At 55.5% G+C, this 140,906-nt stretch overlaps 3 protein-coding genes across 9 annotated transcripts; 2 read left to right on the top strand and 1 right to left on the bottom strand.

Moving 5' to 3' along the window:
• Window positions 1-68,196: 68,196 nt before the first annotated feature.
• Window positions 68,197-75,078, bottom strand: CRYBA4 (crystallin beta A4). The gene is made up of 8 exons (XM_054712856.1): window positions 75,021-75,078; window positions 73,681-73,805; window positions 73,090-73,140; window positions 72,454-72,459; window positions 71,402-71,423; window positions 71,176-71,318; window positions 69,895-70,037; window positions 68,197-68,344 (listed from the first exon to the last, which is right to left on the bottom strand). Exons 1-8 carry the CDS (start codon window positions 75,076-75,078, stop codon window positions 68,197-68,199), a joined length of 696 nt encoding a protein of 231 aa, XP_054568831.1.
• Window positions 75,079-78,965: 3,887 nt separating this feature from the next.
• On the top strand, window positions 78,966-90,237 carry CRYBB1 (crystallin beta B1). Its single transcript, XM_008142830.3, is given in 6 exon segments — window positions 78,966-78,985; window positions 78,987-79,143; window positions 80,751-80,869; window positions 84,983-85,118; window positions 88,682-88,824; window positions 90,054-90,237. Coding segments are annotated over 6 exon segments (759 nt in total).
• Window positions 90,238-93,114: 2,877 nt separating this feature from the next.
• On the top strand, window positions 93,115-135,907 carry TPST2 (tyrosylprotein sulfotransferase 2). 7 transcript variants are annotated; one of them, XM_054712711.1, is made up of 7 exons: window positions 93,133-93,197; window positions 105,164-105,243; window positions 122,376-123,281; window positions 125,017-125,215; window positions 126,205-126,255; window positions 133,672-133,720; window positions 135,428-135,907. In XM_054712711.1, the coding sequence occupies exons 3-6, from the start codon at window positions 122,440-122,442 to the stop codon at window positions 133,711-133,713; spliced, it is 1,134 nt and encodes a 377-aa protein (XP_054568686.1). In that variant the 5' UTR covers window positions 93,133-93,197; window positions 105,164-105,243; window positions 122,376-122,439; the 3' UTR covers window positions 133,714-133,720; window positions 135,428-135,907. The 7 variants fall into 7 exon arrangements, 6 of the variants coding, with proteins under 6 accessions (XP_054568690.1, XP_054568689.1, XP_054568686.1 ...); XM_054712712.1 differs by having other exon boundaries at window positions 133,672-133,722; window positions 135,431-135,907; XM_054712713.1 differs by lacking the exon at window positions 135,428-135,907 and adding an exon at window positions 135,288-135,421.
• The last annotated feature ends 4,999 nt before the right edge of the window (window positions 135,908-140,906 follow it).

Here is a 140,906-nt window from a genome sequence, read left to right as displayed (position 1 = left end):
GAGGGGCCAGGGGCTGGGCTCCTTTCCTTCGGGCTACACCCAAGAGCCAGATGGGAGATCCTCCCAGCTCCCGGGCTGGCAGAGAGCTGGGTCCCAGACAGCGAGCGCTCCCTGCCTGGCCTTTTGACAGCTGTCACTCACGCAGGGCACCGGGGACAAAGTCCTTGTGCCTCTCTCTCCTTCTCCCTTGGAGTGGCTACACAGGTGAGCCCTGGCTATTAAATCTATATGCTGTGTGACCTTGAGCAAGTCGCTCAGCCTCTCTGGGTCTCCACGGCCTCCTCTGGAAAGCGGAGAGGACAACATTGACTTGCCCTGAAGGATGCTGGGAAGATTCCAAGGTACATAGGCTTGTAAATCCTCACCACCAGCCGAAACCCGGCCCACCATCACGTGTGATTCTATGGTATTCGTATCGTTGTCACGATTCGCTCCAGAATCTTGCTGCGAAAGGTGTGCCCCGTGGCCCAGGCCAGGCTGCACACGGTCACCTGTCCCCAATGAGGGACGGACCAAGAGGGAGCGCTTTCAAACTTTTATAGAGATTTGATGGGCAGCAATTTCATATGTATTGACTCTAGTCATAAAAAAAAAAAAAAAGCAGGGGCTTGGATTTCAGATGCATTTTATTTTGCATTGATTGCGTTTTCTAAAAATTCGTATTTTACAAGGTGTCATTCTGCAATAGATTGGAAGTTAAAAAGAAAAGAAAAAAAAAAAAACTTCTGTCCCTCAGCACAGGTAGGAGAGAGAACGTGTCTGGACAAACTCTAACAACACGTGAGTCCCTGGGGATCTTGTTAAATACGGGTTCTGGTCCCTGGGCCAAGGGCGGACCCAAGAGTCTGCATTTCTAACAGGGGCTAAAGGGATGCCAGTGATGCTGGTCCAGGGACTGTGCTAGGGATGGGCGAGTAAGGAGTCCGATCCCCTCCCTGACCTGACTTCATTCCCTGTGACCCCCAGACCCCCATAGACACTGCCTGCTACTCTCCCCACAGCCATGTGCCCACCAAGGCCTCCAGACACAGAGGTTTTGAGGTGTGGGCCCCACTCCCAAATCAGAGGCGTTTGTCAGGAGTCCCCACAGCAGCAGGTCCAGCGACTAACATGTGTCACGCGTGTGCTATTGTCGGGCTCTGTGTGTGAGGCCGTAGGGCGCCCTGCTCTAGAATGCCACCTGCAGCTTTTCTCCGCGCAGGTGTTTGAGATGATGCATGCCAACCCTGAGCACGGGGACAGGCAGTCGGCGCTGAGTCAGTGTGATTCTATTATCACACTTCCTCCTCATAGCAACTCCTTAAGATGGAGGTGTATCTGTTAGCTGTTGCTGCGTAACAAGCCAACCCTAAACCTAGTGGCTTAAGTCTATGCATCAGCTAACTCATCCACTTTTTTTGGGGGGGGGGTTGTCTCAGTAGATTTCAGCTGGCTCATGTCTACGTCTGTAGTCACCCGGGGGCCAGGTGTTTTAGAATGGCCTCGGACGGAACAGCCCATGTCTGCTCCACGTGGGCTTTCCTCCTCCAATAGGCTGGCCTGAGCCGCTTCTTATGGAGGCCAGAGAACACAGCCAACGAGGCCTCTTGAAACCTAGGCTTGGGATTGACGGGCCATCACTTTCGCCACATTCTATTGGTCAGAATAAGTCACACGGACAGCCCAGGATCAGGGGGTGGGGAAAAAGACCTCACCTGGAGATGGGAGCAGCTGTAAAGTTACTTTGCCAAGGACCTGAATACAAAGAGAGGGGGATTCCCTAGCCGGTTTGGCTCAGTGGGTAGAGCATCGGCCCGCAGACCAAAGGGCCCCGGGTTTGATTCCTGTCAAGGGCGCGTACCTCGGTTGCAGGCTCCTCCCCGGCCCGGGCCCTGGTCGGGGCTTGTGCAGGAGGCAACCAATCGACGTGTTTCTCTCACATCCATGTTTCTCTCTGTCTTTCCCTCTCTCTTCCAATCTCCCTAAAAATCAATGGAAAACTATCCTCAGGTGAGGATTAACAAAAGAAAAAAAAAAAGAGAGAGAGAGCGGGGCGGTGTGCAGGGTGGTTTTTATAGACTTGTCATTATCCCTCTTTCTAGATGAGGAAACGGAGGGTCAGAGAGGCTCAGAGACTTGCCTGAGGTCAGAACGCAGCTGAAAAGGGACAGAGCTGAGCTCTGCCGAGTCTGGAAATTGATCTTAACCCCTCTCCCAGACTCTTCTCTGCGTGCAAAAAGCAAAAAAAAAAAAAAAAAAAATACAGTTTGGTAACTCAATTCACCAAAGGAAGAGGATTTTCAAATATTTTGACATCTCCAGGGGAGGCGTGTGCCTGCTCTGGCTCCCGTGCCACCCCTGCCCTCTAATCACAGGCCTGGTTTCCATCACCTGCGCTCCCCGCTCCTCGGGGGCCTTGCGGCTGCAGGCAATTCATCTCTCCCTCTTTTCCTAATGGTCTCTTCACACCGGGCTTTCCAACGAGACAAATGGAAGGGCTTGGGCATCAAGCAGAGCTCGCGTGTGCTCATGGGACGGGGTGCAGCGAGGAACGAGAGGGAGCCCAGAAGAGAGGCAGGCACAGGCTAAGTGGTCCCCAAAAACCCAGGATTGAGGAGTGACATATCTTCAGGTGCCCTACGTGCCCTTTTGGGGCAATGCGGACGTGTGCCCCGACCAGGAAATTGAACCATGACCTCCCGGGTCATAGGCCGACGCTCACCACTGAGCCACGGCACCTTGGATGGGCCTCCCCCACTGAGCTGCTCAGGTGTCCTCCCAGCATGGCTTCCCTCCGAGCAAGGGATCCGAAAGAATGAGGTAGAAGCTGTGTCTGGAGGCCTTGGTGAGCCCACGGCTGTGGGGAGAGTAGCAAGCAGCATCGATGGGGTATGGGGGTCACAGGGAATGAAGTCAGGTCAGGGAGGGGATCTGACTCCTTCCCTCACCTCAGAAGTCACCCATCACCTCCCCTGTGTGGTACTGACCCCACAGACACTCCTGAGCGAGCAAAGGGGAGAATGCCTGAGCGCGCAGATGCCAGGTGGGGCTCGCCGGGGGCCACCTTGGAGAGACTGGCCACCCACGGGGTCTCAGGAAGAGGGGTCCTCTGGTCCTTGGCGGCGTATGTATCCCATTGGCTTCTGCTGAGCTGTCCTTGCTCCTGTGTGGCCCAAGGCCCCCTGTGGACACCCTCCTCCCCCCCCCCCCTGACCTCACACCCTCTCTGCCCTTTCTCGGGGTGCACCCCTGTCCATGTTCCCTTCACGTCTCGCCAACTCCGTTCCGCAGCCCAGGGAGTCCTGTCTGGTCTCCCAGACTGGGATGCTTTGCTTTCGCGTCCTTCCAAAGCTTTTGTCAGAGGAACCGGTCCTTGGCCGGCTTTTAAAGTTCAAAAGCCAGGAATTCAACCTCTTCCTTATCTCTGTTCTGCTGCGTCATTCTTTCCCCCCGGGCAGTAAAAGCTGCAAGATCTGGCTGCTGCTTGCATGAGGAGGCAGGCCACAGGACATAAAGGCACAGAATTTTAAAAAGAAAAAAAGAGTCGATATTTTAAACTATTTTCCGGCCAGGGGGAAAGAGCGATGTCCATGTGAGTTGTCTTTTTCGTCTCTGTCGGTCTCACTGTGACCCTGGAAGAAATCTCTGCTCCGAGGTCGGATGGCTTCGTAGGTCCACGTCCAGAGTTGGTGGCACCAGTGGGACTCAGCCTCAAGTCAGCATTCTTGCCTCAATGACACCGTGTCTGCTGCCTACCCCACCCCACCCTGAAAGCTGCTTCCTTCAAGATTTTTCACAGCCCTGGTTGGGTAGCTCCATTGGTTAGAGCATCTTCCCGATACACCCAGGGTTGCAGGTTCAATCCCCAGGCAGGGCACATATTAGAAGCACCCAATCCTACCTAATAAAATAGTAATATGCAAATTGACCGCACCTTCGCTATGCCCAAGCCACGCCCACCAGCCAATCAGGGCAAGTATGCAAATTACCCAACAAAGATGGCGGTTAATTTGCATACGCTGAGGGAGGGAGGAGTGAAGACTGAAGACAACTTAGAAGGAAGAGGGAGGAAAAGTGGAAAGCAAGGTGGCTGCCAGAGGGAAAGCCTAGGCGGGGCGGGGGGGGGGGGGGTGAGCAGCAGCAGCGCGTGGGTGCAGGCGTGGCAGCCGCAATGGCAGGCGGCAGCGGCAGCACACGCGGCCTCAGCGGCCGCTTGCAGGATTCTTCCTGCAAATGGGCTACTAGTGAATGTATAAATAAGTGAAACAACAGACTGATGTTTCTCTATAGTTATCTTCCTCCCTCTCTCTCATCAATAAATAAAAAAAAATTTTTTAATTTATTTTTCTTAGCCACTGAGCAGACACACCCTTGGGACATGGTGACCTGTCTCAGGCATCTAGACAAGAAATGCGAACGCTCTTAAGTACTTGAACGGTGGGATTTTAGGCACCAGCACAAGTGGGAGAGAGACCAATAGGATGCCCCTGAACTTGGACACCAGGTGGCCTCCTGCTTCACCCACAGTGAGTGTGACCTTGAGGGTGAGGAGGCCCCGATCTGAGGGCAAGAGCAACAGGTGGACTTACAGGCAGAGCGGAGGAGGGTAAAACTCCGAGCCATCCATTCTGCCCTCCGGCAACAAAGCGCCTCTCCGAGGAGGGTCAGCTTCCGAATTTGATACCAACTCTAGGAGGTGAGTAAGCCTGAACTCCGGATGAAGAACAGATGAGAAAGGGAAGAAAATCAAAGATCAAAATGTGCTTGCCATATTGCTTGCCTGCATGAAAAAAAAAATTGCCAGAAACCACACGTTGCCTTTGGTGAGGTGTCACATCCGCGATGTGGGATCCCCGAGTCAACAAAGGGTGTTCCTTCTCGTGGGTCCGGGCCCGGCTCCCATGCGCCGCCGACAGCCAGTGGTTTTCACACGGACACTTGAGGGAGAAGGTAGTCACCCCACCAGGTTCCCCAGAATCTGAGTGTTCGCTGCCTACGTGGGGATGGGCTTGCCAACCTGAGTTCAAGTGTTGCGTGTGCCATGATTTGCATGACTGGGCGAGTTAGTCCGTCTCTCTGGTTTCCTTATCTGTGTGGATCTTTAATGAGTTAAATATTTAATGTAGAGGAATGGTCTTCAGGTGACTGCAAAAAAAAAAAAAAGAAAGAAAGAAAGAAATGGCAGTTGTAGTAGGAATGGTACCATGTGTTCACCACATGCTCTTTCATATCCACCCTTCCTGAACCCACAGAAAACCGCTCTCCCCCGTCAGGATAGGTGGGGTCATGGGACCGGTTCTATGAATGGAGGTGATGAGCATCACTTCCAAGCTGAGCCAATTCATGGTCCCTCTCGCGCCCCACAAATGAAGAGGCATCGTGTTGAAGGGGGAGCCTGGACCACTGAGTCACCACATGGAGGACAGATGCCCCAGGCCGTGGTGGGCTTTATAGAGGCAAAAAAAAAAAAAAAAAAAGCTAAAAAGCTTTGCTCATCAGGTTTGGGGGGGGGGGGTTGTGACCGCAGCCCAGCTTATCCTAATTCAGCATTCATTGTTATTATCATGCTGTGTCTAATAGGGGTTCTAATGCAAATAACTGGCCTAGGTTTGTTAACTGACTAACTGACCCATTCAAATGCAAATACATGGCCTAGGTTTGTTAACTGACTAACTGACCCACGTGACATGTGGCTTGCTTTAGCCGATCCTTGGCAGGAGGGCAGGGAATGATATGGCGGTGTAGTTTGAAGAGGACAGGGGAGAGAGAGAGCCATAGAATCCATCCAAACTCCATGGTTTCCGAGCTCCCGGGTCCTCTCATATCAAATCTGTGACGTTGGCTTCATTTCCATCATTGCTTATCATCACCCCCTTCATCCTCCATGTGTCCAGCCCTTGCCCATCTGGCATCAGCTCCCTCTCCTGGCCACACACTGGCCCCCCTCATGCCTGATGGCAGGTGTGGCTACTCTGTGTTTGACCTTGGACTCGGACAGTACATGAGACTGCATCCCAGTCAGCGTCTTCCCCATCACATTCCCACCCCGGGGTGCCTGCCTCTGTACCAACCAGTGTCTCGCAAGAAGGATTTTTTAAAAAACCAAAAACCTCTTAGAATAATTGAGCAAGAAAGTGCCCATCCCAGGATCATCGTGTCTAGAATTTTTAAAAAAACACAAAATCAGAGGGCTATAGAAGTTGCGGATAGAGTGCTCAGGAATCAAAGAATACTGAGCCCATTGAATCATAAAAAGCCACCGAACGACAGATCCCAGCTGAGCCGAAGTGGAAATCTGGCTATTTGCATGAGTTGCTATGCACGAGGGCTGCGGGCTGGCCGAGGAGCGAGACTTGTGCTTGGGATCCAGAGAGAGAGAAGACAGGTGAGGTGGCCCCGACTCCCCGGGTTCCGACCACCCCACCAGGGGATCCCTGCGATCTTTTTGCGGAAGCGACACTGACCCCTTGGCAACGAGTTCCTCCTCGATCAAACATTCGTCAGGCCCCCGAAGCCCTCTTCTTGACCAGCCGTGGGCCTGGGCCCCGGCCCTCGGGCTCTGCATCGCCCAGTTGTAGCAAGAATCCTGCTACGGCCCTAACCGGTGTGGCTCAGTGGATAGAGCGTCGGCCTGCGGACTCAAGGGTCCCAGGTTCGATTCTGGTCAAGGGCACGTACTTTGGTTGCGGGCACATCCCCTTTGGGGGGTGAGCAGGAGGCAGCTCATCAATGTTTCTAACTCTCTATCCCTCTCCCTTCCTCTCTGTTGAAAAATCAATAAAATATATATTTTTAAAAATAATAATCCTGCTACATCAGTTGAGAGAGAACCGCTGACCCTGGAGATCTGGCACCCTGGCCTGCCTCAGCAAGGATCCTGTGACGTCAGCAGCAAGAATCCCCCTACCCTTGATGTCCTCTCTTAGGAATGTTCCACCCACCACCAATACCTCAGCCTGCTCCTTGGCTGCCAATCCCCACTTGTTTTTTTCTCTCTCTCCCCTATTGCAACAGTCCTGAATAAAATCTTCCTTGCCATTTTAACAAGCGTCAGAGCAAATTGCTCTCTCACGTTTTTCAACCAGTGCATTGCGATACAGTGAGAGTTAAACTGCGGGCCTGCAGAATATTTTTTTTTAGATCCCATAAGTAAAACGGGCAGAGTTGCTCAGGTTGAGGTCCTTCATTATCCCCCCCTTTGGTAGCCCCTCACAGTCCTTGGGGTCCCCCAAGCATAGCTGGGAAACCGCCGGGGAGGTGAAGCCAACACTGGACTGTTGGCATCTCAGCACCATCGATGCTTCCTTCCCTGTGCTCGCTCCCCTGTGTCACACGGGCCGGAGGCCTGCAACTATATTCCCCTCACTCCCTGGCCAGCAGAATCCCAGTTCTGGTTGCCCCGAAGCTTGGTCATCATTTCATGTTCATAGGGCCCCTCTAAGGCAGCTGTCATTTCCTGCAAGCCTGTAACTCAAGCCGGGCTTCCGTGTCAGCATCACCACCCCCTAGGTAAGCAACCACTTCCCTGACCCTGAGCCTCCATTCTCCTCATCTGTAAAATGGGACCGATCCATCCCTCCTCTGCAGAGTTGCTGCCATGGGGTTGCAGACACATAGTCAGTGCTCATGGTCTTTCTTCTTGCTCTCCCTGGGAGGGGGGGCGCAGGCCTGGCCTACGGTTACATTGCACTTTAGAGGGGCACTTGGGGTTTGGACCCAGAGTTCCCCAGGCCCAATCCCATGCTCTCTGACCCCAGAGGAGGGTATTGCCCTACATTCTCGCCAGGTGCCCCCGGAAAGCACTTCCATTGTAATTCCTTGGGCTTCGGGCACATATTAAAGTTGCTGACTGCCTTCTTGCCACCGCGCCGATTTGTAATATTGATGAATCAGGAGCCCGGCCTGGCGCTGGCTGTGGGTACAAGTGCCCAGAATATTCATGAGCTGGATTGACATTCCCTAATGGCAGCGCTTTGCCTTTACCGTGTGATTATTCTACCGCACGTCTCCGGTTCCAAAGTGATCTTGCAATGCCACCCACACACCCCAGGCCGGGCAGGCAGCCCTCCTGCCCAGAACTAGATGCCAGGCCCCAGTTTGGACAGTCGGGCTGCCATCAGTATATATAGGGACATTACAGGACAATTCAGTGGCCTGCACTCCCGCCTGCAAGTAGCAGGAGGCATTCCTCACTCTCCACTTGGAGCTCTGCTCAGAGGCAAGCGGCTTCTCCTTCAAGCCAATTGGACAAAGCAACATTTTGCTAACCCCCACCCCCAAGACCTGACCTGGACATTGGGGGGAACCGGGGGACATTTTTCTCGATAAACGTCTTCTCCCCAGAGTGAGACGGCCGGCCTGTCCTTGCGCCCCCGGAAAGGCTTGCGTGTTAGATAATCCGAGTTGCCGTGTGCTCTTCTGGTTAAACATTTATCCTGCAGCTTTTGTGGATAAATAGACCCACACATGTGTCTGCATGATTAGGATTAAATATTAAGAAGATGCACAGGCAGGGATCTGGCCGGCCTGAATGAAATGAAACCTGGAGGCACGGATGTTGGATCTGAGTGGGGATGAAGGGGCAGTCACTCAGAGCCTCGAGGCTGACCCATGGCGAGTCTGGTCCTAGTCCGCCCTGGCGGGAAGCAGTCCTCATCAGCCTGAATAGACAGCATGGCCTTTTCCCTCCTCACCTCTCTTTCATCTCTTTCCTCCTCTTCCCTCTCTCTTTCTCCTCCCTCCAAAGCTGGCTTGAGCAGCCTTCCTTTCCACCGCACCACTCCCCCATCCGACTGCATTTTAAATTTTTATTTGATTAGGTTTTATGAGCTGCCTTGCTCGGCGTGGCACGAGTCTCGGAATATGTCACAGGCCTGGCAGAGACTGGAATTGAAATGATTCTAATTACGTGCGATAATTTTTGCATTCGAACATAAAACAATGTTACCCAAAAAGAATCCCATTACGATGGTTAAAAGACAAATCATTTAAGCAAGCCCCTTCCTTTATTACTTTATTAGACAATTTACAAGGCAACATTCTGAACACTGGGATCGGGTGATGGCCCAAGGCTATCCAACTGTAAGTTGCACTAAGAAAAGGGAGTTCGTCTCTTGTCATTAGTCAGAAAGTCAAATGCAATCACGGGGACTCCAATTGGCTTGTCAAATTAGCCACCGTTTCAGATCCTTAGCGTGGCAGAGCTGCGCAGCCGCGGGGAGGAGGCCCCCCAGCTCTGGAAAGAAGCCGTTAGCCATGGCCCAGGTGGTGTGTAGACCATCTACTCCAAGCAGCGTCCAAATACCCCAGATCCCTTCTCAGAGGCGCCCCCTCCTGGAGGAAAGATTAGACACCATCCTGTTCCTTGCAGGGCAACGTGGTCATGTGACCTGTCCTGGCCAATGAAAGGAGAGCAGATGAGATGGCGTCACTTCCGGGGGAGGGGCCAAATCTTTAAAAGACCGCATGCGCGCATGCGCTTCTGTCCCTTTTTCCTCCTGTCTGAGGCCCAGCGCTGTGCTGGAGAGATGCTGCCCCAGGGACCTGAGGCGCAGGTAGAAGCTATTTGAAGCAGAGCAGCAGCCAGCGTGGGATGGGATGCACGTGATGGAAGTGTAAGTGACCGACATGCAACGCGAGCGCAACATAAACCTTTCTTATGTTAAAGGGCGACTAACTGGCCTAGTTTCCCAAGGCCTGAGGGGATTGCAGTTTTCAAACCAGGACAGTCCCCAGCGAATGGCCTCGATTTATCTGGCACTGACGGGTTTCCTAGAATGCAGGCACAGCGCTGGGCCTCAGACAGGAGGAAAAAGGGACAGAAGCGCATGCGCGCACGCGGTCTTTTAAAGATTTGGCCCCTCCCCCGGAAGTGACACCATCTCATCTGCTCTCCTTTCATTGGCCAGAACAGGCCACATGACCAAATAACCAGGACCGGTCGCTCACCCTGTCCTTGTAAGCCACGGTGAACGTGGGAGATGCTTGTTACCTCTGCGTGGACTGAGCTGGACTAAGCAGACTCATGTAGACGGAACGTGTGTGTCCCTCCCAAAGTCCTATGTTGACTTGGAGATGGGGCCTCTAAGGAAGTGATTGGGGTGTCTGATCTGATAGGATTAGTGTCTTCATAAGAGAAAACATCAGATGGCTCCCCCGCACCCCACCCCCGACCCCCGACTCCCTGTGCGCAGGAAGAAGAGGTCATAGAATCACACAGCGATAAGGCCGCCGTCTGCAGCCCAAGATGGGACCTTGGTCTTGAACTTCCAGCCTCCAGAGCTGGGCGAAAATGAATGTTGCTTAAGGCCGCCAGCCTGTGCTATGTGGTGATGGCAGCCTGAGCTAAGACAGGGACTGATACACCCTCACTTTGCAATTGAGGAAACCAAGGTTCAGAGCGTCAACGAGACCCGATTGAGGTAGTGCAGTGTGGGGGCAGAACGGAGGCTCTGAAATCACATGAGTCAAGGTTTGTTTTCTGGCCGAGATGGTTCGTTTTATGTGTCAACTCGACGGGGCTAAGGGATGCCCAGAGAGCTGGTAAAACATGGTTTCCGGCTGTCTGTGAGGGTGTTTCTAGAAGAGGTTGGTATTTGAATCTGGAATGGATTCAAATACACACCCGTGGTCGGCAAACTGCGGCTCGCGAGCCACATGCGGCTCTTTGGCCCCTTGAGTGTGGCTCTTCCACAAAATACCACGGCCTGGGCGAGTCTATTTTGAAGAAGTGGCGTTAGAAGAAGTTTAAGTTTAAAAAATGTGGCTCTCAAAAGAAATTTCAATCGTTGTCCTGTTGCTATTTGGCTCTGTTGACTAGTGAGTTTGCCGACCACAGGCCTACACACCAATGCAGGGGGGCGCCACCCAGCCGAAGGGCCTGGACAGAATGAAAAGGCAGGGGAAGGGCGAGTGCTCGCTCTCAGCTTGAGCTAAACATCCCATCTCCTCCTGCTCTTGGACATGGGCACTCTTGGCCCTTGGACTTCAGACTTGGACCAGGACTTACACCTGGTTCTCAGTCCCTCGGGTTTGGGCAGGAACTATACCATCTGCTTTCCTGGACCTCCAGCCTGCAGGCTGCAGAGCGTGGGACTTCTCAGCCTCCGTACTCATGTGAGCCAGTCCCTCATAATAAGTCTCTTCCTGTGTATCGCTATATCCGTATGTGTCCTATTGGCTCTGTCTCTCTGGATAGCCCTGACCCGTGCACTAGCTCTGCTGGTAACTGGTGGTGCTCCCCTTGGGCAGGTGTCACCAGTCAGTCCCCACTAAGCAGACCCTGAGACTGAAGTGAGCACACCGGAAGTGTTCTTGGGATCAGACCCCATGGAAGAGAGGAAGCAGGTCAGGGCACAGGGAGACACTGAGCTGCGAGGAAGGTCCAACACATGTCTCAGTGGACCCCATGGGGGCTCTGGAGCTGGAATGCCCTTCAGCGTGGTCTCAAGGTGGAACAAGGGGTCAGGCCTTTATTCTTCTGCATCTATCAGTCATTGGATGCAGGCAGCCCCAAGAAGGGAGTATCATTGGGGGAGGCAGCCCCCCAAAGAAGCACCACTTCCAGCAGTTAAAGAACAAGTATTTCCCTCCCAAGGATTTTGGATGTCCATCCCGGCATCCAACACGGCAAGTCACTTACAGTCTGAACCTCAATCCTCAGCTACAAAAATGGGGCAAACAGTACATATAGATTGCTAACACCCTCTAGGTAATTTGTTGATATTCACAATATTCCAGGTCCCAGATTAAGAGCTTTACATGCACTTCAGCTCATAGGGATATTTGGGGGATTGAATGAGTTTAAAACATGCAAATGCTTAGAATAGTACCCAGCGTTCGGTAAGTGGTATATTGTAATAATGATTATTAATATTAAGTATCCTGCCCTTGCACAAGTACAGCCATCTACTCGCTGGCCAATATTGCTAGGTCTCTCCTCTGCTCGAAAGCCTTTTATAGATCACTATTACCTTCTAGATAGAGCCCAAGTTCCTCCCCACACCTTCCAAGGCTTTTGCTAGTCTTTCCCCCCGTCCTCCCCGTACTTCGCCGGCCTCACGGCATTTTGTGGCTTTCTATACAACCCTAAACTTCTGGGCCTTTGCACATGCCATTTCACCCACCTGGAATGCCCACCTGTTCCCCTCCCCAACTTTTCTCTCCACACTCAGCACACAGGAAGCCTGCCCTGCCTCCCAGGCTACTCAGCCACGTCCCCAGCGCCCCCTCGTCGGGCTGCAATCATCCTACCTGGATTCGGGTTATCCATGTGTGAGACTGTCTGCCCCATTAGACCCTCAGCTCCATGGGTTGAGGCAGCAAGAGTATTTTGGGGGTTCCAAAAGAGCTTTCATTTTTAAATCTCTGAATTCCCGTCCCTCATCTCAGGGGCCTGGCACACCGTAGGTGGTCAGTAAACTCTCCCAGGAGGAACGAATATGTGGCCCAGCCCTTTATAGGATCCGCATGGCAACTAGGAATCATTTCTCCACGTCTCAGTGGAAACTGCCTAGAAATTCCACTTGAATCCCTGAAAATTGGTTGCAAATTTACTAACCCCTGGAGATGTCGATGAGCAAAACCAGGCAAACGGCTTCTGTTGTCGCCCATAATGGCTGTTGTGTCCTGAATGAGCATTTTTATAACTGCAGGCCTGGCCAGGTGCTCTCAAGGCTGGGAAGCAGGAAGAGCCGCCTTCCAGTGCCCCTCCTGACCCTTGCTGGCTGCATGACCCTGGGGGAGGGGGAGGGGTCACTTCCCCACTCAGGGCCTCAGGTTCTTCCCCTGTAAAATGAAAGCTGGAGATGAGCCGAGTTCTAGAACACAGACTCCCCACTCCAGACACACAAACCAGCATCGCTTCCACAGCTCCTTCGCTCATCAACCTGAGACTGCTGTTGATTCCTGAGAATGTCTGAGTGGCCCAGTTCCTAACTCCAGCACCTGGCACTGGACTCTGCACGGTCACCCACCTTCCTCTCCAGGCCCGTCTCCTGGTGCGCCCTCTACAGGCCCGGCGGCATATTTCACCTCCCCTCACCCTCAGTCCACAGGCATTCGATGGTGCCCACTTTGAGCTATTGCTTCTCCATCCCCACCTCTCTCCCTCGTGCTCTGGTCCCATGTGCCAGGCATACAGATGGTGCTCAAAAATACTGCCAATGTATGTTTCATTATGGGTGGATTTGTGTCCCCAAAAATGATGCTGAAGTGCTAACCCTGGCTGCCTGTGAATGTGACCCGATTTGGAAATAGGGTCTTTGCAGATGATCGAGGGAAGATGAGGCCATGAGGGCAGGCGCTAGTCCAGTATCCTGTGTCCTTAGAAACAGGGCACATTTGGATTCTGCGTGACATGTACAGAAGGAGGAGGATGTGGAGACACAGGGAGAAGGCCTTCGCCGGGCCAAGGGGACGCCTGAGGCCACCCGGAGCTGGAGAGGGCAATGAGCCAGGCCTCACTGTGCAGATGACATCAACCCACCACGGAGGGAACGGGCACCCTGGCCCTGGGTTCCAGGCCTGGCTCTCCATGGACTCGCTGTTTCCTTGGATTTGTCACTCTCTCCTCATGGCCTCGGTGCATCCAGCAAGGAAGCTGCGGGCCCAGATTTGAACCCAGAGCCTGCTCCTCTGACCCCGCCACGACCGTGTGTCCAGAGCGTCTCCACATGAAGCCACACAGACAAGACTACGTGGCGGGACAAGACTACGTGGACACAGCCCGGGATGCTGGCACCCTCCTCACACCACGCACAGCCACAGCTTGGGGAGCTGGTCCGTGGGCTAAGTTTCAAAGTTCCACCCTCATCTCTGAAGAGACACCACCCACCCAGCCCCCAGCAGATGTGAGCGGGGCGCCTGCTCTGAGCTAGGCCCCGGCGATCACAGGGAGAAGCAAGAGCCAGGAAAAGAAATTTCTGGAAGGATGCAACAGAGGCTGGAGGCAGCACCCATGAGAAATGGGTGATGTTCCCCAAGTGGCATGGATGTGGGCCTGTCTGCCTGCCCATCAGTCTGTCTGTCTGGCTTTAGGACAGGAGCCCAGCTCACCTGCCAGACCAGTCGGGCACTGCCTGGGGTCAGCAGAGTCGTGACCTGAGGTCCGCTCATCTCCTGCAGCTCTGCATTCAGTAATTGACCTGCCACCTGCGGCCTCCGGGCCAGAATCAATTTTGTCCACCTCCGTCCGCCAGCGGACAGTGCTCTCAGCTCCCCTCTGCCCTAGAAATACCAGCTCAGGCCTGTGCCTGGGGGCCCAGGGGTTGGGGGAACGGTATGGCCACCACACCCCAGTCATCCCTAGTGTGAATTTCTAGTCTATCTGTTGCAAAACTTTCACCTGTATTATTAATAATCCTAGTAATAGTCTCAGTTACTAAGCGCTCACTGGGGGCCAGGTCCATACTAAGCTCATACAAGACTCAGCTCTCTATTCACAGCCACCCAGAGGCAGGAGCAAGTATCCCTATCAGGCAGATGAAGAGACCGAGGGTCAGACAGTAATTGGTGTCACTGGATTCCAGCCCAGATCGGTGTGGCTCCAAAGCCTCTTGTCCTAATGGGGAGCAGGGCAGGTGCATTGTGGGTAGGGGCCTTCCCAAGGTCATGACCCCACTTGGAGAAAGTCCACTGTCCGGGGCATGTCCCAGGGCAATGCCTGGAGATTCTCAGGCCTGGGGGCAGGGAGCCCTTCTCTGTGTTGCTTTTCAACGGCAGAGGCTGTGTGACCTCCATCAAGTGGCTTTACTTCTCTGAGCCTGAGCCACCTCATCAGTAGCCTAAGAGTGATGACACCTCCCTTTCAGATTTCTCTTCCAGATCCAGGTCTTACCAACCTCTAAACGCCCAGGGCAGACAGAAAGGCCCTGGGAGCCAGGGGAGGCCAAGAAAAGGCCATGTCTAAACTTCAGCCACCTCTGCCTGGCGGTCTAATAGTGCCTCCGGTTCTCTCTGCTGTCCTCGTAGACTCAGAATAACTGTGCTTGGTGTTCAGGCTCCAGAGAAAAATCCATTGCACAGAGGCTCAGGGCCCCCCAGCCATGTGTCCCGATATCTGTCACCTGAGGGCAGGTGTGTGTCTCCGTATCCAGCAGCATGCTGGGGATGAGAGAAGCTGGGGCCCCTGCTTGGGGAACCTAGAGGCCATCGTCATCCTAGCTACGTTCATTAAGCATATTCCTTGTGCTTGCACCCCCTTATTTAATCCCACAGCAACCCCATGGGTAGGCATGACTATCTCCAATGTACAGATGGATAAACTGAGGTTCAAAGGCGTTGAATGACCTGCCCCAGTCACCAAGAAAAGCAATTTCCTTGCCAGGATTGGAACCCAGATGTGTTTGACTCCAGGGTCGTTGGTCTGACCCACAGCTTCAGCCTCACCAGCCTGAGATGAGCACCGAAACCTGGCCAGATCCCCGTGGGAGGTCGAGTGCCCCTCACCTGAGCTCAGCCAGAGAGCACCAACCTCAGTCCCACGGAGCTGGGTTCTTAGTCTTCATTCCCAACACGAAATGCACAAGTGACACCGAAAAAAAAGACACTGGACTCCCATCAAAACCTAAACCTTGTGCTGCAAACAATACCATCAGGAAAGCGAAATGGCAACCCACACAATGGGAGAGAATATCCGCCGCTCCTGGATCAGATAAGGCACTGAATCCGGAATAGAGAAAGAACCCTTACAAGACAGCCTAACTTTGTATAAATGGGCCAAGAATCTGAATAGACGTTTCTCCAAAGAAGACACACAAATGGCCAAGGAGCACAGAAAAGATGCTTGCAATCGTTAGCCATCAGGGAAATGCACATCAAAACCACAACGAGCCCTGGCCGGTGTGGCTCAGGGGATAGAGCACCGGCCTGTGGACTGAAGGGTCCCGGGTTTGTTTCCGGTCAAGAGCACATGCCTGGGTTGCGGGCTCAGATCCCCAGTGGGAGGCCTGCAGGAGGCAGCCCATCAATGATTCTCTCTCATCATTGATGTTTCTCTCTCTCCCTCTCTCTTCCTCTCTGCAATCAATAAAAATATTTTTAAAAAAAAAACCACAATGAGATACCACTTCACGCACAGTTGGACGAATGGAATGAAAATGTCAGATAGTAGCAGCAAGTTTGGGCTAGAATGGGGAGAAGTCAAATCCCTCCTAAGGTGGCAGGTGGGCATGTGACATGCATTCTTCAAAAAAGTCAGAAAGTGGAGACCACCCAGATGTCTGTCAACAGATGAATGGATAAACAAAATGTAGTGCGGCGGTACAACGGAATACTACTCAGCAATGGAAAGGAACGAAGCACTGACCGATGCTACAGCAAAGCCCGTCCCAAAAGGTCGCAGGTTCTGTGACTCCATGTATATGCGATGTCCAGAATAGGCAAATCTATAGGGACAGAACGCAGATGAGGGGTGGCCAGGAGCTAAGGGGAGAGGGGCACCTGAGAATGACTGCTAACAGGTAGGGTGACTCTGGTGAGGGCATTTAAAATGTCCTAACATCGGAGAGTGATGGTAGTTGCACCGCTGCATGTTCTGACCCTGAACTGTGCACCGTAAACGTATATGAATTTTCTGGTACGTGGATCAGATCTCACTAAAGTTATAAGATAAAGCCATCTCTGGCGAACCCCGGAGTTGTGTGACCCTAGAATAAAGACTCCCCGGCTTCAACCCTCAGTTTCTCCTTCTGAGAAATGGGTTGGAATGAAAATCAAGGAGTCAGCGTCTGAGGCCCAGCACACAGTAGGTGCCTACTCCGCGGGGTTCTTTCCCCAGAGTGGAGGGTGACCGTGGTGGCCCCAGCCCAGTGAGGCCCAGCCTGGCCCTGGCGGGCAAGAGGGGCTGGACAGAGGAGGATGCTCACCGGCCATGACATAATTTAGATGGATGGCTGGGGCCATCCGTCAGGCTGGGAGCGGGCAACCCGGGAAGAGGCCGTGGGGGAGCCCATTACCGTACACGTGTTAACAGCGCATCCTTTGTACCGACAGCCAGCCGCGCGGGCAAGGGCCGCTCCCCGCATTGTCTGCGCGCCGCGACCAAGCCTTGATGAATGGGCCGCTCACTCCCGGTGGCACTGCCACCACCCGGGTACCACGGGCGAAGGGCGACACTGTGTGGTCGTGCCTTGAACTGCGGGCCACCCCACACTGGGCAGTCAGCAGCAGGACTCAGGAAACACTGGCACGTAGTAGGCCCTCAAGAAATCTAGATGGCAATTGTCATCACTTTCATTTTCCAGTAAAAACAAGCACAGTCAAGCTCAAAATCTGGGGAGGGTTGCCAGATGAAATACAGGACGCTGGTCATTCTGAATTTCAGAGAAAGAACAAGTACTTTTTAGTCTATGTCCCAAACATTTCATGGCACATACACTTTTTGAAAAAATCATTCACTGTTTCTGAATTTCAGATTTAAGTGGGGGGTCCTGTTTTCTTGTGTTTTGTTCTTGTAAACCTGGCACCTCTATAACTGGGCAACTTTGAAAACACTTCACCTCCCCGCGCTTTCATAAAATAAGAAAAGAATAGTCTATCCCTATATTTACCTCCCACTTTACACAAAATAATCATCTAATCCTCACAGCCATCCTGTGGATTATTATCCTCATTTTAAAGGAGAGGAAATGGAGGTTCAGAGAGGGAGAGTAACTTGCACAATGTCACACAGCAAGTTAGAAGGAGAGCTGGAAATCGAACCCAGTTCTCTGGATGCTCTCAGACCGGCTGGAAGGAAATCTGAGAGGCAGGGCATCCCACCCAGACCAGCCTCCATCCTGCAACAAGAAGACTCCTCCCTTCACTTGCCCAGAAGGAAGCCAAGTAAATCATTCCTCTTGTTTTAAGGGGAAATTTCCCCTCCATTTCCTCCCCCCAGTAATTGCCCCCCTTCCCTCAGCTTCTTCCCTCCCCCCCTCTCTCCCATTCTCCAGTGCAAAGAGTTGCCAAGGTAACCGCATCACCAATGACTTACCTCTTTGTCTGGGGCTGGGGAAGATATTCATAAGCCAAGTCCCTGCTCACAATGCTGGACTATCCCTGCTATGCCCCCTCACCCTGCCCCAACCATTTCAGCAAGTTATACCCTAGTGGCAACTCCTGGTCACAAACTCCAAGTCCCAAGGTGCAAGAAGCTAGAGGCTTAGGGGAAGGTGTTTGGGGGGTAACCTCCAGGAGATGCACAGCTAGGAACACTGCCATTGGGGACACAAAGAAAGAACACACTATGTGCTTGGCCCTGGGCCAGCATCGTGGATGGTACAAAGAACACCTACTATGTGCCTGACATTGCAAAGCACCTTGGTGGCACTGAGAATAGCGCCTACTAAGTGCTTGGGCCTTTGCTAGACACTGAAGGTACACAGAGGACAGCCCCTACTATGTGCTCCCCTCCATACTAAGATGTTGGAAGGTGTTTGTTGGACAATGAGGTAGTTCTGAGAACTCATTATGGAGAGGCAGCATTTGAGCCAAGCCCTGAAAATCCAGTTTGGACATATAACCAACAAGGGTTGAAGAAATCAAACAAGGGGGAAATTGATACTCTCTGAGCTATAACTATGTACCAGGCAGGCCCCTGGCTTTAAGCAACCAAGTCAGAATTTGAAGTCAGACCCATCTGAGCCTATGTCCCATTCCCCTTGCTGTGATATCTGATGATATTCTAGAGGGTGGAGTCTTCATCAGCCTGTATCTTTGAATGAGGGAGACAGGCACAGAGCCCCCACCAGCCTGAGCAGTGTGAACAAGAAATCAATCTTCGTCGTTTTGTGCCACTATGCTTTGAGCCGCCCTAATTAAAATTCAGGGGCTGTTTGTCACTGCAGCATATCTTAACCTATTCTGACTGTTACACCAGCAGTCCAAACCAAAATCCTGGGTCTGACTCTCATTGGCCAGATGGGCTCCTGAGTCCCATCACTGAACCAGTCACTGAAGGCAGAGGGTAGGAGTGCTCTGATTGGCTCAGGCCTGGTTCCTGTGCCTGCTTCCAGGGTTGGGGGATGGGAAGCCAGCCCCACTCAAACTGGTGGACTGGGCATGGCAGGGGACTTCTTCAGGAAAGTGGGGCGCGGCTACCACAAAGGGGAAGAGATGCTAGAGAGGCCAAACCAGCAGGTGTCCGTGTCAAGGGCCTCAAGGAGGGACACTGAGCAGAAGGTTCCGATACTGAGTGAGAAAAGTGTCAAGTTTATAGGCGAACACTTGGCGCGTCTCTGATACTTGCCTAGAAGATTCCATTGAGTTCCACTGGGCGATGTTGCTCCTTCCCGGGTCTCAGGAAGTCCTTTGGCTGCTGGGTGGGCATGCTGGGCAGGTGGCCGGCTTTCTTCAGGGCGAGGATAGCGGATGAAGCTTGAGAAGGGAGTCGAGGGGAAGAGGAGTGGCCAGCTGGCTCCTAGCTGCCCAGGAGGATGGAGGGGGGCGCATGCTCAGAGCAGAAGCTGGAGGCTAGTGTGGGCACCTCTCCTTAAGGAGGGCCGTGCAAGGAGGGGTGGAGGGTTGAAAGGGGACTGTCCCCAAAGGCCATTTTCTGCAAATATCCTTTCCCAACTCAGCCCGGGATTGCAGAGCGAGACCCCAGTCCGAAGGCTCTCACTCAGAGCAGCCATCCTCAACCCTGATTCTAGCGGCCTCTTGTCGCCTAAATCTGCAAAGAACAGGGGACCTGGAAACTCAGCCGCATTGAGCAGGAATGCTGGGGACCCAGCGGGCTGGGGCGCCTGGGTCTCGGGCTGCTGCTGCTGCTGCCACTGTGGGTTCGGGCGCCCAGGTATGACTTACGCCGCTGGCTGAACGCGATTTTCTGCTTTTCGAATTCTGCTCTGGAATTTTTTTCTCCTTGTCCTTTCCCTGGGTCAGTGCAGTCCTGATATTTGATTTACTGTTAACGGTATCGACTGCTTAGGATTGAGCCAAGAAATGGGAGAAATTGCTTTTTCCTTCTTTCTATCTCCCGGTTGACAACCCAGCCTGAGCGCGCTGGTCGGCCAAGCTCAGCGAACGCCCCAGGCGGCCAAGGACACGGGGTGTCGTGCCTGCACAGTGGGAAGGTGACCCGCTGTGACCCAGCGGAGGAAATGAGCAAGGGATGGTCCGCTCCAGGGGGGCCTGCACCTGCCTCCCACCCAGGTTTTCCCTCCGAAATAAGATAAAGGCTTGGAGAAGGGAGGGTGGGAGCACAGACGTCAGCATCCACCAGCCTTGAATGGAAGCTGTGTGGCTTTAAGCAAGTGTCTTAACCTCTCTGAGCCTCAGTGTCCACATTCATAGACGGCAGTAATAATATCCTCCTCACAGGGGTATTGGAGAGAAACCTTCTTGGGCTGGCCATCACCTTGGGGACATGGGCTAAGAATTACTATCTAAGGCAGTGGTCGGCAAACTCATTAGTCAACAGAGCCAGATATCAACAGTTCAACGATTGAAATTTCTTTTGAGAGCCAAAAACTGACTTCTGCGCATGGGCCACGAAGTTTCAATCGCACTGTACGTGCGCGCCCGCACGTGGTATTTTGTGGAAGAGCCACACTCAAGGGGCCAAAGAGCCACATGTGGCTTGCGAGCCGCAGTTTGCCGACCACTGACCTAAGGGTTTCAATTTAGACAAATGAGTCACGCCACGCAAGGGGCAGCTGGGCAGGTCTGACAACGCCACCGTCCGAAGTCGATATTATAGTCCTTGACTCGGACTCCTCACACTCTAGGTTCCCAGAGCACAGGAATAGACACCCTGCCTCGTAGGCCCGGGGAGGGGGGCCTAGCACCTCCGTCTCGCAGAGACCTGAAGAATTTCAGGTAGGACTCCATCGTCACAGCCTTGCAGGGCCTGAGATCATGGGATTATACCCCAGTCACATCACTCAACAGCGTAGGGGAGCTCAGTGGGATTAGGCAGCCCAAGCCCTTAAGAAATGATACAGGGCCCGGCCGGTGTAGCTCAGCAGTTGAGCGTTGACCCAGGAACCAAGAGATCACGGGTTCGATTCCCAGTGGGGGCACATGGCCAGGGGTGTGGGCTTGATCCCCAGTAGGGGGTGTGCAGGAGGCAGCCGATCTGTTTCTCTCTCATCTCATCGATGTTTCTCTCTATCCCTTTCCCTTCCTCTCTCTCTAAAAATCAACAAAAAACATTTAAAAAGGAAAAAAAAGCAAAAGAAATGATACAGGAATTTTCATGGGGCGGTCACCTTGGTTTCCCTAACCCTCCCTCCCCCTCTGCAGCTGCTTCCTAGGGGTCCCCCACCCACTTCCCAGTCCGCTGTGTCCATGCCGCTGCTCCCAGCACCCCTCTGGCCTGGACCCCACCTCTTCCTGCGGGGAGCACGAATATTTTCTTAGCTAACATTGATCCTGGCGGATAAATGCTGTGTGTTTTCCTCCACCTCCCAGGGTGCCAGAGTTCAACTCAATTTTCTCCGATTAAATAAAATTTCAAAGTGTCAGTCCCTGGCAAACGGCGAGTTGGAAGGTGGCTGGTTTTCCTAACCCGATCGCCAGTCCAATTACAATTTTTAATCTATATGTAGATAATGGTGAACAAAACCCCATAGAAATGTCAGGAGTGAGGAGGTTATTAGCTTAGTTTTAATTACTGTCGATCATTCTTAGCAACTGGAGGGCCCCGGCAAATGAGGGGAAGGCGCGTTCCTCCCCGAGAGTTCAGCAGGGGCCCCGGGCTGCTGGTCCACCACGTTGTTCCCGCAGGAGACGCAACTGCCCAGTGAGTGCACGCCCCCCCACCCCCCCCCCCCCCGGCCCCCACGCCTGCCCCGCCACCACTTCCTGCCCCAGGAGGCCTGCGGACTTGGACTTGGGCGGAATCAGTCCGCCCCAGCTGATGCGATGTGACCGCAGACCCTGCTGCTCCAGCGTCCCCCAAGGCTGCACGCTCCCCAGCCACCCCACCCCACCCTCCTCTGTCTACAAAGTACCTAGAGGTTCTTCTTTGTCTTGATGGTAAAAGTAACACCAGCTCGGGTAGGAGGAGACTTGGAAAATTGCAGAAGATGAAACATGAAGGGAAGAAGACATAACCTATCCCCGTCTCCCCCAAATAAAGCAGCTGTTAATCTGGGGGGATCGTTTTCATTCTTCGGAGTGTGTGTATGTGTATACATGTATGTGTACATGGATGCACATATATAAAAATCAAACAATACATACCTACATGTAAAATACATAAAACATATATTTAATATTAAATTAATAATATATAAGTATATTTGTGTTTGTAATATTTGTTATTATAGACTTATAATTAAATAATATATAATATAATGTTATCATTACATGCATACACGAAAATAATATTATTTTCAATGCATGTGGACTCCTACATCCTGCTTTTTTTTTTTTTTTACTTAACACCATATCCTAGCATGACTGCTATCTGCAAACATCGTTTCAGGAGCTGCAGAATATTCTGTAGCCTCCATACACCACCCATCCCTTTTTTTTGCACATACAAGGCCAGTGCATGTGCTCATAGAGACGTGACGATGCTTTAGGTTTAATATTGCACCCTGGTTTTTCCACGTAAGTGCACTTCTGTGTCATTATAAACTGTGACCGTCACGTTAATAAATCAATTCAGCCTCTAACAGGTATTTTCGAGGGTCTAATCTGTGCCTAGCGCTGTGCCAAGTGGTGGGATGTGAAGATTAGAATCCATAAACAGAATCTTCCAGGGCTCCTGACCTTATAATCCATACCTGTTATTAAACTGAATGTACATATGACACGAATTGGCCACTCTGTGATTGAAGATTTAGGTAGATGAGTCTTTCTCATATTTGTACATATCACCGCCTTTTAAATTTTTGTATGTAAACTATTGTCTCTGAAGTATTTCCTTCCTATAAATTCCCCAGAATGCAATGCATGGGTCTGAGGTATTAATATTTTTAGGGTTCTTAATGACGACTCAGGTTTCTACTTAAATGGAGTTTTAAGGGTGAAACTGATCTGTGACCTGAAGCAAATACCAAAAAAAGGAAGTGACACGAATCCCACCCCCAGAGGCTTCCAGAAAGAATACCAACACCTCAGGCCCACGTGGGCAGAGCTGAACAATTTTTTAAACTGTTCACAATCATTTTGTTTGTGAAAACTTGTTGGAAGCTGAGAAACACTCTTCCAAAGGGTAGCTTAGCACAACTAGTCTTTGGCAACATGATTTGAGGCAGCAGAGACATGAACCTACTTTTAATTTCTCATCGGTACATGGTTATGTGTTTGTGTGTTAGTACATGTTTATGTGTTTGTGTGTTAGTACATGTTTATGTGTTTGTGTGTTAGTACATGTTTATGTGTTTGTGTGTTAGTACATGTTTATGTGTTTGTGTGTTAGAAAAAAAATACAGGTAGAGCCCGCCCGGCGTGGCTCAGTGGTTGAGCATCGACCTATGAACCAGGAGGTCACGGTTCAATTCCTGACAGGGCACATGCCTGGGTGGCGGGCTCAATCTCCACTATGGGGCATGTAGGAGGCAGTTGAACAGTGATCCTCTCTCATCATTGATGTTTCTATCTCTCTCTCTCCCTTCCTCTCTGAAATCAATCAATATTGTTTTAAGAAAAAAATACAGGTCGACTATCAAACCCATATTCTCATGAGATTCCTTTAGAACCGTGGTCGGCAAACTGCGGCTCTCGAGCCACATGCGGCTCTTTGGCCCCTTGAGTGTGGCTCTCCCACAAAATACCACGGCCTGGGCGAGTCTATTTTGAAGAAGTGGCGTTAGAAGAAGTTTAAGTTTAAAAAAGTTGGCTCTCAAAAGAAATTTCAATCGTTGTACTGTTGATGTTTGGCTCTGTTGACTAATGAGTTTGCCGACCACTGCTCTAGAACACACTGAGGAAGGAACGAGAGAAGCGGGCTTTACCATTCCATTCGAAGAGCGATATTAAGCGCAGAAGTCTACAGGCAGCCGGAACACGGACCCATGGGGTGGTTGGGAGGCCGTGGGAGACGCCGTGCCTGCCACTGTGACGCAGGATGGAGGTGACGAGAGACTGTTATCAAGCCCACGCGGCTGGGTACCAGGAAGTCTGAGATCTCGGGGAACCTGCTATCAACTGAGCATCCATGTGCGGCGAGGCTCTGATGGCCACGCTCTGGACTTCCCTTGGCTCCAGAGACTAAACATGACATTTCCGGCCTCCTTGGCTGCACATGGAACCTACCTGGGGGCTTGTCTCAAAGCACCCATGTCTGGCCCTAACCGGTTTGGCCCAGTGGATAGAGCGTCAGCCTGCAGACTCAAGAGTCCCAGATTCGATTCCGGTCAAGGGCATGTACCTTGGTTGCGGGCACATCCCCAGTAGAAGGTGTGCAGGAGGCAGCTGGTCGATGTTTCTCTCTCATCGATGTTTCTAACTCTATCCCTCTCCCTTCCTCTCTGTAAAAAATCAATAAAATATATTTAAAAAATAATAATATTAATAAAAAATAAAAGCACCCATGTCTGGGCCCACCTCTTAGCGGTTCTGCATCCATAGTTCTTGAATGGGGCCCAACATCAATATTTTTAAGGCTTCCCCAGTGGATCTAAAATGCAGCCAGAGTGGAAGACCGCCTTCTTTCGGGGTATAGTTCTGTCCACAAATGGGGGCTGGAGTCCACACCCCCGTGGATCTCTCCCCGCTTTGGCACCCTAAAACTCCCCCAGCCCTTTGCTCGCAGGATAAGGAGGCTAATGGCCATTCAAGCCCTAACGAGGATTGATTCGTTTATTAAGCTGCAATGATGTGCTAGGTGCTTCCAACTCCCCGAAACCCTGGAGACTCAAGGGCAAGCTGGATAGAGCCCCCAGAAGACTGGGGGGTGCAGGTCCAGCAGCAGAGAGAAGGCATGGCAGCTGCCTCTCCAGGGGTTCAGGGTAGACTTGGGGTCTGAGCACCAAGGAGATCTCAGCGGCAGATCAGATAAGTAGCCGGCATTGGATGAGTCCGGGCCAGCTCAAGTCTGGATTGTATATGTGCGTGTGCGGGAACCCCCTCGGAGCATGGACTATGAGGTGCTGTGGGAGGATGTGCCGGGAGACGGGTGGGGTAGAGGGGGAGGGGCGTCGTGTTAGGGAAAGAAGCCCAGCCCGAGAAGCAGGGGGCAGTGGGGAGCGAGCCACGCTCAGTCCCACAGACTGTCAGGCCCGTCCTGAGACATGAAGCTCTTGGCCAGGCCCTCTCCCTCCCCCACCCGGTCTCCAGGGAGAGCTAATGAGCAAACCCGGGACACTGGCCTGAGCATTGCTCAAGGATGGGCGGTAAGGTCTTCGAAGGGTCTTGATGGCCAACCATCTATTCTTCTTCTGCAGGGAGCACCTGCACTATACCCCACCACAGCGTCCAAATGGGCAGCCAAGTTCCGCTTATCCGCAACTGGACCGCCACCGGATCCTCGGCCCCTGGCCTCAGAGAGAAGCAAAAGGACACAGCAGGGAGGTGAGAGCAGGCACCCTGTCCACCAACGTGTTCTCTCTCCCCCACATCTGGGCCTGTGGCTCACTCATCCTGAAATACTCGGGGCTTGGCCTCCTGGAGGCGTATTGTGAATACTTCTAGGCATGAGGAATGTGGAGAGGGTGAGCGGGGATGACATTGAGCGGGGTAGAATCTACGGGAGGGGAGGGGAAGGAATTGTGTGAACAGCACCGAATGGAATGCCGGAGAGTGGAGAGGAATGCTATATTGCCACGTGGGAGAGGGTATAAGGAACGGGATAAGACGAGATGGAAAGGGTGGGTGGGGGACGTGAGGCGGGATGGGTGCCTTTCTGGCTACTACACTGAGCTAGGAATGTCACGGTGACATCAGTGGGTTTTTAGTGAATGAACGAGTCAAATCTGTATCCTTTGTTCAGTCCCATTCGCTACTTGACGGACCCTGGGGCCCTTCGGCCCCCCATAAAAACAAATACGTCCCCACGTTTGCCGTAGTAAGGTGCTGCCATTTCTCCGTGACGGGGGAAGCTGTGGAAACTGGAGAATCTCAGAGCAGTTTTTCAGTTTCACCTGCAGAGCTCACAGGCCCCGCCGACCCGGCTCCCTCCTGGGCACAAGGAGCAGGAAGTCCACTTGATGAGGGAGGGCCGGGAGGGGCGCAGGGGCCCTGAGCCCCGCCTCCTGCTCTCATCTCCACAGTCGGCTGCCATTGTGGGTTTTGTTGGGAGAGGCAAACGGTAGGTAGGACGATGGCTAAAAGGAGGTCGCTGCCATATGCAAATTTCAAGTTCTCTTGGGTAGACAGAAAATGGCTCCTCCAAAGATGTCCATGTCCTCCTCCCCAGGATTTTATCTGGCAAAAGGGAATTGGCAGGTTGGATTAAATGAAGGGTCTTGGGATGGGCAGAGTATCCTGTATTCGTTACCCAGGGTGACAAGAGGGAGGCGGGAAGGTCAACGTCACATGGAAATGGGAGGATGGAAGTAGAGGTCAGAGCGAAAGAGAGAGAGAGGTTTGAAGATGCTATTTCTGCTCGTTTTGAAAATGGAGGCGGGGCCACGAGCCAAGGAATGCAGGTGACTTCCAGAAGCTGGAAAAGGCAAGGAAACCGATTCACTCCTAAAGCCTCCAGCAGGAACGCGGCTCTCCTGGCACGCCGATTCGATCCTCGTAAGACCCAGGTTGGACTTCTGACCCTCGGAACGGTCAGGTGATGGGTGTGTGTGTTGTTTTCAGCCAATTCATGTGTGGTCATTTATCGCCGCAGTCGTAAGAAACCAGTACACCCTTCGACCATTCAAGCTCTGTCTCCTGAATGCGGGGATTCGGTTGGAATACATCTCATGGTGGATCCAGAACCCTCTCGAAGCCATGATTGCTCACACGGAGAGCTGTTCTGAAAGGATCTCTCGGATGTGACTAGTTGAGCTTCTCCCCAGGCCCTGATAGGCGCTTCATGGATTCTCCCCATGCTGGATCCTCTGTCTCGTAAGGAGTAGAGAATTCACGGGGTGATACCTTCTTTCCTCGTCCATTTGTCCTTCCCGTGGCCCCGCCGCTGTCCTCCGTCGCCGGTGAGAAGGGAAAGAAGCCACAAGAGTGCCCGTCGCCACGAAGGCTCAGGTTGGGTGAGAACCGATATTAAGTGACAGCACCTTGCAGTCAGCTACAACGATGCACTTCCCTCCTTGTTCCAAATGGCTCTCTAGGCCCAGCCCTCACCTGGCATGAGCTTGGAGTCACGCCCGCCACAGGATGAGTTCTCACTTGTTCCTGCCCCTTGCCCCCAGCATTCCAAACACACTGTCCTCCCTGGACAAAGTGACAGCTGTGTGGACGGGTCACCTCATTCATTCATTCATTCATTCATTCATAGGTCACCCCCGATCGCCTCCCATTCTCATCGAGCGAGCCCAGGCATTCCAGAATGCTACAGCTCTGGCTTCGTGCCCTGGAGGAAAAACAAAACAAAACAAAAAATCCCAGGCCTGGAACCATCAGCCACTTTTCAAAGAAAGTCAAGACTCTTGTCACTTTTTTATTTCCCCTTCCCTCCCAAAATTAAAATGTGCCTCCCGTATAAGTTGTTATCAAAAATAGAAGCCTTTTGTCTATCTTTATTGCAGAACAGAGATTACATGGAGACATTCAATTTGGAGTCAATTTAAATTTCAATTGTCTGTGAAATCTAAATCAATAGGGTATAGTTCAATGACGCTTTAATAAAACAGGACATAACAGAGAAATCATTAGGAATTACATATGATAAGAGATTGGAGCAGAGCCTCCGTAATGGCGGAAGGGACATTAGAAAATTACCCCCCAGCATTCCCAAGCAAACCGGCTGCCTCCCTCCCTTCCCCAGGAGATGCGACGCCTGAGAAAGCTTAGCTGTGCGGTGCGCCCTGGGGACCCATCTCTGTCAGCCCAGCGGTTGGGGGACGATGTACAGTGAGTGACAGAGGCAGGGGGGGGGGGTCGTCTCGCCTCCATTGCGTTGGTCCTGTTTCTCCATCCAGACGCCTTGAACACGGGTTCAGCCCTCTTCGATTCTAGAACTTTCTCCCCTCTCTCCTCACCTTTCCTCGGAGATGCCACCCTCCAGGGGACCCTCAGAGGGTCCAGCCCAGGTCAGGATGCTCAGAGGCAGGGAGGACCACAGACAGCTGGGCAAACGCCCAGGCTTCGGGGAAAGACGATCCTTGGATGAACCCCCGTGTGTTGGGCACGTTGCTTCACCTCCCTGAGCCTCCATTGCCTCGTCTGAGAAACAGATACGCCAATATCTATCTCACAGGTGGGCGCTCCATTCATTCAAAAAAAGTATTGGTGGAGGGCCGACTGTGTGGGGAGCAGCAGGGCCAGAATAGGGGTGAGGGGAGTGAGGCATGCGCCTTGGGTGCTGAAGGGGACACCCCAAAATCTCAGCACCCGGGATAAATAACGTTCGGATGCAACCTTTTTAAAAATCTGAGTGAATGCAGCTCCAGCACCAAAGCCCCACAAAGCGGCTCCCTCTCCAGTAGGGCTTCTCGGCCGGCGGTTTGGACCGGATCACTGTTTATAGTGGGGGCTGCCCTGTGCATTGTGGAAGGCCCAATGACATCCCTGGCCTCCCCCCGCCCCCGCCCCTGCCATCCCCCAGATGTCATCCCCAGATGTCAGCGGCAGATCCCTCCCTGGTCGTGGCAACCAAAACTGTCTCCAGAAATCGCCACATGTCCCCACATGGGGGGAGGGGACACCCAGCCCCTCTTGTTGGAAAAGGACCGCTCTGTGAGACTTTGGGGGAACGTCAGGAGCCATCCACCAAGACCTGCGCTGACGACGAAGTGGGAAGTTTTACTCCCTGCGGTGCCTTCTCGGGAGACAGTGGGGAGACAGCTCTGCACTGCGGCAGCCCTTAGATCACGCAGGAATGCTGTAGATCTGCTCCCGCCGCCAGCTTCCCAGAGGGCAGGAGGAATGGCTCTGCCGTTAGAAAATGCAGAGGGCGGAAGATGGGGGGATGGGGGGAGAAGGAAGGGAGAGGGAGGGAAGAAGGAAGGGAGGGAGGGAAGGAGGGAGAAAGCCCACAACTTAAAACATGACATCTGAATGTGGATACCATTGAGATCTAAATGCAACAAAATCACACCATCAGTACCAGCCGGGGCCCCCCAACTCCCAGATGACGGAGCGCCCGCACAGGACTCTGGCACGGCTCCACGCGTCTTCGCCGCGGTTCAAAATAGAAAAGCCTGCGTGAGAGACCCGGAGGACCCTTAGAAAGTAGGGTCTGCGCGTCCCGGGTTGTGAGGGAGTTGCCTACTCGCTAACATGCATCTGGAACCCCAAACCAGCACTCAAGGTCACTGGTGAACACGTGCAGAGCGGGGAAAAAAACAAAACAAAACACTGAGTCACCCATCGAGAGAGTTCCCAGCTGAGGCCACACAGGGTGCCCCCTGCTGCCCGGTGCCAGCTCTCAGGCTGTAAACTGGGGTCCCCTCGGGGGTCTCTCCAGAGCCACGTTTTTTGCATCTGTACGCTTCTCATTGGCGCTTCTGCTGCTTTTGTTTTTTTGCTTTTGTTTAGTGGATTGATTCTGCGGTTTAAAACGGCCCCCGGGAGTAGGGCTGAAGGGCTGTCTAGTGTTCCTAAACGCACGCAGGCTGCCATGTGCCTTCCGGAGGAAATGCCCGTGTTAGATACCCTGGATTCGGGCATGAGTTAGAGCGCTGCTGGCCGTGAGTCCAATGTTAATGAAGCAACGATATCTGTTAACTCAGGGGTCCTCAAACAGAGCGCACATAAAACAAGGCTATGTGTTGAGCATTTGGGGAAACCGTTGTGACCACGGGCATTCAGGAACCTAACCCTGGAGGTCCCCTAGGAGCAATGGACCGATATTCGCTAATTCAGTGTGTGTGTGTGTGTGTGTGTGTGTGTGTGTGTGTGTGGCTGCTGATAGACCATAACTAGTGAAAGTTACAGGAATGGACCGTCCCAGCCTTTTGGAACTAGATGGAGGCCACAAGACCATCCAGAAGAGCCACCTCTTAAGAGCATGTGTTCTAGAGCCAGTGATTGGGTTCGAACCCTGGCTCCGCCACTTGCTAGCTGTGTGGTGGTGGGCAAGTTGCTTAGCCTCTCTGTGCCACGGTTTCTCATCCATAAAACAGAGACCGTACTTGTATCATTGTCGTAGGGTGGCTGGGAGAATTTAAATGCGTCCATATTTGTAAAGTATTTAGAAGACTACGTGGCACATAACAAACACACTTTACAATAAATAAACGAAGGGGACAAAAAGGAAGAGAAACCACCTCATTTCACAGGCGAGCAAATGGAGTCAAAAACAGGGGTGCCCTAGCCCGTTTGGCTCAGTGGATAGAGCATCGGACTGAAGGGTCCTGAGTTCGATTCCAGTCAAGGGCACATGCCCAGGTTGCCAGCTCGATCCCCAGTAGGGGGCGTGCAGGAGGCAGCCGATCAATGATTCTCTTATCCTTGATGTTTCTATCTCTCTCTCCCTCTCCCTTCCTCTCTGAAATCAATACAAAAATATTAAAAAGAAAAAAAAAAGAATGGGGGTGATTTGGCAGAGAGGGGCTCTTTCCTGGGGTGGCGTGGGATCCTTGGCACCAGCGGACCCATTAGGAGCCTGTTGCAATGACTCGAGGCAGCAGCGGCGGCCGAAGGCACAGGGGCCGCCCCACCGAGTGACAGGGGACCCACCAGGAGTGGCCTGGGAGCTGCTCCCGTGGTCCCTCCACCCCCCCACCGCCGTAAGGATTCGGGCACGCACTCCAGATCCGCCCCTCCATCCCGCATTTAAGAATTACTAGGGATCGCCGGGCCGTGCCGCCCAGGAGCAAGAAATACTGCCACAGCCCGGCAGCAACCTAATGAGAAACTGAACGGCCAGACAGAAGCTTAACAAGAAATACTGGCCCGAGAAGAAGCGCGGACGCGGGAGGCCCAGCAGGCAGCCTGCCATCCCTCCCCCTCCCCCCGCCCCACGTATCGATTTGGGAAGTAGATAAACGGGAAGATATACGGCAGGAGGGGCCCAGGGCTGATGAAAGGGGAAGAGAAGGCAGCTTAAATCAAGGGGCAAGTGCGGGGAGAGAGGGGAGATAACAGGATTTGTGTTTATGGGTACCAAGCAGAATGGTCGGAGGGGCTGGGGCCCGGGAGATGGGTGAGGGCTCTGGGAGGAGGAGGAGGGGGTGGGGGCCAGAGGGAGTGTCCAGTGATCCCAGTAAGTCATTGATGAGAGGTGGGCCGCGAACAGGAGCCGGGGCCAAGAGCCCGACCTAGCCAACTCCCACCTGGTCCATTTGGTGTGGCCCCAACTGCCTTTCACTTTATGTATTTTATTTTTAATTGATTTTAGAGGGAGAGCAAGGGTATGGGAGAGAGAAACATCGGTCGGTTGCCTCCCGGACTGAGGCACTGGGGTAGTGCCCATTGTACAGATGAGGAAACTGAGGGCCGTAGAGGCTAAGGAACGGCCCCATCGCCGTAGAGCGGCGTCGGAATTTGAGCCCAGGCAGTCTGGCTTCAGAGCCCCCTTTCCTGATCGCGATTCTAGACTGACTCTGTTTCCGTCCTCAGCATGTAGACCTGATGACAGACCGTGTGCCCGCATCACATCCCCTCGGGTTCCCACGTCCCTGATCCGCACACAGTTCCACGCTCGCTGGCCATGTCCCATCTCAGGACAAGCCAGGGAACTGCCCCATTGCTCTGCCCAGGCCTTTCCCACAGGCACAGAGAGCCAGAAAGCGCTCATTCTCCAGCCGGTGCAGCCAAGAAGTTGGGGCGTTCACAGCCCCAGGGGATCCTTCCCCCAGGGGCCGGAAGTCGGGGGGCGAATGCTGCTCCCCACCCCTCGGAGGGACGATCCGGAGGCTCTCTGCCCAGCCCCTCAGGGGTGTTGAGCAGGATCCAGCCCCGTCTCTCACAGGGATAAGAGCTCCATAATTCCCCAGATGTTGGCTCTCTCCTTCCCCATCTCCCACTCCCTCACTCCTGTTTCCAGTACCCAGACCCTCATCCCGGGCTCTGCTTTGGGGGACCCAGAGTGAGACAGGACTCCACCCAAGACACAGGGCCAGCTAAGCCAAGGCAACGTGGGGGGGTGTTGTAGGAGAAAGGGCATGCCTCGTATTCTCCCCAATTTTACTCCTCGGCCTGAAAAAGTGTCATGTATTTGCTCATTCTGACCACCCCACCTGGGCGCCCTGACACCTCTAAAAACCACTCTGCCTGTGGTTGCCCCTTAGAAGCCTCTGGATTCGAGGAGTCACCTGATGCCGAGACATCTCCGGAAGGTTCCCCCAGGAGAGGCCAGGGGCTTGGAGGGAGTCTGCATCCCCTCGAGCCCTCGGCCACCCTGAAAGGGAGCAAGAACGGGACAGACGGGACCCCAGAGCCCTCTGGAGGCCACACGATCCTTTTCCAAACATTCCCGTGGCTGTGGCTGCAACATCTCCTCTGGGAGATGGAGGGTGGAAGGCCTGCTCTCCCAGAAACGGGAGCCTAGGAGGGTCAAGGTCAGCCTTCTGCATGGGGGTGGGGAACGCTTGCTCCTGCACCGCACTGGCTTGACCTTGACCTTGTGGGATCTGAAAACGGGAGTGTGGAAAGAGGTGTGTGTGTGTGTGTGTGTGTGTGTGTGTGTGTGTGTGTCCCAAAACACTGAGACTTACTAAGGACAGAAGACCTTCCCCACCCACGGAGGCCACAGTGGCCACCCTGGTTGGGGGGCGCGTTTTCTTGGTACCCTTGTCCAAGAAGCATGCTAGTCGTTCATCCAGGCATTCATTCATTCATTCAGCACATGTTCGCTGAGCGCCTCCGAGGTGCCAGGCGCTGTACCAGTTGCTGGGATTGCAACTATGAACGGGACATCCATAGCTCCACCCACCCACCCACCACCCCCCTCCGGAGCTCACCATTTCATGGGGAAGACAAAAAAGGAAAAAAACAACCAGGCTGATACATAAAACAGAGTATGATGAGTTCTTTCAAAAGTCCACGTTATAGGACCCAAATTTTATTATTAACTAAAATCCCCCCCCCCCTTTTTTTTTTTCATCCCCTTCTTTATTTCTGCCAGTAAAATTGAGTTCTGGGGGAATATTTTTTTTTTTGGTTAAAATGCCAAATAATGAAATCCAGCGCCTGACCGTGACAATGCCAGTCTTCACCGTTAACAGAGGGCATCCCGGAAGGAGATAAGGGGACACGCTCTCCCCCCTGCAGCGGCCAGGCATGGGTTAGGAAACACCGTTCTCAGGACCGACTCGGTGAGCTGTGAGACGGAGAACATTCTTAGGAGCACACCATCCCAGTGCAGCATTTATAACTGTTAGGGCTTGTGTGGAAATGTGTAACTGTTAACAACTTGCCCTAAAAGGACACTGTGAGCAAAGGGACCCCGAAAAATTCGTAAGACTTCGGAAATGGTTGTCCCACCCCGAAGAAATAACCTCCTAAGAGAACCCTGTGGCCCTTCCCGGTGATCTTACCTGGTGACGGGCCACCCTGGGAACGAGGTGGCGTCAGTATAGCTGTGTTCCCGACAGGAGGAGGTGACGCCTTGATACTTCCCTCTTGTCCCTTAAGATTGATGGAGGGGAAGGCCTCGGGCTCTGATAGCGTCTTTATTTCTAACGAAACGACGAGGGGTCTAGTTCTATAAAGAAATGGTTTTGACCTGGTGATTGGGGAAGAGAAGAGATGGCAAAAATGCCTAAAAGCTGAGACCCAGGAAGTCCAGCCATAACGAGCAGGAAGGAGTTCTGAGCAAAGGGATAGCAAGTGCAAAGGCCCTGGGGCAGGGATATTTGAGAAGCCCAACCGAGTCAAGGGAACTGGAGAAGAAAGAGGAAGTAGGTGGAGACCGCAGCACTGCAGGGTTTGTGGAGCAGGAATTTTGTCCTTCTGGCAACGGGAGCCACTGAACGGCTTCACCCAGGGCGAGAGCTTTCAAAAAGCAGGCTCAGGGAGCTCGGCGTGGCTGGATGATCAGGACGCTTCAATATCAGGCACCGTCGGTGCTGACTTCTCATTCTGCAGCTCACTGGAAGTGGAAGCGCAAGGCTTTGACCCATCAGCACATCGTAGCTCAGCACAGATGGGTCTGCTTTTCAACTTCTCCTGAAATTGCCTGCACCCTGTAAACAATCCGATTCCCCTGGCCCAACAGAAGCAGAAAGAAAAGGATTTATAAAGCAAAGACACACACACACACACACAAAAAAAAAAAAAAATCTTCCTGCCCACATCTGAAAGACTGGGGAGCTCAGGGCAAGACTTCTTCTTGGCCTGAGTCCGGGGGGCATGCCGGCTGCTGTAAGCGCGGAGGAGGAAATAGTGTTTGGACTTGGCTCTCCGTAGGGGGCCTTCGCTCTGCCTTGAAACTGTCAAAAATCACCCGTATCTGGCCCCTGTGCTGCTGCTTGGGCGATGCTGACACTCTGGGAGCCCGTCTGAGCCCACCCTTCAAAGACCAGCTTGCCTTTACACACCCCGTTGAATGGGAAACATGGCAGGCGTGGGAAGAAACTGGAATGCTCAGATATTGTGTGTGGGTGGGGGAGTGCAAGATGGTATAGCCGCGTTGGAAACTGGTTAGCAGTTACTTGAAAAGTTAAACAGAGAGAAAACGTAAAATTTTTTTAAAAAAAAAGTTAGCTGAAACCGGTTTGGCTCAGTGGATAGAGCGTCAGCCTGCAGACTGAGGGGTCCCAGGTTCGATTCCAGTCAAGGGCATGTACCTTGGTTGCGGGCACATCCCCAGTCGGGGGCGTGCAAGAGGCAGCTGATGTTTCTCTCTCATCGATGTTTCTAACTCTCTATTCCCTCACCCTTCCTCTCTGTAAAAAATCAATAAAATATATATTTTTTTAAAAAAAAGTTAGACATATACTTATCAAATGACCAATTAGTCCTGCTCCAATGCATTAAAAGAAATGAAGCCCTGGTGGTGTGGCTCAGTAGTTAGAGCATCAGCCTATGCACTGAAGGGTCGAGGATTTAATCCCCTGGGTGGCAGGTTCGATCCCCGGCCCCAGTCAGGGTGCACACAGGAAGCAACCAATCGATGTGTCTCTTGTGTGTGCATGTAGATACATACCCCAAAGAATTGAAAGCACGTGTCCAAACAGATACTTGAAGCCAACGTTCATAGCAGTATTATTCGCCATGGCCAAAAAGTAGAGACATCCCAAATACCTATCCGGGGATGAATGGATCAACACACTGTGGTATGCCCATACAATGGAATATCATTCCGCCAGGAAAAGGAATGAAGTACTGATGCATGCTACGTGGATGAACCTAAAATCGTCATGCTCAGTGAAAGAAAGCTGGACCCGTATCCCATGATGCAATTTATATGATACCGGAGGCCCAGCGCGCAAAATCGCGCACGGTAGCCCGCCAAGGTGAGTGTGCCACCTGTTTCCTGTGGGGTCCTGATGGGCACATTCTTTAACTTCTCTGTGCCTCAGTTTCCCCAGCTATCATATGAAATAATGGTAGCAAAGCCATTGTCAGGGTGCCATTTAAAGGGCCGTGTACATGCTGAGTGTTCACTACGTGGAGGGAGAGAAGGATGGGCTGAGCCGACTGAACCGGCCAGGCCCGCTTCCCACAACACCCAGCAGGATTCTCTGTCCTGCCGTCGCACCCCGGGAGGCCAAAGCTCCGAATGTGGGTGGCCCGGGCGCATCCTAACTTCCAGATGCCCACGTGCCTCGGGATGAATATGCCACCCTTCACGCTCTCATTGTTTTGGCGGAAGATTAGCGGGATCTCCGAGCTCCGCCGGGGTGTGGAGAGCCATTGTGAATGGTTTATGCATGCTGCATTTAACCCAGTTCCCAACACAGGCGCTCGCTCCCACGCAAATGGCCTCAGCACGGCTCTCTCCAATCCCCTGGCGGCTGAGAGCAGAGAAACTGGAGAAATGGGAAACATCTCATCTTAACCCAAACCCCCAGGAGGGCTTGTACCTGGAAACCGAATTTGTTAAGAGGCAAATCCCAGAGTGGCAGCTCAGAGAAGGGAGGAGGGGGAGAGGGCTGGACTTCGGGCAACCAGCGCCCACAGCTGCCAAGCAAAGGCGGCTCTACCGGCTCCCCGCTATGACCAGCGGTGGGAGGAACATCGGAAGGTTCGAGTCTGGGGAGATCACCATCCCTAAGCTGTAAATCACTCCCCCACCCCCATACCAGCGTTCCTGGTGGTGGGCGGGGAGTGAGTCTCCTATTCAGAGATGATTTGAAGAGACGTTCATTTACTCGGGTTCTGTTGTGGGTGAGGGGAGAGAGGTTGTAAGACAGCCTGACACTATCTTTCCCCTCCGGAAGAGAACAGCCCCGTGGACTCAGCCACGTGGTAGGAGAATCACGAAGGAATCACTGGGATAACGGTACGCATAGAGAAGACTAAGGAAAGACATCGGTAGACTCTCTCCCTTAAACCTAATTCCAAACTCCCAAAGAAGGCTTTCATTGGCCCCACTGGGGTTCACTCCTACCCCTGGTCCAATCAGCAGCGTCCGGGGGTAAGACTAGGAGGCTTCCATTGGCCCAGCTTGAGTTGGCCCTGACTCCGGTCCAATCAGCAGCATCCATGGGTGGGACCACGTTGCACAAACATGGCAATTCCCACTGTCTTCATGTGGGTGGGGAGAAGGAGGGACAGTCTAGAGAGAACGAGAGCTGGAGATGCCAGACAAGGAGTGACTTGCTGAAATGAATGACACGTAACATCCGGCCTCCAGGAGTTCGCATGTTCAAGACGAAGACAGACCCCGAGGCAGATCCACGCCATTCCTACTTAGAAAAGGCTATTCCGGTGACAGGACCCAGAGAGGCCCACGCAACCAGCACTGGGTGGGAGCATGTCCCAGACGCTGCACCGAGGGCCACCCCAAAGCCACCCCGGGACCCGACAAGCTAATTAATCACAATCATTATTTATGGCAGGGCCAATCCACCTGCTCGTGTCACAAGGCATTAGTTATTGCCGGGGACGATGAGTCCCGGGATGTAGAACATGCTAAAAATATTAATCTGCGAGCGAAAATGATTTTAATTGGATTCCGCCCCCCGGGGTCGGGTCAGGGGCCCGCTTTCAATCAGACTTGTCCAGTCAGCAAAGCGGACCCCAGCCTTCCAAATTGAAACTGTGATTGGCTGGCAGAGGTTAATAGAAATGTTGGGAAATAAATAGGTTATTGATTGATCATAACAATCAGCTGGCTCCAGGCTTACCTTGCTGACCTCGCCCACCCAATTTTACGGCAAACTCGGTTAGCATCTAATTATAGAGCACTTTTACAATACTGTGTATTAATGAACAGATTATAGAGAGGGGGTGGGGGGATTCCTCCTGGAGAACACTCCCCGTGGCGGAAATATAGGGTGAGACCTCGTGTCCAATTTGGGGGGAGGGTGCTACGAGGGATAAAGTGGCTAAAACCTCATTCCTTCCCTCCGCACACATTCTCGGGGCCTGAGCTTTGTGCAGGGAACCTGGGGGCGTGGCACTAGGTGAGACTCAGTCCCTCTGCTCAGAGCTCACTGGCTCTGAGATGCCGTGGCTGCAAAGCATCCGGAATATAAAAGTCCATGGCAGGTGGTTTATTAAAAAGGCAGATTTGGGCCCCGGCTGGTTTGGCTCAGTGGATAGAGCGTCGGCCTGCAGACTGAAGGGTCCTGGGTTTGATTCTGCTCTGGGCACATGTCTCGGTTGCAGACTCAATCCCCTGTCGGGGGCATGCAGGAGGCAGCCAATTGATGATTCTTTCTCATCATCAATGTTTCTCTCTCTCTCCCTCTTCCTTCCTCTGAAATAAGTAAAAATATTAAAAAAAAATCAACATGCCAAGCACAAAACTTTGATCCTCTTCATTCCCATCTTTGAAACTTTAAATTTAAAAAAAAAATAAGTTTAAAAAAAAAAAAATTATATATAAATATATATATATAAAAGCCTAAGCGACCATTCAACCGGTAGCTACGACGCGCACTGAACACCAGGGGGGCAGACGCTCAACGCACAGGCATGGAAACATGGAACAGACTGATGAATCTCAGAGGGAAGAGGGGGAGGGGGAGAGGAGATTAACCAAAGATCTTATATGCACACTAGAGGCCCAGTGCACAGATTCATGCACTGGTAGGGTCCCTCGGCCTGGCCTGCGGGGATCGAGCCGAATCCGGCAATCTGACATCCCCCGAGGGGTCCTGGATTGGGAGAGGGCGCCTGCCAGGCTGAGGGACCCCACCAGTGCACAAATCCATGCCCCAGGCCTCTAGTAGATAATAAATATAAAGGCACAGCTCCAACACACCAACTCTCCCCAGCTCAGGGCCTCTGCCCTGGCCGGTCCCCCTGCCTGACAGTCCCTTCCTCCTAAAGTCACGGGGCTGACTCATTCCCCGAAGCTCAGCAGCCACCTCCTCTGGGACCTGATCTTGTCTCCGCACCCCTCTGCCCCCAGACCGCACTGTCCCATTGCCCTGCTCTTCTTTCATAGCAACAAACAGTGGTGGAAACATGAGCAGAGCAAGGATGAGGGGCCAGCTACAGAAGGTCACCAGGGCAGAAAGCCCAGGGCGCCTAGCAAAGGACGATGGCAGGGTGGGGCCTCGCCCCCGGTGACCTTTCCTCCCCTAGCACAGTGGTCGGCAAACCTCGGCTCTTTGGCCCCTTGAGTGTGGCTCGGCGTTAGAACCACTTCTTCAAAATAGACTCGCCCAGGCAGAAAACCGACTTCTGCGCATGGGCCACGAAGCTTCAATCGCACTGTACGTGTGCGCACGGGTAAGTGGTATTTTGTGGAAGAGCCACACTCAAGGGGCCAAAGAGCCGCATGTGGCTCGCGAGCCGCGGTTTGCCGACCACGGGGCCCTAGCACATCCCTGGTCCTGCAGTTTGGACCCCCCCGACCTTTCCTCCCTAAAGATAACATCTAGGCCTTGGTTGTATTTCAGCTCCAGGCCCAGAAAAGTAGCAAAACCGGACGAATGGCCCCTGTGGCTGCCTCAGGCCCAGCTGCCTTGACTAATGACTCCCTAGCCCTGATGCTGACCCATCACTGCAGACCTACCAGGGGTCCTCAAACTTTTTAAACAGGGGGCCAGTTCACTGTCCCTCAGACCGTTGGAGGGCCGGACTATAGTTTAAAAAAAAAAAATTATGAACAAATTCCTATGCACACTGCACATATCTTATTTTGAAGTAAAAAAAACAAAACGGCAAAAACACCCACATGTGGCCCGCGGGCCGTAGTTTGAGGACGCCTGGCCTAGACCCTGAAAGGACGCACCTGGAAAGCTGCTGGATATTCTGCTAAGATCCTCCCCTGGGGGCTCCCCGAAAGTCTCCACCCTTAAAACCCTGAGGATGGAGGACCCAGTGCGCTCAGAGCACGCTTGTGCCTGGCCCTGGACCCCCCGCCCCCCGCCCCCAGGGCCTATTACCATTACCTTTCCCTCTACCCCTCGCTGCCCAGCTCAGGGCCCGGCCCCAGACTCCGGGTGCTGGTGCCGCGCGTGAGAGGCTGAAATCGAAGACCATGCGGGCCCACGGGGCTCAGCACTCCCAGCGCAAGAACCTGGGAACGCGTCCAGGCGGCGGAGGCCTGACCCCGGTGCAGAAGGTGGCGTCTGGTATGAGTTCCCTGGCGGCCCGCAGGCCTGCGATGGCTGGGAAAATGCCCCGCCGCCCTGTGCTCTCGAGGCCTTCTCATGCTGGGCCGGCTGGACGTGCGGGTGCATTCCTCGCATTCCAGGGCTTTTCTCTGGGAGGCAGCCTCCTTCCCACAGATGGGCCTCTTGTGGGAGGACTGGGAAAGCACGGGCTGTGTCTGGGCTGAGCATCACCAGCCCCCACCCCTGTGCGGCGTGGCCACGTGATAGGCACTTTGCATGGGAGGATCTGTGTACCCGCCATGGCCTGGCCTGGCCTGGCGAGAAGTGCCCACAGGGTGCTGGCCCCCAAGACTGCAGCTCCCGGTGCCCCATTCAGGCGAGCTCAGGAGCTGGGGGGACAAGGAGGCCCGAGCCCCAGCCGTGCTGCCTGCCCACGTGCTCAGTGACTCGGTCAGTCACTGCCCTGTCTGATCCTCAGGCCAGTCCACCTTCCTCCTGGGTTCTGAGGGAAGCCGCACCTGCCCGGGGCCAGGAGAAACCCCAGGTGCGTGAAAGAGGGATTGGGGGCCCATCATGTGCTGATGCTTTGCATCCGCCCTCTCATTGAAGCCTTACAACCTAATGGGGGCAGTATTATCCCCATTTTACAGGTGGAGAAAGTGAGGCTCAGGTGAGGTCACCAGACTTAAGTCACACCGCCAGGGAGGAGTGGATCTGGCTGCTCCTGGCTCAGCTTGGGCACCCCCGACTCCTAAGGCTCAACTGCCTCCCAGTTTCGTTCATTCAACATAATCTTCTTGACCTCTGACCCTGTGAAAGCACGGCGCTAGCTCCATGTTCGATTCCCTTTGCTTCCATCCTTGTTCATAACTAGCTACCGATGGCAACGCTACTCTTCTAGTGCTCCATGAATCAACATGGACGAACCAGGTGGTACAGAGCCTGGCACACAGTAGGTGCTCAGAAAATGGCAACAGCCCTTTTATGTCAACCCCGGTGGGCCAAGGCAAGGGGTTTGGAGGTAGAAGGAGAGGGAATGGTCTTGCCTACAGGCAGAGCTCACAGCATCCGCTGGTTCTTGGAATCTTCTAGACCTCAGGAGGAGAACATGAGGGGACTCTGCATTGCCAGAACCACCAGTGTGATCAAAGAGAAGTGTTCCTTGCCAGGGGAAGCATAGTGAAATCGAAGCCAAAGTCACAGTTTGCCCATTTTGCAGAGAAGAAAACTGAGGCTTAGAGAAGGGAAGTCACCTGGCTTGGCTTAAGCACAGAGGCCCCAGAGCTGCCATTCGCAGCTGCATCCTCTCCAGCCTCTTCCCTTCCCCAGTCCATGCCATGTCCTAACAAATCCCCTACCCAATGCCCTAAAACATAAAACTCTGGAATCCAAAGAGTATCCACCATAGAGCATCCCCAGAGACACCCAGAGTGTAACCCGGTTTCTAAGAGGTGGTCTTGGTGCAATACCGCCACCTCCTGGCCATGCCTAAGAACTGCAGCTCTGGCTTGGCCACCTGGAGCATTGCTGTGACCTCCTCCGGAGTGCCCACCATCCGCATCCCCATCTCCCGTAAAGCTGGTCTGATGAACCTTGGAGCAGCATTGGCTATTTATTGACGAGTTGTCCCCATCCTTCAAGGCTTTGCTCGTGTGTCATTTCTTCCAGGAAGAGCTGCCCCCGTCTTCCAGAGCACGTGGAGGCCTGGAGAAGGGAAGTTAGCCACAAGAGCTCACCGCAGGTAAGTGGCAAAGCTGGGACTCAGACCAGGTTTCTCAGGAAGCTCAATCCTAGGACTGACTGCAAAATCATTAAGGAGACCCCGGCAGGCTGGGCTTGAGAAAGATCCTGAAGATGCATCCAGGTTCCCAAAGAGAGATAGGTGATCAACTAGCAATGTCTGCCATGGGTGCTGGAAGGGAGGGTAGCAATGTGTGTGCTGTGTATTTGCCAGCCCTTCATCACCACGCGCTAAACTCTTTCTACCTGTTTCCCTGTCACCAAAGAGCTCTTTGCCTTCCCAATGAGGTATAAGCCTCCCTGACAAGAAGAACCCAGCTTTTCTTTGAAGAACTGTCCTAGGCACCAAGCGGTATTGTTATATATATATATATATATATATACTAGAGGCCTGGTGCACAAATTCGTGCACAGGTGGGTCCCTCGGCCTGGCCTGCGATTGGGGCCAATCGGGACCCTCTCGCCCAGTTCTGATTGGGGCAATCAGGGCCAGCCAGGGGTAGGAACCACGGGAGGTGCCCTGTCTGATCCTCAGGCTGTTGGAGTGCACTGACCACCAGGGGGCAGCTCCTGCATTGAGCATCTTCCCTCTGGTGGTCAGTGCGTGTCATAGCAGTCAACCAGTCATAACGGTCACTTAGGCTTTTATATATAAACTAGAGGCCCGATGCACGAAATTCGTGCAAGGGACTTGGCCCTCGCAGCCGCCCTGGCTTGCCTTAGCTTCGTCCGGAAGGTCGTCCAGAAGGACATCCGGTCTAATGAGCATATTACACTTTTATTATAGATATTGATAGTGGTTCTGTATGATGGTTGCACAGCAGTGTGACTGTACTTAATGCTACTGAATCGTACACTTAAAATTATGAAGGTGGTAACTTTTATGTTATGTGCACTTTCCCACAATTGAAAATAAGAGTACCCAATCGTATTGACTTCGAAGGTGATGGGTCTTGAAAGACAGGCCGACCGAGCCCACTCCAGCTCCTTGAAAATCCACTGGTCCCCCTCCCCCAACTACGCATCCCTTTTGCCAGCTAAGAAACAGTCATCCTTTGGGTGCGAATCTGCTTTTAATATCAGGATGGTATTTACACAGAAGATGCGACATTCATGGGTGAAGACAAAGAGCCCCGTTTACACTCCCTTGCTGGATCCTTGTAAAAATCTGATTTTAATCTACAGCAGAATTCCCGTCCCCACGCTCAGCCTCCCCGGGAGGCTCTGACGCGGAGAATGTCCTCCCTGGTTTGTTAGAGTAAAACAGTGGGTCCCGGAAAAGACTTTCAAGAGGGCCTTCGGGATCTTTGTTGGGATGAGACCAGCCCCCACGCCGGGCGTCCTCCCCGCTCAGTAGGTCAGCATGTGTGACGTCACAGCCCTCACGCAGGGTCCACAGCGGCCCCTCCCTCCTGCTGCCTATTAAAGGATTAGGATCCTTTCTTTTCAGACTGGGTGGCCGGTTCCCAGCTCATGAGAACCTAAGGAGCTCGGGTTCAGGGGACTCGAGACCAGAGCGAACATCAGCAGGGCTGGGGGTGGGGGGATACTAGGTCAAGGACACATACACACCATGCCATCATCCCTCTCTAAGGTGGCCTAGTCCCATTCTTCTGTCTCAGGGGACAGAGGTTCGTTACCCACCCAGACAGGTTTCCCTCCCCAGGGCCAGGCTCAGCCTCTCTGAAGCTCACTCCTCCGCACTTGCAGGCCCCCTTGCAGCCCCCCAGAACAAAGGGCTCCCATTCCAACGAGACTCTCTTAGACTTGCAGCGTGACCACGACCCCTCAGATCTCCCGTGGAGCCACATACCACAGGGGCCTGGGACAACAGGCTCTGGAAGCGGCTCCTCTCCCAGGCGTCACTGCCAGCTCAGTGAAGCCCCCCCTCACCCCCCCCCAAAGCCTGGCGTGAACAGCGTCCTCTTTGCTTTTTAATCATTGCAGCGCTGCCTCCAACTGGGGCGAGGAGCAGTTCTAGACCCTGCTTATCCCCAGGTGGGCCTGGGGTCCTCCTACTTCCCAAAGGGTCTAATCGGTTATCTACAACTTGGCCAGAACTCTCACAAGCTCCTCAGAATGCCTGTTCTGGGTGCTGGGCCACATTGTCGGCCTAAAACTCACATCCAACTCCTCGCCTCCTCGATCGCATCGGTGGCCTCCCACCCCATCGCCCTTAGGACAAAGCCCAGCTCCCTGGTACGTGTCCATTTCCCATCTGTGTCCTGCTGCATTCCCCCGTGAGCCTTCCAGAACCCCTCTGACCCTCTCTGACCCCCAGAGCTTTGTGTCCACCATTCCTGCTGCCCGGAGCTCACCCCAGCACACTCCCCCCCAGCCAGGGCTCGGCTGAGATGTCTCTCTCTTCAGAAAGGCTACCCTGACTGCCCACACCCCAGTCTATCCCTGCACCACCGCCCCCCCCAACACACTGGCATTAAAGCACTAACCACCACTCATCCCCAATGCCCGGCACTGCACCTGGCACAGCATGTGTGCATTATTATCCTTGTCTGTCCCCTGGATGCTTCCACAGCCCAGGCCATCCCTACCATGGCCACCCCCCCCCCACCCCACCCCCACTGAGCTATAGAAGCACCATAATGGAAAAGCTCGTGTGTGGATCCCAGCACCCAGAGCAGTGCTTGGCACATAGTAGGTCCTCAGCAGCGTCAAATCTTTGTAGTTCAATCAAGAGGAGTTTCCCCGGAATGGAAAACTGTTTTTGCGCTTCCTGCTTTAAGTGAAATGGGGCAAGGCCGCCACTAGAGGGCAGCAGGCATGCGTTTCCCCAGCGCAGACTCCAGCCCATCCCCGGTGCTGCCAGCAGCCCAGGCACCTTCCACCAGCTCTTCCTGGTGCGCTCTCCTCTTATTCCCTCTGCAACCCGCTGCCAGAGCCACTTGGTTAGCTCAGCTGCGTCTGTGATGGCTGGAGCGGCTCTCAACCCAGACCAGCATCCAGTGAGCGACCAGAGCACTTTACCCGCCAGGCCTCCAGGCCGGCCTCTGACCCTGTCCCTGAGCTGATCCCATCCCCCAGGCCCTGCGTGAGCTGCCCTCTCCCACACACAGACCCTGACTACCAGAGGGAGCCAGCAAAACTGGTCCCTCTTCCCATAACCTCCTCAACTTAATGCCACCTTTTACACACACACCCCAGCCCCACCCAGGAACCCCTGGCCTTGTGGGTTTCCCTCTCTGCTCCCAAAGGACCCTTCCTCGGCCCTTCCAAACTCCATTCCAGCCAGACGCCCATCACCTCGGTGCAACTAAATTGCATAGATGTTAGAAGCGGAGGCTGGGCTAATTCACACTAAGGTGTAAATGGGTGATGGATTTACACCACTTCTGAATACTCTAATCTAAAGCGTAATGCCCTAGGGCTTCCAAAACTGAAATGTCCCCAAATCAAAGACTCTAGGCCCTGGGCTGGTGACGGACGATTTCATATGTCATGGCACAGTCTCTGTACACACCAGAGAGGCATTGGGGGGGGGGGCCTACAAATGCTGCGCCCACTCATTTTGACTATTGCAGCTATGAGGCTATTGTTCAAAAGAACCACATCCCAGCCCTAGCCGGTTGGCTCAGTGGATGGAGCGTCGGCCTGCAGACTGAAGGGTCCCAGGTTCGATTCCGGCCAAGAGCACATGCCCGGGTTGTGGGCTCGATCCCCAGTAGGGGGTGTGCAGGAGGCAGCCGATCAGTGATTCTCTCTCATCATCGATGTTTCTATCTCTCTATCCCTCTCCCTTCCTCTCTGAAATCAATAAAGAAATATATATTTTAAAAAAAAAAAGAACCACAACCCAAATGCCAATTATGAGGGTTTATAGAAGGTGTCCAGTGGCCAATACCTCGCACGGCTGACTGTGCTCCTGACCCCACCCCAGCGGACACCACTCCTCCAGGAAGCCTGAGCCACACCCAGCCCTGCGCCCCCCCCCCCCCCCCCCAATTTCGGGTAACCCTGGTCTTTACTGACTGCAGGTGGCTCTGACCCAGAGCAGTCACCCAAGTCCAGGGCTACTACTTGCTACAACCTCCCCCTGTGTCAGTCAACATTTCGAACGTGGGTGAGCCCCGCCCCAGCCATGCCAACATCCAAGCTGTTCACAGTAACAGTAGCAAGGAGTGTTAGACCTGTTGTTAGTCAGAAGGAAATCCACAAGCCGTTAGTTTCTGCTGAAAGGAACAGACCAGGAGGGCAGGCGTTAGTGGAGGCGAAGGAGAGGTTAACGAAGAGCCGGTCAGAGCCAGGCCAGGAGCCTGGAGCCCCCGAGATGGGCAGGGTTGGCTGTTAGTGAGCGGTCAGCCCCCGGGGGGGGCAGCCAGGGCAAGGCTGGGGTTAGCTGGGTGAGAGCAAGAGTTAGTGCGAGGGAGCCAGAGATTAGCCCAGAGAGACCAAAGTGCCTCCTGGAGGTGAGGCACACGATCACCCCCAGGTGTGGCCCTGGCCTAGCAGCTGGCGGGCTCTGGGGGAGGCCGGCGGGGACTAGGGTGTGGGTAGGAGCAGCGCTGGGAGCCAGGGGTGAGCTCCTGGCTGGCCTGAGGGGCTGCAGGGACCCTGCAGGGCCCTGGGGTTCATGTCTTGCTTCCCACAGGTCCTCCTTGCAAACTCCAAACCCAGGGCAGACCTGCTTAGTTCCCAGGCCTTCTCCCTGACCTCTGGTAAGAAAAGGGGCCCTATCGACTCCCGGTGTGGGAGAGTCGGATACCCCAGCCTCGGGTGTGGGGGGAGAAGGGCCCCTCCAGCCCACTTCCTGTTGCAGGAGCAGCCCCCCTCACTGGTCTCTTGGCCATTACTTCTCACGGCCTGTGCTAAGGCCGGAAGTTCCCCTCCGGCTGACTTCCGGTGTAGGCAATGAATGCCCTTCTTCCCCTCCTTCAAATAGGGGCAATGCCCCCTCCGGCTGACTTCCTGCACTAAACGCTCCCCTCCGTGACGTCGAGTTTGGGAAAAACCCTTCTATTGACTTCCCGTGTAGGGAAGGCTCCTGACTGACTTCCGGTGTGGGACTCCCCCCCCCCCCCGCCCCACCCCCACCCATGGACTCCTGTGCAGCCCCAAGCCATCCACTTCCCAAAGGGGAAGATCCTACCTGCGCCGCCCTGCAAAGAGGGACACCGGGCCCTTCTCTCTGCCCCCGTGGCTGGGCAACGCCCAGTGCTCCACACTGTAGACCCCACAGGCCTCCACCCCCACCCCCGAGGACCCCCTGGTCCCACCCGGTCCCAGTGGCAACCAGACTCCGCGCAGGAGAGAGGCTCGTGCTCAGAGGCCAGCCTCCCGGGTGCCCATGGCCTCCCCCTCCTCCGGGCCACGGGGATGGTCAGTGGGGCTGTCCCCCGCCTCAGGCCTGGCCCAACGGACTCAACTCACAGCCAGTTGGGGCAGCCAGGCGGGGCGTCTGTCTGCAGGGCCAGCCCCAGCGGCACATCGGCTTGCCAAAGACAGGTAGGACCAGCCCCCGGGGGGGCCCAGAGCTCGGCAGGGCTGGGGTTAGTAAGAAGAGAAAAGAGGGTTAGTAGCGGGTGGGTTAGTAAGTCAGAGCACAGCACCAGCAGACAGGGGCACCTCAGCCACACACACGGGAGTCACTAGGAGAAAAGGAAAGACACACGCGGGTCCGTTAGTCTGTTAAGGGACAGTCGGGGTGCACTCGAGGCACCCCCCAGGTTAGGCAGGTTAGTAACCGAACAACAAAAGAGCTGCCTACAGGAAAGAAAGCTGAGGAGGAGGAAGAGTGGGGGGAAGAGACGGTTAGGGGTTCCAAGCGAGTGTGTGGCCCCAGGCAGCAGGGTCTGTGTGCAGGACACCCAGAGGGGCCAGGGCCTGGGCGGGGGGTCATGATCAACCAGGTTGCCTGGGCCTCCCACCCCCACCCCAACCCTTTTTTTTTCTTAAGTTCCTGCCAGGTGTCAAGACCTTGCTCTTCACGGGACACCTCACTGAAACCCGAGAGGTAAGGACCAGAACCCCCATGCTACCGCTTCGGGTTCAGAGAGGTGAGGCGACTCGCTCAAGGTCGCCCAGCAGGAAGGGGCCGACGGGTGAGTCCTATTGCATATGCCCTGCCCCGGAAGGTGGGTCTGCACAGAGATCCCGGGCCATGGGCGGGGACTGCCGGAGCCTCGTCTGCCCCCACGTCCCAGCCCCTTTCAAGGCCCTTGAGCTGCAAGGTTAGTTAGGGTCTGGCTGCGGGGAGTTAGTAGGGCATGCTCGGGCCTGGTTAGTGGGTTAGTCGGTTGGCAGTAGGCCAGGCACCTCGTCACACGCCACGGCGTCCCGGCCCAGCCCTGGGTTAGTAGGTTAATCACACCATGCAACACTGCCCGGGCCGCTCCAGCTGCAGCCCGAGGCCTCCCGCCCCCACCAGCCAGCGAGCCGGGCCTGACCAGGGCAGGGGGTCTGCCTCCCAGCCCCTCCGCCCACCAGAACCCAGCCTGTCCGCGTGGACCCGGCCCAGAAGCATGGTGCTGCCTGGCTGTGGGCCTCAAAGACCCACCAAACACCTCCCACCAAACACCCCAGTTCCCCTGCAAATAGACCCTGCTTGTCCTGGCTAGAAACCCCTGCCTGCTTCTGGTCAGCCCCTTCCCGAGGGCTGGGTCCTGTCACACGCACGCACACGCACACGTGCACACACCAGCATCTTCCCACCAAAGGCCAGCTGCCCCCGAACCACCGTGTCCAGTGGATTCCAGCCACTAGCCTGTCTCCTCCTCCTCTTCCTCCTCCCAAAGCCGCACAGAGCTCACAACACCCAGAACCAAGGTCAGACTTCCCTGCCCCTCCTGGTCTGTGGCCTTCCCAGCCGATGCTGCAAAGCACGGGTGTGTGCCTTGCTTATGTCATCTCCTGTCCTTGCTATAGTTTTCCCACAGAAACCCCAGCATTTCCCAGCTCTAAATGATGCTCTGTAAAAAACACAGAAAGATTCTGCCCCATCAAGTTTGGGGGGAAATACCTCATCCTCTATCTATCCTCGGGGACTCACAATTCCCACCAGCATCTTAAAGGCTCTGATAAGGCCTGCACTACAGATGCCTGCTGAACTTGAACTCCCTTAAAAAAAAAAAAAGGCAATGACGTCTAGAACTCCCTTTTGGAATCTCTGCTCTGATCCCCCAGGCCCCTCACCCCTATCGGAAGCTCTCAGGTGAGCCACCTTTCTCACCCGTCAAGGACCTGACTGGGTCGGCCTTGCTGGGAAGCCGGTCTAGTCTGCTGCAGCCCACTCGGGGGTTCTACTCCCACGCTCTCTGCATGTGGGCCTCCGCGGACTGATTTCTGCCCCATTCTCCAGTTCTCTCCGTGGGGAGCTGGTCTTCTCCCCCTCAGCATGGCGGTGGCATCCTGAAGGCTGGAACCACGCCCCCAAGTGGCTAACACAGGAAAGGGCTCACGGTAGATGCTCCAGACTGATGCCAGTAGAATGGAAGCACCCTAAGGAAGCTTTGGGGCTACCATGGAGGCCATGAAATGCAGCCACTTCCCCAAGCTGCTTCGAGAGGGAGCTTAAGAAAACAGGCAGGGGAAGAAGGGCTGGTCAGAGAGGCCTCTGGATCTGCAGATGCGGAGGTTACACCAGAGCGCCGAACACAGGCAAGTCCTAGAGCTCAACTCCAGGTGGGCGGGAGTGTCTAGGGAGCAGCGATTCAGAGGCAGGCACTGCGCGCAAGCGCTTGACTCTGTTGAACCCCCTCCCCCTGCGGCCCCCGGGGGAGCAGATGGCGCCTGTTGCAGAGTGGAAATCAGACTCACTGAGGTGAGGTGCCTTTGCTCAGGGTTTTACAGCAGAGCACGCACCCTCAGTGCAAAGCCCAGGCTCTCCCCAGGACATCCCTCTCCTGGGGGCTCCTCCTCACCACCCTGTGTGTCCCCAAGGCACCCAGGCCACCCTAGCCAGGGAGAGGATGGTGAAGAGAAGATGGCTCCCGCTTTTCATGTTTGTGGTGACCCCCTATTACGGACCACACTGGGTCCCTCCCCAAAACCATAGGTCTAAGCCATAACCCCCAATGTGACTGTATTTGGAGATGGGGCCTTAAAGAGGTAATTCGGGTTAAATGAGGTCTTAAGGGTGGGGCCCTAACCTGATAGGATTGGTGTCCTTATGAAAAGAGGAAGAGACACCAGATTTATCCCTCTCCACCCGCACCCCGCAGGTGTGTGCCCAGAGAAAAGGCCATGTGAGGACACCAAGAAGGTGGCCGCCTGCAGGCGGAGGAGAGAGGCCGCAGGGGAAACCAGCCCAGCACCCGGATGGACTTCCAGCTTCAGAACTGTGAGGAGATACATTTGTGCTTCCCGTCTGCCCTGGCCGCTCGAGTGGACTGACACAGGCCCCGCCCACCCTGGGAAAACAAGGTCTAGCTTTAAACTTGCCTAAGAGCGTTAGTTCCCTGGCAGTTCCCGTGCGCACACTGGGACCAGCCCCTCCGGAAGCGGCTGGAATGGATGGGGGATGGAGAGGTGGGCGTGGAAGTGAACCTGTGCGTGCCTGCGTGGGGCCTGCCCTGCCTGCCTTTGCCCCCAATGGCAGAATCGAGGATTGTTACAAGGAGCAGGGGTCTGAGATCCAGCCCATTCCCTTTGGGTGGTGGGAACGAGGCCCAGTGTCCATCTCCTTCCTTCCAGCGAGTCCCCTGGCCTAGGTCTCCTCCTCCCTTGGAAATAAGCTCTTTCCTTTCCAGAGAGCACACCAATTGCTATCTCCTCCCCCACACCCCTACCACCAGCTGCCCCTCCAGGAGCCCATAACATGGGGAGAAGGCCCAGGCTCCTCCCAGACCCTGACTGCCTCCTCCCAGTGACCATCGGAAAGAGGAGATGCCCGGGAAATCCCCATCCAAAAAGCGGCCCCAAAATGAGAATCACTCACAAGGCAAATGGCGCAAGACAGACGGCAGCGACAGCGCCCACTGAGCCTCGCCTGCCCTCCCTCCCTCTGGCAGCTCCGCCCCACTCCCATCCCATGTTCCCACCCCCCCCCCATTCGGTAGGATCCCTGGGACCTGGTCTTGGGGAGGGTGCAGTCAGGGCCTCTGCCCCGGCTACGCTCCCTCTGAGCACCAGCCGAGATTCAAGGGGGAGCCAAGTCTGCCCAAGGTCAGGAAGTGACCTCCAGGCCCAGACGGGAAGGCCCAGAAGGGGACGGTGGGCTGCCGGGCGGCCCTCACACCCTCGAGCTGGCCTCCCTAGCCAGGTGCTGATTTCGCTGACCCTCGACCAGGGGGCCCGTTATCCATCCACGAGAGCTTGCATCCCAGGAGGTGGGAAGAATAAGGTCCTGGGAGAATTGTCCAGGCTTCCAGAAAACCGCCGAAGGCTGCTCCCTGTGTCCCTGCGGCCCGGTCCCCCAGGCTCCAAAGACAAGACCAGGCGGAGTCCTGAGCGTGCGGAGCCACCTGGGGAAGGCATGAGCGAGAGGATAAGGACCCAGCCTCCATCCCCAGCCCCCCAGCCGCCCAACCTTACCCCACATCTGAGGGCGGACGCCCTCCTGTGCCCCCAACACCTAGACAGGGTGCGGGTGGGGGCTCCGAACACTGCTAGGAATAGGAAGTGAGGAGAGCCGTGGATGCCCCGCCTTGAGAGGGCCAGCTCGGAGGATGGAGAAGCAATAAGGGGAACCCAGAGCCAGCCCATGGGCATCATGAGCGAAGGACCAAGGGTTCCGGTGGGCAGAGAGGGCCTCAGAGTCCTTGGGAGGCCTGGGTTCCTTCCACCACATTCCCTCCAAGGAGACCTCTGCATCCCCCTACCGAAATACACCCCCTCCACACACACGTGCACACCTCCCAGGACGGGGAGCTCACTGCCTTGCTGAGACTGCGATCAGGCACATGGTCACGTGATGATCTGAGAGGGCAGGACCACGCCCTGGGGTTCCCTCCGGATCCTCAGGCTGGGAGAAGGGCTCGGAGGTCGGTGTTTGCGCTGAATGAAGGAAGGTGCTGAAATCTCGGCCATCAACCCACCCGACCTCCACCAAGACCACACAGAACAAGCCTCCAGCCCCCTGGCTCCCCTGAGCTCAAGTGTCCGGCCAGGCCCAGACCTGGGGAGGGTTTGGGGTGAGGGAAGAATCCGCCCCCCGCCCCCCACCATGAAATAAGTCCCATGGACCTTCTCAATCCCACGCCTACCCAGACTTACCCGGCAGCGCCCAGCTCCCGGCTCCCACGGGGACCCCCACAGGCCCATCCTGGAAGACAGAAGAGCCATCCACACTGCAGGGGAAAACCGCAGCCAGGCCCCGCCCCGGGCCCGGGCCTGGGCAGGACTCTCCGCTAACCAGCATGTTCTCAGAGCTTGCTGTCAGCACCGGGAGTGGGCACGGGTCCAGGACGTGGGGCTGGGGTACTGAGCCCCCTGCCCTGAGAAGAATGTGCCCTCCAGGCGCAATGCTGAGGTCCCCACTTGACTGCCAAGCAGAGGAGCCCTGGCCGAGTTTTATCAACATGATGACAAAGGGCCAAGACTGAGAAGAGCCAGGCCAGCCACCGGGAGTCCCCCACCTCCTCCTGACGCCACATGAAGTGACTAACTCAGCTCCTCAGAACTTCCTGATGGTGGCGTTTATAAAATACTCGCCTCGAGGCCAAAAGTGGGGGGTGAAAGTGACCCATTGCGGGGGCCCCAGAAAGTGGGGGCCAGCCTCTTCTTTGTGGCATAGAGGGAGGAAAGTGATGAGCTACATCTCCAATCTCCCCTCCCTCCTGGGGATCCCGGGACACTACACTTCCCTGCCCAGACCAGCACAGGGCAGGCTGGTCGGCTGCGGGCTGGGCAGCTTGAATACTTATCTGCAAGGCTGCTTCCTGCGTGGTCTTGACCGTCAGAAGCTCTCAGACGTCCCCTCCTCTCACTTCTGCCCCAGGAACTGGCTGTGCTCTGTAAAGAGACCCTCAGAGGGGCATCGTGGGACCTCAACAAGGCAGTGGCATTTTCAAGGGCAACTTTAGCTCCTAGGTCAAACCAGCAGCTGACAAGGAGGGTAGAGAGGAAGGCTTTGAGGTCAGACAAACATTCGTGACTATGGTCCCCAACCCCACGTATCCAACATATGACTCACAGTTAATCCTCGGGTTTAGCCAGTGCCTGGCACACAAGAAGTGTTCCAAAAATATGTTTGCCAAGCCCGGCCGGTGTGGCTCAGTGGCTGAGTGTTGGCCCATGAACCAGCAGGTCGAGGTTCAATTCCCGGTCAGGGCACAAGCCTGGGTTTGGGCTTGATCCCCAGTAGGGGGCGTGCAGGAGGCAGCCGATCCATGATTCTCTCTCATCGTTGATGTTTCTATCTCTCTCTCCCTCTCCCTTCGTCTTTGAAATCAATAAAAAAAAAAAAATACATGTATAAAAAATTACTTTCACCAGTTAATGATTTTTAAACCAGTGGGGTAAATCTTTGTGGAATACTGATGTCCCAGAAATACAGGCCATATGTTTCCTCTGGCATATACACCCCCTTGGGGCCAGGGAGGGGGGCGCGGGGGGGGGCGCTGTATATACCCAGTTAGGAAACACAGACCTAATTCAAACCCCACCTTGGTGGTTGGATAAACCAACCGTAGTACACTCACATAATGAAACGCACTCAGCAGTAAAAAGGGACGAACTGTTGATACATACTACAGCACGGATGAACCTCAGAAACATGACACGGAGTAAAAGAAGCCAGGGGCCACATGCCTGGCGGTCCCATGTATATGGAATGTCCACAGAAGGCAAACCTACGGACACAGGAAGTAGGTCAGTGGTTGCCTGGGATTAGGGGTGGGATGGAGATTAACAGGAAGTGGGCGTGAGGGGTCTCCTTGGGGCAAAGGAGCTCTAAAACTGATTTCCGGTGCTGGGTGCACAACTTGGTCAATTCACGAGAAGTCATGGAATCGTGCACTTGAAATGGGTGCGTTATATGATACTTCAATGATGCCTCCCCAAAGTTAGACAAAAAAAGGATAGGACTTCTGACACGTGCAAAAACAGGTGCAAACCTCAAACACATTAGGTGCTGAGCAACAAAGAACCCGGGCACAAAAGTTTCCATATTAGCGTTATCTCGAGGCATAGAAAGCCGATCAGTGGCTTCCTGTGACTGGCGCTGGAAGGGGATGGGCAGGGGGACACTTGAGGGTGATAAAATGTTTTTTTCTCTTGCCCTAACCGGTGTGGCTCAGTGGATAGAGCGTCAGCCTTCGGACTGAAAGGTCTCAGGTTCGATTCTGGTCAAGGGCATGTGCCTTGGTTGTGGGCACATCCCCAGTAGGGGGCGTGCAGGAGGCAGCTGATCGATATTTCTAACTCTATCCCTCTCCCTTCCTCTCTGTAAAAAATCAATTAAAAATAAATGTTTTCTCTCTTGATTGCCTCCGGTGGTGGTTATGTAGGTGTATACATTTATCAAAACACATTGAAATGTGTGCTTTAAATGGGTGCGTTTCATTGTATGTAAATGATGCCTCAATAAAGTTTTTGTTTTCAAAAGCCGTTTAGATGTGTTGACAGAGGACAGGCACCAAGAAGGGCTGGATGAAAGGCCATACAGAGACCTGGTGGGGGGCCCGGGCCCCAGCATCTCAGCTCCCATTGGCCCACAGGAGCCCCACCCCACCCACTTGAGGCCAAGGTCAGGTGCCCCAGGAGGAAAGCTTTGACGGAAGGACTGGCCGCCAGAGAATCCTAGGGGTCCCTCCTACCTCTGAGAGTCCGGTCTCAGCGCCTGAGGATCTCATGGTGGACCTGCTGGGTGCATGCCTGCCGCTGGTCTCTACTGTCCTGTGGGTGCACAGAGAGGAAAGGTCACCTTGGTTACTCCCTTGATGCTCTGTGAGGGCCGTGGTGGCCTTGTGCCATGTCTGGAACGCCTGTCATCAAGAGAGAGGGGGGTGTGGGAATACACAGGCACCCATGGGCACGTTGGAGAATAGATGCCAGGGGTCCTGGTCCACAAACTGATCTCTTTGGATGCAGATCAGCAGTCAAACCGGAAACTGGCCGGGCTGGTGTGGCTCAGTGGTTGAGCATCGACCTATGAACCAGGAGGTCACGGGTCCGACTCCCAGGTTGCGGGGCCCGATCCCCAGTGTGGGAGTGTGCAGGAGGCAGCCGATCCATGATGCTCTCTCATCATTGATGTTTCTCTCTCTCGCCCCCTCTCCCTTCCTCTCTGAAATCAATAAAAATATTTATTTTAAAAAAGAAGTCAAGCAGGAAATTGACAGGTATCTTGGTCAGGCCAGTGCCAATCAGAGCATCCTAATACCCAGGAAAAATAGGGATTTACCGCGTGGATCCCCACCCTGCTCTGCCCCCTGAGCAGGCGCATCACCCCTCTGGGCCAGGTTTCTTACCCAGCACCCGGGACAATCAGTGCCGGCCTCCCAAGGCCTTGTGAAGACTAAATGGGACGATGGGTATTATCTCTCCGCTTGCATTCTATGGAACCTCCCTTGTCCACACGGCTCATTGACACCACCCAGGGGCCATCCATTCCCCCCCACTGAGCTCTGCGCTCCATCCCTGGTCATGAATGAACGGCTGCCAGGAAAACATGCCTTCGGTTGCCCTTTAGGATCCCTGTGGGCGAGGGTTTTTCCCTGACTCGGGGATAAAATAGCTGCCCGGAGACGGAGGCCCACGGGAGAAGTTGGCCTAAATTGCTTTGCATGAGTGAGTGCAGAGAAATGAGGAGAGCTCCTGGGAGTAACAGGCTGAGCGGGGGCGCCGCGCAGGAGTCTGGCTGAGGGCGGGGTCGAGGCTTCAGAGGAGCGGAATGTGCTTTTCTGGACAAAGGCAAACAACATACACAAAAGAGGGGCGTCAGAATTCAAGCCCCCCTCACACAAGGGAACCTCTGGGCTGTGTGGGGAGGAGAGAAGAGAGAAAAGCAAGAAGGAGGGAAAGGAAAGGACACTAACATTTCCTGAGGACAGATACTAACTGGGGGCACCTTTATCTCCCCGACAAAACAAGAGTTGGGTTTCATTGTCCCATTTTACAGATGAGGAAACTGAGGCTCAGGGTAAAGTTTCTTGCTCCTAGATCACCAAAGGAGAAAACAGTGCCAGTGGATTGTAAACAGGCCTGTTGAACCCCAAAGGGGCAGAAGGCTTCCGTTCAAATGTAGGGGGTTGGGGGAAGGCTTAAATAAGAAAAGGCCTGGGGGAGGGATGCCTACATGGCAGACACCGTGGGCATCAGCATTACTATGACTGTGAAGAAACCGGACCGCGATTGTCAAACCATCTCGGATCGGTTTGCTCTAATGGCTTCTATGAACTTGAGGCAACTGAGTTCACTTTTAGGAGAGGTGGTATTGTCGTGCAGCAGTGACAAGCACACGGGTCCGAGTTACACTAGATTCAAGTTCGAATCCTGACTCTACAGCTAAAACGTGCTGTGTGACCCTGAGCTAGTCACTTCACCTCTCTGAGCCTTCGCTTCTCATCGGTCACGCCCAGCTCCCAGGCTCATCATGGGGTCTCCACGAGGCAGGGTCCAGCCCGAACCGTGGCAAATGGTTCCTAAATGGGAGCTAGTGTTGGTTCCCGTGAATGATCTGCTCCACACGCATGCACACAACAGCCCCCCCTCCCCTTCATGACTCATGGGGCAGCCTTCGGAGGGGCCCCCCTGGCACCCCAAGGGAGAAGGGGACACCTGGCGCATCTGATCCAATCAGCCGACAGAGGGCTGGGGAGACAGATGCCAGCTGAGCGGGCCTGTGCCTCTGCCCCTGATTATCTCTGGCTATTGTTCAGCGCTCCAGCTGACAGATGAGCCAGGCTGCAGACACAGAGGAAGGATCCCGGGGGACAAAGGGCTCTGCTATAACTTATTCACCAGCCCATTGAGCCTGCACAATGGGCCCCGTGCCCCAGAAACACACCCTCCAACAGCCCCAGGGTCACCCCAAGAACCAACAAGCCCAATGCAAAGAAAAGCAAATAACTATCTATACAAGTCTGGGGGCTGAGTCAGTGAGCTCAGCCTGAACACAGTGGGTGCACGATAGCAGCAATGTCTGTATTAAGCACCTACTGAGTGTCAGGCATTTTACACACACGCTGGTTCATAGCCTCACAACAGCTTTTTATTTTTTTTAATATGTTTATACTGATTTCAGAGAGGAAGGGAGAGGGAGAGGGAGATAGACACATCAATGATGAGAGAGAATCACTAATCAGCTGCCTCCTGCACGCCCCTCACTGGGGATCGAGCCCACAACCCAGGCATGGACCCTTGACTGGAATCGAACCCGGGACCCTTCAGTCCACAGGCCGACGCTCTATCCACTGAGCCAAACCGGCCAGGGCTCACAGCAGCTTTTTAAAGCGGGGACTCTGACTCCCACTTTACAGAGAAGGAGACTGAGGCTCCGAGAAGGGAAATGACCTCCGTCCTGAGGCTGACACAGAGGGTGGGTGGAGAGGACAGTGTGGCTGTCAGTCCTTCCGCTTCCCACCACACCGCGCTGCCCCGATGAGTGATCAATCCAGGGCATAATCCTGCTCTGGTGGAAGCGTGGAGAGAAAGGGCCAGAGGAAAGAACTTAAAAATGAAGGAGTAAAAAAAAAAAAAAAAACTGGCAGGTCCCACAATAGGGAGCTGAGTAGAGGGAGCATGTTTGCTTCATGAAACACCAGTCCTCTTACAATGCGGGTAAAACGGCAGAGAAACTCATCCCAGGTGACCTGTTACAGCAGCATCCGGGTAGCACAGCTTCAATCAGTATTTCCAGTAACAGACGCGGGTGCCGGAAGGAAACACGTGAAAATGGTGGCCCAGAAGTTATTGTTGGGTGATGAGAAACTATGGACTTCTCTTCCCTTTCTCCCTAAATCTCCTCCAATTATCACGCATTTTTATTAAATTTACGATTTGACATTCGTAAAAATCACCGAAACATTGTAAAATTCTCATTTTGGAAGCAGGCACAGCTTGAGGGAGGGCAGAGAACTAGGGAAGCTCCTGGGATAGCAGGCTGAGGGGGGGGCAGGCTGAGGGCCACAGAAGCTTCTGGAAGGTTCCCAAATCTTTCTCAATGCCCAGGGTCACTGAATCATAAAATCCGTGGGCCTTATGGGCAGAGGGGATGCCACCCTTAAAATTCTTTCAACATGGAATTAACTACACTGAGCATGGGATGAGTTCAAGGCCACGCAAAGCGTCCTGAAGGAAACCATTCTGTACTGGGGTTCTGGGCGAGGGGTGGGAGGAGGGGGGAGCGGAGAGGTGGGGGGGCTGTTTTCTCCACAGATGGTCTGACCACCTGCACGAGGAGCAGAAGGCGGGGGTCTGAGCACACACCCAGATGCCCAGCCCCACCCAGTCCCGCTGACTCATCCCCTGGCCACGTGGCCCGGACGCCTGCGTATTGGGAGCGTCGCCCCCAGAAGTCCGAGCGCCTCGGTCCTCAGGTTTCCCGGTCCGTCCAGTGGAGTGAGTTACTCATCCCCGGACCCCCGGACCCCGGACCCCACCCCAGGCCCAGGATCGCGAAGCCCCGAGGCGCTCCCAACTGGGAATGCGCTTTGGAAAGTCCAGGCCGTGCGCCCCCGGGCAGGGGTCTGGCCGAGGCTGGAGAAAAACAAAGCCGCTTCCCGCACTTGATCCCGCCTTTCTCTCCCCACCCTCCCCGCTTCCGCCAGCAGCAGGTGGGGGTGTTTTCCCCGCGGCGGCACCGCAGTGGGGTGTGCGCGCCAGCGATTCCCGGCGCGCGCGGCAGCCTCCGGTCTGGAGCCTGGGATGAGGGTTGGGGAATCCAGGCTCCCGGGGGCCTCCCCCCCCCTGCACAGACCAAGAGGCAATTTCTCTAGCCCAGGGCCCTCCGCTGGGGGAGAGGAGAGGTCTGGCCCCTCCCTGCCCAGTTCCCAGCCTCTCTAGACAGAATGTATTGGAGAGGAGAGATGGGGAGGGAGCTGGTGCGCTCTCGGGTCTTCTCGGTCCAGTTTGGGGGTGTAACCTGGGCTTTAGGGTCCGACATATCTGGATTCAGAATCACTGGCTGTGTGACCTTGGACGCGTCCCTCGCCCTCTCTGGATCTCAGTGTTCTCATCCTTAAAATGGGGTTCTTGCCACCTCGCGGGGCTGTTGTGGTCCCGCGTGCAAAGCACCGCGCCTGTGGCTGGCACAGAGCAAGCTCCGCATGAACCGATGTGTTGTCACCAGGATCGATGCCATTATTCCCAACGAAGGTGGGTTTCTGGCCCTGCCCGCCCCCTTGGGAGCCGCACACGGGACGCTGGACACCTGGGAGTTGAGTCCCAGAGTGGAGCATTGACAGGCGCCAGCGGGGAGAGGTGTCTCAGTGGGGGGGGGGGGGGGGCCTCCAGGACCCCGCTCCGCCACCCCGTCCACACCCCCAGTTCTGAGACCATTGGGCTCTGTCCAACACCTGGCCCGTTCACGGCGAACCTGGTGAGCCCACAAGGTCTGGGGTCCCCCCGGGTCCGTCTGGTAAGGAGGGTGGGGAGGGTCTTTGTTCCCCACACTCACTGGACCCCCAGCGCATCCTTCCGCTTTCCTTCCCCGCGCCCCACCCAAGCCGGTTGTCTCAGCTGCATTTGACAACCTCGGGCTGGAGAGACAGAGTCTCTTCATCCATCAAATCGGGGCACTTCAGGCGCGTTGGCCACCCCCTGACCCCTGCCTGGGACTCTGGGACCTACCCTCGGGGGGGTTAAGCTGTTCCCGGCGCGCGGACTAGGATGCTCGGGGAGGGGTGGCCGTGAGGATGGGGCGGCGGCTTACCTCGGGTCGGCAGTCCTGCGGCGCGAGTGCAGAGGGCTCCTTTGTGCCGGGGCTCCCAGCGCCGAACTGGGGGAGCCCCTGCAAGCGCCTCCCCTCGCAAACTCCTCCCCGCACTCGTCCGCAGCCTCCCTCCCTCCGGTCCCCCGAGCGCAGCCGGCGTCGTCTTTGTAGCTGCGGCAGAGCCCGAGAAATTTTAATGCGGGAGCGCCTGGCAGGCGGAGGCGCCCCACCCCCGGCTCTCAGCCCCGGCCTTCCTCCCCCCTCCCCGCGCCCTGCCACACCCCACCCTCCCCTCTAACCTCCTCCCGGAGGTCTGGGCCAGGGAGGCAGGGTGCAGCCCGCAGTGGGGGGGAGCACACCGCCGCTCCCCATCGCACAAAGGGACCACCAGCCCCGCAGCAGCGCGCTCTGCCTCCTGCATCCCGGCCCCGAGGCGCTGCCATGGCAACGTGTACCCAGCTGGACTCAGCCCGGGAGCGCGCAAGGATGGAGAGGCACACGTGCGGTGTGTGACCTGGGACCCAGACCCGGGGAGCAGAACCCTGGGCCCCAGCGCGTGAGGACCGGTCCTGGAGTACCAGCAGCTTAACCCGCACAGCCTCGGTGTCTGCCTCTCCATTATCCCCGCTAGACGGCCCAGTGCTTATGGTGGAGTCAAGATTTGAACCTACGTCTGAGTCTTCCCGCCCATGTTCTTGCCACCACATCGCTTGGCCTAACTTCTATAGATTTTGTCTTCCTTTCTTTCTTTCTTTTTATTTTATTTTATGTCCAAGAGGAAGGGAGAGGGAGAAAGAGGCAGAAACATCAATGATGAGCGAGAATCATTGATCAGCTGCCTCCAGCACGCCCCACACTGGGGATGGAGCCCACAACCCCGAGGCAGAGTGTTGGTTGTCATGGCAACGGGAGGAGGCCCCATCAGCCAGAAGGTCCACTTCAGAATAAAGTTTGCCTCTTTCCAGCTGGACCGGGTGGTGACCTCACCTGTTCCCGGGAGACACCACACAGCTTCAGGGATCCGCAAGCAAATGAGTCTTTGGCTCGTGACATCACCCAGCAGCCCAAGGTTTGGGAGGGGGAGAAGCTGTGCTCGCTTGGGGGGGGGGGTCTAAACACCTGTCTGCATTCACGCTCCCCCTCCCTTCCCCTGGGAGAGGTGCACAGCTCTGGACAACGACCCTGCCGCCTTGTGGGGGTCACTCTGGTGCCTGTCCCGTCGCCCTCAGTCCAGGAGGGACACCACTGGTTCAAGACCATGGCCATGGATGAGCAGAGTCTAGTGTTCTCCAGAGTCTGACCTCTGCCCTGCCCCCAGAGAGGCTGCCTTCATGTGTGAAGGCCAGCAGTCCCGCTGGGTAAGGCAGGGGCAGGAATACTAGCCCCGATCCTCCCAGATGCAGAGCCCAAGACAGGGGTCCAAGTGCGCGTCGTTTATCTGGGGCGTGACCCCAGGAGGCATTGGTGACGGAGGAGAGCAGCGAGACGGGGAAGAGAAGAAACCAGAGCAGGTGCATTCATGAGTGTATTGGTCAGCCTGGGTGGCCTCACAGGAACTTAGTTTCTCACAGTTCTGGCGGCTGGAAGTCCAAGGTCAAGGTGCCAGTAGGGTTGGCTTCTCCTGAGGCCTCTCTGCTTGTCTTGCAGACGGCCACCTTCTCACTGTCCTCACGTGGCCCCTCTATGTGCACACCCCTGGGGTCTCTTCCCCTTCTCGTCAGGGCCCCAATTCTATTGGGTACCGGCCCACCCTAGGACCCCATTGAATCTTAACCACCCCTATCGCCAAGTCCAGGCACGGTGGGGAGTGTGGGCTTCGACATGTGAATTTCAGAGGGACACAGTTCAGGCCACAGCAATGAGCACGTCGGGTGGGTAACCAGGGCAGTCCTGCTTCGGTCCTGTGTGGGACAGACACACCTGAGTTGTGAGGTCAAGAAAGCCAGGGTACTCACACACCTACTCCAAGGATACTTTTCCCATTGATTTCTTTAGAGAGAGTGGAAGGAAGGGAAGAGGGAGAGAGAGAGAGAGAAGTGGGGGGGAACATCCCTGTGAGAGAGACACCTTGATCTGTTGCCTCCCCCACGGGCCCAGACCAGGGGCCAGGGATCGAACCTGCAACCCAGGTACGATCACTTACTTTATCATCAAACCTGGTCTCCAGCCCTAGACGGTTTGGCTCCGTGGATAGAGCGTCAGCCTGCGGACTGAAGGGTTCCGGGTTCAATTCTGGTCAAGGGCACATGCCCAGGTTGCAGGCCCTGTCCCCAGTGTTGGGCATGCAGGAGGCAGCGATCAATGATTCTCTCTCATCATTGGTGTTTCTCTCTCTCCCTCTCCCTTCCTCTCTGAAATCAACTAAAAAATATTTCAAATAAATAAATAAATGTATTGGAATAAAGAATTCTTTATTAAAAAACAAAACACCTGGTCTTCATCCCCAGGATCTAAAAGCAATACCCTCAACTTTGTGGAGTCCATGATCTGTTTTCCTTTAAGCAAAAGTCCAGTGGGACTGGCGAGGTTTGGGGCCCACCGGTGCCCCCCAATCTCTCCATTCACGGTGCCCAGATCACGGCTGAGAGGCAAGCAGGCCTCGCTGGAGGTCACGGGAGCCTGCCGGCCGCACCCCGTGCTCTGCGGTGCCTGCCTCGGCCCCGTCCTTTGTCTCAGCATGTGTGTGCTCCGTGGCCGCCGCCTGCGTCCCCGCCGCCGCTTTGTCTCGGCTTTTGTGTCCAGACAACAGAGGAGGGGGCAGAGCGTGTGCCGCCCTCATCCACCCCGTCCCGTTATCCATCTGTCCGTCTGCACGCAGCAGCCCCCTCCAGACGCCCAGCACCTGCTGCCCGGCCTCCAGCCGGCTCGGCAGGTGCAGCCGCCCAGCCTCTCCCTGCTGCTGCCCCGAGAAAGGCAGGAAACACGGGCTGCAGCCGCCAGCACGGGCGTCTCCCCTCCGGGGCCTCCCGCCTCATCTCTCCCGTGAATTCAGATTTCGGATCTGGCAGAGCGCGGGGGCGGGGGAGGGAAGGGGATGAAGGACTTGGGGTGGGGACAGAAGCCTGCAGCAGACGCTACAAAGATGCACACACCCCCCCCCCCCATGGGTCATCCTCCCCTCTCTCTCCCTCACCCCAGCCCATGAATGTGCCTCTTGAACATGTCCCCACGCCATCCTTACCCCACCAATTGCCACCATAGCTTTAGAGAGAGAGTCCCCACCCAGGCCAGAAGATGCTCCAAAGGCAGATCTGACCTCTCCCTCCCCTACCCACAGCCCTGTTCCAATGTGCCCATTTTTAACCAGTATCCACATTTTTTAACCAGTTAACAGCTACTTATAACCGGTTAAAAATGCAGATACCGGTTAGGAATTTGGATTAGCTTTTAACCAGTTAAAACTGCGGATTTGTAATAAAAGAAAACACGATGATTTCAAGAAAAACACCAAAAGTGCTTTATTCAAAGTAATGTCCATCGCTAGCCACACATTTCCCCCATCTTTCAGGTAATTTGTGGATACCGTCCCAATAGGACTTTTCTTGTTTTGAGGCAGACCATTCAGAGACCCAATTTTCCACTTCCTCGTACGTTTTGAAGTGCTGCTCAGAAAGTGCGTGTGCCATCGATCAGAACAAGGAGCAATACAACAAAATAGCATACATATCAAATTGCATCTATGTCAACATATGTGTAACTCCATCTATTGAAAAAGATCCACATTATTAACCGGTACACCTGGTAGCTATGCCAGCCCCATGGTGCCAGGTATTGATATCATCCCCATTTGACAGACGAGAAAACTGAGGCTAAAGGGATACAGCTAGAAGGTGTCTGAATGGAGATTCAGCCCCAACAGCCTGTATCCAGGCCCTGGCCTCGTGGAGGCCCCCACCCCCCTGGCCCCAATACACCATCCCCTGCCTGAGCCCCTGTGCAGTCCTCCCTGCCTCCCGCGGCTCCATCGAATGCAGCCGTCCCTCCCCCGCACGGCCATGGCCACGCCGCAGCCACCCTGCAGAACAGCACATGCTTTATTTATGAGATGCGTCTAGGCTCCCTGCAAATCAGCTGGGACTCTGTGGCGCCTGCAGTCGGGAGGCGGAGGGTTGCGAAGGCCAACAGGCCTCCGGGAGGCAGGCAGGGGCTGGGCTCAGGGCACCAGGCTCCAGCAGGGGCAGCCAGTGGGCCTGCAGAGGATAGAGTGATCTGTTCTTTGGATGCCCTTTGCCTTACCGCCTGTCCGGGGCAAGCAGCCAAGAGCCCTGGGGGATGGAGAGATGGGAAATAGGGTGGGAACTTATATTAACTGAGCATCTCCTGAAACCCTCACAAAACCCTGCAAGTCATGTGCCCATTTTACAGGACAGGAAACTGAGGCTTGCAGAACGTTGGCAAGGTCTTTCTGAAGGTGTAATCCTGATTTGTCCTTCCTGTTCCCACAAAAGAGGGCATTTTCTTCTTTTTTTGTTTTCTTTTTCCAAAAAGAGGGGATTTAATGTGGTTTATGAAGATGTCCTCGGCATCTAAATATCAGATAAGACCGAAAGTTCGGGGAAGGAATATGGAGTCAGGATTGGCGTTCCAATGCCTGCCACATGGTTCTACCCAGCTGCTAATAATCCTGTGGACATTGGCTCTGAGCATCCTGGCAGCCAATGAAAACAGTTAATTTCCTAAGTCGCCAAGAAACTAGATGTACAGAGACACCGTTGCGGCGAGAATTCAGAACACAGAAGGAATCTCAGGCCCTCTCATCAAATCTCATATCTCTAATTTCCCAGAAACCGGCCCATTGATCCTTTCTTTCTTTTTTTAAAAAAATATATTTTTATTGATTTCAGAGAGGAAGAGATGTAGAAACATCAATGATGAGAGAGAATCATTGATCGGCTGCTTCCTGCACGCCCCCTACTGGGGATTGAGCCCGCAACCAGGCATGTGCCCTTCACCAGAAATCAAACCCTGGACCCTTCAGTCTGTGGGCTGACGCTCTAACCACTGAGCAACACCAGCTAGGGGGATCCCATCTTCATCTTCCCCTTTCCTGGGTTCCCAGAATGTAATCATGTTCCGATAGCAGGATGTATTTTTGTGTCACCACCAGATGGCAGTGCAGCACAAGTCTCAGGAAGCGGCTTCTCAGAATGGGATGTCTGTGTCGCCTGGTGGTGGGCGGGGCCAGGGTGGGCCTGAGAAACCTGCGGGAGCTGGTGCCAGGATTTTGACTGAACCTCAACAAAGCAATCAGTCTCCTGCTCCGCAGGGTCAAGAAGGAAGAACCCTGGAGAGAGATTCGGGAGCCCCCGGGGTTCTCTGCGCCAACGTGAGCAGATCACCTTGCCATTCTCGGCCTCAGTCTTCTCATCTGAGCAAGGGGATGAATATGCCTGTTGGAGCCAGAGGAAACTGAGACAGGGGTGGAGAATGATCTCGGCCACGAACACCAAGAGCCGTCAAAGGGTAAAGGATCAAGAGCTTCTGATCTATGGGGCGGGCGGTTGGGGGGGGGGTTAGGGGGGAGAGGCCCACCCTCCTGGGAGGAAAGGCCACCAGGGCCCCTCGTTGGGGGCAGGCGGGGAACTGGTAAGCTCTTTGTTTCTTCGGTGGGTTTAGGGGAGTAGGAGGACATCTTAAAAATATAAAATAACAGCAGCCCGTCTTCAAATGTCTTAAGCCAAAAAAAAAAAAAAAATCGGGGAGAGGATGCGTTTGCCCCGTGTGATAAAAAAGCACGTGGGTGGCCACGTGTTAGGAAGGTTAGACCCCTTCTCTGTTGCAGGCCCCTGCTTTCCCCTCATTGGTTTTGTTTCCAAGTCCCAAGCGTACACCCTCATCTTTCACTTCGCAAGCCCAGCACCAGGAGAGCTCCTCTTTCCAGGTGTTTCCAACCAAAATTCCAGAGCTGACTCTCATTGGCTTAAGTTGGGTCATGTGCCCAACCCAGGTGACGCTTATTGGCCAGACTTGGCTCCTGTCTTTGCCTCCGGAAGGAATCAGGGCCCTTCAACCCCTTTTGGATGCTTTGATTCAAGGAGAGGGGCGGGGTGATTCTTTAAACTAAAAACTGGGGCCCCTCCCAGAAGCTGCTGAAGATCCCCAGACGCTAAAAAAAACGACAGACTGCCCGCCCTGGGAGGAACCGGTCTCAGCCCCAGGCCTGCCTCCCTGACGGGTTTGCTCCGGGAGCAGATTCAGGAGCACCTGGCGAGGGAAGGAAGGGCCTCCCACCTGGGAGATACTTCCCCTCCATTAATCTTGCAATGATGGCAACTGTAAACAGAGGCCCAGGAAGTAGGGATGGGTGGGGATTCACCACACCACCCACAGCTCAGGTTTGTGCAAGACTCACCCCCTCCCTCCCGGGGGTTGCGGGGGGGGGGGGAGGTGGGGGCCTCCCTAGCTCGTTCCGCTGTTAGGCAGCAGGGAGGCGGGGAGGCTCGGGCGTAATGGATGTGTGAGCGCCTGGCCCTGGGCCCAGCGCAAAGCAGACACTCAGTGGAAGCTGTTTCTTTCTCTTTTCTACAAAGGGCTGTGGCGATGAGCTGTCATTACAGTAATCACCAGCGCTTTGGTCCTTGTGAGTAATAATAGCTCTTCCATGCAGCCACTTCTCCAAGGGGCACAGGAAAAGCTATTCTCTCTCTCTCTTCCCCCACCCACCCCGCCCTTATTCCTTCCCTCCCTCCCTCCCTCTCATAAACACACCCAAGGTGTTGTGAGATCTTCAACTTCTCACCCCCTTTTATTCGACCGTGTCCACCACCATCATTGTCACAGCTTCTTTGCTCCTGGGGGAGTGCCCAGTGAGGCCGTGGTGAGAGGAGCATATGGCTGAGAGCTAGAGAGAGAGAGAGAGAGAGAGAGAGAGAGAGAGAGAGAGAGAGCAAGCTGGGCAGATGGGTAGAGCAGGCCAGAGAGGGAGAGAGTGGAGGAAAAGGCAGAGAAGCCTCACATGACGTCGCCTCTTATTTTTCGCAGCAACTTGGAGGGTCCTTGACCCTCACAACGGCCCTTCCTTGAAGAAATGAGGAAACTGAGGCAAATCGGCCCCCGAAGGTCGTCCTCTCCGGAAAGCTCGGGATGGATCCTGGATTCAGACCCAGGTGGGTGCAACCCCAAATTGCCGTCGCCTTCCGAGCCACGCGTGAGTGGGGAGCTGGGCGACGAGGCCGGAAGCGGCAGCCGCATGGATCCTGTTTGCTGTGTGGCCTTGAGCCGGTGCCTTCCCCACTCTGGGCCCAGGGGACGCTGGTTTGGGATGGACAGCCCAGCCCCTGCGATCAGTCCTGTGGGCGGAGGGCCGTGTTCTGGATGATGGGTGTTCCGTGCTTACCACTTACTTCTGGACAAATCCCATCAATAATTCAAGTTCCCTTTCCTTTATAACCCAGGAAAATTGGTCTCCTGGCAAGATATAAAAAATAATTTCACGCTCTCTTTCCTCCCCTCCCGAAATCGCCCCTGACAAATCATCTTTTTACTGCCTGTCGCTCCAGCCATCAGCACACATCTGGGGTCCCATTTTTTTTATGGCTGCCAGCCTCACTCTTCGCTCTGACTGCGGCTGGCCCTTCATAAGGCCGCCAGCAAATTTCAAGGAGGCTCCCTCATTCATTTGTTCATTTGTTCATTCATTCATTCATTCATTCAGAAAATATTGCCTGCTTTGTTCCCAGGGATCCAAGGCTTTCCTCTGATAGGTGAGGTGCTCCCCCTTTATTCACACTAAAGTGTGAGGGGCTACTTTCTTCATTCTTCACAAGGAGAGCATGAACCTAGCAACTGTCTGTTTCTAAACCCCATTTTCCCCATTATCTCTTTAATGCTCTTCCAACACCTTATACAACCCATAGTGAGACAAACACCAAGGAGAATTGGCCTCCCTGCTTCTCCCATTCTTTTTTTTTTTTAATTTATTTATTGATTTCAGAGAGAGGAGGGGAGAGGAAGAGAGACAGAAACATCAATGATGAGAGAATCATCAATAGGCTGCCTCCTGCAACGCCCCCTAGTGGGGATCGAGCCTACAACCCGGGCATGTGCCCTGACTGGGAATGGAACCGTGACCTCCTAGTTCGTGGGTTCAACGCTCAACCGCTGAGCCACACTGGCCGGGCTTCCAGGCCCACTCTTACCTCTCGCAGCCCTACAGCCCCCACACTCCCTCCACCACGGCTCTGTGTTGCCATCCACTATAGACACATCCGCCTTCCCCATCCGACTGGGTGAGGGAGGGGACTTTGTGTGCCTTGCTCACCGTTTCCCAGGGCTTGGTGCTCCGTCGCTCCCGGGCAGATAGGATCTTTTGAATGAATGGGATGATACAGCGAGGAGTTAACGATAAAGTGCACATGTTCCTAAACACATCCCTCCCTTTCCTGGGCCAGATAAGGTTATCTTTTCTAGCTGGGGCAGGCTGTTCAGAACCCCACCCTTCCTGCCTCTACAAGACTCGGTGTGGTAGCGGAAGGTAGTTCGGAAAAAGAGCCAGATGGTTTATGACTGTTAGAGGTAATCGATAGCCTGGCCTGTGTGGCTCAGTGGGTTGAGCATCAGCCTGGGCACTGGTCAAGGCATGCAGGAGGCAGCTGGTCAATATTTCTCTCTCACATCGATGTTTCTCTCTCTCTCTCTCTCTCTCTCTCTCTCTCTCTTCTCTCTCTTCTTCTTCTTCTTCTTCTTCTTCTTCTTCTTCTTCTTCTTCTTCTTCTCACTCTAAAAATCAATCAATAATTTTTTATGTATATCTAGTAAAAACAAAAGGTAAAGTAAACCCGGAGTCAATAGAAGGAAAAAAAAAATACTAAAGAGCAAAACTCAGTGAACTAAAGCGCAGACAAACGACAGAGGAAATTAACAAAGCTACAAATCGGGGCTTTCAAAGGATTCAGAAGATGGAAGAGCAGGAGCTGACGCTGGGCCTTTTCCATTGCTTTTTTATTGCTTTTAGTTTTTCGTGCTGACTATGCGTGCATGGACTGGCTCACGTGGGGGCTGGGTTCCCTCGGGATGGCAGGGGGTGGGGGCGGAGAAAAGAGCAGGTGACAGGTTCCAGGGCTCCTCTGGTCCGGACAAGCACGGGGTCTCCCCCCCCCCCCCTCACTGCTGGATCCTGTGGACGCTCTGCACCTGGAAGGTCTGCGCCTGCGTGCCCCACGCTCGGAAATGCCTGTAGTCGCCTGAGTGGCGGTCGCTCTCCGGCACGCACTGAAAACCTCGGGAGCCGGGGAGCTGGGAACAAACCCAGCTGAGGAAGGGGGAAGGCAGACGGTTCCCCTGGAGAGGCCCCAGGGCTGGGACAAAGAGCAGAGATCCAGGCTGCAGGCACTCCCGGCCATCGTCCCTTCAGGGCCCAGAATGTGCCCGCTCTTCCCCTCACGGCGCCCCTCATCATGCTGTTCCCTTTCCAGGAACACCGTTCCAGCCATTCCTTGGCGGTCAAGTTGTATTTATCCTTCAGGTCTCAGCGCGGTCCTCACGTCATCAGGGCGGTCTGAGCTGCTCCCCAAATTAGGCCACAGCCCCTTGTTGTACCTTTGAGCACTAATGTAATTAGGTGATGAACAGATTATGTGGATAATGTCTCCCTCCTGAACATACAGTAAGCTCCTGTGTATAGGAGTGTGTGTGCCTGGTTCATTGTTATCTCCAGTGCCTAACACTGCCCAGGGGCTCAATAAATGCTTGATGGATGAATAAACGAATGAATGAATGAATGAATGAGTGGAGGAGTCTTATTCTTTCCCAGCCTTTCTTATCCAGAGGCACTTCCAAGAAAAGGGCTCTTGTTCTTTCAATGTATTGACCCCTATGCTGCCCAGGACTGGACAAAAATTGTTGTCTCGTTTTCCTGTAAGAGGGAAGTAAGCTCAAGGATCCCAGGAGATCCATCCTACTCTGAAACAACAAAATTCTCAGACGACGTCGGGACAAACTTAAAAAACAACAAAAAACACGCTCTCTCATCTACCTCCCACCTTCACCCCTGCCTACCAGGAGCCAAAGGGCACCTCAGAAGGTGGCTCAAACGTCCCCCTCTCACTGAGGGCCTCCCACTCAGCCTTCCCCTGCCATTTTCTACGTAAATAAAAAGGGTGGGAAGGGTCCGCCAGTCCTGGGCTGGAAGCCGGATCCAGTCACCTACCTGCTGTCGGACTTGGGAATGGCTGGCCACACCGTCTCTGCTGTTGTGGTGACAGACCCTGTCCCTCCTCCCCCCTCTCAGCCAATGTGGGGCAATGCTCACTCCAGCAGTGAGCCTGGGACCAGGCCTAGCCAATCAGAGCGCCCTGTGACTGTGGGCATGGTGATTGGTTCAAAGTTGAGCACATGACCGGAGCCGGACCAATAAGAGCCTTCCCTGGGACCTTTGGTGGGATCACTGAGAAAGAGACGCTCTTTCCCTGGCGCTGGCTGAAATGGAAGGATGAAGCTGCCTGCCGTCCAGCCCTCACAGGAAAAGAATTTGCCCCAAAATAGAGCCACACTGAGGCGGGCAGAGCAAGACGGGGAGAAAGAGGTCCCTGGATCTCTTTCGAAGCACCTGGATCCAGCTGTGCCTGAAGCTAGTGACCGGGGCCAGTAAATATCCTTTGGCCTTAATATCAGTTTGATCTGGGCGTCCATTGCTTGCAGTCCCAGACATTCTGCCGGACACCTCCCTGGGCCTCGGTGTCCCCCTCTGGAATGTTGGCATCAGAGCCCCAAAGTCGCCAGCGCATGGTTGTCACGGGAGGTGTGCCTAACCCGCCCCACACCCTCGCTTTCCCTGCCAGACAGAGCTTTGGATGCACTTACGCCCCTGACTGGACGCGGAAGGAGCCCACTTCTTTGCCACCCCATCCCAGGGCCTGGAGGGAGGGGCAGTCCTCACTCAGGTCTCCTTTTCTGCCCCGGAAGTTCTCCTGCTCAAAGATGGTCAGCCTCGAGTCCCGGTGGTTCTGCGGGCACAGGGCACAGGGTCAGACCCTCGAGTGCTCAGCTGGATGCCCCCTCCGCCCACCCCTGCCCCCGCCCTGGGGTATGAGTGATTTTTATTTTCTTATTCTGCCACATCAGGGTTGTTCCTGAATTTGAGATGATAAATAGGCGTGGCTTGTGTGATTTTAAATCGATATAAGTTGCTTTTGCCGAAACCAGTTTGGCTCCGTGGATAGAGCGTCGGCCTGCAGACTGAAAGGTCCCAGGTTCGATTCCGGTCAAGGGCATGTACCTTGGTTGCGGGCACATCCCCAGTAGGGGGTGTGCAGGAGGCAGCTGGTCGATGTTTCTCTCTCATCGATGTTTCTAGCTCTCTATCCCTCTCCCTTCCTCTCTGTGAAAAATCAATAAAATATATTGGGGGGAAAAGTTGCTTTTGAAGAAAAAAAAATTACACCTTTCAGAGCCTCCTTTTTTTTTTTTCCATCTGGAAAATGGGGACAATGATGCCCACCTGCACCCAGACCCCATCACCAGCAGGTAAAACAGAAAACCAGGAGGAGGACATCGGGCCGTCCTCCCCACCTGGCCCTGCCATCTCTGGCCCCCGGCTCGTCCCAGCACCCCAGAGTCCTAAAAAAGAAGACTCAGGTCGCCCTGACCGGTTTGGCTCAGTGGATAGAGCGTCGGCCTGCGGACTGAAAGGTCCCACGTTCGATTCCGGTCAAGGGCATGTCCCTTGGTTGCGGGCACATCCCCAGTAGGGGGTTGTGCAGGAGGCAGCTGATCGATGTTTCTCTCTCATCGATGTTTCTAGCTCTCTATCCCTCTCCCTTCCTCTCTGTGAAAAATCAATAAAATATATTTTAAAAAGAAAGAAAAAAAAAAAAGAAGACTCAGGTCATAAACAAAGCGGCCACGGATGGAATGTTTGCGGCGGCTCCTGGCCAGATGCTCACCATTCCTCCTTCCCACAACAGAAGTCCTAGGGCCCCGTTGCAAGATGAAAAAAAAACCGAGGCTCAGGGAGGGGAGGGACTGCCATGTCCCACAGTTTGAAGAAGGGACCTGAGACATTGAACTCTGGGACATCCGGTTCCCAAGCCCCCCCTGGAGGAGCTGGGGGGCCCCCCTGGGAGGAGGGGGAGCAGGACTCACAGCACAGGCCACAGGCCTGAAGGAGGTGAGCCTCTCGGCGGGGTAGGCCGTGTTGCCACTCCAGGCGCCCCAGCAGGGGTACTCACCCCTCAGAGCCCCCTCCCCCAGAGTTCCAGACCCGGGGTTATCCTGCAGGGGGGACTCTGACCCCGGGAGGCGTTCGGCAAAGCCAGGAGACACTTTTAGTCGTGATCCCGGGAGGAGGGAGCGGAGGGCGTTTGCTTACGGCCCGTTGTTTTGGCGTCGGCCTGTGGGACAAGGGGCACGGGAGGCGGGCACCAAGCTGGCCTGGCCCTGGCTGTGCATGTAAGGGACCCATCGCCGGAGTCCACCTGAGCTGGTGGCCTTCTCGCCGGCCCAATCTGTTGGCCTGCTGGCCACATCCCCGCCCGGGTCACTGCTCCCATCTGAGCCCCGGTCCCCCGCCTGCACGTCGCAGACTGTCCTCCTGAAAGTGTGTGTTTCCCTTGGTGTGAGATGCTGGCACTCACAGGCATCGCATGGAATGACTCCTCCTTTCAGTCTACGTTCCAGCCTTCTAGAAACTTCTGACCAGCGTGGTAGCCGTTAGCCACATGCGGCCAAGGAAACATACATTCAACCAAATCAACACGTCAGGTCTTGGGTCACCGTCGCTTCATTCCCAGCCCTCCGCGGCCATCTGTGGCCCGTGGCCCCCAAACCGCCAGCCGATGTACACCGTTCGGGTCACTGCAGAACATCCCGCTGTCCGGTGCTGACCCGAACAGTCTCATCATGGCGGTACTGGGGTGTCCTGAACGCCTCTGGACATCTCACCCATCTCTCTTTAGAAAAAACACACACACAGCTCATGCTCCGAGCCACAGTCAAGCAACCATGTTCCGCTAAAGATGAATAGCATTTTTTTTTTTACTATGTTTTTATAGTCACCTTCTATTTGGGGCAAGGGACGTTGCTTGTAGATTTATGCCTAAGAGGGGTTTTTCAGTCCCTGCGCTCCATTCTCAAGGTCAGCCCCTGCCGTGTGTCTTGTGTAGCAGGCAGGATCTGTGTGAATGGCACTCCCTACATGGGGGGGGGGGGGGGGGGCGGGGTACTCAACCTACCCCAGCACATCAGCCCCATTGGGAAGTTAGGGCCTGGGACATAGGGCCTAAAACCTCTAAAAGTCCCAGCCTCCCTCGCTAGGTCCCCTCTGGCCTCCCTCTCCCTGGCTCAGAGCCCGGCCCTTCCCCACTCAGGCTCCGCTCAGCACTTTGAGGGACCGCAGGGTCTGAAGCCCTCCTGGTCCCTCACCACAATCTATGGAGAGACAAAAGGTGGAGCTGGCGGGGGTGAAGGGTTAGGGGCTCCCCCCAGGACTCACGATGGGGCGGGACAGAGAAAGCGGGGATCGCAAACTCAGATGCCTCTCCAGGCGCCAGGCAGCGAAGGCGGGGCGAAGGCCCCCCGGGGTAAATGCTTGGCCGCTGCACAGCGCCTCCTATTGTTGCTACGTGGGAGTGCATCTCTGAAGACAATCACTAAATGGGGACTTCGCAATGGACCCCCCCCAAAATTATAAAAGCAGATGACAAATGTAAAGGCTCGTTAAAACAAAAACACAAAAAAAAACAAAAACACAGGGGAGGTCAAAGAAGTAATGCCAAAGACGGTGCAATCACCAGTTTGCCATCTCTGCCAGGGAGTGTGCCGTGGTTAAATTCGGGGACCGGAAGCCCCCAGTTCAGTTCAAGGCCCTGTGTGTGACCCTGACCAAGTCCCTTCTCCTCTTTGAGCATCGATTCCATCCGCTGTGACATGGGCCCTCACAACACCGCCCCCCCCCCCTCCACGGGGTGACGTGGGGATTCAATGGAGGTGGGGATGGGGCTTCTCCTGGACCTGGACCCCCCCCCCCCACTTCCCAGACACCCCCATGCCTCTTCCTACCTTCCAGTGCCCCGCGGGCTTGGTGCACTGCAGGGTCATGTTGCCCTCCTCCTGCACAAGAGAAGAACATGACACCCTCCGCCCCGACTCTGCTGTCTCCTTGACAACGGCGTTTAGATTGAGCCGGGTGGGGATCCAGGGGGGTCCAGGTGTGCCTGCGCTTGGGGCAAAGGGCAGCTTCGGCCCAGCCCTCTCCTTCCCTTTCCATCTGTGGCCAATCCCACCTCCTGTGCTTCCTTCCCGTCATCGTCTCAAAGACACCCCCCCACCCCCCGCCGCCCCTGGGTCCCAACGCCTCTGAGCCCCGTCCTTTGCAAGTTTTACCTGCTTGCCGTGGGGAGATTTCTGTGGCTGGCAGGGGGTGAACAGCATCCCCCTGGCCAGTGCCAAGGTGCCCAGCTTCAAGGACTCCAGGAATAATTTTGTTTCCAGCGAGGGGAGCAGGTACCAGGTTTGATGCCGGGGTTAGGAGGAGAAGGCCACGCAGGATGGCGCAGTGATGTCTCCAGGATTGGGGACCTGGGCTCCCCTTCCTCCCAGGACACTCACTCAGAGCTCAAATGCCACTCCATCTCCGGGCCTGGGACTTACCGAGACGGAGCCACACAACATGCCGGGCCTGGGACCAGCCGAGGTCGGGCTCTTATAGGCAGGGAGGGCAGAGGCCCTCCGGGACACGAAGGCCCGACTCGGCAAGTGAGCAGCAAGGACAAAAGCTGCAGCCCCAGAGGAGAGATGTCAGCACCACTGGCCGGGAGGGAGAGGGGCAAGGGGCCTCCCTCAGGGGTCGGCTACCAAGAAGGCAAGAGGGAGGAAGGTCAGCCTTAATCGGCGCCATAGGACCCCTGACGGGAGCAGGAGGATGAGCACTGGACAAGGAGTCCAAAAGCCTGGTCCTTCCTAGCAAGCAGGATGACCTGTCGCAGGTCGTTCCTCCTCCGTTTCTGCCCATAAAACAGGACAAGAATAAACTACATCACCGGGGTGGTGTGATGTTATGCCCCATGCCTGCCACAGCAATCCCATTCACACAAATGCCCGTGCCTTTCCCCCTTCCTCTTGCAGAAGGGGCAATCCGGGGAGGCTTCCTGTTGGAGGTGGCATGGAAGCTAGACGCTGAAGGGCGAGGAGGATGCGCACAGAGTGAGATGGAAGAGAATACTTGTCTGAGCCAACGTGCGGAGGTGGGAACTGGGGACCGTGTGTGAGAAAGAGCTGGTAGCCCGATTGAGCTGGAGCTCAGGGACCCTGGAGGGGAGCAAAGGGAGCCAGGCAGGAAAGGGGGGCCGGGCCGGGGCCGCCAGGGTCCACCAAGCCCAGAGAGAAGTTCAGATGGCTCTGCGGACAGGAGGAAGGAGCTGGTGGGGGGCGAACATGCTCTGCAGGCTGTAGCGCACCTGCCGAAGAGCCAGGGTTCGTGGAATTTGCTTGGCTCACCGTCTTCCCACACTCGGAGTTGACTTAAAAGGGGCCTGTCCCAGCGCCAGGAAGAGCCTGGCAGAGACCAGCCCACTCTGGGCGAATCCAGTCCTGCCCCGGAACAGCGGGGTGACCTGGTGGGTGTCTGACCGCAGCCCCTGGCCTACAAAGTTGGCGACATCTGTCCCCCCCCCGGGAGGGTTACATGAAAAGCAGCCCCATCGAGTGCGTGACTTGGATGGAGGGTGGCCTTCAAGGGAAAAGGCCGAGAACGCAGCCTCCGCCGCCAGGCAGCCGGGTCCGCCGCATCCCACTCTTGCTGGCTGGGAAACCTTGAGCGTGTTCCTTAATCCCTCCGAGCCTCGGTTTCCTCGTGCGTAAAATGGGTACAACGAAGTAACTTGGTTTCGCCTCGGGGATAAGGGCATAGTGAGGGGGAACGTGAAATACACATGAACCACAATTGGAACCTAAGAAGCATTCTGCCCCTCCGTCATCATTGTCATCCTCACTGCGAATAATCCACAGGATCATGGTGACGTCCTTGCTCATGGAAAACCAGAAATGCATCGTTTTAAGAGCTTTGGTCCAGGAGTTAAAGAGATACGGCTTCCCAATTCCATTGTACAGACGAGCAAAGAGGCAGAGAGAGGGGAACTCGAGCTGCCTCAGTTTCCTCGTCTGCAAACAGGACCGATCCCAGGGACCCCAGCATCGCCATTCGGATTCCAGGAGCCATGTCAGGAAAGTGCTCAGGATGGAGCGCCGCCCCCCACCCCCCAGGCAGGGGGGACCATCCCCCACCTCTCGCCCACCCTCTGGCAGGCAGCCCCATTGCCACGGGAGACAGGGAACCGTGCCAGACAGCCTGGCCTTGGAGCCCAAAGCTGTGGGTGGCCCCCACCACCCATGTGTCTCGGCCCCGTTCCAGTGGCTGTTCTATCCTGTGGTTCCTGCCTGCCTCCCGGGCCTGGGGCTCAGGATGAAAGACTGAGGAAGCACCTGGGGACGGAGGGGGTGCTGGCGGGGGGTCGGGGGTGGAGGGGGGTGCAGAAAGCAGAGTGGGCCCAAGGCCACAGTGATCTCAAGGCAGAGCTGGGCTCCAAGGGGAGTGTGGGTCCCGGGGCCTCTGCAGGAGGGGCAAGACCCTGGGGAGACCCTCTCCCCCAGGCCCACGTGGGGCTGGGGGCGAGACGGCAGGCTGCCCCGGCTCAGCCGTTCCTCGGCGTCCCTTCAGCCCTGGCTCTGCCGTGCGTCACACCAGGCGGCCTTGTTGATGTCGCTTGTTCTCTGGGGGCTTGCTTTCTCCGTTTGAGAAATGAGGGAATCGGACGCTACGACTGCCGGGAACTGCCCCATGGTCCTGATCCTGCTGCTCTGTTGTCCGTCACTCTGTCTCTACCCCTCTCTCTCCTTCACTATCTGCCGCCCCCCCCCCCGCCCCCCTCCCCCCCGCTCTGTATTTCTGTCTCCATCATCTTTCTCTGTCATTCTCCACTTTCCAATCAGTGTCCCCCTCCTCCCTCCCCATCTCGGTTTCCCGACCTCCTCCTGTACCCCACCTTCCATTATGATCCACTGTGACCATGTAGCGCCCCCCCCCCTGAAAGAGATCAAAGGCCCACCCTGTGCCAGGCCCTGTGCTGGGTGCCGGGGCCCAGGGGTGACAAGGTGTGGTGGAGTCGAGGTCTCCCCGAGGAAGCTTCACTACGGGCAGGCGCATTCCTGGCTGCGAGCTCTGTCCCTGAGGTCGAATGTGGGGGGGGGGGGAGTCTATAGGCAGAGCGGGAAAAAGTGGGGGAGGAACCTGGGGTGAGTGTGAGCTGAGGAACAGGACCCGGGCTTTTAATATTCAACCCACTGTCCGGCTGGTGTGGCTCAGCGGGTTGAGCATCGACCCATGAACCAAGAGGTCGCTGGTTCAATTCCTGGTCAGGGCACATGCCTGGGTTTCAGACGCAGTCCCCAGTAGAGGGTATGTGAGAGGCAGCCGATGGATGTCGCGCTCTCTCATCGATGTTTCCATCTCTCTATCCCTCTCCCTTCCTCTCTCTCTAAAATCAATAAAAACATATTTTTTTAAAAAAATAGTCAACCCACTAAGCACAGGGGCACCCCCCACCCCCCAATCGCCCTCTATCTAGAAGCAGGACATCAAGCGAGGGCCCAGGTCGGGCATCAAGAGAAGGAAGCCTACAGGCCCCCCTGCCTGGGCCGCTTCCTGGCTCTGCCCTCTCTGTGCCCTCGCCTTGCTCATCTGTGAAATGGGTATAGTGAAAGTACCAAGTAAGGTGCGTTGTCCTGAGCGTTGACCAGGACGGCGCGGGGAAGGCGTTTGGTGCTGCGCTTCGCACCCAGCAAGCACTCAGTGAGGGGGCTGTGGCTCTGGTACCCGTACCTGCCTTGCAAGGCCTCTCCCACCCCCTGCGTCCGTCATCATCGCCTTCTTCCCTGGTCAGCCTCCAGCAGGGACACTGTGCCTGCTTGTCACTGTGGTCACAGAGGCTCCAGGGACTAGAGACCCGCCGAAAGCCACAGGGCACCCCAGATCCTGGTCTCCCACCTCCCGGGGGCTCCCCCTTTCCCTGCCTGAGGATTGGCAGCCAGCGGGGCCCACCGGGGCGGGGGCTTTAGAGCCGGGCATCCGTGTAGGACCCGGTGACATCCCATGTGCTGGGCTCACAATGGGAAGTGCTTCTCTCCGCAGTCACCCAGGCGAGGTTGCAGCTCGGGCCCCAGCTCAGTGCCCGGGGCCTGCTGTCTGCCAGACTATAAAGTGGGGGGTCGGCCCCGAGGGGCCCACAGCACCCACCGCCCAGCTGCCTGTCCTCCAGCCGGAGGTAGCAGGTCCCCAGATAAGAGGGAACCCACCACCCTGCTGAGAGCTGAAGGGGAGGGGAGAAGAGAGAGGAGGCTGAGAGGGGGGGAGGCAGAGAGAGCAGTCACAGAAGAGAGAGAGAGAGAGAGAGAGAGAGAGAGAGAGAGAGAGAGAGAGAGAGCAATTAAGGGGAGAGGAGAGCGGGAGGGAGGAGAAGAGAGAGAAGAACTCGGTAATAAAGAACAGAGGGCTAGGCACAGATACAAAGAAAGCAAGAACCGGGAGGGGAGGGAGCCGGGAACGGTGAGGTAGGAAATGGACGGGAATGTGTCTCCGGGGAGGAACGAGCCCAGCTCCCAGCCCAGGGACTGCTGATTCACAGCTGACCCAGGGGAGGAGGCCAGAGCCAGGAAGCCACAGATGTGGCCCAGATGTCTGGCCTGCCCACGGCGGGCAGGCGGGCAGCGTACCCCAGAGTTACAACAGGCTCTCCCAGGGGAGGCGTGGGGTAGGGCCAGGGGGGAGCGGGGGGTCGGGCGATCTGCAATCCACTGGACCCCAGGGTCTTAATCTATGTTGTCAGGCAGTCCTCAAATCCCTGGACATCGTCTCTAAAATTAAAGGGGGCCACTTCCCCCTGCCCCCGGGGACAAGGACAAGGCATTTGCCCAACACTCATGACCCCCAAACAACAAGGAACCACTGAAATTGACCAGAGCGCTCTCCACCCACCGCCTACGCACCCCGCAGTCCTCCTTTTAGAACCCCGCAGGCACTCGAGACACCCTCCGGGGGGCCTCCCTCTGCCCCAGCCCCCCCGGGCCGGAGCTGCCCCCACACACTCCTTCCCAGAGAACGCCTAAGGCAGCCGTTTGCCTGGGAAGGGAGGCAGGAACGGGCATCCATTCATCCTCTGAACAGATGTTAGAGGAAGCCAGGTGCCGGGGACCGAGGGGAGAGGACGTCAGAGTGAGAGAACTGGCAGACCATTTCGGAACCCTGTTGGAGCTGGATCCGCGTGCTTGAGCTAAACTGGAGTCCTACTGTGTCGTGGCTGTGTGGGCTGGGGCCGGTCCCCTGCCCTCTCTGGGCCGCAGGGTGCTCAGAGGGGAAAAGATAGCGCCTGCTCCCCGGGAGAGCGGGGGGAGGAAGGGGCGAGGGGGAAGAACAGATGAGCTCATTACCGCATATAGCAGAGCCTGGCAGAGCGGCAGTCCCCCCCCCCCCCCCCCCCGTGTGGCTTCCTGTTATTCACCTGGTGAGGCAGCTTGAAGCTGCACACGCCAAGAACTGTGATACGTGGTGCGCAAACCCACAGGTGTCAAGGAAATCGGGGTAGAAGGAAGGGCGTGGCTGGTGGAGGGACCGGCCCCATTCCAGGCCTGCAGGAGGCATAGCAGGGGTGCGAGGTGCCCGGTCAGGAAAGCCTCGCCCGGGGCCTGGGCCGGGAGGTCCGGCCAGAACACGTCCAGGCTCACGTTTTAGAAAGAGAAAAAGCAGAAATGACTTGAAAGCGGCCTGAAAACACAGGGTCGGGGGGGTGGGGGGGGGTAGGAGCCTGGGGAGGCGGCTTGGGGGGTGCCCGCCCAGAATTCACCAAGGTCCGAGGTTTCTTCACAGGCGTTTGCAGGTGGGCACCATGTCTCAGCCTGCCAAGGCCTGCCTCCATAGCGGCTGCGGGGAACCCAGCGCCCGAGGGCAAGAGGAAGGGGGCCCCGCCCGCAGGACCTGCCCCGGGTCCCGGCCGCGCCCTGGCCCCGGCATCCGTGCCCATGCCCACCGCCCAAGTGGGGGACCTGGCCCCTGGGAGTTACCGGGTAAGGACCTGGGGCTGGGGCGTGTGGGGTTTCTTTCTGGTTTCCATCCCGTGGTTCCACCCCCACCTTCCTACCCCCCCCGCACCTCACCTTCTCCTCTCCTCCTGCCAATCGCTGACTTACACAAGCACGTGTTCAGCGTGTGTGGAAGCAAGAAATGAAAGGAGGGTGCATGTGGGCTGGCTCAGCAGCGGGAACCCCTGTCCCCGGAGGTTCTCTAGGGCCCCGGGGCGGCCTCAGAGCCTCCTGAGAAGTGTCCCCCGCAGTCGGGCAGGCACCAGTCCGCTGGGCTTGGTCCCCTATACATCATTTCAGGTTCACCACCTCGGTGCATGGTTCATGACCCTCTCTCGTGAGGTCTGCGCATGGCCGGCTTTTCCCGCAGGGACTTAGCAAATCGTACATTTTTTTTTTCCCATTGTTAAAGACACACCTACAAACCCACCACCTGGATTGAAAGCCGGGACTCTGGTAAAAATCCGCTCCCTCTGTGATGTCCCCCCGGGGGGCCAGCCCACGGCCCCCCCCCCTTCCCTCCTCCAGCCCCCGCCCATCCTGTGCTTGCTCGCGTTCTTGTGTATTTCTAGGCGTTGTTCCTTTCAAAGCATGGATTTGTTGGTGACGTGCGGGCCACTCACTGAAACAGGCCGCTTGTGTTCATTCTGGGGGTTTCTCTTTGCTTTCCGCCCGCTCTGAGGTCCCTCTACCGCCGTCCTACGGCTGCGCGTGGCCGCGGGCCATCGGTCTCGGCCGCCGTGTGCATTTCGGTGTGGCCGTCACTCCCGGGGACCCTCCGGGTGGCCGCCAGCTCTGCTCCGGGAAACGGCGTGGACAGGACGTTGTTATCTGGGTCTCCTGCGGCGGGCGTTTCTCTCGGGTGGACAGGTGCTACGTCCAGGGTACGGGAGCCTCCTCCCTTTACAACTGGGGAAACTGAGGCTCCGAGAACAAAGACACTTGTCTTCGTTCAAGGGAACGGGCCACTTGGGACCACAAGCGGATAATGAACAAAACGGGGGGCTGAGTGAGGGGAGGGGAGTCGCCGATGTTCCCACGGTCGGGGGCCAGTGTTGCCTGGGCATCCGCTCTGTGGCAGGTGCCGGCTGGAGCTGGAGATACAGAAATGGACCCACCCACATCTTGCCCTGGCGATGCCCTTGGACTTTGGGGGGTGGGGGGTTTGAGGAAAGAGGGAAACGGGTGCATAAAGAGAGACCCGGGAGCAGTGTGAGTGTATCCTGCGTTCCTGGTACCGCTGATGGAGTGAGCACATAAGGGAGGCACCTAGCCAAGCCCACCTAAGGAGAGGGCATCCGGGAAGGCTCCCTGGAGGAGGTGATGTCTGAGCCTGAAACAGGACAGCACGTGAGCTCCGGGATGGGCGTGTGTGGTGGAGAGGGCTTCCGGGCAGAAGGGACAGCACCGATAAAGGCCTTGAAGGGAGGCCCTCGGCTGCTAGCGATGGTGGGAGGAGGGACGGCTGAGTCGTTTCACAGACCTGGGCTCCGGCCTGCTGTCACATATGTGGGGACTTCATGACTCTCCTCCCCACTCACTCGACCCCCACCCCCCCCACCCCACCCTGGGCTGGTGCTTCTCTCCTCCAGCTGCTGGCCTTTGAGCAAGAGAACTTCCAGGGCCGCCGGGTGGAAGTCTCCGGGGAGTTCTTGAACCTGGGAGACCGCGGCTTCGACCGCGTGCACAGCCTCATCGTTGCCTCTGGACCGTGAGTGGCCGGCAGGGGAGGGACACGCTTGCTGCCGGAGTAAGATCGTAATAAAACAGCGGTCGCTGCCATGCCCTGGGCGCCTGCTCTGCGCCTGCCAGCAGCCTAGCGAGACACATACAGTATTCCTAGTCCTCGTTTCAAACCCATTTTACAGATGAGGAAACGGAGGCTCGGAGAGGTTATAGGATTATCATAACGTCACACCGACAGCAAGTCATGATTCTGGGCTCCAGAGAAAGGCTGCTTCTGCCAGAGAGGGAGCCTGCCCACCACGGAGGACAGGAGACCCAAGAGCCAGTGTCAGCAGCTGTCTCCTCTCCTGGCATCAAGCAGCTATAGGATAATTGTAGCTGCTGAGCACCCACTAGGTGCCAGGCACAGACTGAGGGCTTCACCTAGGTCCGTGGTCGGCAAACCGCGGCTCGCGAGCCACATGCGGCTCTTTGGCCCCTTGAGTGTGGCTCTTCCACAAAATACTATGGCCTGGGCGCGTCTATTTTGAAGAATTGGCGTTAGAAGTTTAAGTTTAAAAAATTTGGCTCTCAAAAGAAATTTCAATTGTTGTACTGTTGATATTTGGCTCTGTTGACTAATGAGTTTGTCGACCACTGCCCTAGGTGATCCAACAATGCTACATGAGGGAGAAACCATTCTTGTACCCATTTGACAGATGGGCAAACTGAGGCTCAGCAGTATTAAGTCCCTCGGCCAAAGTTACCTAATGGCAAGTGGCAGAGCTTGGGGTCAACTCCAGTTGATCAGTTTCATCCACATGCTTTTTACCCCCTGCTCCACGGCCTTCCCCGACGCTCTGGGCTTCTGGGGGCCTTAATGACCCCCCCATATGAAGCAGGAAGAATTGTCCCTCGGACATAGTGGCTGCACCAGCGCCAGCCCATGTGGACTGAAGTCAGGGCACACGGGAAGAGCCACGTGGCCCCTTCGCTCATTGCTTGTCTCCCCAGCCCGAAAGCCAGCCCCCGAGGGGTAGGGTCAGCCTGTATGCCCAGCATCCTGGGGCTTTTTGCAGTACAAAGAGCAGAGATGGGCTTTGAGCTCAGACAGGCCTGGGTTCGAGTCCCAACTCCCCCAGACCTTGTTCAAGCTCCAAGCCTCAGTTTTCTCATCTCTGAAATGGGGAGGTTAACAGTCCCCACTACTCTCCACTGCACTATTCTGAGCCCTGAAGGAGATAATGCGGCTTGGGTCTGGCACTTGGTGGGCGCCCTAACATAGCAGGGGACAGTGATGGTTATTAATTAGCCTTCCTCATTGTCCTGCGAGTTTAGCTGAGTCACCCCAGTGGACAGTAGGGGCTTTCTATGCCCTACAACCACCCCCACCACCAGTGTGGTCAACACAGCCTCAGCCACACCCCCATCCCGAAGCCCAGCTGGGAGCAGAAGCTGCCGGATGTGGCCCGGCTGGGGGTTTTAGGCTTTTTTCAGCGCCAGTGACTCAAACCCAAAGTATTTCTCCTCAAACAAAGATGCAGTAGGAATTGAGCGTGTGTCCTGGGGCTGCGCCTGATGGGGAGAAGTAAGAACCTGTGGTCCAGGGCCCTTGGTCTGCCCCAGGACCAGCAGGGATGCGGGGGGGGGGGGGGGGGAATGATGGTAGGAAAAAGGATGGAGAGGACGAGGTTGGGAAGGGGAGGGGAGGTGTGGCCCAGCTCAGGGACATGCCTGCCTAAAACCTAGGTGACTTCAACCTGCCACCTAACACCATCGTGTGACCTTACGCAGGTGACCTAACCCCTCTGAGCCTCAGTTTCCATATCTGTAAATTAAAGATTCCTGTCCTGTCTCTCTCCTTGCCCTAAGGCTCCAATGAGCCACAGGAGATGGGAAAAGCACTGAAATAATCATTTAAAATGTCTCACTCATGTAGCAGGTCCCCTCTGGGCATTCAGAAAATGAGGGGATTTGAAGGGTGAGGGGCAGTGTGGCAAGGCCACATCAGGGTCTGTCTTTCCCTAAGCTCAGACCCCCCAGCAGTCCCCCTCCCCCCGAATATAACATCTATTATTTGTTGTGCCTTCTCTGTATGGGACGTGTGCTGGGCGTTCCTTTTTAGACCCTCGTAACATCCTGACAAGGCAGATGCAGTCATTTCCTCTCTTCCTGAGACTTCATGAGCAGAAAAGAAATGAGGAGCTGGGATTAGAGCTCAGGTCTCTCTGTTTCCAGAGTTTATACTCTTAACTCCATGGCACCATCTTCCAAGGACCCCTTTGCCATCCACCCATCCGTCCGTCTATCTCCATCCATTTATTCTCCATCCATTTGTTCATCCATCTGCTTACCCCTCCTTCCATCCATCCATTCTCCATCATTCAGCCATCCATCAATACCCTCATCCATAGATCCAGCCATCTACCCATCTATTCATCAACCACCTACCCCCTTATCCATCCATTCATTTACCCATCAATTTCAACCATCAATTCATCCATCCAACCATCCATCCATCCATCCATCATTTCATCCATCCATCCATCCATCCATCCATCCATCCATCCATCCATCCATCAGTTCATCCATCCATCCATCCATCCATCCATCCATCCATCAGTCCATCCATCCATCCATCCATCCATCCATCCATCCATCCATCCATCAGTTCATCCATCCATCCATCCATCCATCCATCCATCCATCCATCAGTCCATCCATCCATCCATCCATCCATCCATCCATCCATCCATCAGTTCATCCATCCATCCATCCATCCATCCATCCATCCATCCATCCAACCATCCAACCATCAGTTCATCAATTCATCCATCCATCCATCCATCCATCCATCCATCCATCAGTCCATCAGTCCATCCATCCATCCATCCATCCATCCATCCATCCATCCATCCATCCTTTTCTTATCTACTCCAGACCAGGCAGGACTAAGGCAGACTCAACTCTATTCTGGGAGGATCTGTCTGCATCTTCAATTCTGTCACTCCCTTATAGGTTGGCTCATCCCTCAGACAAGCCCTGAGGCTCCTGGGACGCTTATGATCCAGTCCATAGTGGTAGCCCAGCCTTCCACCCCATCTCCCCATCTCCTTCTGAGTAGAGGAAGGTCCCAGCAGCCCCCAGGGAGATGCCATTAATACGTCCCCTTTTGTTCCTGATAACACACATCTAGAGCAAAGGGCAAGGGGTCCCTTCGTCTCAGCCTTCTCATCAACAAAATGGGGACCATCCCATCCCCACCCCAGAAACCCTCGTCCTTCTAACACAACCTCACTTCCCATCCTTCCTCAGGCTGCGGGGGGCAGGCAGCAAAGCCCCCATTTGACTTCAAGCTTGTAGTTCGTCAGTCCTTGTTGAGGACGGAACGCCTTCATGTGCACGATCGCGTTTCGTTCTCACAGGTACCCGAGAGGTGGATAATATTATCATTTCCCTCCTACTGCCCACATTCCCATCACGGAGCCGTAGGCCAGGCCAGTCTTTACCAAACGTATGATTCAGTCTCCTGGATCCATTTTTCCCCTTGCCTTGAGGATGACTTTTATTTCATATATTTCATTTTAAATGACCCTTTCAGCTGAAATAAATATATTTTTTTCAAAGAACCTTTGCATCCTTTTGGCAGATGGGAAGCTGGCATCACCTGCTGAAAGTAAATGTGTCCATAAAAAGTTAACCCAGTGAGCACAGAGCAGAGCATTGTCCTGTTGCCTGCTCAAGGCCCCACGCTGGCGGCCTGTTCTCCCTTTGTTACAAGAAGAGGTTCGTGTTAAAGGCACATGGACACCCAACGGAGACCTTCTCCTAGCTGTAACCAGGTTTCAAAGAACGCATCCTATTCTACGTTGTTTTAAGCCTAGTCCTTAAACCAGATGGGAGTCCCACATCTGGAGACATTTTTGCTCACTTGATCACACGCGTTGTCTCATTTAACCCCTCCCCAACTCCAGGAAAACAGGTGTATTCGATGAGAAAACTACGGCTCAGAGAGGTGGAGCCCCTTGCCTGTGGTCACACAGCCAGTACGTGGCATAGACTAGAATCAAACCGCCGGCCTTGGGGCTCCCTTGGAAGGGGGCGAGGGGCTCTGCTAACAATGCCTCTCCTTGCTGCCTCCCGTCTCTCTCCCATCCAGCTGGGTGGCCTTTGAGCAGTCCGACCTCCAAGGGGAGATGTTCGTCCTGGAGAAGGGCCAGTACCCGCGCTGGGACACCTGGTCCAGCAGCTACCGCAGCGACCACCGGCTCATGTCCTTCCGGCCCGTCAGGATGGTGAGTGGCTCCTGGGTGGGGCCTGGGGGATGCATGGGGAGGGCCGGGGCGAGTTTGAGACCTGATAGCGAGCAAGGAAATGGGGGTGAGCAAGGAAAACAAGGGGGGAATGGCGGGCAGGGAAGCGTGGCGACCTCGGAGTTGTCCATGCACGGTGGGCTCTTGTTCTCATCGATTCATAAGGTGCCTCTGATGTGGGAGCCCTGGGCACATGCGAAACATCAAACCCACCTATTTCCTTCCCTGCTGCTATCAAGCATGGACTCCAGCCCTAGCTGGTGTGACTCAGTGGATAGAGCGTCAGCCTGCAGACTGAAGGGTCCCAGGTTCGATTCCGGTCAAGGGCACCTGCCCGGGTTGTGGGCTCGATCCCCAGTAGGGGGCGTGCAGGAGGCAGCGATCAGTGATCCCCTCTCATGTTGATGTTTCTATTTCTCTCCCTCTCTCTTCCTCTCTGAAATCAATCCTATATCATAAAACCCTAATATGCAAATTGACCGAACGGTGGAATGACTGGTCACTACGAACTGACCACCGGGGGCAGACGCTCAATGCAGGAGCTGCCCCCTGGTGGTCAGTCCGCTACCACAGGGGGAGCGCCGCTCAGCCAGAAGCTGGGCTCACGGCTGGCGAGTACAGCCGTGGTGGCAGGATCCTCCACGGCAGCACTAAGGAGCAGCAAGCCGAGCGGTAGGGAGCAGCAAGCAGGCAGGCGGTAAGGAGCGAGGAGGTCCTGGACTTCGAGAGGGATGTCCGCCTGCCGGCTTAGGCCCGCTCCCTGTGGGCCGGCCGGCGGACATCCCCTGAGGGGTCACGGACTGCGAGAGGGCACAGGCCGGGCTGAGGGACCTCCCCCACCCTCAGTGCACGAATTTCATGCACTGGGCCTCTAGTACAAATATATATTTAAAAAAAAAAAGAAAGAAAGAAAGAAAGAATGGACTCCACATCCCAGTGATTGGAGCTAGAAACCCCAGCGCCTTCCCAGATTCTCTTTGCAGAATGTTTCTAACTCCTGGCTGCACCGTAGACCCTCCCGGGGAGCCTTGAAGATCGGCAGCACATATACTAAAACTAGGACGACACAGAGACAATGAGCATGGCCCCTGCAAAGGGAAAGAAAGAAGAGACAATCCCAGTGTCCGTTCAAAGCATCCCCCATGCAGGTTGACACCTGTGCAGTGTCTGAGAGGAGGGGTGTTGTGGAAAGACACCCCAAGCTCCCCAATGATAAGACAATCTGCCGGGTCAGCCCCTTTCCACGTGTAACTAGACCAAGGAGGATGCCTTGCGGAAGACTTGAAGCCAAGACAGCTAGAGTTATCCCTCAGCAATTCCATGTCCCCAGCGTGTGTTCACTAGGACACGTGAACCAACCACATCTTCCCTCGCCAGGGTCAGATTCCCATGGTAACCAACCTTGGCCTTCCTGGATGGTAATTTTCCGGAAGAATGTTCGTGGGTGTCCACTTGAGGCTGGCGGATACCAATAGTCAGCTGTTTGGGCACCACCGGATGTATCTTCATGGATGACCCAACCGGGCCATTCCCAGTGTTTTTCTCAGAATCTGAGGCTGAGCGATCAGCCTTTATCATGGGCCCTGTGGAAGAATTCCTAGATTTATCTTTCTATCATTGAAGGGTCTTTGAATGGTATTCCATGTCAGTGGAGCTAGTTTGGAAGAGCCAACAGCCTGGGCATTTCCAGGAGCTTCTACAGCTTTGCTATTCAATACAGTAGCCCCATGTGGCTGTGGAACTTGAATTTGGCCTAGTCCGTTTGGACATGTGCTGTGAGTGTAACATACACACCGGATTTTGAATACATCGTTAAAAAAAAAAAAAAGCAAAATAAGAACGTACACTATCTCACTCACATCGTTATCTTGGTTACAAATTGAGATGATAATCTTGTGGGTGTATTTCCTTAAATCAAATATATTATTGGGGGGAAAATATCCCAATGCCTGGACCCCTCCCCGACCAATGAAATGTAAGCCTCTGGGGCCAAGGTGCAGGGGGTATGATTCACGCCCCCACGTAGACTATGCAGCCAGGGCGGAGAGCCTCCCGTCTGGTTTAATCTGTCCCCTATCTCTGCCTGCATCTCGCTGTGGGCCACCTTTCTTTCACCCCTGGACAGCTCCAGCGCCCTCCCCGCTGGGTGCCCTGACCGCTTTTCAGCCCCCTCCCCTGGGCAGTGAGAAGGGTCTCTAACCCAACCATCTTCCAAGGAGAGCATGCTGTGACACACCATCGGTTGATCTGTTTCTGCTAGGCTCCGTGGCAGGCTCTGGGTGCAACTCTGCAAGGGACAGGCAAGGCCCCTGACCTTGCAGGAGGCAGGTATTGAAACCTAATCGTGGAAATCAATCTCTTCTGGCAAACGCCTGTGGTCTGTGCTGCACAGGGAGCGTGCAGCGTGCTAGGAGAGAGAGAGCGGAAGACAGGAACTGGGGCTCTGATGTTGGGGGGAAGGAGTGGTCAGGGGTGATCAGGAAAGACAGCCCCGGAAGGATGGGAACTGAGTCAGCCACGTGAAGGGTGGGGGAGCAGCCTTCCAGGGTACAGTGAGTGCAAACTTCCTGAAGCGAGGAGGAGGGGGGAGTGTCAACAAGGAACTAAAAATCAGCCGGCGTGGCCAGGGCAGAGGCTGTGGAGGGGAGCGGGGTGCCCAAGGGGATGAGAGAAATAAAATGCTTCTTTGAAAAGTTCTGCCCCTCACGGGCTGTGTGACATCCATCAAGGACTGGCCTGTCTGAGCCTCTGCATCCTAAAAATAATGAATGAAAAAACATTTTTTTTTTAATATATTTTGTTGATTTTTTTACAGAGAGGAAGGGAGAGGGATAGAGAGTTAGAAACATCAATGAGCCGAAACCGGTTTGGTTCAGTGGATAGAGCGTCGGCCTTCGGACTCAAGGGTCCCGGGTTCGGTTCCGGTCAAGGGCATGTACCTTGGTTGCAGGCACATCCCCAGTAGGGGGTGTGCAAGAGGCAGCTGATCGATGTTTCTCTCTCATCGATGTTTCTAACTCTCTATCCCTCTCTCTTCCTCTCTGTAAAAAATCAATAAAATATATTTAAAAAAAGAAACATCAATGAGAGAGAAACATCGACCAGCTGCCTCCTGCACACCCCCTACTGGGGATGTGCCCGCAACCAAGGTACATGCCCTTGACTGGAATTGACCTAGGACCTTTCAGTCTGCAGGCCGACGCAGGCCGACGCTCAATCCACTGAGCCAAACCGGTTAGGTCATGAATGAAGATTTTTGAGTGTCTGCTAGGCATCGTGCTAAGTGCTCTATATGAATTAACTCACTTGATCCTCATGACAGCTTCAGGAAGTAGAGGCCATTGCCTGTTTTCATAGGGGAGGAGGGCCCTTCCAGGTGGACAGCAGCTATCCTGGGAGAGTCTCACGGGGGCCTGAGCAGACTCAGTTCTCTCTCTTTACATCTAGGATGTGTCTCTCCCCCCTCCCCCCCGCCCCGTCCCCCAAGTTACTTCTCTTTGCTCTGTTCATACTTCCCATGCCTGACTCAGTCTCTCCTTCCGCAGGACTCCCAGGAGCACAAGATCTGCCTGTTGGAAGGAGCCAGCTTCAAGGCCAACACCGTGGACATCCAGGAGGACGACGTGCCCAGTCTCTGGGTCCGTGGCTTCTGTGACCGCGTGGGCAGTGCGAGGGTGTCCAGTGGAACGTGAGTGCCCTCCTGCCAGGCCCTCAGTCTGTGGAGTCTGCGCCCCGGAAATGATGTAACATCAGAGGCACAGGAATGGCCACAGCCCCTCCCTCCCCAGTCCTTGCAGGGCTGGTGGCCGGCGTTCCATGCACGGAGCTCTCTTGCTCTGCGAAATGGAGTCATTCTTCGATGAACTGCATGTCAGTGAAAAGAGACCTGACCATTGGATCTAAGAAGCTGGAAGATGAGAGAACAGGGGCTTCTACACCCATATTGGGGTTGAAAGGATAATTAAGTAACGGGGGAAGAGTTGATGCAGATAGCTGAGTCTGGATGGGTCTAGGGAAGAGAATATTCAGAGAAATCCAGAGCCTCTGGGAAATGAGCAGAATGGCTTCTGAGAGACGCGATTGTGTCGTGAAAGGGCCTTGACTGTCGCTGATAATATGCTGTGAAACGTTGGTGAGTCCCGTGCCCCTCTCTGCATCTCAGTGTTGCTATCTCTACAATGGGTACACCCAACGCCCTGATAGAAAAAGGCTCTTCCTGCTCTGAACTCTCAGGATTTGAAACGTTCAAAACTGAGCCCCGTGATCCCGTGTCTGGAAAAAACAGGGGAGGGCTGGTTGCCTGAAGGGGGTCATTTTATCCATCCCTTGTCCGCACACCACCAGGCCAGACACCGCTCGTCTCCTCTTGGCAAGTGTAAGGCTTCTACCTCTCCACCACAGACTCTCGCTGAGCTCCTGTAATCCCATCAGGGCCCTGGCCTTTTTCGTGTTCCTTTCTTCTTCTTCCCGGGAGCCTGCATCCTGCACTCAGGCCATCAGAAATGTACTAAGCAGTGCCTGGGAGCCAGGCGCTGTGCTGGGCACGCTGGGGAGGCAGAGATTTAGAAGTCTCAGTGCCTGTCTTCAGGGGGCTCACTCAGCCTAGCGGGGGGACTCAGTACATCTGTGAGATGATGTCCAACAATACTAAGTCCGAGGTGTCCATACGGGAGGTCAGAGGAGGAAGGATGGTTTCTGCGGGGGGCGGGGAGGAGGAGGTTGCTGGAGGGGAGGAGAGGTCAGAGGCTTATCTGAGGAGGCTAGAACTTAAACCAGGCTTTGCAAGGTGACCCTCCCCACTCTCTAGAGTGCAAGGACACTAGAGGAGACTGCAAGGGCAAATGGAGACCTGGCTGGCCCAGGCAGGGGTCCCGATGCTGGGCCGTCTCTATACTGTCCTTCTTGCTTCCCTCCCAGCTGGGTAGGGTATCAGTATCCCGGCTACCGCGGGTACCAGTACCTCCTGGAGCCTGGTGAATTCCGGCACCGGAACGAATGGGGAGCCTCCCAGCCTCGGATGCAGGCCGTGCGCCGCCTTCGGGACAGGCAGTGGCATGGCGAGCGCTGCTTCCCTGTCCTGGCGGCTGAGTCCCCCAAGTGAGTCCACTCTCCATTTTTTCTTCCTCCTCCCACCCGTTCCTCAGGCTCCATCTCCCCATCTTTCTCATGCCGATCAAAGTTCCTCAAGCCAAAACGTCTGCCCGGCCTGCGAACAGATGTGTGTCTCGAGGTCCCCCCATCATGGCTGGCTTGTGACTTTCTCGGTCTTCATAGCAACAGCAAGCACTGCAAAGCTCTCCACTCACATTCTCTTGGTATAACGTCTGCACTCCTCTAAGAGGCCAGTATTACAATGATTCCCGTTTAACAAGGAAGGAAATGGAGGCTCAGAGAGGGAAAGGGGCCTTCCCCAGGTCACACAGCTAGCGAGTGGAGAACTGAACCCAGTCTGGCTCCAGAGCTGCACTCCCAAACAGATCTGTGTTGTACAAACTCTGTTCCTTCACACACCAGCCTCATGATTTATTTTTTTTTTTTGCACTCTCTACCACCTGCTTTATTATTGACTTAATATTTTTGTTTAAACAGACGTACTATTTTGCGCTCAAATGCATTGATTTGTAAATGAGACTTTATGACGCCACGGGAAGTGGAAAATCGGCATCATATGCCATAGATAGAAAGCAATTGTATAAATAAAGACAACTCAAACAAGGCCAAGTATAGCATTCTCGGCAGACACCACGGCCTGCGGGAGGCTGGGAACCTGCCATCCGCTCGTGGACAGGGTGGGTGACAAGTGTCAGAGATGGCACCAAACTGAGATTTTTCTCCCTGGTTTTATCGAAGAAGACCGAAAAGAGCATTATTTTTCTTGTACCTGCTTCAGTGGTACTCGGTCCTGGGGTCCACATTCCACCCACTGCAAATGCTACAGGCCTGGCTTTTTGGGAATGGGCACCAGGCAATATCGATTCCCGTATCGTCAGTTATCATTGATGGATCTTATTAACCTTTAATCCATGCCGGCAGCCTGGGGAGGTGTTGCCATGGTTATCTTCCTGGAGGAGGGGATGTGTGAAGGAGGCCTTGAAGGATGGAGCAGGAGTTTGCTTCCTGGAGAAGGGGGAAGGGCGGGGGGGGCGGGGGAGGACATTCCAGGCAGAGCAAACAGCTGGGTCCCGGCTAATGATTAAAAAGATGCCTTTTCCTCAAGACAGGTGACCGCCACCTGCCAGAAACGATGGGTATGAAGCTGTAATGTCTACCGTGTGAGTGGGACACGCTGTGCGGTCGGCGCTCAGCTTGCCCAACTGCGCTTGGCACCCCAGCGGCACCGAGAGCAGAAGGCACGGAGGTTGGAGCGCTTGGGGCGGAGTCGGGCGAAGCTTATTGAAACAGGAAGCCGTAGCTTGGTGGTTGTGCGTCTGTCCAGCGCTGCAAGATGAAGTCCTGACTTCTCCCCACAGCCCACCAAGTCCTGCAGCACCAACCCCTGCAGCCTCCAGCCCCTGCACACTCCTCCGACCTCCTCTCCCCCCCATCCACCCACGTCCTGACCACTCTTCCATTTATGCAAAACCCCAAGAAGGACCTTTGCCCCTGGGGGTCCCTGTGCCGGGCATACTCTTCCATTGAACCCTCATCTTTGTTTCAGGCCTCGGTGTAACGACACAGTCTAAACACCCCTGACCCTCCCTTCCTGAACCAGGTTCATCCCCCCTGTTCCCAACTCCCCAGTGCTTATCGGAGGGTCAGCTTCCCCCACCTGGACATAGGGTCTCCAGTCCTCCTGTTACCTGCTGACTCCCAGTGCCCAGGAAGTGCCTTATTCAAGACCTCTTGACCTCTATTTCTCCACCCACCAAGGGACATGATAAAACACCCATGCAATTAGTCATACAAGACCTCTACTATGTGCACAATAATCACTATATAATATTGTTCTGTCGATTGGACACAGTAACAGCCTGCTCCATGAAGGCAGGGGTTCCGTTTTGTCGGGTCCAGCACCGTCTGCACGGCAGGCACTATTTAATGTCCTGTTCCTTGTAGGACGTTCAGCAGCATCCCAAGGCCTCCATCCACTAGATGCCAGTATGACAATGCCCCCCCCCCCCAAATAATGACAACCAAAAATGTCTTCCGACATTGCCAAGTGTCCCCGGGGAGGAGGGGAGAAGGGCAAATTCGCCCCCTTCTTGAGAGCCACGGGTATATTTGAACATGGATGAATATTCCCTCCCTCTTTTTTCTTTGTTTTGTACTGACAGTAGAGTAAATGCACCCTGCTCGGGATCTAGTCCACTATTCTTTTTAAAATATATTTTACTGATTTTTTTACAGAGAGGAAGAGAGAGGGACAGAGAGTCAGAAACATCGATGAGAGAGAAACATCGATCAGCTGCCTCCTGCACACCCCCCACTGGGGATGTGCCCACAACCAAGGTACATGCCCCCGACCCGGAATCGAACCTGGGACCCTTGAGTCCGCAGGCTGACGCTCTATCCACTGAGCCAAACCGGTTTCGGCTCCACTTTTCTTTTTACACCACTTCTTGGCGATCATTGCAGAAGGGAACTTCTCTAAAACGGAGCTGCAAATAAATAAATAAAATAAAATAAAATAAAATAAAATAAAATAAAATAAAATATAAAATAAATAAAATAAAATAAAATAAAATAAAATAAAATAAAATAAAATAAAATAAAATAAAACGGAGCTGCCTTAGGAGGGAAAGTGATGAGCACTGGTTCTGGGGTAAACCAGCGTCAGACCAGGGCTTCCGGGGGGTGTGTGTCTGGGGGGGTGGGGAAATTAGCTCCCGGGGCCACGCCTCCCGACCGCGTGGTCCGGAGGCAGGCCGGCGGGGGCGGGGGGGGGGGGGGGGGAGGAGAAGCTGTCTGCGGGCGGGGCCTCACTGGCCCCGCCCCCGCGCAACGTCACGGCGCCGAGGCCCCGCCCCCGCGCGGGTGTCTCCCTCCCTCCCCGGCCGGGGCGGCTGGCGAGCCGGGAGTCGCTCGCTGGTCGCGCGGGCCGTTTCGCTGCGCCTCCGCACGGTAGGTGGCCCTGGGGTGGCGCGGGGGGCCTGGGCGGCCGCCTCCGGCCAGGGATGGTCTGCAGGTCGGCTCCGGGGAGCCTTCGGCCCTCGCGGTTTCCTCCCGGGCCCGGCGACGCTGCCCGGGTTCCGGGGCTCAGAGCAGCCCGGGAGGCGGCGCGGGCGGGCGGGCGGGCGGTCGGTTGGAGGATCCCCACCCGTCGGGCGTTCCGAGCGCTTTCCGCGGGGTTACGGCAGGGACCCGGCCCCATTCCCGCGCTTCCCGCTTCGGACTCTGCACCCGGGAGGCTCTCCGCGTGTGTGAGAGTGTGTGTGTGTGTGTGTGTGTGTGTGTGTGTGTGAGTGTGTGTGTGTGGAGGGGCGGGGGCGAGGAGTTGGGGGGACGCGGCGTGTCACTGCCACCCGAGTCCCCGACCCCTCCACGGCGCGCGGGGACCCCCAGGCGGGCTCCGGGACAGGCGGGGGGCGCGTGGAAGTTTGCTTGCAGCCGCCGTGAAGTTACCAGGCGAATCAAAAGTGGAGGCACTGGGAGGCGGAAATCGCAGGCTGGGGAGGGGTGCGCCGCGAGCACAGGGTAGGGGAAACCCTCCTGAACTTGGGGGTCACACGGGAGGAGGGGGCGAAATTTGGCCGGAGGGTCCCACCGCCCGGCCACCTCTCCCTCTCAGTGTGAGCTGGACGGAAGACGCCTCATAAAGCTTGGGACTAGAAGTGGTAGCAAGAGCCAGGGGGCATGGGCGCCGAGGCTGGGCACCCCTGACCTGGCAGAGTCATTTAAAAAAAATTTTTTTTTTGGGGGGGTCGGTCAAAACATATTGATTGAGTATCTGCCACGTGCTGGCACCCTTCAGTGCACTTGGGATATACAAAGATACCTGTCCCAGTGTAGTTTATAGCCTGACAGGTAGAAACATACAATAAACATACCTTGGCAGGTGGGGTGGGGCACCATGCAGCCAGCTACAGGCACCAGGAAGCATGCAGCATGTTACTCGAAAGCGTGTGCTTGGCCACGGGTGGGCTTCTGTGGAGTGGGCTAACCCCTGTGAGCTGAGCTCCAGCCCTGTGCATGTGCCAGTGTAGACACGTGGCTAAGAGAGCCCCCCTCCTGCCCCCACACACCCCTCACAGAGCGGGTTCACCTCCTCTAACCTGATTGCATCTGGAGATGAACCCACAAAGGAATTAGACGTAAAACCACATGGAGACGTAAGACTGCTTAAAGAGCAACCTCTGAACCCCCGCAGGCACCCTCCTCGGTGCCTCAGCTCCGATGGAGGGGTGGCTGTGAGCGCAGGAATAAGCCTACATTTTAGCTCGGCTTGGACTGCGGAGAACAAACTTGAGAGGCCCAGTGGTGAAGTGTGCGGGTTAGAAAAATTACCGTTTCTCTGGTGCCCCAGCAACTAAGGGTGCTGGGTGCTGCCGGTACTTTATCGGGCATCGCCACAGCCAAGGTGTATGCTAAAATAGGTAACAGCCAGGAAGGCGGGGACAGCCTGTCTGAACTGGCCGCAGCTCTGGAACCGCCTGCGGGCTCCTGCTGGGTGGACAGGGCCCTCGGGCCGCTGATTCCATGACGGTCTGAGCGTTACTGTGAGGAGGTCAGCCTCGGGGTTCCCACTCAAAGGGGAGGAAGGGGGAGAACCGTTTGACTCAGCAATCCTTACGAAGCACTGGGCCTGTCACCTCGCCCCTTCCCCTCTTACAGATGGGGAAACTGAGGCTCGGAGAGGTCCCGCGTCCATGCCCCTAGTCCCCCCAGCAAGGGCTTAAGCTCCCCCTCAGACCTCCTGACTTGAGGTCGTACAGGGCTGGCGATTTTGGGGTAGCATCCCCTCCTGGGAGCGTTCTCCGGCACTCCCCAGGCTTTGGTGGGTGCTTCCTGTTTTGAACCCCCACAGAGATAGATCGCTGGGCCTTTACCCCCCCAACCTCCGTGCAGGTCTGTCTCCCACGCGGGGCTGTGGACACCTCTTGCGCACCCCATCTCATAGCCCCCCATTCCAGCGGGGTTGCCTGGTGCCTGGGCCAAGCGTGTGGGTTTGGCCAGACTTAGGAATGGCTCGCTCTGGTTAAGTTGGGACGTGGCCTGGGCCAGTCATTCTTCCTCACCCAGCCTCAGTTTCCATGACTGTAATACTGGCTTCCTATATTAACCATTTCACCCCATCAAGTCCCCAGTGAGCTGTTATTTACTTAATAGACATGTTTACATCACTTTGTCTTTTTTTTTAAACCTCATGTAATTTGTCTCATAGCAGCTTTATTGAGATTTAATTCATAGACCATACAATTCACCCGTTTGAACTATTCAATCCAGTGGCTTTTGGGATAGTCAGAGCTGTGCAACCATCTAACTCTAGAACAGATCATCTAATTCTAGAACATTCCCTCTACTTCTAGAATATTCCCTCTAATTCTAGGACATTTCCATCTGAATCTAGAACATTTTCACCACTCAAAACCGTGGAGCCCTCAGCGGTCACTTCTCAATCCCTCCTTCCCCAGCCCCTGGCAGCCACGCATGTACTTTCTGTCTATGTATTCGCCTGTGCTGGACATGCCATGTAAATGGAATCATGCATTGCATGGCCTTCGGTAACTGGCTCATCCACCTAGCATCAGTACTTCCCTTTCTTTTAATATTTTGGGACCATCAGTTAGGGAAGCAGGGCAAGCCTTCCATTACTTTTTATAGCTGAATGATAGATATTCCATTGTGTGGCTATACCGCATTTTACGTATCATGTATCAGTTGATGGACAGTTGGGTTAATTCCCCTTTTGGGCTATTACGAATAATGCCGCTATGAACGTTCATGTAGAAGCCTCTGTAAGGACGTAAGTTTTCAATTCTCCAGGGCATATCCGTGGGAGTGGAATTGCTGGGTCACGTGGTCATTCTTTGTTTGACCTTTGTGGAGGAACCGCCAGACTGTTTTCCAGAGCAGCTGTGCCCTCTTCCATTCCCACCAGCAGCAGACGAGGGTTCCGATGATCGTGTATAAATTGAAGTCTTCTCTTCAGCAGCTCTGATCTTTGAAATAACTAGCTTTGATGTGCTAGGTATAAGTTATTTCCTAACATGCATGAAATTAAGCGTCTCATTAGCAGACTAACGAGTGGCCTGCAGGTCACCAGCAACATCTCGGGACCATCAGGGAAGCAGGTCAAGCCTTAGCCCGAGGTGTGTGTGCGCTTTGCTCCTCCTGTAACATACGTGCTGAGGGCATTCGACCAGGCCCTGCGCGGGACAAGGGGACAAGAGGAGGCAGCGAGGGGCCAGGGGCTCCCCGCACCCGCCCTGCACGGGACCTGGGAGAGCTTGCTAGGAACCTGTGGGCGGGATGAAGGGAAGGTGTAAACTGCTCGGACCCTCGTACTCCAGGCCCGCGGGGGTGGGGTCCCCCTGACAGCTGAGGGTCCATAGAGGCCAGGGAGACGCTTGGGTTTCCTAGAGGCCTGTCCCTTGGCCTCGAAAGGGAACCTGGTCCTGCCCGCGCCCCACCCTGGCCCCCCATGCTCACTGAGCAGGTGAACTGCCCTGGTGGCCACGTGAGTGGCCTTCGTGAGACACCTGAGACCAGGCCTCTGGCGGCTCTCTCCAGCCTCCTCTGCTTTTATTCATTTGTGCGTCCTTTCCCGTCCTTGCGCCTTTTAGATCCCGAATTCCTGCGCACGAAGAAGGCAGCCTGGGAAATGGGAACAGGGTTGGGAGGCGAGGCAGGGGGCTGCCCCTCTCTGCACCTCAGTGTGCCCTGCCGGGGAATGGGCGTGGACTCAGTCAGGACCGATGCAGTAGCACCTCGCGGTCAGTAAGGCTGTCCTAGGGCGTTGTCTCTGTGACTTTATGGATCGATTGGCGGGAAGAGTGGCGGGTCACATGTGGTTGGTATTGGTGATCTGAAAGCCCGAGAGTGGCCTGGTGGCTGGGATTGGCCATGTGGCCTCGTGAAAGCTTGTCTGGGTAGCCCCAGCTCCCGCTCTCCTGCTCTCCCGCTCTCCACCTCTTCCTACCGCCTGCAAGGCCCCTGGCTCTCTGTGAACACATCCGCCCTGTCTGAGGCCATTCCAGAGAAGGTTCTGGAATGCCCGCCTCCTGACATGCCCCTTTCTCGGGTATCCTCCACCCCGGGCTGTGGCCTAGAGCTGGGCCAAGCCCCACAAATTGCAGGGCAGCACCGTAGAGGGTAGTGCCCATGCACCCGGGGGAGCGTCTGGGGCTGTCGCCTGGGGAGGAGCTTCATGTTATCCTGTGTGCCCAGATGGCAGGCAGCAAGGGAGGGCATCCAGCCCCTGCCAAGTGAGTTCTTGAATCAGCCAGACTTTTGACCCAGACTGCTGTGGCCAGGAGGCAGGCTCGGTGGTAGCGCGCTCCGAGGCGTGGGTCTGCATTAGGATCCTGCTGCTCTGCTTAGGGTTGGTGTGCCCGGGGCCACTGGCCGCCTTCCCTACGCCTGCGCCTGCGTCACTTTTCTTCTCTGCAGCACAGGCGCCAACAGGACCAGCTCCTGGCTTGTCGGACAGGAGGGGATGCGGGTGAGCACCCACCTGCCACCAGGCACAGTGTGGGGCCCCGTTCAGACAGCCTGCTTGGACTCCTGAGCGTGCCGTCCCTTGTGAGCCAGCTGTCAAAGGCAGTAATTTAAAATGCATTTTATGTATTTTAACTCATTCAGTTCTCCCAGCAGCCCTGTGAGATGAACACGCTGAGGCACAGAGAGGTGAAGTAATTTGCACCAAGTCACCCAGCCAGGAAGTGGGAGAGATAGGACTTAAATCCAGAGTCTGTTTTCTTAATTACCATCTTACCCCCTGTCGATACCCTATCTTAATGCCCAGCGCATAGAAAACACTCCAGAAATGTCAGTTATCCTATTCCTATGTAATACAAGGCCAGTGACCATGATGTGTTAACGACCAGAACGACTGATCAACCAGTCACTATGAGGTGCTTTGACCACCTCTCGGTCCCTCCCCCCAGCCCACAGGCTCCGATCGCTGGATGGCAAACGGAACCACGGGGAACCGGGGTGGGTGGTGGCGGGGCGGGACTGGGGACTGGAGAGCGGGCAGAAGATGGCCCTGATCGCAGGCTAGGCCTAGGCATCCTCCCTGTGCACGATTTTGTGTGCTGGGCCTCTAGTTATTACATCGTTATTATCACGTTATGTTACAAAATTACTGTATATTAATTATAAATGCTCATCCCGGTCCCTTTGTCCTCACCCTTTCCTGGGCGGACAGAACAAGCAGACTCTTGGCTTGTGAGTGTAGATTCCTATCCCCCGCTTCCCCCTTCTCCCTCGCGCTTCCCACACGAGTGAGCAGTTGGGCGTGGGTAAGAGCTTGCAGGCCCCTAAGTCCCAGCTCCTTCCACATCACTGTGTGGCATTGGGCAAGCAGCTTCCCCTCTTTGAGACTCAGTTTCCCCCACTGTGAAATGGGTGTGTTGGGCTGTAATAGAAGCTGCCAGTCGATGGCTTGGCTTCAACCCACAGGGTGGCTTTTACTTGGCACCCAGGGCGTTTTATTTTCAATGGAGCCAACAGAAAAATATTTGTAGAGAATAATTCCAATTTCTCACTTCTCTTGGAAACTCGGGAGCTTGGGCCAAACTGGAGTGGCCTGAGGCTGCCGCTCAGATGGCCCGGGCTCTCCTGGTCCCCACAGTCCCCCTCCTCGCCCCCTCGTCCCATGGGTGCCCTGCCTGAGCCTCAGGGCCCTCTGGCCCAGCACAGTCTTCAGGGCTCTGAGGACCCCAAGGCCCTGCCCGGTGTCACTTGGACAAGTGCTTCCATTGCTTTTCGAGCAGCGTTTTTGCAGCCAGCTCGGCTTCTAGGACATCAGGGCTCTCTGGCCTCCTGCTGCCTTTCCTGCCACTCAAAACCCTCCAGGCTTTTAACACACAGGAAGCTGTCCCCATTCCACACTTCCCGATGAAGAGGCCCTGTCTCTGGCCCCCGGGTCCTTCCTTAATGGCTTCAGGCCCCAACTAACCCGCAGTGAGACAGTGAGATGGCCTGAGATACCCGGGCCACCTCAGTCCCTCCCTGTGAGTACTGGCCAGTGCGCCTACATCCCAGCACATCCCACAGCTGCCAGGAGCCGGCCTCCCCTGACTGGGTACCAGGGAGGCCACCCCCTTCCCGGAAACTGAAGCTCAGATGCACTTTCTCGGGGTCACACGGGCCTGGTGGGACAGCACAGGATTTAAACCCAGGTCCACCCAGCCCTGGAGGCTACCCCCGGAGTCACCCATCGATCCATCACGGCACAGACACCCACTGAGTGCCACCTCCACTGGCGCCTGCAGTCACTGTGTATCCCCAGCGCCTGGCACCGAGCCTGCTTCATACCAGGCCCTCGGTACCTACTTGCTGAATAGGGACCCGTGGGTTACGGGACATTAGAGGCCACCAGGTCTCCATTGTCCTGAGGTGTCCCTTCTGGTGGCCTCCGATGAGCAGAAGAGTGACCCACATCTCTGACCTGAGGTGCTGAGCTGGGAAGTTGGGACAGCGCCTCTTCTTTGAAAATACCGAATCCATTTAACACCGCTATTAAGTGAGAGTTACGAGGGTTCTGGATGGGGCCAACGTCAGCAGGTGGGACTTTGGGGAGCCCAGTGACAGGACGTGGGAGGCTTGAAGGGGGTCAATCCAGCAGTGACCTTGCACTTAATGTTCCGCTCCTCCCCTGAAGCTTCCGGAGCCTTGACGGAGGGGCTGGGGATGACTCTCAGCTGCGGTGGGTGAGGCGTGGGTGCTGCTTGGAGCTGAGGCCCCGCTCCCGGCTGCTCCTGCCCCCTGGGTCCGTCTTGGTCTCTGTTTTTGTCTTTCTCTATCTCCTTCCCATCCTCGTCTCCCTGTTTATGCCTCGCCCCCTATCCCGGCCTCTGTTTCTGTCTCCCCCATCTCTGTCCTTGGCTGGCAGGCCCTCTCCATCTCTGCGTCCTCTTCCTCGCCCACCTGCTGCACTACTTCTCCCCCCCCCCCCCATCCCCCTGCACAGGCCCGCAAGCACAGCTCTCTGCCTATCTCTGATGAAAAGCGTGTCCCACTTCCTTTGGCTGTGAGTGACATCCTGCCTCCGAGCCCTCCGAGCCCTTGCAGAGCCTGCTGGCGTGGGAGAGGTGGTGCAGCCACTTCCCTGTCCTGTGGAGGCTCCTGGGAGATCTGGAGCTTCTGAATCGCACCCCAACCGCCCACTGGCCCCTGGCCACGCCCATGCCCCGCCCCACGGGCCCCGGGGCTGTGGGGGAGGAAGAGGAAGCCCGGGCTGGTAGCTAGAGGGCTGGATACCACACTGGGTTTGATTGGGTTTGGGGCGCTCAGCAGGGCTCATCACTTGGGGTGGGGAGTTGATTACCCTGCCTCTGGGGCACATGCCTGTTGTGGACTCCGCCCACAGGTCATTTCCTTAGCGCCCTACCCCCCACCCCTCTGGCCCCAGGCTCCTTTCATTGACCCTCAGGAGCAAACCGCAGGCCAGCAGTGCCTATGGGTTGGCTAAGCGTCTTAGGGAGAAGAGCAGATTACAAATTTAGTCCAGCCTCTTTTCACAGATGGGGAAAGAGGCCTAGAGAGTGGGGTGACTTGCTCGGGTCAAGCACGTAGCTTTGAAGTACAGACGGGTGTGGGTCCCCATCCCCTGCAAGCAGTGCAGGGCGAGTATAGCTGGTGGGCCCCTGTGGGTGTCCTGTGAAAACCCCCTCCTAGGAGGGGAGATTTGGGTTTGAGGCTGGCTTGGGGGACTCGGACAAGCTCTCCCTCCTGTGAGGTCCTGGGGGTCTCTGTAGCCCCGCGGTTTCCCCTGTGCTTGCTCTCAGCAGGCCTGTGGCTGCCCCAGCCTTGGGACCCTCAGCCCGCGCTGGTGGTATGATCCAGTCCAAGTGCAAAGGCCTGCGAACCAGGAGCCCCCGTGTCCAAGGGCAGGAGAAGGCGGAGGTCCCAGCACAGGCAGAGAGCAAAGTGGCCCTTCGCCCACCCTTTTGCTGTTCAGGGGCTCCACCAATTCGATGGCGCCCGCCCACCCTGCCGAGGGTGATCTTTCCTCAGTCCCCTCCAGAAACACCGCACAAGCACTCCCAGGAATCACGTTTGCCCAGCTCTCCGGGCATCCCTTGGCCCAATCCAGTCACCCCACACAGTTAACCGTCAGGAAGGTACATAAATGACAGTGTCGTTGTTCCGGAGGACCTGCGAGGAGGAGATGGGCCTCACGAAGCGCTCCATGCACAGTCTTGCAAATTCGAGGCCCTCAGCAGGTGGTAGCTACCGATGTCCCTACTCTTATTATGAATATGACCGTGATTATTGGAGTGAGCAGGCGAAAGGGGAAGGGCGGTGTTTAGGAAGAATGAAGCATGTCAGTATCAGCACAGGGACAGGGAGGCCTTGGATGTCCACGTCAGGATAATCATGGCCAGTGATTACTGATGTCCTAGTGTGTGTGTGTGGGGGGGGGGCGGTCCTTGAACTCCCTGAGCCTCAGTTTCCACATCTGTGGGATGGGCGAACAACGTAATCCAGTCAGGTTTATCTTGTTCTGCTCTGCTGTGGGCCTCTAGGTATAAACCATCTCACTCTCCAGGGCGGGCCTCGCACAGCATGTTGCTCCCTGACCTTGCTCCTGGCCATGTCCAGGCAAATGTGCAGATAGAAGTCCTCTCCCCCAAGGCCCCAGGCTCCTCCGGAGTCCCTTACCATCTTTCTGCAGGAACAGGCCATTCCCGCTCTCCGAATCAGACCCAGAGGGCAGTGAACCTTAGAAACCTCCCTTCTTCCTCCTGGGTTTGTGCCTTTGGTTTTGTTGTTGTTATTGTTTTCATTGCTTTTGTTCTGAGCAGCTCTTTGAAGCCTTTGAAATTCTTCCCCCTCTGTCCTTCCCTGGAGCAGGGGAGAGGGAAGAGGGTCTCCCAGGCCTGGGCTGTGTTTTTCCAAGTGGGAGGCCGAGGGGCAGGTCTGCCCTGGGAAACTGGGTTCCCTGCTGTGTGCGGCCTCAGAACCAGGCCTGCAAATCGTGCTCTTAAAACCCCCACCCGGCCCTGCCCAGTGTGGCTCAGCTGCTCGAGCATCATCCCATGTACCGAGAGGTCGCTGGTTCGATTCCTGGTCTGGTCCATGCCAGGTTGCAGGTGTGATCCCCAGTGGGGTGTGCAGGAGGCAGCCAATCCATGTTTCTCTCTCATGGATCTCTCCCCCCGCCCCCCCCACATCCCTTCCTCTGTCTCTCAAAAAATCAATAAAAAGCATTTTTTTAAAAAATATCTTTTAAAAACCCACACAAATCTCACCCCACCTACCACTCATGCCCCAAAGCCCACCAGGATGTAAGCTGTGGCTTCTTGGCTGAAGGACAACAGCCGGTTCCCACCAGCTTATCTGGGAACATCGCACGGGGACGTTACATCCGGCCAGTGCTTGCTGCTTGCTTGCTTTGTTCCTGGTCAAGCTTCCCCACCTTTTGGCCACCAGCCATTTCAGAACCTCCACAACCAAGTGGACGCTAATGCTGTTTTAAAAACCCATCAACTGCAACAGGGCAGGGCAAGGGGGAAGTCAGCCACGCACTCTCTCAGCAAAAAGCATCGCCACGACCTCCGACCTCTGGGCGAGTATGTTCTCCAGTCGCTCCTGTGTGGGAGACTCCAGTTCATAACCGGGGGGGCAGGAGCGAGAGGGGTTAGCTGGCTCCAGCCCGCATCCTAAGCCTTTGGAAATCAATTTGTCAAAACATTTGTTTATTTTTAAAATCACGTGGGGCCTGGAGAAGACCACCTGAGTGGAGAGAGTGCAGAGGTCGACAGGGCCTGTGACGTGTCTGCATCCGCTGTCTGTGAGGGGTAGCAGCCTCCCAGCTGTACCATTCCGCGTTCCCACCAGCAGTGCACAGGGTTCTAATTTATCCACATCCCTTCCAGCTCTTGTTTTCTGTCTTATGCCCGTAGCCTTCCTTTTTTTTAAAAAAAAAAAGAAAATTTTTTTTTATTGATTTCAGAGAGGAAGGGGAGAGATAGAAACATCAATGATGGGAGAATCATCTGTCAGCTGCATCCTGCACACCCACTATTGGGGATCGAGCCTGAAACCCAGGCCTGCACCCTGACCGGGAATCGAACCAGGTACCTCTTGGTTCCTGGGTCAGTGCTCAACCGCTGAGCCACACCGGCCAGGCGATAGTAGCCTTCCTCATGTGTGTGACTTCGTTTCTCATTATGGTTTTGATTTTCATTTCCCTGATGATTAGAGGTTGAGCATCTTTTCACGTGATTGGCCATTCACACATGAAACATCTTTATAGAGAATTGTCTCTTCAGGCCCTTTGCCCATGTTTTAATCAGGCTGCTTCTGTTGAGTCTTAGGGCATCTCTGTATAGTCTGGATATTCATTCCTTATCAGATACATGATTTGCAAAGATTTCCTCCCGTTCTGTGGGTTGCCTTTTTACTCTGGGATAGTATATTTCGATGCACAAAATGTCTTAATTTTCATGAGATCCAGTTGTCTCTTTTCTCTTTGGCCGCCTGTGCCTTTAGTGTCACCGTGCTTAGAGAGTCAGCCCTTGCACCAAAGGGTTGAGGGTTCCATTCCTGGTCAAGGGCACGTACCTGGGTGGCGGGTTTGATCCCTGGCCCTGGTCTGGTTGCACACAGGAGGCAACCAATCTGTGTGTCTCCTTCACATCGATGTTTCTCTCCCTCTCTCCCTCCCTTTCCCTCTCTCCTCTTCCTGTCTCCCCTCCCTCCCTCCCTTCCTCCCTTCCACTCTCAATATCCTCAGGTGAGGATTAACAAAAAAAAATAAGAAATAAAGGCACCGTTGACAGGGTTTGCTGCTGGGTTGGATTGAAAGAGAGAGGACTCAGGCTTTCGGCTGCCTTTGAGGCTCTTGGCCTAAGCAGAACGAGCTGCTACCAACTGCAGGTGGAATGTCCGGGGGCAGGTGGGGGGGGGGCGCGCGGGGGGGAGTCCAGGAGATCAGCTCTGGATGCATGAAGTTGGAGGAACCAGCTCAGTGCCCAAGCAGAGGTGACAGGGAGACAGTTGCACCTGAGTCTGTTTTTGAGGAAAGAGGTTTGGGTGGGAGGTAACAATCCAGGAGTCACCGGCCTTTAGGAAAGCCTCGCGGGAGGGAGGGGCGAGGGCAGAGGACGGAGCCCCTGCTGTCTGTGCCAGAGTGGCCTGGCCCAGCAAAAGGAAAAAGCCTGGAAACTGTCATTGGCCGAGGGGTGGTCGGGAGAGCGAGAGGAAGACAAACAGACATCACCTCCTTGGCCTCTGATCAAAAGCCGCCTCAGCCTGGCTGCACATTTACTGTATGTGGGCTTTGGGGTCTCTGTGCCAAGAACTGGGGTGTGGGTGGCATGATCAGAGGCCGTGGCTCGGATCACCTCTATGTTCCTGGCGCCTGGCACCATGCCTGGCCCCGGGAGAGCTCCTGCCAGTGAGTGTGGATTGAATGAATGAATGGAGTCCCTGTGCTGCTCTCTCAGCCGACGGGGAAGGCGTGCGGGTGGGAGGACAGGACACCCAGCCAGCAACATCGTTCCTCAGCGTTTGACGAAGTGTGGCTCTTGGAGACTATTTTCATTGAAATCTGTCACACCAGAGGAAGGTGCAGACATCCTAAGTGAGCAGCTCGATGCATTTTCAAAGCGCATACCCAGCACTCACCCACCCCCCAGATGCCTTGTGCCCCCTTCGTCATGTTCCCCCCAAGGGTGACCACCATCCTGAGGTCTCCGACTAGGGATTGATTGGGCCCGTCTTTTTACTTTATATACATACTAGAGGCCCGATGCATGAAATTCGTCCAAGCGTAGGCCCTCGCAGCCCCAGCTTCGTCCGGAAGGTCGTCCGGACTGTCGTTCCGCTGTTCGGCCGTCCGGTCTAATTAGCATATTATGCTTTTATTATTATAGAAAAGCTACTTAAACGCACATATGTTCTCTTTTGTATAGGCCTTCTTTGCTCAGCATGATAGCTGTGGGATGTATCCATGTTATAATACGAAGTTCTGGCCTGTTCTTCCTCCTGGCTGGTTAGTGCACGCTTCTTTGTTTGTACTTATTTACCCATTCTCTGGTTCAGGGACATCTGAGTAGTTTCCGGTTGGGGACCGCCGCAAACAGGGGTTCTGGGAACATTCACTGTGTGCCCGTCGGTGAGCGGGTAGCTGCATCTCCGATGATGTACACTTAGCGGTGGAATTGCTGGGCCCTAGACAAGGCCTATGTTCGGCTTTCATCTGTTATGCCAAAGCGTTTTCTAAAGAGCTTGTGCCAGGCTACCCTCCCGCCAGTGGAGCATGAGAGTTCTGGTTGCATCACACCCTTGCCAACACTTGCTCTTATCTTGTTTTTTTTTAAGCCATTCTGATGTGCAGCGGTCTCATATTGTACTGTTAACTTGCATTTATTTCCCTAATGGATAGGATCGAGTACCCGTTCATATGCTTATTGACTATTTAGATAACCTTTGGTGTGAAGTATCTCTTCAGACGTGCCCATTTTCCTATTGAGTTGCCTATCCTGTTCTTACAGATTTCACAGAGGTCTGTATATATTCTGGACACAAATATCTTGTTTGATATATGTATTGTAAAGATCTTCTTCCAGGTGTAACGTCTTTTGATCAGTAACAAGAGAAACCAGGAATTCATGGATTTGAACACAGGTCAAGCCCTTCATCTGTCTGAGCCTCAGTTTCCCTCTCTGAACCCAGCAGAGTATTCAGCCCAGTGTGTGGTGTATAAACGACCTGCTCTTGGTAGTCATCACTCCAGATGACTTTTGGCACCTTTGCTGGGGATGAAAGAGCCCTGAGCTGATGGGCAAAACTGACCCTGCGGGGGCTTTTCAACCTAAGTCATCCCTGTTTCTCAGGTCAGTTCTGTAAACATCTATTAAGCACCTGCTGTATACCAGTCTTTGGGCCAAGCATTGAAAGTGCAGCAGTGAACAAGACTCATGCGGAGGGGGTTGCACCTGTGGGCACCCAGGAAAGCACTCACCGGGCTAGGGCATCACGGAAGGCTTCCTGGAGGAGGCAAGCCTTAGCGTATACTTGAGGAAGTATACATTTGGGTACCGTCTGCACATTTGGGTACCGTCTGTGTGCCAGGCACTGATTCCCAGCCAGTGGTGATGTGTGCCCCCAGGGGACACCCAGCAACGTCTGGAGATATTTTTGGTTGTGATGACTTGGGGAGTGGGTATTACCAGCATCTAATGGGTAGAGGCCAGGGATGCTGCTCAATACTCAGCATGCCCCCACCACAGTATTTGGCCCTAATGTCGTTAGTGCCAAGGTTGAGACACGGTGAGATGGACAGTTGCAATACGGTGTGACATTCCAGTTAGCGGAATGAGCAGAGGGACCTCTCTGAGCCTCCGTTCCCTCCTCTGTCCGGTGGGAGGGGGCAGTGCTGACCACAGCAGTTGCTGTGAGCACGTAGTAAGCTCAGGAGAGCAGCCCGGTGCCCGCCCGAGGCAGGGCTCCGATGGCGGCTCCTGGTTGTCGACGCGTGCACATCAGTCCCCCAGCAGCTCCCTGCAGAGAGTAGTATGAGCCCATTTTTCAGGGGGAGAAGACTGAGGCTGAGAGGGTAGCTGGTGAGAGCAAAGCTGGAGCCCCAGCCGGCCCTTGGCTTCGGAGCCCTTTCCCTCCGCTGCACGGCCCCCCGTCCTCACTCTCCCCCCAATATCCCCCTCCCCCCAGCCTCCCCCTCCCCCCAGCCTCCTCCTCCCCCCAGCCTCCCCCTCCCCCAGCCTTCCCTTCCCCCCAATCTCCCCCTCCCCCCAGCCTCCCCCTCCCCCCAATCTCCCCCTCCCAAGCAGGAGCCCTGGCATTTCTGGTGGTGCTTGACAAGGGTAGGCGTGCCCCGTGGCCCCGCCTGGCCCTCCGTCCTGGATGGCTGGACATGAAGGCACAGATGCCAGCCCACAGAGCCTGTTCCCTCCCTCGGGGACTGTCCTTCCTCTGCTCGGTGAACTGTACCCTGGCCGCCCACCTGCTCCGTGCGGCTTCCTGACGGCCGGAGGGGTTGGGCAGGAAGCTGGCCCGGAGCAGCCCCGGGAGGTGGCCAGATCCAAGCACCCAGAGCTGAGGGAGGCCTTAGAGGTCGCGGACTCTGGTGGTCTGGACGCCTTGTTCGGCCTCCATCTCCACATCTGGAACATGGGAAGAAGCACCAGCTCTGGGTAAACAGCGTCGGACAGTGCGAAGGTGCTGCAGGAGGGGGCTGGGGGGCGGGCCTTCGGAGGCGCCTGGGCAGTGCCTGCTGCCATGGAAAGGCTGCGTGGCCCCTTTTAGGTGCCCCCCCCCCCAAGCCTGAGCTTCTCGCAAAGTCTTGCTCAGTACCTGGGGTGGGACTAGCCAGCTTGCAGCTCCTGATGCGGTTACCGAGTCCCAGGTGCCCTTACACGTGTCCCTTTGTGACGGACGGGGTGCACGCATCAGACATGACAGCAGCCCAGATGGCCACCAGGAAGGCCTTGGCTAAATGCATGGGGGCCATCCCTGCTCCGCGGGATGATCCATCGGGGGCTTGGCAATCGATGTCGTGTGTTCCATGAGGATGGAGCCCCGTGAGTGCTGGGGCTCCGTGTGTGTGTGTGTGTGTGTGTGTGTGTGTGTGTGTGTGTGTGTGTGTGTGGTTAACCGACGTGTCCCTGTGCTGGGACGGGATCCGGCACAGGGGCGCTCAGGCAGTGTTGACTGAATGTCGGAGCAAACACACTGGAAGGGAAGATCTCCACGACCTCGTTGGAGGGAGCCGTGCCCGTTTCAGAAGGTTGTGAGCTGGGGCCCCAGCCTTGGCATTGCTGGCATTTGGGGCCAAATGACCCTTTGTGGTGGGGCCTGCCCTGGGCATTGCAGGCTGTTGAGCAGTACCCCTGGCCTCCACCTATTAGATGACCCCAAAACTGTGTCCAGACATTGCCAGTTGTCCCCAAGGGGGCAAGTCTGCTCCGATTGAGAGAACCCCTGGTGTGAGGTGCTGGCATGTGGAGGGGAGGAGGGAGGGTGTTTGGGGGGTGGCAGGGAAGCGCCATGTGATTTTCATCCAGGTGGGCACCCGGCTGTAACCTCAGAAGGCAGGTGAGGGTGCTCCTCCCCAAACTGACCAACAGCGGGCGCCTCGTAGAGATGAAGGACGGGGATGGGGTTGGAGACTTTCCTCCAGACAGACGTCAGCCTTCTCTATTTTTTTAAAAAATATATATTTTATTGATTTTTTACAGAGCGGAAGGGAGAGGGAGAGAGGGTTAGAAACATCGATGAGAGAGAAACATCGATCAGCTGCCTCCTGCACACCCCCTACTGGGGATGTGCCCGCAACCAAGGTACATGCCCCTGACCGGAATCGAACCTGGGACCCTTGAGTCTGCAGGCCGACGCTCTATCCACTGAGCCAAACCGGTTAGGGCAGACTTCTCTATTTTTTCAAAAATACAAAGATTGTTCCAGTGACTTGAATAATTAAGTAAATTTAAAAAATAAGAATGGTGCCCTGGCCTGGTGGCTCAGTTGGTTGGAGCGTCATCCCGTATACCAGAAGGTTGTGGGTTCGATTCCCTTTCTCTCTCCCCCTTCTTCTCTCTCTAAAATTAAAAAAAAAAAAAAATCATCTCCTTGGGTGAGGATTTACAAAAAAACAAAGGCATGGTAGAAGGACCCAGTTACTTCTAAGCTGAGGGTTTAAGGAAAACACACACCTGAAGTGTTTGGCATAGTGCCTGGCACGCAATGGGCACAGCCAGAGGACAGCATGGCTGTTGTACTGTGCTGCGCCCCTGTGGCAGCCCCTAAGCCTGTGGAAGCAGTTCTAAGAACCTCTTTGCATTGGGCCAGCTGGAGCTCAGAGAGGGGGAGACACTTTCCCAAGGTCACACAGCAAAGTAGGAGGAAACCAGTCTTCCCGGCTCTGAAGGAGGGGCCACGTCTCCTTTGCCGCCATGTGCCCCCCCCGTCCCTGCCAGGCATCTGGCCTCCTGGTCATCACACCTGTGGTCCGAGGCCATCGTGGTTTGTTTCAAATCCCACCGCTTCTTGATCGCCTGAAGTTCACCAGCCCAGCTGGCCCCAAGGAAACAGGCAAGGCCGGAAGGGGCAGGAGGATAGCCTGTGGGAGTTGTGCTGTGTTTTTGCCCAGCTGCAGTGCAATGGGAGGACGGCCGAGGCTGTGGAGATACGATGGAGGCCCTTGGCACAGTCTGTCCCTGTAGGCGGGCACTGGCTGCCAGCCCTGTACAGCCTCAGCATTGTACTCTGCTGCTTCAGCTCAAGCACGTGCCATGGCTCCCTAGTACCCAAGACTAAATCTCCTCTCTGTGCCCCTGGATTAGCATGCCATGGCCTACCAAAGATTCTTCACGACAGAGCCAGATTTCAAATATTAATAATAGGAATACTAGTAGTAATGGGAGCGCCCGCTGTTTGCCCGGCACAGTGATAAGTGCATTACCTTACACTTAATTTTTACAAAAGCCATCTGCAGCTGCTGCAGAAGCAAACTCTGGTTTTACACCTGAGGGGACGGATGCCCACAGAGGGTAAGTGTCTGGCCCAAGGCCACAGAGCCATGGCCCAGCCCGGAGCCGCACCCTGACTCCGGAGCCAGACTTTGAAAGGAGGCCGGTCTCCCTCGTCTTCTGGGGAGGAGGAACCAGCCCGCTGCCTGCAGAGAGGGGGCCAGGCCACGCGGGCTGCTCCGTGACCTTGCCCTGTACCCTTGGCCGGACTGTCCTCGGGGCTCGCACCAGGCTTTCTCCGAGGCTCCCAGGCTGTTCCAAGGCTGGTGCTGTGTCCCGGCACTCAAGGTCCTGAAATTATGTAACAAACCTAGAAATCGCCTGATTTCATTTCTCCTTTATTTCGCATCAAACCGCTGATGTCTAGCCCTGTAGGTCAGGGAGTGGGGGAGAAAGACGTGAAGCTCACTTCGCCTTTCAGGGTGTACCTTTCTGAGTATTTTTTCCATCAATATTGACCAGAAGGGGATCGGATAGCCTATTTATCACCTAACATCTCAGCCCAGGTATCCCTCAGGTTCATGAATCCTTTTTTACACATGGATCCAGGTCTGTAAATGTTGTGCCATGAATATTTAACTAGAATGTCTAATTAGAGATGATGCTAAATGAATAGCTGGCATTTACTGAAATCCTTCTCCTGCTGGGTCCTGCCCGGAGCACTTAACAGTTATCCCAGCAACCCTCTGAGGTAGGCAGTTCAGCCCCATTTTACAGATGAGAAAACTGAGGCTGTTGAAGTTACCTGGCCCCAGGTCTCATGGCCAGTCCTTGTTGGCAGAGGCAGCCGTGGACATGTCCGTAGCCCCTCCCGAGCCCTCCTCCCATGCCTTAACCATTGGGCCACCTGGCCATGCGCCTCACCTCTCGTGTTCTCAGGATGCCCTGTGTCTTTGAGGCGGGCAAGTGAGATTGGTGCTAGCCAAGGAGAGAAGACCCTAAGGTTCCGAGACACTAAGAGCCTTGCACCGCCCGACCGGCATTCACAATTTCCCGATGCCACAGGCAGCCCCAGGCTCCGTACTTGGCATTCAAGGCCAGGCACAGTCTGTTCCTTGTCGACCTCCTTTCCCTGCCCTCTTGCCCCCATTGCTGACTTCTAACTGGCACATACCAGTATTTCTCAAATCCCTGCAATGCATCTCGGTGAAGCCTCCACCTCAGCCCTCCCAGCAGCCTTGCTGGGAAGAATTACTGGCCCCATTTGATGGATGAGGCCACTGAGGCCCAGAGAAAGGGAGGACTCTGTTAGGGGTCTGGAGCAGAGGCAGGCCGCACCCAGGCCGGCTGGCCGCACACGGGGTCCTGTCTGCCTCCCTGAGCCTTCTCTCGCCCACCGCTGGTGACTGATGCTGAGCCTTGCTCTGCTCCCTACCCCCCCCCCCCGCCCCCCGAAGCCGAGTGTGCAGCGTCTGGGGCCAGAGTCACCCCACTGTGGTCCCTGGTGCCCTCCCACTCACTTCTGACTTAATATCCAAGGTCACATGCTGGCGTGATGCCAGCATGGGTGGGCACCTGGCTTCTTTCATAATAGTTCTGTTGTCTCCTGCTTTTAAATAACATCAGACGCTTAACTCACACTCCGGAACATGCCGTCAAGCTCTCCCTTGTACAACCGCTGCTGCCTTGTGCTTGGTGGTGGAGAGAGGACATAGGCAGGAATGGGCGGGAACGGGAGCCCAGACCCCTCCTGAGTGCAGCTCCTTGGGTCTGTGGATCCCTGACCCGCCCCCCCTTCCCCCTGCCACCCCGGAATTGGGATGGGGAAAGTGACATCTTTATTGACTCAATTAAAACCTCCTCCCGGTGGCGGTGTAGGTGCCAGATCGCCGCAGCGGGGCCTGCTCTCCAGGAGAAACTACATGTATCTTGATATCACATTTCAGTTGCTACAGATCCATGCGAATTGCAGTCCTCATCCTCTAATTTATTGCTCTAATAAAGGGCCATATGGGTTCCTTTATCACAGCATTTTTTACCCGTGTTCTTAGCCAGATTTTGCTCTAATTGGTGTCCTTATAATCGTCTGGGACCCTCTAGAACATTCTGGGGAGGGACCCATAGGTTTCACCAAGGGGCCCACGACACAGAGTCCAAGAGCTGGTGAGACGTGTGTCCGATGCCACCCTGCACCCCGTGGGCAGCCACCTCCCGTTTGCGTCTCTTATTTGTGGCCTGGTCAGAGCGGAGCTCTCTCTCTCATGGGAGTTCGGGGAGGTCGGCAGTTGCTGGGCGCAGTTCTGGCGTGGTGTCTGTCTGTCCATTGGGGGTGGCACTGGGCCACCCTAGCCTGCCCACGCAGGTGCTCCCACAGCCCCCTGCATGTCCTCCATCCGGGCACCCACCCCTCTGTGGATCGTCTGCCTCTCCCGTGACTGTTGCGACACTCCTCAGAGATAAGAGTACCCAATCGTGGCTAACGTCACTGAGCGCATGCCCTGTGCCAGCCTCAGGAGCCAGCCAGGTGGGTGCTGTTTGCACCCCTATTCTGCAGAGGAGGCGAGAGCGGCCCAGAGAGAAGTGGTCAGCACAAGATCACAGCAGCTGGCCAGTGCCGAGGCCAGATTGCACCGGGCCCGTCCAGCTCTTACCCCATAGTCTGCGAGCACTGCCTTCCCTCGGCCTGGCCAGGAGCCCCTGAATGCTGAACTCAGGGCCCTCCGCAGTATTGCATAGGGGGGGGGGGGGGGGGGGAGCGAGGGAGGGGCGGCCATACTTGGCGATGCAGATCCCTGGGCCCCATTCCATAACGTCTCAGTCAGTCGAAATACTTGGGGCTGGGTCTTTCAGTCATTTCAGGAGACTCTGATGCACTTGTAAGTTGGAGAAAACCTTGAAGGGAAGCAATGACATAGTTATAATGAAGCTCTGGTCTGAGTGCTGTGTGTCAGGTCACTGATGGAACCTCGCCACTGCTGTGAGCATCCCCATGTCACAGGTGGGAAAGCGAGGCCCAGAGAAGTTTGGTTAACCCCTTCCCCTCCCCTCTCCCCCCTCCCCCTCCCCCCTCCCCTCTCCCCTCTCCCCTCTCCCCTCTCCCCTCTCCCCTCTCCCCTCTCCCCTCTCCCTCCAGGGTGTCACTGCTAGTGATCAGGGAACCGGGACTCCAAGCCAGGTGTGCGGACTCCTCCCCCAGTGAGCTTCCCCCATTTCTGGCAGCTTCTGGGCAGAAGAATGGAGGCCGGGAGGGGTGTGTGTGTGTGTGCGTGCGTGTGTGGGTGGGTGTCTGTGTGTGTGTGTGGCAGGCGCAGGAAGCCCTGGCCCAAAGGTCACTCTGGGCCCTTCCTGTTTGCATTGTTAACCCGGCAGGAGGGGTCCCATGTGTTCCCGAGCAGGAAGCCGAGAGCCAGGGCTGAGCCAGGGCTGAGCCAGGGCTGAGCCAGGTGCTAGGGGCGAGGTTGGGAGATGGGGCCGGAGTGGGAGCCGGTCACTGCCCGGAGCAGCTGCATGCCCTCAGCTTCCCCACTGCGCAGTGGGCAGAGGAGGGGCTGAGGGGCTGGTTAAGAGCTTGGGTTCTGGCATCAGAGACCTGGGTTCCAGTTCAGGCGCAGTCAGTTCCCGGCTGTGTGGCCTCGGGCTCGCACTTCCCGGCTCTGAGCTGGTTTCCTCCTCTGTCACATGACTGATAACAGTGCCTACCCAGGTGGTGGTTAGGGGCCGAACATAAATAAAGTGCCAGGTGCACACAAGCCTCTTTCCTCGATGGCAGACGACTCCGTGTGCCTGCGTGTGTGTGTGTGTTTGTGCGCGTGTGTGTGTGTATGTGTTAATCAATGATTTGTTTTCCCGAGTTGTACATTTTTCTCTCGCCCACCAAAGGCAGGCCACGAGTCCTCCTTGCCCTTCTGATCTAGGACTCAGAACCAGAATACACGCGGTCTCACAGAAACCCCGTGCGTTTAATTCCGTGGGCGTGTCCGAGCGCTGCCCGCGGCCTGGTTTTGTAAGGAGTCTTTCCTGGAACGCAGCCGCGGGCCCTCCTGGGAGGGCTGCCTCGGGCTGCTCTCAGGCTGCGTACAGACCAGAGTCCCCGTCCTGGGTCAGAGCCCTCGGCTCTCTACACAGGTCGCGACCGCTCCCCCCACCCCCCCCCCACCCCCGCCCCGCAGGGATCAGAATGTTCAGGGCTGACAGTGTTGCCTGTTGGCTCTGTGCCAGGCCTGATGGGAGCTCGGGAGTTCCTCCCACTTCTTTCCTCCAGGTGTTAGTCCCATTTCTCAGACGAGAGCACTGAGGCTCCGAGAGCCGCCCAGAGTAGCTCAGGATACCCAGTCTCTGGGCGGGGGAGCAGGATTTTGGTCCTGCTTTAAATCCTTTTAGGTAAAAAATGCAAAGCAGCCCTGACTGGTTTGGCTCAGTGGATAGAGCATCAGCCTGCGGACTGAAAGGTCCCAGGTTCGATTCCAGTCAAGGGCATGTACCTTGGTTGCAGGCACATCCCCAGTAGGGGGTGTGCAGGAGGCAGCTGATCGATGTTTCTCTCTATCCCTCTCCCTTCCTCTCTGTGAAAAATCAATAAAATATATTTTTTAAAAATGCAAAGCAAGTGAGGAAAGAGGTCCTGGATCTAGGAGTATGGGCAGTGTGGAGAGAGGGCGAGAAAGACTCGGATTTTCCTACTGGCTCCCTGCTTCCCAGCTGTGTGGCCTTGGGCAGGTGACCCCACCTCTCTGAGCCCCAGTAAATGGAGGGTTAATACGGAGGGAGGGAGGGTGGAATGGGGTGATTGGGGGTGGCTGTGGGCACAAAACTCAACGATGGAAATCCTTAGCGCGGTCCCTCCGTCCAGCAGTGCTAAGTGCGAGCTTGCTCTGAAGGCCGCTGCCGCCTGTCTCTCCGCATCCCTCTGGAGTCCCTCCTCACGCTTTTAAGCCCAGGCGCATCCAGGCCTCGGAATCACTCTTTCTCTCTTCCTCTCGCCTGTGAGTCCGGCAGGCTTTTCTTAGCTGGCTTCCCTCCCGTGGTCAGGGGTCTCACCCCCAGGGGCCCTGCCGGAGAGATCCCTGGTCTCCCCAGCTCTGCACCCGCAGGTTGGGGCTTGGGATGGTGAGGTCAGCCGGGGTCAGTGGGGCTCCATTGGTGGATGGCCACCATGGCGATGGAATGTGTGGGAGCTGGTGCCCGAGGGGAGGGCTGGCAGGACCCATAGCTGCGCTGGGTACATGCACCGGGCCCCCCTCCCAGGCCACTCTGTCCGTGAGGGACCTGCCCTTTCGCTGGTGCGTGTGCTCCAGCCCTCCCCCCACCCCCCCCACCCCCCATCTTGGAAACAAACCTCTGTCTGCTGAGCTCGGAGAAATTATGCTGAGTTAGACGTTCAAATGCGTTTGAGCCCAAATCGGTGGGTATCAGTGTAAATGTCACCTGGTTCTGTGACCTCCTGTGGCATGACCGCCCCCCCCTCCCCCGGGCATTTCCTTCCGAACATCTGTCACCTGTCACAGGCGTCTTCCTGGCTCGCGTGCTGCGGTTTTGCTCCCACTAGAGGGTCAGCTCCAGAGGCAGGGGCCTTGTCGGCTGCTCGTCGTGTCCTGGCACATAGTAGTCGCTCAGTAAACACGTGTGGAATGAATGAATGTGGGTCTAAAAGGATCGTGAAGATTGAACAGCGCCCCCCCCCTTCCCAGGGTCAGTGGGAAAAGCGAGCAAAGCTCCCTCCCCCCTCCTGCCGCACCCACGTGATGAGCCCCATGACAGGTCCACGGAGATCCGCTGGGGGCAGAGCCAGGAATGGGAACGGGCTTCTCCTCTTGTAGCTGTGAGGCTTCTAACCACTCAGTTCTCAGAGCTTCGGTCCCCTCGCCTCTCGGATGGGAATGAAAATCCCCACCTGCAAACTTTCCACAGCTCTGGCTGGGCGCTCAGCTGGTGGGGCGGCGTCCCGGGCACCAAGAGGTCGCTGGTTCCTTCCCAGCTGGGGCACAAGCAGGAGGCAGCTGATGGATGTTTCTCTCTCACCGCTCTCCCTCTCTGGTGACGATAAGACACAAAAGTTTCCACCGAGGATGAAATTAGAAAACGAAAGCCAGCATGTAAATAGCACCCGCTGCGGCAGGCGCTGACTTATTACAGCTCCCAGCGCTCCTCTGAGGCTGGTTCCTCCTTCGCAGCCACATTCCCAGGGCCCCGGTGCCATATGCGCATTGTCGTCATCCCCATTTTACAGATGAGGAGACTGAGGCTCAGAGTGGGTAAGTCAGTAGCCCGTGGAGTCCCTACTGGGATTTGAGTTCCTACTATACTTTTTAAAATACTAGTCATGTTATTATTGTGTAGAAAGACAGTATGACAACACCACGCCGGTTTGTGCTGAGGAGCAAAACATCCTCGCCGACCCCGGTGGCATTTTGCGTCAGTTTCCTTCTTGTCTTTTTGTTTGGTTGCCTGTGGTTTCCATGTGCCTCTTGGTTCGGTGGATTAGGCATTCACTCCTTCGCAGTCTTGCTCAGCTGGCACGCACCTGACCTTTGCCCTCCCCCGCCCACCAGGGCTGTTGTGAGGGTAAAACGAGGGAGGGCATGGAAAGCCCTCGGCCCGGTGTTGAATATGCAGTGGAGCATAATGAATGCTTACGTTTCTTCTATAAGAAAAAGGGGGCTCATTGACCCCCCCCCCTCCCCAGGCCTCGCCTTTGCCTTCCAAGTCGGCGCTGTCCCACAGAAATCAGTGCGAGGGATGGGATGGCCTACCCCGCGGCCCACGGACCTTTCCTAAAATGTCCAGAGAGAAGTCCTTCAGGTTTTGTGCATCACATGGAGTTTTTGTTGCTGCTTCTCTTTCTTCCCTCCTCTCCCCCTTTCTCCGCTCCCCCTTCTCGTCTCTTCTTTCCCTGAAATTTAAAAGCCTGTTTTAGCTCCGAGACCAGTGGTCGGCAAACCGCGGCTCGCGAGCCACATGCAGCTCTTTGGCCCCTTGAGTTTTTAGCAAAGGCCAGCTTAGGAGTACCCTAATTAAGTTAATAACAATGTACCTACCTATAGAGTTTAAGTTTAAAAAAATTTGGCTCTCAAAAGAAATTTCAATCGTTGTCCTGTTGATATTTGGCTCCGTGGACTAATGAGTTTGCCGACCACTGGCCTAGGCCATACAGCAACAGGCCAGGGGTGGGAGGGCCGGCTTTGCCCCCCGCCCCTCCCCGCGCCCATTCTACACCTGCGCCTGGCCACCCTGTGGCTGGCACACAGGAGCTGAACTTGAAATGTTCTCTCCTTTGACTTTAAACTCAAATGCCCACGCGTGGGTGGTGCTCACTTCGGACACGTGGCCCTGGTGGCTGAGGCTCAGCCTGTCCCTTAGCCCTGAGAGGGCCCTTCAGCTGCACGCTGCCTGCCCGCCTCCGGCCTCCTCCCCGGCTCCAGGCATTTCAAGGGCTCCTGAGAGCAGCTGGGCCGAGCCATCCCGCCTCCCTCCGCCCCCTCCCCTCCGCCCTGGAATGCCTCAAGCACCTTCTCCCTAATTGTTTGTATTTGTTCCAAGAGGCAGGCCTCCCATTATCGGCCACCCGAGGCCGCAGGGCCGGGCCTGTGTGTTCTGTAGCCTGGAGGCTGGGGGCTGGTTGCTGTGGTTACACCTGGGAACCCTTCACCATCTGGGCTTAGCTGTGCTCATTAGGCTGGTATTTCAAAAAAAACTGTATAGAAGCGAGGAATGGGCATAGGGAGAAAGGACAGAAATGGGGAACAGCCTCCCCCAGTTTATTTCCATCCTGGCACAAATGAAACAACAGCTGAGATGTCTGAGGACTCGCTGTTCTTATCGAAACCTCCCAACAGCCCATTTTACAGAAGGGGAAAACCAAGGCTCAGAGCAGTGACAGTCTGTGTGGGCAGGGAGTCATCCAACTGCAGAGCTTCTTTCTTACCCACCCCCTCCTCCTGGAATGGACCGGAGGAGGGAAGGTGACGCTCAGACTTAGCTGGGATTGATTCTGCAGTGGTTGCCCCTGGTGGGCCTCAGTTGCCCTGTCAGTAAAATGGGTTGGCAGAGACTCAGGGCTCCCCGAGCAGCAGCGCCTCAGCGCAGATTCCCAGCTCCCGCCTCTCTGCCTGAGAAGCGAGCCAGTTCACCCCTGGAGGTCCAGGCAAGGTCCGGCCCAGCCGTGACATCCGGGGCCCAGACGGTCTCCCCTGCACTGCAGCTCCCCCAGAGTGTTTCCCCGCAGTCACTGTCGGTGCCTTCGGGGAACCCCCATCCCCCTCTCCACACACCGGCCCTAATGCAGCATCACCCCAGGGGTCAGCGGGCGGGCAGCCGTGGCGAGCGCGCCCTAGGCTGCAGTCCAGGGATGGGAGTGCCCAGGGAGTGGGTGCAGCTCCTGGTCCCCCGAGTCCCAGCTCCTCTTGGGGCAGTCCTAGGCACAGGCACCCACACCCCAGCCTCCATTCTTGGGGGCTCGGCAAAGCCCCCGGGGGGGTGGCCAGGCCCCAAAGCCCGCGTCCCATTGTCCCAGGCTGGTGCTGCTGTGTGCTCCCGGCACCCACGCCGTTCCCTGCCTCATAATAGCTCCGCAGGAAGGCTGTCATTATCTCTTATTTTTGGAGGAGGAAGCGGGAGTTCGGAATGAAGTCCCTTGTCTGGTCACCAACTGGCCAGTGGCAGAAGCAGGATTTGAACCCCGAGCTGTAGCTCTTACCCACCCTCCTCCCTGCCAGGACGCGGGGACCCCTCCCCTGAGGGAGTCTGGTGGGGTGGGGACAGGCCCGGTTCCTGGGCGACGCCCACTGGCCCCTCCTGGAGTGGCTCTGGGTGCCCAGGAAGCTGCCTGTGCTTTGTGGGGGGCCGGCGGCCAAGTCACCCGCTTTTGCTCCCCAGCCCCCCCCCTCCAGGCCTTTGCTGTCCTCCGCTCCCGTCCGAGCTGCCTGCGTTGAGCTGTTTGCTCGGGTGGCAGAGGTGGCCTCTTGCTGGGGGCTGGCCAAGGTCAGGGACAGCTCAGTGCCTGCTCCTCTGCCCCCCGGCCCTGGGGCAGGTTGCCTCTCGCTGAGCCTGGCGGGAGGCATCCCCACCCCAGAGGCTGGAGGGGATCCTGGTAGGTGACTGGGAAAAGCCGTAGCGCCATGCCCGCTCAGGGAGCGTAAAAACACAACACGCCGGCCAGTTTCAGAGTGCTGTTGCAGGTGAGCGATTGGTATTCAGCAAAGCGGGTGAGCGGCTAACATTTCTCGTCTTCTCTCTGTCCCTCTCCCAGGGTTCCCCCCCACCCCCCGGTCTTTAGCATCCAGATCACTTCTAACCCCAAACAAGCTGCAAAGGACAGGAGTCCCCCCCAGCCCCTGGTTTTACCTTCTGTGATTTCATTTACGTGCAGTCAACGCGGTCCGAATATATGAGATGGAAAGTTCCAGAAAGAAACAATGGATCAGTTTTTAACTGTGGGCCGTCCCGAGTAGCAGGTGTGAATCATGCGTTTGTCCAGCATCTCCACGCTGGGCACCCCCCCCCCCCCCGTCAGTAGCCATTTGGTTACCATTTGGTTGTCACGGTGCTTGTGTTCAGGGGACCCCTATTTTACTTAATGGCCCCAAAGCGCACACGTCACTCAAACTTCATCCCCGGTTGGTATTACAGGAGAAACGGTGTATCCGCGGTTCGGTATCCGCGGGGGGTCATGACGCGTGTCCCCCCGGGGAGGCGGACTGTTGTGCACACACATGCACGCGCACAGGGCCTTGCACACTCACCTTGCCTTTCTGGAGAGAATTCCCCAGATTATCCCCTTTTCTCCCTCTCTCCTCACCCCCCCTCCCCGCATTTGCCATCTGTTCCCTGAGCGCTCCGTTCTCTCTCTCCCCATTACTAAGTGTCAGGAAAGAAGGGTGGTTATGCTAATGCAGGCTAACACGGGACTGACAGCTCCCCAGGGGTATTGACACTGAAGTCTTCATCATCCGCAGCCTTCTAGTCTGGGTGTCAGGGTGTCAGCGAGCATGGAGCGTGGCCGTGAGCACCTGAGGAGGCTGAGGGCCTTGGGCAGATTTCTAAGTGGCTTTATGTCCTGCCCAGCCTCCCCTCCACCCCCTGAAAGTAGCCAGCTCCTGAATTCTGGGCTCCCCTGTACCCCGCATTGTCAGCAGCACGTTTCTGGAGCGGGGTGCCCCAGCTACTTTCTGCAGCTCAGAGCCCAGAGGCCCCGGGAGGAGACTCAGCTTTGCTTTGTCAGTCGCTTCTAGAACCTCCCAGCACCTTCGAGGTCGGGGACCCAGCCCTTGGCAGCGGAGGAAACTGCGGCTGAGATGGAGGAAGTGACTCTCCCGAAGCCACGTGGCCAGGAAATGCCTCGGCCTTTCATCAGCTTCGACCCGGCCGGGGAGTGCCTTTTCCTCTCGCTTTACGGAGGCCCCAGGCCGAGCGGGCCCTACGGCTGGGTTGGTCCAGCGGCAGGCCGGGTCCCGCGGTGGTTTTGGCTGGACCTGATGTTCAAAGGGGCATGCCGTCTCCCCATCCCCTTCCCTCCACGCCCTGCACCGCTCCCCAGGCTGCCGGCAGCTCCCAGGCATGCGGGCTCTTCCTGCCTGTGACTTTGCACTGGCTGTTCCCTTTGCCAGGAACACTCTTCCCCCTTCCCGGCCTGGCTGCCCAGACTTCACCTGCCCGCTGCTGCTCAGAACTCCACCGAGGGCTGCCTCCTCCTGCTCAGTAAAACCCATCCCCCCTCCCAGGTGCGGGTCTGCGATGTGTGAGGACCTGGGAATGAGGCTGTGTCTCTGAGCTCCATAACCCAGTTCCTGGCACATAGTAGTTGCTCATTAAATGTTAGAATAAATGGATGACCAGTTGTTAGGATAGAAACTGCTCAGTGCTTCCCGTGTGCCAGGCACATGCTTAAGTCTTTGGGGTCGTTCAGTGTTCATGACTAATCTTTGATATTGACACTCTTAGACCCATTTTACAGACGAAGCTCAGAGAAGTAGAGCCTGTTGCCCAAGCTCACACAGCCACCCAGGAAGTGGCAGAGCTGAGATTTGAACTCAAGTCCGCCTGACTCCCCGAATGCCCAGAGACCTCAAGCCCTGACTTTGATTCTCAGGAACACAGCAGGGGCGAGGCGGAGAAGGCTGGTGTGGGCAGAGGCTGGCTGAGTGTCCAGCATCTGAGTCTGCATCTTTTGAGTGGGCGTCGGCTGCATAATGGAAGGGCCTTGAGAGTAAACCAGGGAGGAGGGCAGATCTGTCACGTGAGGTGACGGGAGAAGGGGCGGGGGGGGGGGCGGGCTGGGAGGCCCTGCTTTCCAACAACCCCCTATCTAAGGAGTTCTCGCAGAAACGCTAGCGTCTTGATGAGCAGTGCCTGGGAGGGGTGAGGAGCACAGGGTCAGGGTCAGAATTCACATCCTAAGTCATGCCCTCCCCCGTTCCCACAGTTCCAGGACACCAGCCCGAGCTTTCAGGCCGACCCACCGCCTTCCCTCCTGCAGGCCCTCTTTCCAAGGGCTGCCCTCTGAGGATGCCCATTTCCTTCCCTTGTCCCCCAAGGACCTGCCTGGCAGCAGCCCCCCTCTTCCCCCTTCTTCCCCTCAGCCCAGCAGCCTCCTTTCAGGCTCTTGAACACCCACACCTCTCCCTCTTGGGGTGGGGGGGGTCTTTGCACCCTGGGTGTCCTCCTCCTGGACCGCCCTTCCCGCACATCATCACATGGCCAGCTGCTGCTCATCCAGGTCTTGGCTTGGATGTCACCTCCTCCGAGAGGCCCGCCCTGCCTGACCGCCTCCATCCCCTGCTTGATCCCTCTCACGGTGTCCGGCTCATTTGTTTGCAAGCCGTCATCGCGGTCTGGCCATGGCTTGTGCACCACTGCATCCCCTGCTGGGACATGAGCTCCTGGAGGCCAGAGGCCGCGCCGTCTCATCTGCTCTCGGTCCCCAGCCCTGAGCGTGGTACCTGGCACCTTCCCGTGTTTCATGAGCATTTAGTGAACGAAGACCGAACGGGCGGGGGTCCGGGAAGCAGCCTAGCCCGGAACCTTCTGCACCTGCTCTTCCTGAAAAGCTTCTCTTGCAGAGGCAGTGCGGCCATTTGGAGCCGGTGCCGGAGCTGGCTGCCCGGGTCCGGATCTTGGACCCCAGCTTGGCTGCTTCTCAGCGGGCGTCTGTGAGCAACCTCTCTGTGCCTCAGTTTCCTCCTTCCTCCACAGTGGTCATTTCCCAGCACTCAGGCTGTGCCAGGCCCTGCTCATTCAGCCAAGGCACATCCCACAGATGTTCAGTGAGCACCTGCTAGGTGCCAGGCACTGCTGGGAGCGGGGAGAGCCGTGAACACAACAGGCAGAAAGGATGTGCTGCTAGACTGACGTTCTAGCACGATTGTTCTCCACATCCTGATTGTCAGTTTAAAAATAATTATTACTCCTTCCACTGATCAGATGAGGAAACCGGGCATGGAGTGGTTAAGGAACTGGGTGAGGTCCCGCCGGGAGGAGGTGGGGGGAAGCTGGGAGTTGATGGCCCCCGGCCATCAGGTTGCACTGCCCCTGGGGGTGATGCCAGCCCCACCCCTGGGTGGTTGGAGGGCCTTCTGGGGAAGATGAAGCCCCAGCCCCGGGAGCCCGTGCTCTGGGCGATGCCGGCACATCCCGGTGGCTGCCATGGGGTCCGCATGGCAAAGGCCCGCAGGCCGGGCTGACCACGCTGTCCCTCTCTCCCCAGATGTGAGCCCGGCGGGCCTCTGGCTGACCCGTCGCTGACGCAGGCCCCGCGCCCCGGGCCCAGCATGCGCCTGTCGGTGCGGAGGGCGCTGCTGGCGGCCGGCCTCGCCCTGGCCCTGCTCCTGGCCTTCCAGCTGGGGCAGCAGGTGCTGGAGTGCCGGGCGGCGCTGAAGGGCCCGCGGAGCCGCTGGCCCGCCATGCGGCCGGAGCAGGAGGACCTGGTGGTGGTGGGCACGGACCACGTGGAGTACCGCTACGGCAAGGCCATGCCGCTCATCTTCGTGGGCGGCGTGCCCCGCAGCGGCACCACGCTGATGCGCGCCATGCTGGACGCCCACCCCGAGGTGCGCTGCGGCGAGGAGACACGCATCATCCCCCGCGTGCTGGCCATGCGCCAGGCCTGGTCCAAGTCGGGCCGCGAGAAGCAGCGGCTGGACGAGGCGGGCGTGACGGACGAGGTGCTGGACGCGGCGATGCAGGCCTTCATCCTGGAGGTGATCGCCAAGCACGGCGAGCCGGCCCGCGTGCTCTGCAACAAGGACCCCTTCACGCTCAAGTCCTCCGTCTACCTGTCGCGCCTCTTCCCCAACTCCAAGTTCCTGCTGATGGTGCGGGACGGCCGCGCCTCCGTGCACTCCATGATCACGCGCAAGGTCACCATCGCGGGCTTCGACCTCAGCAGCTACCGCGACTGCCTCACCAAGTGGAACAAGGCCATCGAGGTGATGTACGCGCAGTGCCTGGAGGTGGGCCGGGACAAGTGCCTGCCCGTGTACTACGAGCAGCTGGTGCTGCACCCCCGGCGCTCCCTCCAGCTCATCCTGGACTTCCTGGGCATCGCCTGGAGCGACTCCGTCCTGCACCACGAGGACCTCATCGGCAAGCCTGGCGGCGTCTCCCTGTCCAAGTGAGTGGCCCCTGGCAGCCCCCCCAGGTCCTGGGCCTGGGGTCGGAGGCGCTGGAGGAGAGATGGGCTCCGCCTCCCCGAGCTGCGAGGCCTTGGAAAGCCACCGTGCCTCTCTGAGGCGCAGCTGCTTTATCCAAACAAGGGGCCATCTCTCTCCTCTTTCCTGGCAGAATCAGCGACCTTCCAACATGCCTGACAGCCAGGCTGCCGTGGGCACAGGTCACGAACGCCGATTCTGGAACCAGGCTGTCTGTCTGGGTTTGAGTCCCAGCTCCACCACTTTCTAGCTGTGTGACCTTGAACAAGTGACTCAGCCTCTCTGTGCTTCCATTTCCTCATCTGTCACCTGGGACTATAACCTGTCTACCTTATAGATAGATAACCGTGAGCGTCAAAGAGGGTAAACACGTTAGGGGCTACTCTGTTATTTATTTATTTATTGTTTTATTTATTTAAATATATTTTTATTGATTTCTGAGAGGGAGAGATAGATAGAAACATCAATGATGAGTGAGAATCATGGATCGGCTGCCTCCTGCATGCCCCCCACTGGGGATTGAGCCCACAACCTCAGCATGTGCCCTGACCGGGAATCGAACCGTGACCTCCTGGTTCCTAGGTCGACGCTCAACCCCTGAGCCACGCCGCCCGGCCAGGAGCTCCTCTTCCTGTTCTCCTTGTGGGTGTTGATACGCTTTTCCTGGGTTCTCGTCCTCCCCCCACCACTGCCATTTAATAAGGGCCTGCTCTCTGGCAAGCACTGAGGTAAGCCCCCAACAAGCACTAGCCTTTTATTTATTTTTAAAAATATATTTTATTGATTTTTTTACAGAGAGAAAGGGAGAGGGAGGAGAGTTAGAAACATCGATGAGAGAGAAACATCCATCAGCAACACTAGCCTTTTAATCGCCATAGCAACTGGAAGGCATAGGAACTTGGCTGGTCTCCTTTTTACAGATGAGGAAACTGGGTCTCCGAGGGGAGCAGAGTGTGGCTCCGGGATCGGAGCCCAGGCCTGTGTGCTCTCGAGCCCCCCATGTCCGGGACCCTCCTTCTGCCCTGCTATCTGCCTTCCTCCCCCTCCTCAGCCCAGAGCACCGAGCAGGGCAGGAGGAGCGCGGCCCTCTCTCCGCATTAACTCATTCACTTGCATTAACTCCCCCTCAGAACAGCCAGGAGGCGGTGCTGTCAGCTCTCGAATTACAGCTGAGGACACAGGCCCGAGGGCAGCAGCTCCCCCCCCCCCCAGCCCCACCCCCCACCGTTGGGCTGGTACAGCTGGCCTTTGAACCCAGACAGCCTGGCTCCTGAGTCAGCTCTTAGCTCCTCTATTATTTAAGGCTCAGAAAAAGGGTCGGGAGGATGTGCTCTGAAGAGCCAAGATGAGGCGCTGGGGATGCTGGGAGTGGCGGCCACAGGGACTCGGCCTCCCCGTGAGCGTTGGGCAATTCTTTCCCAAGAGCAGACCGTCCGCCTCCGCCGCATGAACAAAAGGTCCTGGTAAAACGTCAGAGGCATCAAGGAAGCAGAAGTGAGGCCCAACAGTGCTCTCTGCCTGGGCCTTGCTCCCTCCCCTCGCGTGCTGTACCCCCCCACCCCCCCACCCCCCCGGCACAGAGGGCGTGACCAGGCCCGTGACCTGTCCGCGGTCTCACAGTGGATGGGCCCCGGTCCCTCCGGTCTCCCCGGGGCGCCCGGGTCTGCCCGCACCCTGCAGCCTGCCCTCTCTCCGCAGGATCGAGCGGTCCACCGACCAGGTCATCAAGCCCGTGAACCTGGAAGCGCTCTCCAGGTGGACGGGGCACATTCCCGGGGACGTGGTGCGGGACATGGCCCAGATCGCCCCCATGCTGGCTCGGCTCGGCTACGACCCCTACGCAAACCCTCCCAACTACGGCAACCCTGACCCCATCGTCGTCAACAACACACACCGGGTGAGTGGGCGTGCATCCGTGGAGGCGTGCTGGCGAGCTGTGGCGGGGTGCGAGCCCCCGCCGTCTGAGAAAATAACAATAAGCGCCTTGATCCCGGAGCTGTGTCCAGGAGGATCATGTGACTGCTCTATTTCCATGTTTGCTGGGGCCACAAGGAAGCTCAAAGCCAACTGCCTCACGCTCTGTAGCGGCCAACCCGCAGGCCCATCTGTGAACTAATTTGACTTTATTTCTCCCGTCTCACTTCCCCTTTATTGGTTTCAGAGAGAGGGAGGGAGAGGGAGAGAGAGAGGGATAGAAACATCCATGATGGGAGAGAATGATGGATCGGCTGCCTCCTGCACGCCCCACACTGGGATCGAGACTGCAGCCCAGGCGTGTGCCCGGACCGGGAATCGAACCAGCACCTCCTAGTTCATAGGTCGATGCTCAGCCACTGAGCCCCGCCGGCTGGACCGGATAGTTGTTTAGTCTTTAGAGGGGAACTGCCAAGTTAAGGTCCTTTGTTGAAAGCCTTGTGTGTGTGTGTGTGCATGTGCATGTGTGTGTGTACATGTATGTGCTTGTGTGTATTTCTGTCATGGATCCTGGGGTACAGCACTCAGTGGTTGAAAGGACCCCAGTGTTAGTGAAATTGTCTTTCCGTGAGCCTGGGAGCACTCTCCCAGGGATTGGTCACATCGCTGGGGACGTGGTGAAGGACATGGCCCAGGTCGCCCCACGCTGGCCACGTGGATGGACGGGTGGGTGGATGGATAGGCGAGTGGCGGGATAGGTAAGTATATGGATGGTCGGGTGGGTGGATGGATAGGCGAGTGGCAGGGATAGGTAAGTTAATGGATGGACGGGTGGGTGGATGGATAGGCGAGTGGCGGGATAGGTAAGTATATGGATGGTCGGGTGGGAAGGTGCATGGATGTGGAGATAATGGACTGAATTTTATTTCGTCATCAGATCCATGAAAGTGACATTTCTTTTCCCTTTTGTAGGTGTTGAAAGGGGACTATAAGACACCAGCCAATCTGAAAGGACATTTCCAGGTTAGAAACCCCACAGGGATTGTGAGTTCTGTGTGCCCGGCTGTACCGCTAGCTGTGTGCGTGACCCTCGCCGCTCTACTGTGGGCAATAGTCCCCCATCAGGATACTGGGTGGGGTGGGGTGAGGGTGAGGGTGAGGGTGAGGGTGGGGGGGGGTGGGGTGGGGTGAGGGTGAGGGTGGGGGTGGGGTGAGGGTGGGATAGGGTGGAGTGAGGGAGGGGGGAGGGGGAGGGGGTGGGGTGAGGTGGGGATGGGGGTGAGGGTGGGATGAGGGTGGGATAGGGTGGGGTGAGGGTGAGGGTGGGGTGGGAAGGGGGGAGGGGGGTGGGGAGGGGAGGAGGGTCGGGCCAGAGGCCCTCTGAGTGACCAGCGGGGCCAGGTCTCAACCGCCCTCTGCCTGAGCCCCTCCCTGCACCTGGTCTTGGACTGGAAAGCAGTTGGAGGGAATTGGTGGGAACTTCCTGTCTTAAGCCTTTGTTTTCATTAAAAATATGTTTTTACTGATTTTAGAGAGAGGGGAAGGGAAAGGGAGCGAGAAACACCGACGAGAGAGAAACACAGCCCTAAATTCGTGCAGGAGGCAGCCGATCCATGATTCTCACTCATCATTGATGTTTCTGTCTCTCTCTCCCTCCCTTCCTGAAATCAATACAAATATATATTTTTAAAAATGGTGCTAGAATTAGTCAGCACTCATTTCTCACCTGTTTTAACCAAAACAGTGATGAAACAAGAACCAACAGAAGCCGGGGGGGGGGGGGTGCGCTGCAATCAGACACTTTCCACCTTCAAGATAACCCCAACACCATAGAAGCATCAACCATAATCCCATCACACTAAACCCATCAAACACAATCCCATCACCCCAAACCCATCAACCATAACCCCATCACCCTAAACCCATCAACCATAACCCCATCATCTAAACCCATCAAACATAATCCCATCACCCAAAACCCATCAAACATAATCCCATCACCCCAAACCCATCAAACATAATCCCATCACCCCAAACCCATCAACCATAACCCCATCACCCCAAACCCATCAAACATAATCCCATCACCCCAAACCCATCAAACATAATCCCATCACCCCAAACCCATCAACCATAACCCCATCACCCCAAACCCATCAAACATAACCCCATCACCCTAAACCCATCAACCATAACCCCATCACCCCAAACCCATCAAACATAATCCCATCACCCCAAACCCATCAAACATAATCCCATCACCCTAAACCCATCAAACATAATCCCATCACCCTAAACCCATCAACCATAACCCCACCACCCTAAACCCATCAAACATAACCCCATCACCCCAAACCCATCAACCATAATCCCATCATCTAAACCCATCAAACATAATCCCATCACCCCAAACCCATCAACCATAATCCCATCACCCTAAACCCATCAACCATAACCCCATCACCCCAAACCCATCAACCATAATCCCATCATCTAAACCCATCAACCATAATCCCATCACCCTAAACCCATCAACCATAATCCCATCATCTAAACCCATCAACCATAACCCCACCACCCTAAACCCATCAAACATAACCCCACCACCCTAAACCCATCAACCATAATCCCATCACCCTAAACCCATCAAACATAATCCCATCATCTAAACCCATCAACCATAATCCCATCACCCCAAACCCATCAACCATAACCCCATCACCCTAAACCCATCAAACATAATCCCATCACCCTAAACCCATCAAACATAATCCCATCACCCTAATCCCATCAACCATAATCCCATCATCTAAACCCATCAACCATAATCCCATCACCCTAAACCCATCAAACATAATCCCATCACCCTAAACCCATCAAACATAATCCCATCACCCCAAACCCATCAACCATAATCCCATCACCCCAAACCCATCAAACATAATCCCATCACCCTAAACCCATCAAACATAATCCCATCACCCTAAACCCATCAACCATAACCCCATCACCCTAAACCCATCAAACATAATCCCATCACCCTAAACCCATCAACCATAATCCCATCATCTAAACCCATCAACCATAATCCCATCACCCCAAACCCATCAACCATAACCCCATCACCCTAAACCCATCAAACATAATCCCATCACCCTAAACCCATCAAACATAATCCCATCACCCTAAACCCATCAACCATAATCCCATCATCTAAACCCATCAAACATAATCCCATCACCCCAAAACCATCAAACATAATCCCATCACCCTAAACCCATCAAACATAATCCCATCATCTAAACCCATCAAACATAATCCCATCATCTAAACCCATCAAACATAATCCCATCATCTAAACCCATCAAACATAATCCCATCACCCTAAACCCATCAAACATAATCCATCACCCTAAACCCATCAAACATAATCCCATCACCCTAAACCCATCAAACATAACCCCATCACCCTAAACCCATCAAACATAATCCCATCATCTAAACCCATCAAACATAATCCATCAACCATAATCCCATCACCCTAAACCCATCAAACATAATCCCATCACCCTAAACCCATCAACCATAATCCATCACCCTAAACCCATCAACCATAATCCCATCACCCTAAACCCATCAACCATAATCCCATCATCTAAACCCATCAAACATAATCCCATCACCCTAAACCCATCAAACATAATCCCATCATCTAAACCCATCAAACATAATCCCATCATCTATACCCATCAAACATAATCCCACCACCCTAAACCCATCAAACATAATCCCATCACCCTAAACCCATCAAACATAATCCCATCACCCTAAACCCATCAAACATAATCCCATCACCCTAATCCCATCAACCATAATCCCATCATCTAAACCCATCAACCATAATCCCAATACCCTAAACCCATCAACCATAACCCCACCACCCTAAACCCATCAAACATAACCCCATCACCCCAAACCCATCAACCATAATCCCATCACCCTAAACCCATCAAACATAATCCCATCACCCTAAACCCATCAAACATAACCCCACCACCCTAAACCCATCAAACATAATCCCATCACCCTAAACCCATCAAACATAATCCCATCATCTAAACCAATCAACCATAATCACATCATCATATGCCCATCAACATAATCCAATCGTACTAACCCAATCTACACAATCCCATCAATATGAACCCATCAACCTAATTCCATCAACATAAACCCAAAAACCTAATCCCATCACCCCATAACCCTAACCCTCTAACCCTCACCCTCAACTTAACCCTAAACCCTGTACCCTAAACCCCAGCCCCAGGCCCCGCCCTTGCCCTCGCCCTAAGCCAACCCTCACCCTCACCCTAACCCTAAAACCCTCACCCTCATCCTCACCTTCAAACCCTCACCCTAACCTTAAACCCTGACCCTAACCACTGATCCTGACCCTAACCTTGTTCCCTGACCCTGACCCTAGCCCGTAACCCTAGCTCCTAACCCCTAGCCCCTAACCCTGGCCTTGGCCCTGTCCATGGCCCTGGCCCTGGCTCTGGCCCTGGCCCTAGCCCTAGCCCTAAACCCTAGACCCCAACCCTAACCCTAAACCCATCAACCTAATCCCATCAACATAAACCAAAAAACCTAATCCCATCACCCCATAACCCTAACCCTAAACCCTGTACCCTAAACCCTAAACCCCAGCCCCAGGCCCCGCCCTTGCCCTTACGTTGATCAGGTTATGTTGACGTAATCTCATCAACATAACCCGATCGACGTAATCTCATCAACATAAACTGATCAACGTAATCTCGTCAACATAAACTGATCAACGTAATTCCATCACCCCATAACCCTAACCCTCTAACCCTCACCCTCAACCTAACCCTAAAACCCTCACCCTCACCCCCTCACCCTAACCTAAAACCCTGACCCTGACTCTAGCCCCTAACCCCTAAACCCCTAGCCCCTGGCCGAGGCCCTGCCCCTGGCCCTGGCCCTGGCCCTATACCCCAGACCCCAACCCTAATCCCGTCAACATAAACTGATCAACATAATCTCATCAACATAACCCGATCGACGTAATCTCATCAACATAACCTGATCAACATAACCTGATCAACATAAACTGATCAATGTAATCTCGTCAACATAAACTGATCAACATAAACTGATCAACGTAATCTCGTCAACATAAACTGATCAACATAAACTGATCAATGTAATCTCGTCGACGTAATCTTGTCAACATAACCTGATCAACGTAAGCTGATCAACATAAACTCATCTACATAACCTGATCAACATAAACTGATCAACGTAATCTCGTCAACATAAACTGATCAACATAAACTGATCAACGTAATCTCGTCAACATAACCTGATCAACCTAATCCCATCACCCCATAACCCTAACCCTCTAACCCTCACCCTCAACTTAACCCTAAACCCTGTACCCTAAACCCTAAACCCAGCCACAGGCCCCGCCCTTGCTCTCGCCCTAAGCCAACCCTCACCCTCACCCTAACCCTAAAACCCTCACCCTCATCCTCACCTTCAAACCCTCACCCTAACCTTAAACCCTGACCCTAACCACTGATCCTGACCCTGACCCTGACCCTAACCTTGAACTCTGACCCTGACCCTAGCCCGTAACCCTAGCCCCTAACCCCTAGCCCCTAGCCCTGGCCTTGGCCCTGTCCATGGCCCTGGCCCTGGCTCTGGCCCTGGCCCTAGCCCTAGCCCTAAACCCATCAACCTAATCCCATCAACATAAACCCAAAGACCTAATCCCATCACCCCATAACCCTAACCCTCTAACCCTAAAGCCTAAACCCCAGCCCCAGGCCCCGCCCTTGCCCTCACCCTAACCCAACCCTCACCCTCAACCTAACCCTAAAACCCTCACCCTCATCCTCACCTTCAAACCCTCACCCTAACCTTAAACCCTGACCCTGACCCTAGCCCCTAACCCCAAATCCTAGCCCCTAGCCCTGGCCTTGGCCCTGTCCATGGCCCTGGCCCTGGCCCTGGCCCTAGCCCTAGCCCTAAACCCTAGACCCCAACCCTAAACCCATCAACATAAACCCAAAAACCTAATCCCATCACCCCATAACCCTAACCCTCTAACCCTCACCCTCAACTTAACCCTAAACCCTGTACCCTAAACCCCAGCCCCAGGCCCCGCCCTTGCCCTCGCACTAAGCCAACCCTCACCCTCACCCTCACCCTCACTCTCACCCTTACCTTCCCTCTCCCCCTTAAACCCTTATCCTAACCCTACCCTGAAAACCCTGACCCTGACTCTAGCCCCTAACCCCTAAACCCCTAGCCCCTGGCCGAGGCCCTGCCCCTGGCCCTGGCCCTAAGCCTAGCCCTAAACCCTAGACCCCAACCCAAACCCTAAACCCATCAACCTAATCCCATCAACATAAACCCATCAACCTAATCCCATCACTCTGAACCCATCACGCTAAACCCATCACCCCCTAACCCTAACCCCTTAACCCTCTAACCCTAACCCTAACCTAAGCCAACCCTCACCCTCACCCTCATTCTAACCCTAACCCTCAAACCCTCACCCTCAAACCCTGACCCTGACCCTAAACCCTGATCCTGACCCTAAACCCTGATCCTGACCCTGACCCTGACCCTGACCCTAGCCCCAACCCACACCCCCTCCCTCACCCTCACCTGAACCTCACAGATCCTCACCCTCATCCTGATCCTCACCCTCACCTTCTAACCCTCACCCTATAACCCTCACTCTACCCCCTTACCCTGATCCTAACCCCTATACCCTAAACCTAAACCATAAACTCTAGCCCTGAACCCTAAACCTTAGCCCTATCCCTATATCTATCCATTACCCTAAACCAGTGATGGGCAACCTTTTGAGCTTGGTGTGTCAAACTTCGCCAAAAAACTTCGCATAACTCGGGTAGTGTGTCACTTTGAGGACAAAACATTATTTTGCGGTATTTATAGTTTAAATAATATAAATGTTTCATCCTCGGCATGCGGCCGCCTCAGCGGCTGCGTGTCATCAGAAATGGCTACGCGTGTCAGTGCTGACACGTGTGTCATAGGTTCGCCATCACTGCCCTAAACCCTAGCCCTGGCCCTGGCCCTAACCCTCTAGCCCTAACCCCCTGACCCTGACCCTAGCCCTAGTCCTAACCCCTAGCTCTAGCCCTAACCTTTAAACCCCAAACCCCAAACCCCAAACCCTAAACCCTAAACCCTAAACCCTCCAGGGCTCCGCAGCGGGATGCTTTCCCACCCGACCTCTGACCTCCGTCTGGGGGGACGCCCTCCGCCTTCTGGGTTGTGGCTGTGGAGTGCAGTCAGCTGGCAGCCCGTCCTCTGGTTCTCTGGACACCAGCTGGTCTCGGTTCGGCCCGGCACTGTCTCCCGGAGCTGCCCCTGCAGGTGGAGGCGCCGTCCCGGCGGACCGCCCCGCCAGGCGCCCGCCGCAAGGGGGTGCCCAGGACACCCAAACATTTGGGGGTTTCCCGCGACGCCCCCTCCTCGGGTTTGAAGGATGCAGTTTAGGAACAGCCACGTGGAGGAGGCGCCCAGCAGGGGGTGGAGGGGGCAGCGCTCCGTGGCCTCGGGGTGCACTCCCTCCCGCTGGAAGCTGGGAGTTCTGGGCAGTGTCAGGAAGGGGGCAGGACTCTGCGTCACAGGCCAGTGATTACTAAGGTGGGGGGGGGGGGTGGTGCTGAGAGTCCCACCCGTCTAACCACGCCTTGGTCCTCCGGGCAGCCCCCCATCCTGAAGCTTGGTGGGCCCCCGGCCACCGGCCACCTCATTAGCATACTGGAGCCGCCGCGGGGTTGGGGAGCTGTGTGCCAGGCGCAGGTCAAAGGTCAGATGTTGGCTCTTCATCGCACCGCGGCCACCCCGTATCGGCCCTCCCACCGGGCGAAGCAGCCCCACCGCCGTCTCTCCAGGCGGCCCGCGTGTGGCCGGGCGTTGCCGGGCGTTGCCGGGCGTGGGCAGCATCTTGCCTGTTGGGTGCTTCAGCCCCTCCCCCTAGAGCAGTGATGGCCAACCTGTGACACGCGTGTCAGCACTGACACGCATGGCCATTTCTGATGACACGCGGCCCGCATGCCGAGGATGAAACATTTGCTGCTCCTGAGGATGAAACATTTGCGACTAGGGTCTTGGAGTTAGAGTCTAATCAGAAATGAACACGCGTGTCAGTGCTGACACGTGTGACACAGGTTCGCCATCACTGCCCTAGAATGTGAGCTACATGAGAACAGGCCTGGTCTGTCCGGCTCACGTTTCCCCGCACCCAGCACATAGTAGGGGTGCAGGAAATACATGATGGTGAGGGTGCGTGCCGGACCGTGATGCTGAGGGGTGGACCACGGGGCCGCGAGCCCCTGGCACCCACATGGCGTGACGTCCCGTGTCTTCCCGCAGGTGAGCCAGAACGGCACCGCCTCCCCCGGGGGAAGCTCGTGATTTCCAGGTAGGCCCCGCCCTCGGGCACTCCGCGCTTCCGAGCCCAGGAGCCACTTTTCTGAAAAGCTGGTCCTTCCAGAGCCTCCCTGGGGAGGAGTGTCCCCCAAGGTGGGCTGACCCACCCCTCTGGGCGGTTTCCATGGTGACCGGCCAGGGAGCTATTTATAGAATCAAGGTTCAGTCTCCTGCTCTGGGCGGCTGGGCAGGGCTCCGTGCTGAGCCGGCCAGAGGAAGGTTCGTCTGGCTTTAGAGAGGGGCCCCAGGACCAGTGATGGGGGATCCTGGGATCATCTGGCTTTAGGGAAGGGCCCCAGGACCAGTGATGGGGGATCCTGGGATCATCTGACTTTAGGGAAGGGCTCCATGACCAGTGATGGGGGATCCTGGGATCATCTGGCTTTAGGGAGGGGCCCCAGGACCAGTGATGGGGGATCCTGGGATCATCTGGCTTTAGGGAAGGGCCCCAGGACCAGTGATGGGGGATCCTGGGATCATCTGGCTTTAGGGAGGGGCCCCAGGACCAGTGATGGGGGATCCTGGGATCATCATGGCGTGGAATGCCGCCTGCCAGGCCGGATTCTGTTAACACATCAGGTTTGGCCCAGAGCAGCGAAGTTTCTCCCAGTTCCCACAGGCAGGTCTGGTCCAAGGATAACCCCACAGCCTGGGCCGAGGCTCCCGTTACTCACTCACCCTCAGCGGCCCTGGGAGGCGGGTGCATCGTCCCATTTTACGGAAGAGAAACCAGGCCCCACAGAAGGACTTGACTTGCCCAAGGCAGACAGCCACAGAGGGCAGACCCTCCCCCCCCCGCCCCAAAAGACATCTCCCCAGTTTGCTTTTATCGAAAGTGTTTACCCGTCTGTGTTTGCTGAGGGGCAGTGGAACGGGCTCCAAACTTGGGTTTGAACTTAAGTCAAAGATTTAAGGACTCGCTTCACGTTTGACTCCTCTCAGCCTCCGTTTTCCACATCTGGAGAATGGGCTTTCGTCACGGCCCACCTGCGAGAGAGCTGACGGGGCGGGTGCTGGGCCTCGCCATGGCCCTGGCATGGAGTAGAGAACCCAGCAGGGAGGGAGCTCCCGGCGTCCCCGCCTCTGACCCGGTCAGGGAGACGCGAGGAGGAACTGGCCTGGGTATCTCCCCGTGTTTCTTAAACGGAAACAGCTTCTAGCCCAGACTATTTTTAGTCTCATCTTATTTTTTAATAATCAGCATATTTTTTCATAAAAAAAAATACACTTTACACCCACGTGCCAGGCTGGAGACACCCCGGCCCGTCACTCTCAGGGTCCCCACCCTAACTTGTGCTCAGACCCCGGAGTCTGCTTAATCCCAGAGAAAAGAACCTCATGGGAACACAGGTCCCCTGTTTCTCTCTTTCTCTGCCCGCCCTGCTCGCTCCTGCCCGTTCATCATAGAATCCTGGCCGCCCCCCACCCCGCCCGCCCCGGCCAAAGCCGGCTCCCCGAGCTTCTCTGTTTAAACCGGGCCCCGCAGACCAGGGCGCCAGCTCCTTCCTGGCTCGGGGTTGGCCTGGACTCAATGCTAATCCTCCCCACCCCCCCAACAGTCCCTGCTGCTGGCTCTTCCTACGTGAGGAAAGGGTGTCTGAGGCCGGGGTGCAGGCTGCGATGCGGGGAGAGCCTCCCATCTCGTTCTGCGGTCACGGGCACAGGGAGGAGCTGGGCTCACGGCTGCTCCTGCCTCCAGGTCCCCGCCAGCGGCTGCCGCCGGGAGGGGAGAAGCCGCCTCCAGTGGAAATCGGACTCTGATCCAAGCATATTGCTTGCTATTAACCGGCAGACGGGACTGCTACCGAGGGGTGTGTGTGCATATGTTCGCAAAGCCGGGTCATCGAGAACCTTCCTGGAAGCACGCTGCCTTCGGACCCTCCGGGATGGAGGACGGCGAGTGCGGACACAGTGCCGCCTCGGAAACTTGGTTTTTATATTTTTCCCGCGAGAACTTTTTCTACGAAGTGGCCTGGCCGCCTCCCTCCTGTGCGGGGTGGGGGGTGGGGGGGGTGTTGGCTGGGACCAGGCCACCCCCGTGCCTCCCCGAGGACCCTATTTTTGAATTCAAAGAATCTATTTAAAAATTTAATATATGAGGCTTTCTCTGATTCCTCCCAGTTCTTAAATTGACACAGAACAGAGGTGTATTGTTTGAATAAAGTGACCAGGGACGCTTGTCTGTGCCTTACTCACGGAGGGACCGGACGGGTCCCGTGTCTGGGGTCCCCACGGCCCCGCGGTTCGGGGATTTGCTGGAAGGACTCACAGAACTCAGAAACCCCATCAGCCTCACGTGGATGGTTTACCGCGGCCGAAGGGTGCAGACCAAAACCAGCAAAGGCACCGGGCGGGGCGGAGGGACCGGCCGCTGTGCACGGTGCTGCCTCGTCTCAGCATGAGCCGGTCCCCGTCACGTCACCTGAGCACAGCCGTCCGCCTGGAGCGCCCGAGCCCCGTGTTCAGAGACTCCCCTTTAGAAGGAATATTCTGGGGCTTCTCGGCCGTGCTGCCTCCGGCGTGCACGGGTGCGAGCTCGCCACGCCTGGCGGTGACCCCTTCCCTGCTCGGCCCCAAGTGCGGGGATCGCCGGGCTCGGACTGTTCTGCAGGAAAGACGGTGAGTGAGGCGGCGGGAGGAAGGGGACGCTGGAGCCGGGCCCGTGGCCCCGCCGAGTGGCGCAGGCCCCCCTTCTCCATCTGTGAAACGGGGAAGTTAACGCTCCTGGCGATCAGCCGGGCCGATGGGCAGAGCCGTGGGGCCCCCGGGAGCGGGGACCGCAGTCGGACGGGCCGTGGCCGGCACTGTGCGCACAGGAAGCTCCTGCCGCATCACCCGGAGGCGGGACGCATGCGCCCCCTTCGCTGTCCCCCCGTTTTTCCTGCAAATCGCACCAGCCCCGAGCGGAGGCCTTGCACCACTGATTGTGAAACCTCGGTCCTGGGAGCCGCTGAGCGAGCAGGGCGGCTCCGGCCTGGCCTTCGGCTGGGACTGCGGCCAGGGCCCGCCGAGGGCCTTCGCTGATGGGGGTGCTTGGCCGTCACGTGTCTGGGGCCCGCAGGGGCCTCCCAGGAGCCCCTGCACGCAGCCCGACTCCGTTTTCACCGTTTATGGATTCGTGTGCATTTTCAGGGGCTTGTTTTCCTCTTAGTGGCAGAGCCTTCCATACACTGCCCCCCCCACACACACACACAGACACACACACACACACACACACACATACAGACACACACACACACACACACACACACACACATACAGACACACACACACAGACAGACAGACACAGACATACACACACACATACAGACACACACACACACACAGAGACACACACACAGACACACACATACACAGACACACACACACACAGACACACACACACAGACACACACACAGAGACACACACACACAGACAGACACACAGACACAGACACACACAGACACAAACACACACACACAGAGACACACACACAGACACACACACACATACAGACACACACACACATACACACACACACACACAGACACACTCACAGACACACACACACACAGTCACGTGTACGAGCTCCATCTACAAAACACAAGGACGGCGTCCCAGGGGGACCCACACCATCCCGAGCTCCGGCGGCTCCTTCGAAGCCCTTCATCAGTCAAGGCTCTGCCTCTGTCAGCCTGGGGACTGGGTTCGGGTTGGTCTTAGACCTAAACTGAGTGAGTCTGGGAACCATCATGGTTCATTGCTCACCCTTTACCCCCACATCGTGCCTGGCGGATGGAGGGGATGGGAGCCAGCTCCCAAGGGGGCCCCCAGAGGTCCCCACCCCGGGTAGTCACGCCCTTTTGTGCGATGTCCCTTCCACACCGACTAAGGTAGGGTTCCAGATGAATACACGACGGTGGCTAAACTTGGGTTTCAGGTAAAACAGTAAGTATTCCATGGGACACACTGAAATCCTGTGTGTCGTTTGTCTGAAATTCAAGTGGAGCTGGGCATCCTGTATTTTTATTTGCTCCATCTGGCTGACGGCCCTCCCTGGGGCCGGATGTTGGGGAACCGCCAGTGTGTGACCCCCAAGGCGAGATCATAAACGCTGCGCGGCTTTGGCCTTGTTATCTCGACTCAGCTCTCTCGGGGAGGCCGGTCACCGTCACGAGGACACTCCGCACCGGACACAGAGGTCCACAGGGCAGGGACCTCCGGCCTCCTGCCCACAGCCAGCACCAGCCGGCCAGCCAGGGGAGCGGATCCCCTCAGGAGTGCGGTCCCAAGGGGGACCCCATGTCACAGCACGCGGCTGGGCCACACTTGAATTCCTCCCCAAAGAAACTGAGACCAGCCCTGACCGGTTTGGCTCAGTAGATGGAGCATCGGCCTGCAGACTGAGGGGTCCCAGGTTCGATTCCGGTCAGGGGCATGTGCCTTGGTTGCGGGCACATCCCCAGTAGGGAGTGTGCAGGAGGCAGCTGATCCGTTTCTCTCTCATCGATGTTTCTAACTCTATCCCCCTCCCTTCCTCTCTGTAAAAAAATCAATAAAATACTTAAAAAAAAAAAAAAAAGAAACTGAGATCACATTTCCTGCAGTTTCCAGCTGCTCAGCTTGAAGGTAACTGTTAATTGCAATCGACGATACATGGGGCTCATAAACGTTTGTTAATGAGTGGCCCAATGAGTGAGTGAGTGAGTGAGTGAATGAATGAATGAATGGATGGTGACGGCCGGGGCTCCTCAGCTCACCGTGGGCTTTGAGGGTGCTTGCTTTCAGATCCTGCCTCGGCCTGCGGAACGTCCTGTCCCAGGTTGCTCTCTGAGGCTGGTGTTCACAAGTTCTTGAAAGGGTGGAAACCATCTGTACGAAACATTTAAAGACAGCAAATGTGCTAACCCAGCTGATCTGGATTTTCAGTTCCGGCCCCATATATATTTTTGTGACAAGATTCAAAACACTAAGCCGCGTGCAACTGTGTAATGTCACTGTCCTAGAAAAGGCACTTGTGCTAGACTTTAAATAAATCAGCTTTGAAATGCCACTTGTGAGTTGTTCCTATGGTATCAACCTATTTCAAGTTGTAACTGAGCAAGGATTCCCCCCCGCCCAAGTCTTTCAAAGGCAGAATGGGACCAGCACAGCGTGGCACAGGCTGCTAAAGGGGGGACCGGGTGTGGGGGCCCGGGTGGCCGCAGAAACCCCCTGGGAGGTTGGGGAATTGAAGAGATGACATATGCAGGGGCTTGTCTCTGTGACCCCGAGCAGACAGGGATCACTCCAGAAGTACTGGCTCCAACAAGTGGACAGAAATGGTGTGGGGCCCCATGCAGGGACTCGCCGAGTGAGCTCTGGCCCGGGAGTCTGACCGCCTGGGTCCTAGAACCGGCTCTGTGCTTAGACTCTGTGTAGCCCCGGCTACTTCCTGTGGGACGGCTCCTCCATCACCTCGTCTGGGAAAAGGGAGGGACGGCCGATGAGTGTCGGAAGGCCCTGCCCGGCTCCTGTGGAGAAGCCTTGTTGCTTGGCAACCCCTCCTGGGAAGGCTCAAGTCTGAGTACCTCATTGGGAATCTAAACACGGGCCTGGGTGTCCTTGAGTCCCAAAGCAAGGGTTTCTCTGGGCAGTGACTAGAGGCCAGGGTGGGTATGGGATCTCGAATCGAAACTTCTTGAACCCAGAAATCCTGCACAACTACCCACCTTTAAGGCCGAGAGGCCTTCCATGTGAAAGTATGAAATTGGGTCTTTTAAATTAAAAGAACCACAACCATGTACAAAGCACTTATTACTCTAAGAGCTTTCTATGCCTCAATTACCCCCCCCCCCCCATTTTGTGTCCTGGACACAACCCTTTTAGAGCAGTGCTGACATGGTCCCCATTTTACAGGTGAGAAAACTGAGATACTGAGAGGTGAAGCAGCCTGACCCCAGTCCCAAACCTAGGAAGCAGAAAAATGGAGATTGGGATCCTTGAAGGTTTACTCCAGAAACTCCATTTAAAAAATTCTAAATGCATAGAGAGAAGTTTTTTTCCTCTCAATCATGAAATTAGATCGTGTAAGTCAGAGACCTGGAACTGTTCCACTCGGAAGGAGACTAAGGAGACATGGCGATTAAATGCAACACATGATTCTGAACTGGGTCTTTTGCTGTAAAAAAAAAAAAAATTTATTGGATGCTGTTCTCAGGATGTCCACAAGAGGGCACTATTGTGACTTCCCTGCAGTGTCAGAGCCCTCTAGGTCTCTCAACAGCGTTTTCTTGTCCGACTCGCAGAATTCATGACTAGGGTGCTGTTCTCAGCATGTCCACAAGACGGCACTATTGCAACCCTCTCCTTACTAGTGTACTGTTCTCAAAAAAAAAAAAAAAAAAATGTATTGGGGTAACTGGCAAAATTCAAATAGAGTCTCAGGTGTCCATGGAAGTGATGTGTTAATTTCCTGATTTGGGTGGTTGTTTTGCAGTTACATTGGAGAATGTCTTCGTTGGAAATACGGAAGTTAGGGCATCAAGTTGAGAGACCTAAAGGGCTCTGGCCCTGCAGAGAAGGGTTGCAATAGTGCCGTCTTGTGGACATTCTGAGAACAGCACCCTAGAAATGAATTCTGCGAGTCTGAAAAGAAAACCCCACTGAGAGACCTAAAGGGCTCTTGCCGGGCAGGGATGGGTTACAATAGTGCCCCCTCTTGTGGACAAATCTGAGAACAGCACCCAATACATTTTTTTATAATGGGAAGATCCAGTTCAGAATCATGTATTGCATTTAATCGCCATGTTTCTCAGTATGGAACAGTTCCAGGGTCTGTGATTTACACGACCTTGGCACTTTTGAAGATTACAAGCAAGGTTTTTTGTAGAATGCCCTTTATTTGCGTTTGTCTAATGTATACTCGTGATGTGGTTCAGATTATGTATTTTTGTCAGGAATATCACAGGAGCGAAGCTGCAATGTTCTCAAGGCATCCTACCAAGTGGTATGTGATTGCGATTTGTCCTATTCTTGATGCGCACTCGAATCAGAGCCTGCATTTAAAAAAAAATACATTTTTATTGATTTCAGAGAGAAAGGGAGAGGGAGAGAGAAATAGAAACATCAATGATGAGAGAGAATCATGGATCGGCTGCCTCCTGCACGTCCCCTACTGGGGACAGAGCCCGCAACACGGGCATGTGCCCTTGACCGG

The sequence above is a fragment of the Eptesicus fuscus genome, chromosome 23 (genome assembly GCF_027574615.1).
Source record: "Eptesicus fuscus isolate TK198812 chromosome 23, DD_ASM_mEF_20220401, whole genome shotgun sequence".
NCBI classification, from domain to species: Eukaryota; Metazoa; Chordata; class Mammalia; order Chiroptera; family Vespertilionidae; genus Eptesicus; species Eptesicus fuscus.
The sequence above is the reverse complement of the archived record's forward strand: the minus strand, read 5'-3'. Positions and strand labels throughout refer to the sequence as shown.

Excerpts from the sequence above, each read along its gene's own strand:
- CRYBA4 (XM_054712856.1), bottom strand. The coding sequence starts at position 75,078 with ATGCATTTCTGGTTTTCCATGAGCAAGGACGTCACCATGATCCTGTGG. Across the intron at positions 73,806-75,020 it reads GATCCTGTGGATTATTCGCA|CTTTTGTCCTTGCTGCTCAC; the intron begins GTGAGGATGACA and ends CTGGGGCTGCAG. Across the intron at positions 68,345-69,894 it reads TTCCGCGTCCAGTCAGGGGC|CTGGGTTTGTTCCCAGCTCC; the intron begins GTAAGTGCATCC and ends CCCCTTCCTCAG.
- TPST2 (XM_054712714.1), top strand. The coding sequence starts at position 122,440 with ATGCGCCTGTCGGTGCGGAGGGCGCTGCTGGCGGCCGGCCTCGCCCTG. Across the intron at positions 123,282-125,016 it reads GGCGGCGTCTCCCTGTCCAA|GATCGAGCGGTCCACCGACC; the intron begins GTGAGTGGCCCC and ends CTCTCTCCGCAG. Across the intron at positions 126,256-126,764 it reads ATCTGAAAGGACATTTCCAG|AGAGAGGGGAAGGGAAAGGG; the intron begins GTTAGAAACCCC and ends TACTGATTTTAG.